Source organism: Erithacus rubecula (genome assembly GCF_903797595.1).
Source record: "Erithacus rubecula genome assembly, chromosome: 2".
NCBI lineage: Eukaryota > Metazoa > Chordata > Aves > Passeriformes > Muscicapidae > Erithacus > Erithacus rubecula.
The window spans coordinates 69,346,634-69,490,812 of record NC_136685.1 but is presented as its reverse complement, the minus strand read 5'-3'; the positions used below and the strand labels follow the sequence as shown (position 1 = coordinate 69,490,812).

At 40.2% G+C, this 144,179-nt stretch overlaps 3 protein-coding genes across 4 annotated transcripts in view; 2 read left to right on the top strand and 1 right to left on the bottom strand.

The window, feature by feature from the left end:
* AGT (angiotensinogen) overlaps nucleotides 1-1,643 on the top strand; it is a 10,525-nt gene extending 8,882 nt beyond the window's left edge. For both annotated transcript variants that reach the window (XM_079333439.1, XM_079333440.1), the window contains exon 5: nucleotides 1-1,643. This exon is cut by the window's left edge and continues 523 nt beyond it. The gene's annotated coding sequence lies outside the window, so the exon portion shown is untranslated.
* Nucleotides 1,644-4,783: 3,140 nt separating this feature from the next.
* Nucleotides 4,784-29,102, bottom strand: COG2 (component of oligomeric golgi complex 2). Its single transcript, XM_079330369.1, has 18 exons — nucleotides 28,984-29,102; nucleotides 28,313-28,474; nucleotides 27,543-27,608; nucleotides 26,559-26,639; nucleotides 25,839-25,942; nucleotides 24,507-24,615; nucleotides 22,671-22,850; nucleotides 21,546-21,670; nucleotides 20,131-20,257; nucleotides 16,340-16,479; nucleotides 14,071-14,132; nucleotides 12,696-12,847; nucleotides 11,302-11,502; nucleotides 10,438-10,510; nucleotides 9,167-9,309; nucleotides 8,509-8,648; nucleotides 6,807-6,987; nucleotides 4,784-5,228 (listed from the first exon to the last, which is right to left on the bottom strand). The coding sequence occupies exons 1-18, from the start codon at nucleotides 29,050-29,052 to the stop codon at nucleotides 5,127-5,129; spliced, it is 2,217 nt and encodes a 738-aa protein (XP_079186495.1). The 5' UTR covers nucleotides 29,053-29,102; the 3' UTR covers nucleotides 4,784-5,126.
* Nucleotides 29,103-74,255: 45,153 nt separating this feature from the next.
* PGBD5 (piggyBac transposable element derived 5) lies at nucleotides 74,256-143,624 on the top strand. Its single transcript, XM_079299328.1, has 7 exons — nucleotides 74,256-77,765; nucleotides 103,085-103,512; nucleotides 111,418-111,552; nucleotides 121,502-121,682; nucleotides 128,308-128,505; nucleotides 134,339-134,444; nucleotides 135,902-143,624. Exons 1-7 carry the CDS (start codon nucleotides 76,832-76,834, stop codon nucleotides 136,095-136,097), a joined length of 2,178 nt encoding a protein of 725 aa, XP_079155454.1. The 5' UTR covers nucleotides 74,256-76,831; the 3' UTR covers nucleotides 136,098-143,624.
* Nucleotides 143,625-144,179: the final 555 nt, after the last annotated feature.

The window sequence follows — 144,179 nt, the reverse complement described above, 5'->3', positions numbered from 1 at the left end:
ACTATATTATTTTTATTTACTATAGAAAAGGACCTCTTCATTCTTTAAAAAGCTTTTTTAATTGTACGGTCAGTTTTGCAAGAGAGACTCCATTTTACATTACAGTGAAAATTTTACAATTATCCACAGAGATTTCTAGCTTCATCAGCAACATTTCCCTTTAAAATGCTGCCAACAGCACAGGCAGGATCTGCTTGTCCCACTGAGAAAAGATTTTTTGCCTTGGAAGCAAAAACATGCTTAGAGGAAGTTTCTTCTTTCTGCAGGCCAGATGGATATGTTCACTTCTTAACAGCTAAAAATAATGTTTGGTAGTATTCATGAACTGTGATGGATAAATTCTCAGAGTCTGACAGAATTATCTCTGATTTTTTTAGGAAAAAAAAAATCCCACAAGGTCTACTATTACAGTAAATTCCATTTCTTGGATTACTTCATAACCTGTGAGGAATTTCTTACAGCCTTATAGAAAAGAAGGACATTACTGGTTAGAGTCCAATTCTGGAAACTTTACCATATCCAAACCATATGTTCTTTTAAAATAGCATTAATGGCAATAATATATAGTAGTATAAAGAATGGATGTGGTGCAGCCACTTGTGAATAAAATTATTACAGCAGTCCAGTCCAATTCTTAACACAGTCATAAAGATTTGAAACATTAAAGTGGAATAACAGATTATTAGATGACTCTTGAATTTGGAAGTGAGGAATTGGGAGACAGACCTTGGTACTGAGGAAAGCCTGGAACAAGGATTTCCACCTCTTATCTCTCAATTTATTGTTAGCACTGATAGCACTTAAGAATAACTGCAAACCTCTTTGGCAGACCATGTGAGATGTATCCTGCAGTGCACAGCAGCTCATTATCATCCACCGTGGCCCAAATGTATGTAATCCAAGTGCACTAATGCCAGCAGCTTGCTGTCAGTGCTGTGGATACATGACACATCCTTGTAGCTTCATGGAAAATGCCATACTGTTATAAATAAAATAACCCTCAGAATACTAGGATACAGCATCCATGTATTTATCCATTTATACTGTATGTACTCCAGATGCTCTAATATCTAAATACTGTACTTGTAATATATACAGAAGTAATTAAGTATGAACATGCAGAGGTAGAAAAATGCAAATAAAATTACTTCCAAGTTTCTTTGCCACAGTTTGGTTGGGTTTTTTTCCATAAGTAAGTTCTGGCTTCTGAAATCTGCTCTGAATCAGATTTATGTTTTTAAGACAGTAAGTTGCATGTTACCAAGCACTACAGCCAATGGTATAGCTCTAAGCATGAAAGAGGCAACTTCATACTAATTTAAATGTTATCCCATTTACTTGTTGAAGTCAGAAGGTAGCATCATTTACAAATAAAATCTCACACCATAAAATGCTCTATTTTTACGAAGAAGGTGGAAAATAACAAGAGGGAGCCCCTGGACACACTGACAGAAAATTCAGGGAAAAATGCCTTTATTCACAGGTGGTTTTAGGGCTGCGTGCAGTGAAACTCCATATCCCTGTTCACTGGTTCCAGGCAGAAAAACAAAACAAACCCATTAAACACACTTTTCAGAAAAGAAATTTTGTGGTGGAGAGCACCTCTCCACTGACATCCTGGTGAAGATAAGGAAGAAGGAAAGAGATTTTTCCAAGATTAGAAAAGCATAGCAAATTTTCTAAAGGTCTGAGAATGGAAGAAGAAAAAGGCACAAAATCCAAACTGCATTACTGTCATGAAGTGCACTACAAAAATTACACATGGAATAGAAGAAGTAGGATTAGTAGCTGAAGACATCTCCATTGGAACACACTTACATGGTAGATCCTCTCCTCACTGATCCAGAGTGTTTGAAAATGCTAAAATTCAGTTTACCAAAGTTAATTCACACCTTTCTTTCAACAGGGGTATCACACAAATTCTTAACTGATGTCTTATTCCACTGAAAGAAAATTCAATCCTATTCAAGTGAACAAAAATAAAAAATGGGGAACTGATAGAGAACCCGTGATAAAGACATTTAAGGCAATCAGGACCATTCAGTAATTTTGATTTGCTATACAATGTTATTTCCTGCCCTGAAATTAAAGTTGGTCTTCAATGGAAAAGAACAGAACTCAGCCTACATCTTCAGAAAGCTGATGCAGACAAGTAGGAAGCATTGCTATTGCAGGAAGATGTGGAAAATCACTTGCAAGAAATCTCTCTGTGGCTTTTTGGCCACACATCCTTTTCTCTTGTTTTGGAGGATATAAGCAAAACTGTTCTATTTTCAATCACTAGTGTGCACAGATCTCAGAATCTGCTACTTTGGTGACAGCTGTTGTAGAAATTTAATTGTATAGAGATGCACACCTGCTGAAATGAGCAGTTGCACAGTGCATTTACAATCCTACAATGTCAGTCTCAGGCTACGACTTACACATCCATTTTATAGTAGAGAAAACACTGCTGAAAACAGCAGTAGCTAGAACTAGGAAGATGTGTCTTCTCCAAACTCTCAAGAAAATTAAGAGATGTGGGGAGACCAAGCTTTCTATGTTCATCTATTAGAAGCCTGGAAAAATATATTATGTACACAAACTTCTTGTTCATAAGCAGTAAGAGTTACATCCACTCAGCAGTGTGTGCCTAAGGCTGAGGATTTCCACATGCCTGGAGACAAACAAATCTGTCATCTGACAAGCAAGTTCCCTTTGCTGTTTATTTTTTAGCAATTTGGATGCTCCCTTGATTGTGTATGTGCCATGAATGGAGAGAAGCTAAGCAAATTAGAAAAGCTAAATTCTGTTCTCCATTACTCAGGATTGAAACCAAGCACCACCATGTAATTTTAAGTAGCAGGACTTTCCTCACTGCCTCCCTTCAAAAAATTTGTATTAGAAAATTTGTAAAGAGCCACCTTTCCTAATTGCTTCAAAAGTACCATGATCACATAGTTGTGCCTTCTCAACTAAACTATGATCAGTTTGCAACAGTGAGGAATGAAAACCCCCAAGCTGTGAAAGGTTTGCTCACTATAGCTTCACTTCACACAACAAGGGCCATGGGCTACAAACCTCGTATCTCTAAGTACTTGGAAAATTTACATAATCTGGGCATTAAACCCCATGCTCTCTAAATACTTTAGGAAGATATAGGTATTTTAAATTAACAGTTGGGAAGTAGAATTCTAATGTTAAATTTTCACAAGGTTAAAAAAAAGGTAAAAAAAATCAGAACAACAAAACACAAACAAAACCAGGGCATTCCCTGACTTTAAAGCCTTAAATTCACCTCCTACTGTGCCCAGACTATGTTGCCTGTCCTTCACATATGAAAGAGAAGCATCAATAGGCAGATCACTATAGGTGCAAGAAAGGTCTTTGTTAATCCTTCTAACATTTTAAACCCTAGTAACACTTTCAAAATTTCTGCTATATAAAGATGCACCTAGCACTGATGTAACTAGGTTTGAAGTTTCAAAAATTCTGCATGTATGCAGGTGAGTTCTAACAGATAGTATAATGCAAATCAGAAATACACCAGGCCTGAATAAATTCTAGCTTAGTGAACTAAGCTTTAATTTGAAGGAAAACAGGTAGTATGAATGTAATAACCTCTAAGTGAGACATTTGTAGTAATTATTTTTAAAATTTAAAGTACTTCATGAGCTTTTGTTACACATCCCTTCATACCAACGTGCTCTGTGAAAAACAAATCAGTTAAATGAAAACATTCAAAAGCCAAGTAAGAGCTAATCTTATCCCATTATGAGAGAGAGCAGGAAAGTGCAGAGCAGTAATGAGAAACAGCAGAATACTGTGTACTGTATACATGAGTACTTTATCCCAGGAGAGCTCGAATAATGTTTGGAAGTTTTTGATACCCTGTAAAGAGTTAAAGCACACAGCTGCCTGTCCCAAACACTGTCAAAGCCAGAGACAGAACTTGCCATAAAAAAGTCACCACAGCAGGAACTCGAGATAAGCTCAAAAGGGAGGAATTTGTGACAGGAAGGTGCTGATTCCAGACCTGTCAGAGGTGAAGATCTAGTTAATGTATCCAGACAAAAATTCTCTGGAAAACTGTGGGAGAGAAAGCAAGTGCTTGTACTCATACCACTGCTCAAAATCACCCTAAGTCATGGGACAGGCAGAGTCTGTGATCACCAGCCTTGATGTGTCCCCAGACTCATTTCTGGGGCCTCCCACCAGAGGACTGTGCACAATCCACAGTGCTAACATCAGACACTGTAGAACTCCCCCCAGGGCATTCCCACCTGAACCTAAACATGTATGAACCCACAAAACTCCTTGTTTTGTGGGATTCCCCCATCCCTGATGGATCAAGACTGTGACCATCACTTTGACCAACAAACATCTAAAATGGCAACAACCAAGTCTTGTTGGTATCTTTCATCTCTACTATGGTACTATGCTGGTATCTTTTCTATCTCAGTAGTATCTTTTATCTCTACTATGTACTCATATACTTTCTTTCTTTTCCCTATATATTCTCCTAAGTGATATCTTTATATTTTCATATTGTTCTATTTCTATAGACAATAACCAAAACAGCTACATACCTTTCTTCCATTGCAACCAAACTGCTCCAAAATAAACCTGATATATATATATATAAATACATATAGATATATATAGATATAGATACATAAACTCTGGTCACTCAGTATCCCTTCACTCTAATCAAGGGTTCTGTTAACAAGAACTTCAGCTACTCTGCCTCTGGAATGTGTTGTAACACAGCCATCAATCAATACATTTGATTCAAATAACATACGGGACATCAAAAGTTAGGAAGACAATTTATTATATATTATTTTTAACACAGAACTTTGTTCTTGTACATTTCAAGTTGTACAACAAAAATAAGAGAGACATTTTCTTCTACTTTTATCCTATAGTAGAAAGTTTAGAACTTTGTTTTCCATATAATGGATAACTGATAAATTCTCAGTCTTTTGGTGATGCAAGTTTATCAAGGCAGAAGATACACTGATTTGCAGCTCGAGACACTTTAGGAAGCACTTCATTGCTATTTATTTGGTAAAATGAAGAGGAGTAAAATTCTCTCTCTCTTTTAAAGACATTGTTTATCTTCAATCACATGCTTTCAAAAATATCTAGGATGGTTCTGTTGTAGCCTGGTCCTTGGCAGTGAGAACCAGCTCTGCAAGGGCTGGAAAGCCTTTTATGCTGCTTGTCTCCAGTCCCATCTTTCGTATCTAAAAAAATATAGAAAACCCATTAATTTTCTTTAAAACATTAAAAACCCGCTAATTATTCTACTTAAAACATTCAGTGAAGTCTATGCTTTGTCCTGCACTGACATGTGGCAAAAAACCATAACTGCATATACTGCAAACTATAAAAAATTTGCATCCAACTTTGCTCAGTGAAGTCTCTCCAGTTACAGAAGTGTCTTGCAGGGAAATATTTCACCATCTTCTAGGCAACTTGTAACTAAAGCCAGCTGGAAGTTTCCCAGTGAAGAAATCAGAAAGAGAAACTTGGCTGTAGTTGGTTGTAATGCATTGATTTAAAGGGATTCTTTTTATTCCAACTCCAAATGAAGTTTCTGGGCAATACTTTAAAGATCAATGTGAATACATCCAAGAAGAGACAACAGCATGAGAGTGAAAGCTTTTCAATAGGCTGCAAGAGCCTATGGTTCTAGCCTTGAACTGCCTGGAAGAGAAAACAACTCTACAATTACAGAGGTTGCTGCAAATAATTTCTTAGCCAGGAAATCTATTGCTCTGACAAAAAGAAAAATATGGCAATGAAAAAACTAAAAGTGCAGTGAAGCAGAAAAATCTGGATCTAACTAAACCATAACAAAGTGATTCTGAAAAGGTGTTTGCTTTTCTTTGTAACAGTCACATGTACCAAAACATCTTCCAAATTATTATGAATAATCTGTCCCAGTTCAGCTTAAATTCACACTGCAGCAATGGAAAAAAAGAACAAAAGCTCAACCCCAGGCAAAAACTGACAAATAATAGTTTTTGTTAGTAAGATTTCCACAGTTCCACCCAGTTGTGATTAATCTCATATCTGAGAAAAGCATCTGCTCACACATGAGCAGACTTAATCTACCTGTTATAATGCACCAACAGCATCTGCTCATAAACAAGGCCAATGACAACTCCTTGGCAACTAACAGTACGGACCCTTAGTTGGAAGTTTGTTTGTATCTAGATAGGATTTTTAAAAATAAAGGAGTAAAAACAGCATGCTTATACAATTCAATGTAGCTACTGCATACATTTCCTGGAATATTTTCTTCTATGTTTTGCTATTTAAAATTTCATATTTGGCACTGAAAAGGACTTACAATTGTGCAGCACAACAAATCAGGCTGACATCCTCACAGCTCTTGGGAACAGACCCTGACCATGCAGAAAGTCAAGGCTGGAAACACCCAACAGAAGGCAAACAAAGGAAGGGCCATAAAGAAGCTTCTATCAGACCTAAGTCAGCTCCCTGCCCTCTCATCTGTAAACACAGTGTTTCTTCCTAATGCTTCCAAGCACTGAACAGTACTTGAATTTTGAGTAGTAAGAAATACAAGCTTTGCATTTGTATAAGAAAGCACAGGAAAGCATGCATTGCTAAAGTGGTATCTATAATCACTAAGGTCTCAAATAGTTTCATCTATACAAATGTAAAAACAAAGCAAAAAACCCAAACCCACACCACCAAAGCTTTCAAGATCACAGTCTGAGTCAAGGTTCCCATTCCTCTTCCATCTCCCTCTGAAATCATTGGTAATAATAAATAACTCATTTCCCATAACTTACTTGTTCTCCAAAATACTCGACGTCTAGGGCCAGCTGCAGTCGGATTTTGTTATCATCACTCATGCCCCCATTAGTACCAACAGGGTTTGAAGCTGCAGTTTTTCTGGCTTGCTTCAACCTTTTTAGACTCTCTTCCATTTTCTTAACAGAACTGAGCACATCAGATACAGTTTCATAGTACCTAAATTAAGGAAGGTTAATGAGAAAGAAAAATTTCCACTTCACAGAAGAGCCTACTTCATACACAGAAATACATCATTGTCCCTGCTGAACTATGCCAGAAGGAATGGCTTCCCTTGCAAAGAAGCTAATTATTAGCATTTTCAATTAATCAGTATTTCCATTATTAGTTCCAGAGGTTAATCAGAAGATTACTATTCAGTCTGGAAGACTCCTCATCACAACATTTTTGACTTGTTCAAGATGTTTGTACTCATAGTGACCAAGGAATGCAACTGCTAAATTTTAAACATCAAAATCAGCCCCTCTTTACAATCAACAGAATATTGAGCAAAACTGCTTTTACAAACAGGATGGGAATAACAGCCTGACAGACAAAAACCCACACAATTTTAGGCGAGTTATAAAAGTGTGTATGAGAGCACACATGTGCACACAAATCTGAAATGCAAAAAATCTAAAACGAAGAAACTGATTTAAACAGGAGTCCCAAAAAGCTGGTAGGGAAAGTCAGAAGAACCTTAACCCTAATTTAGAAATGGTAGAGATAAAATAAAACACCACTGCCCATGGAGTGGGATTCACATTAAAGAAAGCACAGAATCAAACAAAGTATACATATCAACTACTCAACAGAAGTTCAAAAAGTCTTATGGACTGAAATCCCATGCCTAAGTGGGAAGAGCATATCATACAAATTAACAGATGCCCAGGACAGTGAATTAAGAAGAGTAAATTGCCCACATTGCAAAAAGGAAGGGGTATCCTTTGAAATTCTCTGGCAGAACTTCCAAACAAAAGCAAGTACTGCTGTCTCAGATGCTTTAACTGGCAGAAACCACAGAATGCAACATTCCTGCTCAGTAAGAATTTAAAATACAGCAATAAGAATTTAAAATACAGCAGACAATTGGAAAAATAATCCATTAAGGAACCTAATGCATAGGACTACTCATGTCCAAAAGCCCTCAAGATGCTAACTAGGAAACAGAAGATCTGCTAAAGAAAGTATTACTTTATGACTGCCGAATTAAAACTGTGAACAATTAGCTCAGCAGCTTAAAAGGCTCAAAGCTTTTCTTTAAGCCACTAAAAAGTTGGATAATCACTACATACATTAAAAAAAGTCAAAGAACAGTAGAACTCAAGTTCTTGAAAATTCAACCACTGTTCATTGAAAGTAACATGAGGTTAAGGTCTTACGTCAATTCTGAAACAAAATTTAGTTCACTGCTGCATTCCCAGAACTAACCAGTTTTTCAAATGGCCTATTGACCATGTCATGTCTGTTTGCACAGATCTGAGCAGGAACCAGGTCCTTGGTCCTTTGGATTCCATGCCCAGCTTTTCATGTGCTGAATACACAAGAGTAAATCCAAGGAAATATATCCCACCTAAAGAGTGCTGTATTTTGATTTTCTTTATAACTGGTAATTCATAGTATTTTGGTTTTCCTTGTGCCTGTTCAATGGACATTGGAATTTTTAACTAAGGCAAACAATGTTCTGTATGATTCTCTTACTTCTGTGTGCTTTCAGAGAGAGCACCTTCCAACCACTGATGAATCATGGGCTGCTTCAAGGTATCTCTGTAGTCATTCTGCAGTCGGTAGAAGGGCTTAAGAGCACTGTCAACATAAGGTGAAGCTTTAGTTGGCACCTCCTGGTAGATGACAGGGAAACAAACCAGGGAAGAAGGAACCAGTCATTTCCTTATTAAAAGTATCAACACCCAATTCTAGGTGAAAACTGCTAAGCCTGTACCTAAGCAAAGAGATACATAAACCATTCAGGACAAGTCAGTGAAGAGATCACTATACACAGGAGACACCATCACAAAATTATTCAGTAGCATTACACAGTGTGATATAATACAGAAAAGGTTCAAAGTGACCAAAGCTTTCTCAGAGATGCATGTGCCATATTGCATTGCCTACTACCAGGGTATGGTCCTGATAGCTGTTTCTGCTCATGCTGATTCCAGAGAAAGCTGAGCAGACTCAGTGCCCAAAACAGACTATTACACCTTTGTTAAAACACCTACACCTTGTACTATACTTCACTAGGTTCAAGACATTGTCATAGGCTCTGACAAGCAGATATGGACAGGCCTGAAGAACTCAAAAAGTCTCAGCACAGGGTATTCTGAGATTTATTTTTTCATTTGTAAGCAGCACTGACCTTGTTGGTTCTCCTATATAGTCTTGGAACTTCCAGTGCACTTTTCAGGTATGCAAAGGAGGATTCACTGAGATCCTGGATAATCCTGTTATTCAAGGTAGGCACACAGGCTGACAGAGAAGACTTTGAATCTTCCAAGGCTCCTATTAAAGTAAAAATGCTGAAATTTAAACTGAGCTACCCTGCCCAACCACAACACAAATTATATGAATCCCTTCACCCTCCTAATCCCACTCACTATTTGGTGTTAAGTACAGTATGTGATTAGCAAATAAATACACACCATCAATTTATAAAATACTGCCAGTAACACCAACCATTCCTCAGCCAGAAATACAGACAGAGGCAAGGGAAGGCAAGTGGAGTAAAGTAACATTCTTCAGGTTTAAATTTTTTCCAGTATTAGCAATGAATAAAGCCCTTCAAATCAAAAGGCTTCAACTTTCCAAAGAAACTGTGAAATTCTCTCTAAATTCCCTATGGAATGACTGGAATATGTTGAACTCAAAGCTGAATGGCAACAGACCATGTACTGAGCAGGAGATGTGCACAAGCTCCTTCACCTCTAATAGACTTGGACATCTACCAGTAGTTCTGATTTAGATATTTCAGTGGAACTCATGATGCAGAACTTCTGGCTGTGCTTGCAGACAGGGACTAGTTCACTCATGCAGTTACATGCCTAGCTTTAATTACTAAATTAAAATCAAACTCCTTATTTCACATAAAGAATGATCAGATAAAAAAAAACAAAAAAAACAAATAAATGAACTGAAGAGAAACTCAAAAACCAAACCAACCTAAACCAAAAATCCAGAAAAAAAAGGAGGCTAAAATACTGAATTGCTCTGCCCTCTGAAGTTAAGGTATTTAACTACCATACTTTGATAACCCTCTGCCTCACATGACTCATCAGGCCTGAGAAAGAATAGCCATTTTATAAAAACATTTTCGTTTCAACTGGATAATGGAAAGCCTCTCCTTATGTCTTCTTCCCCAATGCTTTCAAAAGTTTAATGATATGAATCTTCTATGATAAAGTCCTAACTTTCTGGAGAAAAATCCTAAAAGCTCTTTAGACTTACTCAATTTTAATCGCTGAATATTTTCCAGATGCAACAATTCTGATCAAGATTGTTTCTATTTAACAATTTAAAACAAGGCAAGTTTCATTAAGTACTTTCATTCTAAATAATGAAAGTGTAAAAGTTGATTTCATTTGTTTGGCAGAGGGAATTTGGGAGAAAGGGGAAGGAGCCTCTCAACTTTACCTGCAATGCAAGACATATTCTTGAAGCCAATCACTTCAAGCTTTGGTTTAATCATGTCTAAGATGTCAGGAATCTGAAAAAAAAAAACCAACCCAAACCCAAGAGAGATATACAGAGATATAAAATGTTATAAATATTTTAATTACTTTTCTTACATCCTCTAAGTTTGAAGTGCATCACAAAGTACCCTCAATTTCTATGGTTTTACTGCATTTCTGTGCAATCAATACTAGAAGTTTACAATATGCACAGGAATTTAGGCTTACTCACTAAATCCTCTACCTCACTATTGTACTCAGAGGAAATAATTCAGAATTAACAAAATCCACCTGCAATTTACAACTTCACAAATTACAGAAAATTCAGCCTTATTGAAAATAAAAACACAGGAATCATCCCTACTGGGAGACAATTAACACCATTTATCTCTCCTCAAGATTTTGGAGTATATCAAGTATAATAATGATGATAAAAACTTTTCCACCCTCCAAGACTAAAACCAGCAAACACTTAAAAGAGAAGGTAACATTAAAGCTGTTGCACCACACTCCAAGCTGCAACAGACACTTTACTTGAAAAGAGGTAAGATTGGCAGTGATACTTCACACTAAAAAATTGTAGAACAATATTATTGTAGGAGTTAAGTCCAGCAGCTACTGTTAAAAAGAATTTAAATACCTGAAGTGGTTTGCTCATAATTTGGCATTCTAAGCACTGAGTGGGCCATGTATTTCATGTATCAGACACCCCAAGTTTTAGCATTTAAGATGAAAACATTGTGGTACATTATTTTAAGCAATTTAATACCCTTACAAGATGCCAAATACCTCCATGAAGATTCTAAGTGAAGTCAAAAGCACAAACCCGATCCTGGAGTTTGTCCAGATCTGCAGCAACATGTATCAGCTGAGTACTAGATATAGAAGACATTGTCAGACTTTCTGGAGAAGATCCATTCCCTTGGTCCTCACTGGGGTTGAGGTTTAAAGAAGATTCCTTTCTACCAACTGGCACAGGTTTTTTGCTTTCCTTTGTATTCTCACTGGAAATGGGCCTTTCAGAAACCTGAAACATCAAATTGAAGTGTAAACCTAGCAGTAGTGAGTTACAGCTGGACAAACTGAAACAGTATATAAAGGATTTGTAAGACTTCAGCACTAGAATGCCACGCTTTCAAATACCATTACTAAATTATGTAAAAAGTAAAATCTAAAAAAATTTGAGTGCACTACAAAGTTGGATGGTTTAGAACAAATCTGTCTAACCAAGGTTAATAGAGGGCAGTCTGGTCCTGCTGTCAAACAACTCCTTTCTCCCACCTCCTCAAGCGCTCTGCTGTCAGGCAAGTGCTTCCTCTGACTACTCTCTTTTAACTCTGGTACTTATCAGTACTTTCCATGAGCTAATTTAGCTGAGAGAACTAAGTCACTGAGTCACAAAAGAAATTATAAATGGAGACCTTACTGCTGTCTTCAACTACCAAAGGGGCATGTACAGAGAAGAAAGAATCAGATCTTACTTTGAGTGACAGAATAATAGGCAATGGATATGTACTGTAGCAGGAGAAATTCTGATCAAATAGGAGGATAAAGCAACCAGTCATTGGACCAATGTTCCCAGGAAAGACTGCAATCACCATCTTTAGATATGCTCAAAATTCAGCTTAAGAGGCTCTGCACAACCTCATCTTAGCTTGCCCTTTTTTTGTGTAGGAATTGGGACCAAATGACTTCCAGAACTCTCTTTAAATCCCAGTGGGAGCAGGCAGTACAAGAGCAAAGCATAGCTGCTCTGCTCAGCTGCAGTGACCATTGATGCTGAGTCAGCTGCCCAGGAAACTTGGGTTTTGCATTCTCAATACTAAACAACTGATCCAAATTATATTACTCCTACTTATTTGGAGGGTTATTTTTCACCTGGCTCTGTTTCACAACTTCATTCATTCTATCAACAATACACAAAGAGAAGAAAATTAAGATTTTGGCTTCTTGTTTCAGTGGCAGAGGCAGCATTAATGAGCATGAAGTACAGCTTTGGCAATCACCAGACAGTAGCACTGCAACAGTACTGATATTTATGACTAATCACGTATTTCGTGTGACACTTTTTATAAGCCAAACCCATGAAACACTTGAAGGTTAAAAACCATTAACTTCACAAAAAATCTCTTAAAGAAGAGGTCACATACTTTGTTTCAGAAAGTCTGTTTTTGATGGATATACCCCATCACCAACCCCTTAAAGCAGGTGCTCCCTCACCTCGCTGATGAACACAGAGTAGCGTGCCAAGATCTGCAGGCTGAGTTTCCACAGGCGGTGCGCTAAAAGCGGCAAAAACATCTGATCTGACCAGCACTTCACAAGACTCGTCCACACCATGTGAGTGGCCAAGAGACAGAACGAGCTCCCACCTAGAAATGGTTAAGGCAACTAAGGTTAAGCTCCTAAGCACACTTAGAAAATGCAGTATCAGTGCCATTGCATTAGCCAAGATTTAAAAAAAGCAAAGTCTTCCTAAAAGATACAATCATATGATAGAGATGTTATCAAGTACTGCCTGAAACAAACTCTTAAAATACTATCTCCTCAATGCTTTAGATTTCAAATTCCACTAAAGTCTTGCTGTAGCTATGCAGGCAAAAGCAATAAATGAGAATTTGCCTCCAATAAAGGCAGAAACAGCTTGGCCAAATAATCCACTTTAGGAAATAACATTTCCAAAATAATTTTGGCAGACTTTTGAAGAAGTTACATTAGATATGCCTGCCAGCCATAACATAATACTCCCTTAGCATTACACTATTGCTCCTCTCCCAGTTATATGAGATATTTGCTATAAATATTTATTTAAAACACTGAACAAATATTCCTATTTAAACAAAATACTTTTAAAGCAGTTTACATAGTAACATTTTAGAGAACACAGTTAGAAACATAAGGAATGTGTCAGCAAGTTCCAGACCTATGCCTTGAAGTGGTAAGATTTATGCATTTTGTCTCCATTAGGATTTTTTTCTCCTAGTTTGCTTCAGAGGGCACGTGTGGAAACACACATACAGACATTTAGGTGGCTCAGAGCTACCTTCTTCCTAAGTATTCACTCTGTTAGCTGAAATTAGTTTTTCTGATTACAATACGCTTCTAATGCATGTTAGAAGCATATTGTAATCACCCTTATTCTTCCTGTACATACCTCCTCATCTCCTCATAAATCAATGTATGTTTTTGGAGCAGACACCAACACTATGAATGACAGCAAGCCTAAATGCTGCCATTTTCACACAGTCATTTTCTCACACTGAGCTACAACAATTAAGAAAAATATGCCCCAATAATACAGCATAGCCTTTTGGTTGTCAAATGCTAACAGCTCCTTCTTGCATTGAGAGGATACTTCCACAAGTATGTTAATGACAGCTGCTAAAGAGGGGGTTTTAAGCAAGCAAAGTGATCACCAAACAGAATTCTCACATTGCCATCTCTATAACAATGATTTATACTGTTTGATCAATAAATCAGGAAGCTCATTTGAACCACAGGATGCAAGCTACTGAATACTCAAGAGACAGAGTGATCACTGCTACTTTTACTACTGATTCCTTTACAATAAATACGTTTCGCAATAAAAGTTTACCTGGTGCTTCCTCTAGTGTATCAGAAAGTGCTTCTTCTAAGGCTCCTGCTATTTCTCTGAATCTGAGAGAAAGAAAAATCTTGAATATCACAATTCAACAATTGCTTAAATTGATATCTAAACATTTTTCAATATTTACTTTAGTATTATTTCAATGTGCTATCAATGGACATACACAGATTTTAAACCTGGGGTTATTTTTGTCCAGTTTAACACCAGCATTCAAACACTTGAAAGACAACCTTTGACATTTTACAGGCACATACAAAGCTTATACTTTGGGATATTATTAAAGTCATAGTTGCAAACATTATCAAAAATGATAGCTCACAGGGTTACAAGCCTCAGCTTTTTGAGGAGGGAAGTTTTTGGTTTTGTTACTGTTTTTAAATGAAAAGCAAACAAATTGACACATACTATTTTAACCTTCAGGTATATCACCTGATACTGGAGCTCCAGCTTTCTACTTGTTTTTTGTTAATGAGCAGTAGCATAAGGTTCGACAAACAATTCTGTACCTAATAAAAAATCAATAGTTCCTCAATGATATCTGTTTTTTAAAAAACACCCTTTCAAAAATACCCCTTTTAAAAAAAATTCATCATTCAAAGCAAAAAAAACCAACCAAACAAACAAACCAAAATGACACCTCCAAAATTTTTTAGGTATAACAGCAAGTTATTAAAACCTCTGATACTTTTCCATACTTGCATCATTTTAAGCTCCCCTGTGGGAAGTTCTGTTGTCACTAGTTTCCTCTTTTTATGCTTTTAGGTGCATCATAGTAACTCTGTTAGTAAGTCTTTCCATCAAACTTACTAATTACAAACCTGCAGGGTTTCCCTTCAAGTCTCTTAGCTACCATTTCCAGATCAGGATAGGGGCCCAACTAGCTTTTCTTGCTCAAACTCCAAATGGACTAAGACGAATATTTAGCAACTTAACATGTTTGTGAAATAGCTTCAAACCTCAGTTCTGCCTATGCACTGCTTCCATCAACAGAGCAGTGTCTTTAAGTCTTAGAGTGAAAGTAACAGACCCTTATCAGTTCACTACACAACTGCTTGAACAGATGTGCAAGCAAAAAACCTAACCAGGATATCAGATGCTGTAACTACTGTTTTACAAAACACTATGAACCACCAAAATACTAAGGCCCAGCTCCCAGTCCCATGCTCCTTACATTAACTCTACAACTCACAAGATTCCTGGACAGAATTTTTCAGCACAAGTATAGATTCATCCTAGATTAAAGAAACTGTACGAACTTGACTATGGTAGTGTTATTGCCAATTACAGAACTGTGCAATAAAATGGGCCACTAAAGTAATTCAGTTAAAAATAAACATCAATTTCTCTTCCCCCTCTTTTGGAAATTCCACTTTTTGTTTGTTTGGTTGGTTTTTTTAAGAGGCTCTCAGAAGTCTTTGGACCAAGAGATATCACACATGGCCCACTTGAATCACAGCAGACTTCATCAATGGTTCCTTGCCTGGAGGGTTGCTCTCCAGCCTTACAATCAGACATGTAGGCTATACTTTCTAAAAATGGTTTTATATTCTGTTTTGTTCATTAAAATTCTAACATTACTAGAATTAAAACAGAGCTTTTTCAGGTCTCTCTGCTCTTTTCTAACTGCAAGGACTGTAAAAGGAAGTATTAGCGATACATCAGGCCTGCTAGTAAAATAACCTGTAAGTTATTACTTAACTCCTCTGGAACAGGGAATAGGAGGACAATATTTAGGAAAGCAATGCTACAAGACCCAGCACTTTAAAGAGTACATCCTGTGAGACAAAAAAGAATGTCAGAAACATGGCTAGATCTGGAAAAGCTGAAAGTTCTTAAGTCCTTTAGTTCTATATGTCTAAGAAAAAAGATTTCTTCCATCACAGTAAGTATTCCTCTGGATTTGCACAAGTAGCATCTTTCAACATATAGCTTCGTTTAGGGAACACTGGAGAAAAAGAATTTGAAACAAAGAACTCAAGACTTATTTAGATCTATTCCTGAAAATCTTACGAGTAACTTATCAAATTTGGTGTAACAACACAGTACATATTGAAGAATAGTTATGTGTTTTATTCCTAAATTGTTGAAAGATATGTAAAACAGTTACTTCTCTTGGTAATTAAATTCTTAGTTTGATTTCCACTATGATTTGATGACAAGTGAGACTTTGAGCAATGAGGTGTGACCTTAAGCCAGATCATCTTGGTATGACTAACGTCTATTTTTGAAAAGAGTGAACAAATAAATGCATGCCAACCTTATTTGAAAATATACAGGCAAGTTCCACTTGTTGTTAAAGCTGTGGTAAGAGGGATGAGCTCTTAAGCGTTTCACGCTGGCCTGGGAGCCACACTGTCGCTCAAATTTCCGTACAAAATCCATACTGGTGGTGTATTTCTGCAGGAAGAGAAGGAGCATCATGATCACACACAGGCTCCCAGCAAACAAGGAAGGCCACCACCCATTCAGCAGAACTCTTGTATCATGCTGCAACTAAGCTTGAGGTTCAGGATGGGCTGACACTGCCCCTCATCACCTATTCATACAAGGCTAAAAGCCTGGACTGCAGTGAAACCAAAACCAAACTAACTCAAAAGTGTTACTCTATTGAAACAAAATCACAGGACACTTCTAAAAAGAATAAAACTGTCCAAGCACACTGATCAAGAGATTAGTGAGTATTTCTGAGCTCAATCACTGGAGTGGTGCTGTTCTAACTCTGTACTAACGGAGTCAGGTACAGCAGATAAAAGTATATAATGAACAGATATAATCAGGAATGAAACTCAGAAGTACACATAGCCAGCCACACACAAGAATGGAAGCACAATACTTTTGTCTGTTACATAGGACCTGTATTATAAGAATTTCTAATATCAAATATATGCAGAAGAACTTCAAACAATTTCAGATAAACTAGCTTCAACCAGTGCATACTTCTAATAAGATTAATAGTATTAAGCTGGTTGCAAGCAAAAAAAAAAATTACATTAATCCTCAAACATACTGTGGATTTGGTCTCAATAGTATGAAAACACTGAAAATAATGAAATAATTAATTAAATCATGCACAAAGCAGAAAGCCAAACACTTGATGAAAACCAGGAGTAAAATAGTACAAAAAATGTTATTTCATAAAATACAGATCTTGTTAACAAAGCACAAAATAATATAAATAAATTTAAAATCAAAACACAATGACATTTAAAATTACTTCTATGGAATAAAAACTAGTTTGTTTTCTGTGCAGATTTCTTCTATTAAAAAGAAAAAAAAGGAAACAGCCATAAAACCTGCATATATTCTCATAAATACGGGTATTGAATTAATGAAATAAGCCTGACAATCTCTCAGTGCTTCTGACTTCACTGCAGGGTTAGGGTTCAACCTACAATCCTGAGCACTGTGGGAGTGACATGATTTTGCCTCTTGTGAAGAAGTAAAACATTACTGGGAGAAGCCCCTGCACTGCTGCTTAGAGGGTCTGCTCTCAAAAACTCTCCTGTGAACAAAGGACATGAACTGCCACGGGGATGCTTTTAAATTGTGTATCTCAGTAAGTTCACAATTTTCTGTTAAAGGTATAACTATGGAATATAATCCTTGTGACACAGCAGTTTTAGTGTCTAGACAGTATTCTGAAAAATGCATACAAAAGCTTTTAAGTAGCTGCTTTTCTCCTAACTTGTGTATTTATAACACAATGGACCCATAAAAGGTATGGGAGTTAGACCCAGACTGAATGACAGATTAGTTCTGTTTAAGACCTCCTTTCCAATATACTAAAACCAGCACTGTAAAAAGGCAAAAAAGCTGTTAATGCTCTCTACCCTAAGTCAAAGACATAAACCAAACACTCTGTAAAGACCCATCACTTTCAAAACAGAAGGTACCTCAAGAGAGATTTATTTCAGTATTGAGAATATTATTTCCAGGAGAAGGAACTAACTGCAAGATTGGGTCCTATTTCATCTTCTAGGACTGGATTGTTGGCAGCACAGTTATTTAAGTAAAGTTTGGAATCAAAATGCAGCCATTTTCAAACAGCTAAACCTCAAATGAATGTTTAGGGATAAAATAAGTGTTCTTTTTAAATAGCCATAAATCTACACATCTAACTCAAATAAGGGCACATAAAACAGTTAAAAAAAACCACCTCATACAAACAAACACTTATTTGATTTTTAAAGGATTTAAAACAAATGTTTCAATCCCTCTCTCTCCTCTACACCTAAACAACCCCTGAACAAATAATACTGCACAGTCAAACTTTTCAGTATTAAACTTATACATAGATACATATGCAAATAAGATAGAGAAAAAGACTCTTCTGCATTTCTATCAATCTAAAAAACGGAGATGAAAGAGTATTGTCTAAAATCTGTTTAATATTACTTGGCTCATCATCAGTGCAAAAACAATTTTAAAGGGTTTTTCCCTCCCTCTTAGTTCAGAACTGTTAGTCTTTGTAATAGGTGTAATGACATTTTTACACTTGGCACTTCAACTTTGTATTGATTTAAAAGTAAAATATTTTAATGATTTTAATGACTCTAAGTCACTTAAGTAGTCAAAAGCAGTCTGGAAAGTACTTTGGACTTACTATGTGATTTACCTGGAAGTCACGGGTGGGTGTTGGGTTTTCATGGGGTAATTTTTTTGGATTGTTGGGTGTTTTTTAAACAAACACAATGCCTTTGCTAGCCAATATCAGTGTAACATAAGACAGGTCTTTTAAGCAAACCCAGATTTTCTGACAACAAAACACACTCCTATACATCATGCAGCACAGTACAGCAAAAGCCCAATAAAGCTCATAATCTGCAGTATGTAGGGCATAAGGTGAAAGCTTGAAGAGTGACTAAAACTTTATGGTAAACTAGGAATTCTCATGAGGGAGGAGGAACACATTATGGTGTCACTTGCATGGCACTGCCACAGCTTTCTTCAACATCCATGTAATATGCTTCTTATTCAGATACAGCACTGCAAACATATTCAGTCATGCCTACCTGCCTTCATTTATTCAATATATCTGTACAACAGAGATCTTAAATTCCAACAAAAAATATCAAAGTGTTTAGTAAAAGCAGTTTTGCAGGAACACATGAAGAATCACATGCCTTATAAACCTCCACTGGCAAATCAGAATGTCCTAAAGTCATCTGTTCTGATATGCAACAATGCCTTCCTTCAGACAATTTATCACTGCCTCCCATCTCTATCTTGAAAATAAAATGCTTCACACCAGTCACAAGTCAAACTGCCAAGGGAAAAAAGTCCAAATTTTTCTGTAATCGTGGTTAAATACGAGCAGATGGGACATAAGGAAAAGCAGAAAGTTCCTATTTGGTACTTGTGACATACTGTAAAGCACTGTCAGAGCCAACCTTCATACCAGACCAAGAAATCTATTTCACCATAGTAAAAGATTATGTTTTAGAGACAGAGCAGCACTACCAATAAAGAAAATACAAGAGTGACAAGTACTTTACATTCCTTATTTAATGTAAGCTTGTGATACCAGAGAAATACTAGCTCTGTTTTCTAAACCTGACGGCACTGCCAAGTATTTTCAGGTTTTAGTTGACTTGTGTTTATAATCACAACATAATCAGCAGTACTGCAATAGAGCAAAAGCTAAAACAAGCAAGTGAAACAAAGAATTTTTTAAATTTTCCCGTTGCAACCCAGGTATTTCATTAATACGACAGCTCCTGCTATACGGAAGTTCTAAACTTGAGTGAACACTGGAATCATCCACTCCCACCTTGAATTACATTGCAATTCTACTCCCAAAATGAACACTAATTCATATGACTAAATGGTGTCCAATAACTTCTGTATGAGATTTCCTAACAAACTTGATGGGAGAATTAATTCCTACGAAAATTGAACCAAGTGGTTTGAGATAACTTCCTCTTCTAAGCCATGCTACAACATGAATTTAGACAAAAGCAGCAGGGGGGAAGAAGTTAGAGAACACGACTCTCTCAATTTTCATGTGTGTCACAGAAATTAGAAATGGAAAAAATGAAAATTAATTACCTCATGAAACACATCTGGGTTTCCAGGGTTAAAAAGTGATGGTAGTTTCTCTTCCAAACCACGCACTATTTCTGGCCACACCGAATTCACTAAGAAATCATATCCAGGAACAATATCTGCTTTTTCACTGAAAAAGTTGCAATTATTCCATGGTTATATTTTATTATCAGGCTTCTATTTGGAGGCAGGAATCAACTAAAAAAACATAGGCACACTGCACTAGATGAAATGCAATGAAATTTTTTTACGTATTTATGTATTTACTCTGATTCACTTAAACTGTTCTTCCTTTGAAGATTCCTTATCTAATTCCACAGTCTCATCAAATCCACGGAGTTTTTTGTAACTCTCAGAGTGTTTTAAAAATGCATCATTATCTATTTTGCTGGAAAATTTGTACATTTCAGCTGAGAAATCCTATTATTGTTGGCATAAGTCAAGTTTCAATAGCTCCAAACTTCCAAGACCTACCAAGCAGGAATAATGTGACTAATGTAAAAAGAAGAAGAACTTTTTCCTAATTGTTCCAAATTGTATTTATACATATTGTGTTTGATCAAAAGATTAAAAGCTACCTTGATTATGAAAACTTAAAAATTGAGAGCAGAAAAGATAAAAGCATTCAATTCCAATTCAGTACACCACATTACAAAGAAGCAGCATTTCATTATTAAGAAGAATGATTAAAACTTGCTGAGGGATTAAAAGAATTTAAATATTAGTAAAACTTAGGAGTCATAAAAAGCTCAGCAATGGATGACTAATTAGAAAATTAATTCTGCAGTCTCCAGGGGCTACATTCATAGTTCTGCTAATTACAGCAGCCTACCATATCAACCATCCTGCAAACAGATGAATAAATGGATACAATCCAGTAGACCTGAATTATTTAAGCTTGAAAACAGGCAATTTAATTGCATAAGGAATTAAGCACTTTTTGAGAAAACAGTGGAAGCACAAATCAATTAAACCTGTAGTTTTGGTATACACAATATATCAGTCAAACCTTAGAGGATCATCCCCACTTTTCTGATGTGCACTAACAACTCAATAACTTCTGAACTTGTATTTTAATAGCATTATTATGCTCTTGGATGAAGTGTACAATCATATTTAATGGGTTCATAAAAACAAGTTATCTGACACATTGTATTATTATGCATAGGATTCACTTCCACTACTGAAATACAGGATTGTCTTTGTTTCCTCTGAAGGTCTGGGCAGCACCAGGAAAGTCTGTTCACTGTTTTGTTTTGAAAAACACACACATGAGATAGAAATCAAACTTGACTATGAATCTTCAGGAAGGGCCAGATAAATCATTAGTGCATGAAAGCTGATAATGTAAAGGATATCAAAGCATACAATACTTGTTGGAACTTCAGTGCAGCTAAGAGAAAGTCCAAGATACTTACCTGGAAATTGCTCCTCCCGTTACTTCCCGCAGGAGACGGCAATGATGAGGAACAAACTCCAACAGCCTATTGTACATAGCCTGGAGTCCATTAGGGTGGGATTGCACATACTGCTCCACCATCACCTGCCAGGAACAGCTCAACGTTAAATGCCAGAAAAGTGAATATGAAATATGCTGTAATGCAAGACTCACAAAATTCTTAATACTATAACCTCAAATACTGGGATAGTCAGTCTATTACTTTTTTAAAACTGTATTTTCCAAGTATAACTTGCCAGCTTGAATTATTACTTCCTTTAAAGCAGTACTCCTAACTGTCAAGACTGGCCTGAAAATGGGAAGGAGCTCCTTTCTCTTAAATGTGAGCCACTGTGTCTGGCTCTCAACCCACAGCCACATCACTGTCACCTTAAGCAGTCTGTCAAATTGAACAGGCAACTGGTAAAAGCTAATCAAACTCACAATAAAGTAAAAACTCCTTCTAAATGTTGAGATGGTTGGTCCAATCCCAAATATAGGCAAGCCAAAGCAAAGAATCTTCTGTGACATTGCTAAGCCTTTAATGCCGCTAGCAAATCAGTTTGTCTGGACAGTACCTCATACTCAGTGAAAAGGGATAATCTCTGCCATAAAGAGAAAGAAGACAGTAGGAAAAGAACAATAGCTTGTTTCTTGGTATTCTTCCACATGTCTGAACACATTTGACTCTTGCTACATAAATAAGTGGAATGGTGCAGAAGTGGTGAAAGAATAGACCCTGAGAAAACTGAGGGGAAAGTAACGTGTCCCACACTGTAGCAGCTGTTACAGCACGTAGGAGACACCCAATAGAAACCTGTCCTAAACAGGAGAGGTTTGGTTTTTGATTTTTCAACCCAAGAAAAAAGGAGGTTAAAAAAAGAATCCCAACTGGATATAACCTGAAATTGGTGACAGGCAGGTAAGAGAATTCCTCCATTCTTTCTTTGTTAAATAGCAACAGCAACCAAAGTGACATTTTGTTGGAGCTCAGTTCTCTTGTTCTCTCTACAAAGATATTTTGAAGCTGCCAACAAAAGCTGGAGATTCACAGGAAAAAGAAACATGTTCGGAAAACAACTGCAATCTTTTTATGTTATCTTACCTCATCTACATAAGGTTTTACAAGCACTTGACCAACTAATGCCTCTGCATCTCGTGTTTTGTCAATTGTTGCATAAGTGCGTAGACAGTGGCGTATTATGTCAACATTTGAAGTTTGAAGGCCTTCCAAGAGCAGCCCTTCCAGAGACTGCTGCAACATGGCTGTTATTCCAGCTATACGCTACAAAGAGAAAGAAAAGCCAAAATCAAAGCCTTGTCATCATTGTTGAAGCAAATTCATCCAGAAGTATCTAACTCGGCTTTCTATCCTCACTCAAAAAGTACAAACGTTTTGATAACTGCCAGTGTTGAACAAACATTAACACAAAATTAATGGGTTGCTGATGCTATGTAAGATAAGATTTATGTATAATAAAACTAAAGGCAATTATTTTCTTCTGTATGTTGTAAGTTATATGGTAATTTACATCAAGTCTGCTCTATCCTGAGGAAACAAGTCAATAATTGTTCCTTGTTCAACTTAACCAGTATGTGACAACACATAAAAGATTTACAATAAGTGACATGGGATAACAATTGTGGCATTTATCCCTCACTGTCAGTGTGTACCCAGCAGTACTTGTCAAATTACCACAAACCAATGACACCAAGTGATACTAGCAAAAACCAAAGCACTTAGATTCCTTCTGGCTTCTGTCAAACAGCTTCTTCTGTATATATATATTCTCCTTTTAGCAAACTATTTTTCCTGATCTCCCATGACTGGATCCAACTCAATGCTACACTACCTGCAGAAATATCCCTGGCCCAGGATGGTCCCTACAACTCTGTATTTTGAAGGAAGTTAAGCAAAACACATTAAGGTAGTCAGAGCTGAACTATGAATATACCCAGACAAATTTCTTCTCTCCCTTTTTACATGCTTTATTGTGTCCATCCATCCTAAAACGATTCACAGAACTTGTACTGAATGTGCAAAGTCAGGAACCAATTGCTGACTAGTCAGGAAAGCTACAATCTGACCAGCCTCAGCAACAACAGGTACAGGACAGAAGTCCTGGCAAACACCACTAAGGAAGCTATGTGACAAATGTTCTCCCACCACATACACTACTCTGCTGCTCATGCTCAGTGCTGCTATTCTCCAAGTTTGATAACTCAGTGGCCAGAGGAGTCTTGTAAACTGTCCATGTAACAACACGATTCCATGGATGTCTGGAGCTGAAACAAGTTTCTACTGCCAACAGGCAGAGGCATAAAGTGAAAAACTGGAACTCTGAACTACCTCACTAGCTTGAAAGCCAAGATTGACATCCTCATGCTAATCAGCATGTTCACAGTTCTCTTTAAGCACAAGTTTTCATTTATTCCCTCTTCCCACGGAATTAATAAAATAAAAAAATCCCACCAAAACATCAATTAATTTTTTAGTGCAGGTAAAACAGTATACTGGGAGATTAGTAATGGCCAGCATAATTTAATGAGATGACAAACCTGAATATATTCAAGCCAGCCACTGTTTAGGCACATTCCAGTTATATTCTGATCTGTACACTAGAGCTAACAAAGCCAACATAATGTCTAGAAGGAGGCCTCAGTATTAGTAAGCAGACAAACTGTAAGAGACATTAGGCTGACAAAAATGTTTGTCGTATTTCCTACTCCTATTCCCAGTAATTCATCCTAAAGAGGTAAGCAACCACGGCATAAATTGTCAGAAAAAGCAATAGTTCTAGTCAACTCATAAAAATGACCTCAGGAAATGCATTTTTCTCCTTAAATTAATTCAATAAAACTGTGTGGAAACAGGCATTTGTCTTCCAGTTATAGTGGTTTTGCTTGACAGTGCAAGCAGTAAGTGTCGTGCAATACTTACTGGTCTCACTTTGTCTAAAAGGGGCATTCCTTTGCTTTGTACTGCATGAAATTGTAGTTGATTAAATTCTGTGGCAATTCTCTCTAAAACTTGTCCAGTTAGAAGTGGACTAGAAGAGAGATGATACAAAATGAGAATACAAAGTTAGATCCTTTCAAACCAACTCACTCTCATATGTAACAGATAGATAGAGCTCTCCCTCAATTTTTTGCAGTTTAAATATTTTAAATTCTGATAGGTACTACTGTAATTATTGTAACCAAGCAATAATGATCTGGAGCACACTACATGATTAGCACTATTTTGCAGCTCTAACATGAAGTGGGTGAAGCAGAAGCTGAGAGGAACATAAGCTCTTGCCTCAGCAGTATGAAGCTTTTTCTAGATGGCAGCTTTATTATCACATGAAAAGTCAGTCTTAAGAGAACTCAGAAACTGCACCAGGTGACCTTCACCAGCCAGATTTGTTTCTTTCTCACTCTGTCACATAGTAAAACTAATGTCAGTTGTCTCTAGAGAAACAGTGCTGCACTTCTCAAGTCCACATAAGCCAAATAATAAGCCAAATTTTCAGTTGTTCAAGTATGATCTTAAATGCAAACTTAATTCAGCAAAGTGCCTCACCTGACTGAAAACCTCTGCTTTTGTCCCTCTAGGTATCAACCCACTTTCTGGTACACCTACCCCCCACTACCATATGATCCAACACACTGAGCTGAAGAGACAGTCTCCCTCTGTGTCTTCCTCCAGCTTAAACTTTACTTGCATCCCAGCCAAGCTTTTAAAGTGCATTAACTGGTACATCAGCTACAAAACTGGCTGAAAGACATCTTGCAATCCTCAGCAAAGGCAGAGGTTTGACTGGAATTTGTCACAAACCTTCCTTCTACTAGGTTTGCCTTGCCTGACTTCAGCTGTTCTTAAAGTAGTGCTTTCACTTACACATAAGCAGGGAAAACAAAAAAACCCCTATTTTGTTTCACTTACAAATGACATTGGAATAAACTGTAGAGAGTATTTCAGACATTACAGGATTAGCAACTTCCAATAAAATAAAGTAAAATAAAATAATTGCACACCAACTTCAAAAAACTTGCTTACTGAAAGCATCACAAGTAATTTGGAACTTTGGAGTCTGAGTTACATGTTCTGTGAATGACTGGCTTGCAGAAGACTAAACCCAAAAAAATACTAAAATTACATTAATTTATTCCATCAGCCTTACATTTCTATAGAGATATCCTACTACTTGTAAATTCACCTTCAACAACACCATGAAATTAAGTTAGTCTCATCAATTACAAACAAAAATGAACATCACAAATTTTTTACCTGTTTTCCTCTAATGAGGACAATTCTTTAGAGCCTTGGGAATGTAGAATCTTCTCAATCTTCTCAACAGACTGAATAACATGAATAAGTCTCAGGACACACATCTGTAATTAAAGAAAGATTTTTTGTGTCTAATCCCAATCCCATGTGACATCACTTAAAGAAAATATTTTAGATGGTGTCTTAGTTCTTTGGGTTTTTTCTAGTTTAAGCTGTATCCCTTTATCTTAACACTTGACTCACGTCTCACCTGAAGTATTGCTCACATAAGGTCCATAAAACACCAGAAATAAAGGTTTGTCACAGATGTAAGACAGCTGTCCTATCCCTGATGTTCTTCAAAGTTAAGCACAAAGACAAATGTCAGTGTGTTTCCTGCTCATAAAAATTAAACAGCTGTACTTCAATTCCATTCATAATAAGTAAGCTTATATGCTACTGCAGCCAGAAACTAGAGCAACTATAACTAAAAAAAAAATCCAACTAAATCAAACATGTGTTTTGGGCAACTACAGTAAAATAAAGATTTATGATCAACTAGACCCTGTAAAATATGAAGTCTGTCAACCAAAACGACAATATATTTTACAAGTACAAAATCCTGCACAGTGCACATCTAGACAGACTGGGACTTTCTAAATTTCATTTTCTCTGGATTAATGGCAAAAGTAAAGTCATCCTAAGGATGATTTTTTAAAGTTAGTAATTTATCTGTTGTACCTTTTTTCTTCTAATATCTTCTTGCTTAGTCATCCGGTCATCTACTGCTTGAATTCCTTCACTGACACATGACTTGAGACTCTGGGAGAGAAAAAGTCAGTATGTAAAGCTTGATTCTCATTTAAGGGTTGAAAAAACCCTAAAAAAAATCTAAACTTAAGACACAGATTAATAAGATTATGGGACTAATAAAAGCTACAGTACATCAAATGAAAAAGCCATAAATAGAACTAAATAACTAATAACTAATATAACTAAATAACTGAAAGTAGAACCTGCTCCTTAGGTATTACCACTGCAAATGTAATTATTTCCACCATAATTGTTCTATTAGTACCTTACAGAGAACAAATGAACGTTGCCTAAAAACAGCCAATCAACCCACTATGTTTTTATGTCTTGCAACTGAAGTTATAATTCAGTTTTAAATACTATTTTTCACGTAATAAGGATTTCTCTAAGATACCCTGTTTTCTGTTAGACATGAAGGGTGTGATATTTTGAAGGCAAATTTATGCAGCAAACATTCCTTTGAAACAAGATGATAAAAAATTGCCCCTTCCTATCAACACCAATTCAGTGTGGAAGAGCCAGAGTAAGATCCACCTTCAAAAGGGTGATGTTTTATGGTTAAACCACACACTGAGCAAAGTAAATCCATAAAGGGACTGTGCTGCATCTGAATCTTCTCCCATCTTTAAGTTACTCAAATATTAAAATAGTTTCAAGATATCTCCAAAGAATTGTCTTGTAAGAGTCTATTCACTTGACAAATTTAAGAAACTTTTTATCTCTTGGTTAAAATGCACTATAGAAAACATACTTTTCCTGCAATACAAGTGCTTGAATACACAATGCCTCTCCTACCAGCAATCTAGAGTCATCAATTTTCAAAGAGAAGTAACTTGAGTAGAAGATGTTCTGTACATCCTGAGAGTGAGATGAAGTTTACCAAGGGGTTGACAATGATTGTTTTGAACATACCATAACTTCTTCCCTTAACTGTCCCAAGGGTACTGAAAGCTGATTGAGGGCCTTGTCCATGCCAACCTAAAGAAATTGCCACAAACACATTTATTACTTTTTTTATAAGATCATATGTGAATTACCAGCAAAGCCTATAATTTTACAGATACTAAAAGGGAACTGAGAAAACATAACTTCCTTTATCATTGCCAGTTTTAAATTCAATGTAAAAACATGTTATCTCAAATATAGGCATAAAGACATGAGACTGCTTTCACATAAAGCCAAAAGAGAAACAAAATTTCCATCTATGGAAATTTTTGCTCTCAGAAGTATGTTTAATCTCAGTCTTTGATTACAATTTTCAGATGTGAAGTTGGGGGCTTTTTAAGATACTTTGACCACACCAAAAGTTTAAAGATTTCTAAAAGAATTTTTTAGAACAGCCTTACTTTTATCATTGCTACTCTATTTTAGAAATTTATTTCCTTTGGTTTTAAAAGCGCTGCCAGTTTGAAACAAAGTTTGCCCTGAGTCTAACTCCCTAAAGAATCAGCTTTTCAAGACAAAATGCATACATCTAAAACATTTACTACAGGCCAACAGCAATTCCGTACAGCAGCTAAGTTCCACAGGAATGGTGTCTCAGTGCAAGGATTAGAGACCTCAGTTTAAGATGTCTTAAATCATAAAATGCCAAAATAAAAGCCATATGTTTTTCATATGAAAAATAAAAATTCCTGAACCGTATTACGCTTGAACTACACAGTACAACCAGTAAAACTTACTAGATTTGTTGAGAGGTTAACAAAATCTGCATAGTCTTTATTGATGAGTTCTACCATAGCAGTTTTAAGGAGTTTGTAATAGAGCTCCAGATCCTCCCTGAGCTCTTCCAACTGCACACGTTTCCTGCAGTCTGACACAAAATGATCAACATCAAAATCCGCCTGAAAGTGAAACAGGAAAGAGAGGAGGATGTAAGCAAACAGTTCACACAAGGAGCATGCCCAAAATAAAGTACTCCATATGCCTGCGAGTTGACCAAACTAATGCTCTAGGGGGCAAAAGGCTTCTTAACGCAGTAGTTAAACTCTCGGGTTTCAGGCTGAAAAGCACAGAGTGTCGAGGGGCTGAATATCTACAGAACAGCTTCCCAAAATATTAAAAGATTTAAAAAAACCAAACAGCCAAGAGTCGAAATTCCGCGCTGAGAAGTGCTGTAAGCTCTCCAAGCAGCGAGGCCTCTGCTCCCGCCAGTCCCGTGCGCGGCCCCAGCTGGGCACGGCCGCCGCCCGGATCCCTGCCGGGGACACCCCCGGCGCTCCCGCAGCCCGGCCGGGGCACGGCCCTGGCGGAGCCGCAAACTCCCGGCCAAGGCTCCGGGCCGCTCTGTCCCGCAGGGACCCTGCCACCCCCATCCTCAGGAGGCCCCTCCGCACCGCTCCAGCCCCCGCACCTTCATGAACTCGTCCTTGTCGAAGCAGAGGTTCTCGGGGCCCCGCGGCAGGTTCATCCTGGCCTCCATGCCGGCGCGCCGCCCGCACCGCCCCTCGGCCAGCGCGGCACCGCCGAGCGCCGCCGCCGCTGCAGCGGCCCCTGCCGGGCTCCGGGCGGCGCTGCGGCGGGGCCGGCGGGCGCGGGCCTTCGGGCCGGCCTGCAACGCTCGGCTCCTTGCAATGCCTGAGCGTCCTTCTAATGTCCTGTCTAAACTTTCCATGGCGCAGATTGAGGCCATTTCCTCTCGTCTCGGAAGAACAGGCCGACCCCCACCTGGGGTGGCAGTCCCTGTCCTGGTCCTGCTGAACACGCTGTTAGTGATACAGGCCAGAATGCCATCGGCCTTCTCGGCCACCTGGGCACACCCTGGCTCGTGTTCTGCTGCTGTCAACTGGCACCACCAGGTCTGCACCACTGGCCCTCTTTCCATTCACCTTCCCCCAGCCTGTAGTACTTAGGGTTGTTGTGGCCAAAGTGTAGGACTCAATACTCACACCCAACTTCCTGTCCTGTATTTACAAAGGGTAAACTCAATCCCCTCATCCACATCATCCAGTAGCACTACCACTGTAACCCCTAAACCACTAAACCATGTCACCCGGAGCCAGATGCCTCTTGATTGCATCACTTCCCTGGGCAACCTATGCCAATGCCTGACCACCCTAGCAGGAGACTTTTTTTCTAATATCTAACCTGAATCTCTCCTGTCTCAGCTTAAGGCCATTTCCCAATGTTGTCTCAGTGCAGGCATAGGAGAAGAGACCAGTCCCACCTCACTACAACATCCTTTCAGGCAGAAAGCAATGAGTTATCACCTCTTCTCTAGACTAAACAAACCCATCTCCTTTAGCCATTCCTCATAAGACATGTTTCTAGATCCTTCACAAGCCTTGCTGCCCTTCTCTGGATGTGCTCCAGCACCTCAATATCCTTGAAGGATTTGGGTTGCAAAGGATAATGTCCTTGGGTGGGTTAAGTTGGAAGAGACCTTAAAGATCATCTAGCTTTATCACTCATGCCATGGGCAGAGACACCTTCCATTAGACCAGGTTGCTCAGAGCCCCATCCAAGACAGCCTTGAACACTTCCAGGGTTGGGACATCCACAGCGTGTCTGGGCAATCTGTCCCAGTGCTTCACCACCCTGGCAGCACAACTTCCTTCCTGGTATCTAATCTAAACCCATGGCTCTCACACCAGAGATGTCAGGGCAGCTGAGCTGTGCTGCTGCTCTGGGTGCCTGGTGCGTGCCCCACAGTGGGCACCAAGCACACCAAACTGACCCAGTCATGGGATGACCCAGCCATCAGGGCCCATGGTACAAGCCATGGAGTCACAGGGCTGATGAGGAGGAAAAGGGCTCCAAGGGATGGAAGCTGAGCAGGCTCACCCAGATCTGGTAGCCCATTGCCATGTCTCCTCAGGTTTTATGTATTACCAGGGGTGGAGGATACCCAACCTCCATAGACAAGAAGTGCCAGGGTCCAACCATTCTTTAAAGCAAAATAAGCTTTTTCTCATGTTTGAATTTATTGTAGTTTGTGCCCACATGATCCTGAGTAACAGGAACTGAGTCAGAGCATAATTTACTTCCCCCATCCTTCTTTTCAGCAGTGTCTCCTCCTAGGCGCTTGTTTCCTTCAAAATCTTTTGTTCAAGGTCGTTGATGCCTTAGCAAAGACAAATTTAGCTCTAGAAAGCCTCCCTGCTGTCACTTACATTTCTGTTTGCGCCTCAGGATGGAAGACAGCAAATGATCTTGTTCCTTGCATAAGCATTTTATGGATTTAATTTTGTCTCAGTGAGCTCAAATGAGGAGCTATCCCAGTGCCTCACTGAAGAGTTGTGAAGGTACATCCTGTACAACTGTTTCTCTGCCAGTTGCTCTGTGGATAATGACAGAGAAGACTCTCCCAAGCCTGATGAACTGGGCTGGAAACCCCCAGACCATTTGGGCAGCCAACATTTTGACAGCACCAACACACACCTCCCCTCCTAAGTCCTTCAGTGCTGCCACAGAGCCTGGCTAGTCTGTAACCAGCAAAGATTTGTGTCAGTGATTGGTAGCTCTGAGTTTCTCAGGACTTCCCTGAGTTACCAGGGGTATGAAGAGTCCAGAGTATGGACAAGTGCTGGCTCCTTGTGTGGCCATTGCCCCCACTTGCTTTCACTATGTCCTTTTGAAAAGCTTTTCAAGACTGACACATTTCAGAGTGTCCAACCCTCTCAGAGATCTCAGAGGTTGGCAGGCATGATTTATAGCTGTCATGTGTTGTCAGCTGCAGAGCAGAAAACAATACACCCACCTCACAAATCTACACTGGCACTTTTTTGCAATAGCTACGACTGTGAGCCTCAGGTTTTTTACATTGTGATATTTAAATGTCTAGATTCTGGTACAGTAAAAAAGCTACATTATTGCTTAGCCATATTTTAATTTAATGAGCTGGATACTTGAAATTGAAATTCTAACCAGCTTTTAATGTTAACTTCTTATCAAGTAGTTACACCTACTTCTTTGTGTTACACCTACTTCAAAGTATACTAACTAGGACAATTCTTTCTCTAAGAAGAATTGCTGTTGCCATTTATGGTTTTGTTTACAAAGCTCTAATGATGAAGTGCTTAAAGGAAATGAAAAGTATGCTCCTAACTTGAACTTGTTTATTGATGAGCTCTTACACTCTTCATATTTATCAATGTGATTGTATATTCAAATATGCAATTTGTGGAACTTAGTATTTTACCAGCACACACTGCAATATAATGCTTCCAGTAAATTCACTCTAAAACCAGAATTAAGGGTTTTAGGTCATTTCCACATGCCCTTTGTCTCTGTACAGTCATTTTCACCTGAGGTAGTGTTGCACAAAATAAAGTTTCTCAAAGACAGAAGAGACAGGCACAGAAGTGAGACAGTTAGCCATTTCAAAGAGTCCTGCATAGCTCCCTATACTTACTTCCATTACTTTTATTTACTTAGTCCATTTGTACTAAAAGCCCCTTTGTCCCTTTCCTTCCCTAATTCTTGTTATTGACATTCCAACACTTCCTGGCTTAGAGTTTTAAATGCTTTTTCCCAACCACAAAGATGTGGTACCTAAGAATTTCTTGAAAACTTTTAATCACCATTTAATCTGCAGTTTTTGAACAACATATCATTAATGGACCCATTAGATGAATGGAGAGCACCTGAAAATCTGTCTCAATATTATTGTTATTATCTGAATAAGGATAATGTAAGTGCCTGAGAATAGATGAGCTTTTAGCTCTTCAGTTGTTGTGTGGGTGCTGAATTTTAAAGACTCCAGGATCCTTTCTTATTCTCAAATAAAGAATATTTCAATGGATGAATAATGATACAACAAATTATGTTTAGGATAATTGTATCATGATTTTACTGAAGGCTGCCTATGACCAATCTACTATCTTGGAAATATCAGTTAAATTGGGAAAGAAAGCAGTTAGTTTTACCTTCCACCATATTCTTGAAAGTTGTCTCTGGTTTTATTATTTTAAAAAGTTGAAGACATCACCTACAACTTATGATAAATGGGAAAAGTGTGACTGTGTATAACATGTAGGGACAGATACACCACAGCTAATATGTGGTACAACACTCCAGGTCCTGAGAAGCTTCAAAAATTTGGATGTTAGGTATTAGGCAAACTGAGGTGCCAGTGTTAATGTATTATTTTAAGCACCTTGCCTTGCTAAGATGACATCTTCATCAATGTATCTTCTGGCCCTCCAGAAAGACTGTGTAAGAAATATTCTGTGTTAGCTACTTTCAGTAAATGGTAAAAAATGAAGAACATCAGTTAATAAATAAAAGTTCATAAGGCAGAAAATTATATTTTCCTAATATTGACATCATACTGAGTGCCTTTGTTTTGTTTTCTTTTGGAAATTGAATTAAATACATGAGAAGTGTAGAAGAGTTTATATACCTGACTCCAGTCCTGAGCACTGAAGTCAGTGAGTGAATATTGCTGATTTCTGTGGTTAACTGTCAACTCCAGAGGTGTTGATAAACCAACTGAGCTGGTAAGAGTCTAGTCATGCTTAATGTCAGTAAGCAGATTAAAAAAGATTTGGTCCTAAATAAACAAGCAAAAGTAGAAGTTTGGCAATTCCTCAGGTGGTGGGTCATGGAAGACAACTACAACATTGCAGTAATGACATTGGTATGTGGATATATCAAAATATGAATTTATATGTATGATATAAATATATAAGTTGACATAAAGAAGAAATTTTTTTAAACAATCATTTGCTGGAGTAACCTTCCCAGGGACATGGAGAAGTGCCCATGTCTGTATCACTGGAGGTTTTCAAGATGCAATTGGACAGGATGCTAAATAATTTCATCTAGGTTCCCTTTCTAATGAAAGGTCAAACCAGATAATCTCTGGAGGTTTTTCCCAAGGTGGGCTATTCTCTGCTTCCATGACATGTACTACAAGATCTGTAGTGAATGCATGTAAAATGTAGATCTGCAGTATCAAAGTATGCCAGCTTAACATCAGTTTTGACCATCTTAAAATGTTTTAGAATTGTTCCCTTGCCCTGATGGGTAAAGTACAGACTGATACTTTACATCAAAGGTATGTTGACTACAGTGCCACGAGAAAGGAGAGAGGTGTGAGGGGAGAGAAGTGAAGGAGGAGGTTTCAGCTCTCTCATGCTTGAGTTGCCACGCCCAGACAAGGCACAGTGTAAAGGAGCTGCTTAATTTAAAACATCCTGTCCCAGGACCCCACATAGCTGGAAAAAAGGCTGTGGTTTTCCACCTTCAGCTCCTCCTGCAATGCTCACAATGACAGCTAGGAAAGCTCTCAAGATGGAACTTCATTATTTTTAGTTAACCTGAAAATTTCTTCTCAGTTGTTGGGTTAGCTGGCTAATTGGAGTTCAGTATTATCCCAGGCATTTACAGAAGTAGCTAGACTGGAGCACAGATAACTACATGTATCTGATTCAGCAGACTATGACCCAAAATTCAAGGATTATCAATTTATTTCCATCAGGAAAGGAAACAAATGGCAGAGTTGTTTATTACTTTGATAATGTGCTTACTACCTGTTTAAGACAGAACATTCAAATATGCTCTTTTTAAGACAAAACATTCAAACAATAGCACAATATGTTGGTTTATAGAGCCAGATCTCCTTTAGTCAGTGCTTTGCCCAAAAATATCTGCTAAACTTTTGATCAAGTTTATATTATTCACAAACAGGGCCATAAAAATCATAGGTCTTGGACACCTCTCTTATGAAGAAAGGCTGAAAGAATTGAGGATTTTCAACTTGAAGAAAAGAAAGGTCTGGGATAGCTTATTTCAGCCTTTTCATAAAGAGGGCTTATAAGAAGGATGGAGAGACTTTTTACCAAAGCCTGTAGTGTCAGCACATGGAGCAACTATTTTAAATGGACAGAAGGTTGATTTAGATTGGATATAAGGAAGAAGGTGTTGAGGTACAGGAATAGGTTGTCCAGATGAGTTGTGGATGCCCCAACCCTGGAACTTTTCAAGATCAGGCTGGGGCTTTGAGCAGTCTGGGCTAGTGAAAGATGTCCTGGCCTATGGTGGGAAGCTAAACTAGATCTTTAAAGGTCCTTTCCAAGCCAAATCATTCTTTCATTCTGTGGTTCTGCAATGCTGTGACTGTCCAGAAGATCTCTACTGTTCTTTTTCTTTCATTCTGTAGTTTCTTCAGCATGTCTCATTCTGCCAGGCACAGCTCTCCCTGGAACACTACCTGGTGATACTCTTGTCTCCATTTGGTTTATATTTCTCAGGATTTTCACGTTTGTTTGTTTCTTTTGCATTGTGATGTGTATCGGTGCTTTGATTGAAGGTGGCATGGTTTATTTCTTCAGGGAGCTGTATGGTTCCTTAGGGGAGCTCTGAGGTTTCCTACAGTTATCACAAAGGAAAGATAACAGTTGTATGTTGCAAGATTTAATCAAATCCACAATGTTTTGTGGAAGAGCTGGGGAACACAATTTTTCACCTTTTTGTTTTTCCTAAGGAGGTCTTTTAGAGAAAGATGGAAATCTATGTGTCCCTTGACAATAGGAATTATGACTTTTTAACATTTTAGCCACTGGATGTCACTAATGATTCAGAGCAACATAGAAATCTGTGCACTTTTTCCAAAGGGTAAAAAATTTATTTAAAGAGCACAAGATTTGGAGGAGAAGCATTTCCATATGAAATAGGAAGAAATTTTATTAGCATGCAGTAAACAGAGATCCAGTTGGGCTTGCCAAGTTTTGTTTAACTTGATGACTTTTAAAGTGGCAAACAGAAACTTTGTCATAAGATTCTGAGGAATAAAGCTGGTAAAGTCTTTTTGCACAGCTCATGAGAGGCGTGAGCTAACCAAGCTGGAAGAGAAAGTCTGCTTGGGAAAATGTAAGCGTGAGTTGTGGTGTATATATCACATGTTGCATGTAATCTTGTGCTTATACATATGGAGCCCACCTAGCAACATCACAGCAGAGGAAATGATGAAAAAGGCTCGGATGTGCCATTATGGTATGAACCAATTAAGAAGAAAAATACACATCTGAGGATTTTAATAAACGTGCTTTAGGATGGCAAAGCATCTTCTGGCCAACATCCCCATAGAAGTGCCACCACTGCTGTGCCTTTTGCACTGCAAGTCTTGAGAATACCAAATGACTTAATGCTGTCACTATTTTTGCATTAAATTAGCAACCCCTACAACACCTGTTACAGATGTGTGTAGGACTTCTAGGCTTCTCTTCAAGAAATCCTAGAGAGGTATTTCTATTTATGCAGAGCACATGCCAGACGCCAGACATACCCCAGCTGCTTCAGACTTGCTGTGAATGTACAGATCAGCTGTGCAGCACTGTGCAAGGGATGCTCTCTGCTGCAATCCAGCAGGGGTTTGGTCAGGTCCACTGGCCCCAGACACATTCCTTTTGACTGGAATGCCACTAATTTCCTGACATACCCGGTAGATCTTCTCAAGCACCACCCGCCATCTGCCAGAGGATGCCTGATCTGTAGGAATTGCAGAAAAAGAACCAGATTCTGCTTTTACATCTAGGGCATAAAATACAGGAAAATAAAGGAAAAGAGGGCATGCTGATTAAAAAAAAAAAATTAATCCATTAGCAAGAATACGGAGAGATTTTACTATAGATTTATGCAACAATACCATAAATATAGGATAACCATTTCAGTCTGGGGAGTGGCCCACACGTTAAGGCAAGTTGCCCTTGTTTATAAACATATAAACATATTTGACCAAATTGTCATTTCAGTCTTCAGGGGTTTTTTGCTATTTCTGTTTTGAATGCTATTATTTTTTGGTTCATCCATTATAATTTCCATTTTAAAGTTTCATCCTGGTTTCTAAGCTGTAGTCATGTGAATGTTTTTGTGCTTATTAAAGCCCAGGCACAACTGAAAGTGATAGTGGCAGTAAATTCAAGGTGACAATTTTACAGTATAGGTTACCAAAATAACTCAGCCTTGAATGAGGCTCAATGTACTAACCACCTTGATACATCTCTTATGACTTCAGATGGATTGTATGAATTGAACAAAAGTTTAGTTTCTTAGTGTGTACAAAAGCACATGCTGTGCCATGAGGCACAATCAGTCCATGGGTGCTGGACATCAGAGAGATATCTGTTCTTTTAAGGGACTGATCATTCACAGACAGCATACCCATACCTCTCTTTCATCAGTGCTAGAGGCCAAGGACAGACACTGCAAGATGTGCTGTCACTTCCTTTGTGGAACTGTATCCTGGTTTAAGGCCTTGGGGAGCTGAAACTTAAAATCTCAGCTCTGACTTTGTTACTTTTTGATCAGAGACAATGTGCTTACTCTTTACTTCTACAGTTTTTGATGTTCATTCCTGCACATTTTTTAAAATTACTCTGCCCTGCTAAAACTTTAAGTGACATTATTTAAAAAAATAATATCCTCAACTAAAAAAAAAAAAAAAAAAAAAGGAAAAAAGTAAAACCCCCCTAAAAATAATAATCCTAAACTTTATTTAAGTTAAGCTTACCCAAAGGCTCAGAAAAGTCATATTTGATTGGAATTAAGTTTGTCTCTTCTTACCAGGATGCTGTCAAGTTGCATCATTTTTTTTCTGAGAAGAATTCTTAATCCTCATGCAGATGGGAAGTAACAATAAACACCATCTGCTGCAAATTAGGTTACTCTCTTAGCAACGAGTGAGATCAGGCTCTGTCTCAGCCTCCCATTTTCTGTACTGAAGTACACACTGGCACTTCAGCCTGTAACAGAGCAAGTGATCAGAAACAGAGTGGAAATAAGAAATGAAAAATCTTTCTTACTCCCCTCCTGGCAAGACACTTCCTGTCCCTGACAACCCCACAGTTTTATTGCTGTATGCTACAGGGGCCAAGATCTGTTCATCACCCCAATCTTCCACTGGCTCCCTGCTTCTCCTGTGGGAGTGGGAGCAGCATCATAAAGTGCTGGCAATCTCTCACGACTGCTAGGTGCTGGGAGCCAGCCCAAGAAGCAAATGGGATCAGCAGGGGAGGGCTGTGTATCAGCTGAGAGCGGATTTGAAGCTGTCTGCTGCTGGCAGAGCTCTCAGGGGAGAGGGCAGTGAGACACTGTGCCTGCCTTGCCCTGGCAGAGCCCGTTTCCCTACTCGGCTGCCCCGTGGGTGCTGTTTGCCTTCTGTCCCCAGCTGCACCCCAGGGCTGCTCTGTGATTACAGCATCTCAACTTGTTAAGGACAGCAGGTGTCGGAGCAGACGCTTCTCATTAACTTGGCATGACATCTCTCACACAAAGCTCTCCTGTACCATGACAAGGTGATTTTGAAAGAGAATGGTCTGGGTTTTTTCCATTATTTTATACTGTGTCTGATGAACTTTCTCTGTTGGTAATGTTCACAGTGTCTTGACCAGGTTCAGGCAGCTGTTAATTCAAATGCTGTGCAGATCACAGATTCATATGCACTCTCAGAAAATAAAAATTCATGGACTTTAGAGCATCTTTCTGATGCAACTATATAAGGAAATGTTATATTTGCCTTCAAATCACCAAAAATACATTTGTAGTTGAAGGATTCAAGTTTGACTCACTACTGGGGAAAGTTCTCTCTGTTCCTTATTCAAATATTTGTGGAAAACCCCACACATCTGGACAGTTTCAAGTACTCATATAAATAATGTTTGTGTCATTCCTTTTTTGTATTTATTGTTTGTCAAATACAATACTTTTTTTGTATTTGTCATGGTTTCCAGTTAATGCACAGGTAGGTGACTATCAGCATGATTAGTCACAGGGAACCAACCTTTTCTAATATGCTCAGAAAATTTTACTAGCTCTGTATTGGATGTGGTAAATTAACACTGGTGGTGCTCCTTAAGTTTTAAGACTCAGCTAAATACTAAAAGCCATACAGAATACTCAATTCTTCTATGATACCTCTCCTGAGCATGTACAGATGTTCTCATCAGCTGGTGCTCCTGAGAAGGGTACAGGTCATGAGCACATGTGCTGGTCCTACAGGACAAGCACTTCAAATCTAATTTGCTGATTCTCTAAGAAAATGTCTCTGTGTTCCAGACACAATAGGCTGAGAAATAATCCCAGCTGCCTAGAAATCATAGACAAATGTGAGAGATCCCTTCATTCTGCCCAAGGAGAATTTTTCAGTGGAAAGAGACCATACCTGAGACAGAAGGTATCCTGAACTACACACAAGGCTGCGAGTCACTCCCTTTGTCTAATACAGATAGAGGAGGGGTAAAAACCCAAACCACAAGACTATGATTTTCAACCCTCATTCTGTCCTTAGGCTAGTTTTGTCAGACTCTCACTTGGGCTACCAAATAATTTACACATGGCTATAAATGATTGGACATGAGCTCATATTTTCTGTTGATTCCACCACTTTCTGCTTGTCCTCTGCCATCTAATCTTAACAAATGGCTCTTGTCAGGACACTTGTGCAGCCAAGTGCCTTTGATAAAAAAATTTTTCCCCTGGCCTCAGCTGCAATACAGAAAGATATTACGGTTGCAGATGAAATTTTCAATCAACTGATTTTATGGAGTTTTTGGTTTAGATAACTTATAACATTTTGAAGGGATTGCATATTTAAAAACCATGCTTGAGGCTTCTTATGAATCAGATCTCTACAAACTGGACCACATTCAGCATCTGAAAAGCAAGGCAGGCACAATCATGAGTCATTTATTAAAAAAGTAGGACATATCTGTGATTTATCAGGGGTGTAATTATATGCACTAGGTTAAGAAAGTTCTTTTTATTAAAAAGAATTTTTGGCATGCACCCTCCCGAGATATAAGCAAAGAAATTAGCTATAGAAATTACCTGATCGGTCATTAAGTGCATCCCTTCACAGCAGGATAATTGCTGTGCAATAAAGAACACAAATCGCACCAATAAACTTAAATTTGTCATGGGGATGACTAAAGGCAAGATATGATTTCTTTATACAGATTAAAAGGACTTGTCTTCATGAAGTGGTCACCATTTGTTATATAAAAAAGAAATCTTTGTGCTGAAAGCAGTTCCCAGCCTGACCCTGTTCTTCAAATGCAAAACATATTATTTCATATTTTCCAATGTCTTTGAGTATACAGTTCCTGTGAGATATGGAAAAGATGTGCAATGGATATTGATTAGAAGGAGGAGTGCTAAATATCTTTTGCTATGAGGAACTCCTACCCCTCCCTTACTGATCAAGGTTACTGACATTGACCACTTTCTGAGAAAATGCATGTGGTCCTATTCTGCAAATCTTTCATGAGGAGCACTGGATATATGTTATATATGGTTATATGGAGTTTTCTGCTGGGGCTTCTCAGATCCACACTAAATGTGAGGATGAAGGGCAGAGTTCTGGGAACAATATTACCTGTGGCTCTTCTCTAAATGACAGAGCCAGCTACCCCTGGGTCACCCCACTATGGGGGAACTGCCAGTGTGAGGGAGGCGTTTATGTCAGCTGCTCTCAGTGCTCCCACTCCTGCTGCTTGCTGGTAACTTTCATTATAAGGCTTACAATGCAGCACTTGCTTCCTTAAGTTCCTCTTTCATTTCTCTTTGTCACAGCCAAATGGCAGAGTGGAAAACAACTGTTTTTCAGCACTTGGATGAATCCTTGGGGCTGTGTACAGGGGATGGGCTACATATATGTGATTGACAGTCACAGAAATTAGGACTGCTCAGACTGAGATCAGAATTTCACACTTCCCCAATCCAGGGAGCAACCCAGAGGTTGGCTGACAGGTGTTTTTGAGAGTGATCTCTGGGTTGCTTTTTTTAAAAGGTTGTGGCATTGAGGAAAGCCCCAGAGCATAGTGAGTGCTATTTTGCATTTAGAATACTTGCATCTCAGGTAAGGAGAGCAAGAGAGCAAAAACAGAGGAAGAAAATGCTGAAGGGGCCAGAATGGTCTGATCTTACTAAATAAATCCATATACAGATGCTGCTAAGATACCCAGAGTGCTGTGTGAAGCATTTGAGGTAATGGAATCACAGGAAATGAACCTGGAAGAGTTACTGAACATCTGGAAAGGCCAAAGAAAGTGGATTTAACTCAAGGGAAAAATAGTTCCTGCTTCAAATATGGAAGGGACTCATGAGGAAAACAGTGAGGCTGTAACACTTTAAGCCATTCTGAAGCTCCCCTCTAAATTGTTGCCTTCAAACTTCTTGGCAGTGCTGAGTCATCTGGTGCTCTGTGCTGACAATTTCCCTCACTGCTCACAGCTTGATTCTGCTCGACCAGGTTCCTCTAGATGTACCTCCATTGCCTGATTGGTTTTGTACACACCTGCAGCCTCATAAGCTGCATTTCACATGGCTGTAGTAAGTGATTCCCAACTGGGTATGTTGTCATCCACAGCAAAGACATTGTTTGATAAAGAGAGAAAGAGCCTGAGAGAATTTTCAAGGTTAAAGTACATTTTGAGCAGATATAAATAGACTAAAGTTATCATCACACCTGCCTCTCTTCTCTAAAGTCCTGCAGATCACAGGCTCTAAGTGTCACACTCAGCAAGGACAGGAGAATACAAGAGAAACAAATGAGTGCTGCAGGCAGTATAAAAAATACAGGGTTTAAATTTATTTCTGACTCACAGACCCTAAACCATGACTATTTTGTGCAAGTTGTGAGTTCAGCTGTGAAAGCACCTTGGGTCACCTTGCTACAAATAAGACTCATTGCTATTTTCTTCCATTGTCTCATAAAGTATGGCAGGTGAAATTTCAGTTCTGCTCTGCTGTTCCAGTTGTCTCACATTCAGCAGCATCCACCTCCCAAAATGTTTTCTATAGTCCCCTCTTTAAATTAAAAATGTTACTAATTCAGGTTTGGGTTTTTTTTTTTTAAGATGACAGCAGTTGCACAGAAAGTCAGGTTGACGGCTCAGCTGGCCCCACATTCTCTCTTTGATGATGTCTAAAAAAATAAGAATATTTATTAAATCCCTGAAATATACTCTACTGAAATCTCTTCTAGAAAATACTCAGACTCAGATGCCTCAAAGCAAATTAGCAGCCTGAGATGTCAAAAAAAATCTCTTCTTATGCCAAAAATTGACTGCAAAATCCTCATTAAGGAAACAAAAGAACAGGACAGGCTTAAAGTTAGATCCAGCCTCAGCCAGATCCAGTGACTGTCTTAGCCTTGTGCTTATAAAGACCCTGCCACATGCCAGACCCTGCATCCTATCAACCCAATCTTCTGCAACAAGTGCTTGGAGGATTTAGCTGAAGATAATTGAAGATCTCTTTCCCTTGGAAGGAAACACAGCTCGATATGCACTGTAGCACAAGTTAGTAGTGATGCTGGAGCAAACAGATGTGCTCTTGTGGGACATGGTGGTTTTGTAGCTCCCAGATCTCTTACGTAGTGTTCCATGCAAACACTGAGCCCATGTTAGGATCAGTACTGCCCTGTGAAAGTTCTGGTGAGGCTTGGGAAGCAAAGTACAATGTGGAGTGATACACTGGATGTGAGTAAAGAAAACATGGGAGAGGTGGAAAGGATGAAAACAGTCCTGGTATGGACTCCTATCATGTGGGTAAAGGTAAATGTGTTTATTTTAGGACAACTTAAAGCTCTGAATCCAAGTTTGGCAGATGGCCCAGTTTCATTTCAGGCTAGTCTTTACAGCACACATTCACTCCTCACCAGAGAAGGAGGAGAATTTTCTTCACTACATCTGAGTTGACAGGGCCAGCTGGAAGCAGATAGTGTGGAAAAGGGAAAGCAGACTTTGAACTGGTCTTCAACCAGCTTGGATGATGGCAATAATGTAATTGTTCCTTCAACTCTGAGGCTTTGCAGAGAGCAGTGTCTCATCAGCATCCCAATTTATCATTGTGACCCTAGGACAGAAATCTGTACTTGCATTGCTTGCACAGACCTCTCAGATTTTTGTTTGACTTGTTTTGTTTTTGTCTTTAAGAGAGGTCACAAACGCTCTAACAGCATTTGCTGTTGATTATCCTCCATCTCATTCAGATTATGGCTTGCAGCTTTTGCTCACTGGGGAAGTTTGCATAATAGTTTCAGTTCACTTGTTAACAGTAATTATTTTTTCCAGTGTCTCTTTTGAAGTAAGCTGAATAGCTTGGCCTCTAAGAGATGTAATTAGTGATTCCTGCAGTTTGCTATGGAATGAGGCAATAGCATCATTAAATTCAAGATAAGTCTTAACTTGATGTTTCAGATGCTCACATAACATGTTATACAACAGGGAAATAAAAGCTCCATGATCCTGCCCTTTAGAACTTTCCCCCAGTTGTTTCCCCCTGCAGCTTCAGCACAGAGGAAACACAGATTTCCCATTGCAGATGAAAGTGCATCAGCTGCTCAGATAGCTCAGCTGGCATGTGGTTGGCTTGGGTGACATGGGATGAGGCAGTGTGGCTCCCCCTCTCCCCCCACCCTTTGGTCCATGCAGCTAGTGGAGTCTGGGTATAATGTGCAACAGCAAAGATGGGTTGTGATCCTTACACAGGAGAAAGCAAATAAATAGTCACAATTTATTTAGATTAATTGGATCTAGAGAAGTCAGGCCATTCATTCAATAGGTTTATAATTTACTGTTCTCTCTCAGCTTGTTTATTGTCTTCTCTGGAAACCCTTTTACTATAACAACAACACTTGAGATTTTTTTAGCATTTACTCTCAGTAGATCTTAAAATTCTTAGTGTTATTTAAACCTCATCTCACTCCTGTAAAGAAATCATGATGCTATTAATAGAAATACCTATTACATACCTCATAGGGAAACCAAAGCACAGAAATTGTAATGTTGCTTGTTTGTGGCTGTGGATGAACTAAATGATAGACTAAAGAACTGACATCTAGTATCATGTAGCTTTACCAACTTCCAACCTCCCCATTTTATTTCATAAAAAAGTAATTCAGTAAAAAAAACAATCACATGGAAAAAATAGGATTTTATTTAGTAATACTCAAATCTACGGTTTAAAACATTATTTACTATTTTAATTTTATTTACACCCTCTCTTTGCAGATGACTAGAGGTGATTTTAAGGTAACAGTTCCTGAAGTTAATGTAAAATTGCCTTTAAAAATCCTAGTTTTGAGACTGTCCTTTCCTCAAAGTTATATGGCAAACCTCTGACATGGCAGTGTTTTACCTGCACACAGAAATCCAAACTGCCATAAAGATTGATAGGACACTGCAACACAGGAGACAGGAGCACATTTTTAACAAATTTCAGTCCTGTCCAGGACTGTTATGCAAAAGTGCATAACACTCACAAGAAGTGGCAACTCCACCAAAACTCATCACTTTTCTCTTCTGTCTCCCCTGACCTGAAAGCTGTCACATAGCAGGATGGGCATCTCCAGTGTTTCTTATCAAATCATCAGTTGTTCAAACCATGCAAAGCCCACAGTCATTCCTTTGTTCCCTCAAGTGGGGGCACACCCACAACGTGCTTCCATTCTACAACCAGAGGGTTTAATAGGACCAATACCCTGTTCCTCTGGTATTCTCAGAAAGCACAGAGAGAGGAGAATAGAAATGCTCTCTTCTTTCCTTATGTAGCCTTTTATCACTAATTTTTGTGTAGTGTCACTCTTGCCTACATGCAGAGAGTGAGATGCACTAATTGTCTCTTCCCATCTTCCCTTTCATGTGTTTTCCAACAGTTTTTTCTTCCTGTTCTCTCCGCTCTTCCATTCCAATTCTTCATTTTAACATTCATAGGAGAATATCCTAGATATCCCAATGGATAGATTTAAAATCCATTTTAACCAAGAGAAATCTCTCCATTTCTGCTGTAGATTGAAATAGCATATCAAGACCTGTCAGCTGGCATATCTGGTGTCTTCTTCCACAGCAAATCACACACTGGAAATTGGTGGCTCTCTCCCATATGCTGATTTTTATCTTTGCAGAGATACAGTTCATTTGTAGGCCTTGTGCATGTTTCCTAATTTCTGACTTAGCCAGAGCTCTTTTAATTTTAACATCCAGACTGTCTAGTAAACATGTCTTATTACAGCAGTACTAGTATTCCCTTGAAAATAATATCCATTTCAATTTTTGCTTTTTTGGACAAGCTGCATCTTGCCTAAAACCTAAAACCCAGAATCAATTTTTTAAAAAGTCCTTTTAACTCAATTGATTTTTCTGTTGTAACTAATGCATGAGGCATTTAGTTCATTATTCTTGCTGTGGCCAATAGACAAGAGGAATTCCTTTAAAGCTTACCAGAGGGATCAAGCCCAACTTCTTAGGATGATTCATGGAGTATGAATGGCTGCACTCAAGTGGCTGATCCTCTGTTTGTCTTCCTCACAACTGTCTGTCCCACTGATGGTTGCACATTCTTGGGATCTGTGATGTTAGAAGGACTGTGTAGTGGATCTCTTTTCAGATTTGTTTTTGCCAAAACAACAAAAAACCAAAAAAACAACAGGTGAAAATCTCTGATTAGGTTGGGTGCAGAGACTGTTCTAGTGACATATGTGAAGAGCAGCTCCACTGACATTCCCAGGAAGATCAGCTACCAATTGATGATAATTAGTTCATTAGAGTCCCCTTTAGTGTCTGACAGCATGTGATTAAGCTGCAGAAGGCACAATGTAGGAGCCAGTCAACAAGCTAGGGGGAAGCCACTCAAGCCACTCTGAAGAAGTCTGCCAACAGCAGAGCATTGGGAGATACCACTGAGGTGCCAACACAAGTCTCAATGACAGGGATTGGACATCCCACCAGATCTCAGAGAATGTGAAAGCTTGATTGGTTTGTTCTCCGCTTCTTCAATCTCTTCTTTCACCACATCCCTCAAAACCACAAACTTTTAGTTGATTCCCCGCATGAAGCAGTTCCATGGAGAGCATTGTTCATCTCTGGATGACAGAGGCCATGGTCTCTCATTCTTTCCTCTCCTTAAACCAAGGTTTAATGACTAGCAGCTCTGAGCAGCACAGCAAGGCACAAATGCAGATAGATGTTCAGGAAGGCAGGGCCCATAAACTGACCCCAGAAGAGCATCACAGACAACATAAGTGTGACTGCCCTGTGGTTTTGGTGGTGGTTTTGGTCTGTGGCTGTTGCAAGCTGTCATAGAGTACAGTAGGAGGAGTACATCACCTGGAACAGGTTTCTGTGTCCTTTATAAGGCCCTCTGTAAAATAACTGGATAGGGAGTTTTTAAAAGAGCAGCTGTGGGGATTATTCATCCATTCATTGCAAAGACAACATTTTCTTACACCTTTATCTTCTGTTGTCCTAGCACAATCTTGTTACTACAAGAAAGCGCCACCCATTACTATTTATTTTTTGCTTTCTTTTGTATTATCAGCTGTGTTGCTGGTGGAAAATCCATGTCTTCTTACCTATTGCATAAATTCTGTGCATTTTCTGTAAGTCCTTAGAAGAGGTATATTTGACAACCAGAATAGAAAATAGTCTAGACTTCATTCTGCTTCACGGAGAGGGGAAGGTATATGACTGTTTGCCTTATAGTTCCTCTGTTTCCTAGGACCTGCAAGGGTAAGGAATCACTTTTGCCTGTTTTTCTGCCTTGAATGGCTGCTCCATACCCAGGACTCAGTAGTGAATGTGTGCAGAGGTTCAGATGACACCAGCAGCTGCCTGGATCAAGCCCACTTGCACAGGCACTTCCACCAGCCATGGTCTGCCCTGTCCCCTCACAAAGCAACCCAGAAAAAGAGCTGAATAAATACCAGAGCCCCTGTTCTTATTGTTGCACTTTCCCACTCTTCTCAAAGGCAGAGGGCACAACCTTCCAAGTCCACACTCACAGAGACTCGAATCCAAGGGGTAGCATGCCAAAATCCAGAGCTGTGGTGTCCCTTTAGGACATGCAGCTGCTGACAGCACCACCTCCACAATTGCTAAATATTGTATTGTATTAGTTATTTTACACTCGCCAAGGGAAATATCTTCTCCATGCCTTGCCTGTTGCAATGACTTTGCAGTTTGTGAGAGGCCTAGGCTTTAATGATTTGAAGGATTTGTTACAGTATACTCACCTCTTTATTTTTAATGAGGTGGCCTAAGAAAGTTCTGGTAGCTGTGTTATAACCATTTTTTCCCCCAGTGTGGCTTAGGCACTATTTTTCCTGTAGTTACCTCTCTTTTATGAGAAGCATAAATCGTCAGTTGTACAGCACAGTACTGGGGATACAACCTTCAAAAATGTGAGAAAGAAGCCAATTACTGTAGAAATTATTTTGGATAGCCAAAGAAAGCTGCCTTCATATGCCAAGCTTAGCTGTCTTGACAAGGCATTAATATTTTGTTGGCAAAGCCCTTCTTTTTTCTTTTAATCTGTATTTTTAATTCAGAGGCTACACTGATTTTGCAGAAAGACTAATAATGAACTAATCCAACCCGTGTAAAATCAGGGCATAAAGTTACACAGAAAAAACAATGAAAAGGAGAAGAAACATGAAAAAGCATATTGTGGCAGGGACTGAGTTCCTATCACAGCCTGTAAGTAAGTCTGCCTGACACTTCCCAGATAAGACTGCTTTCTGTTGACTGTAATTATATAACTCTTTGGCTGTTTAGGATGAAACATGCCTTGCTGGGTGACTGCCACAAATAGATTTTTTTTACCCCCAGCCAGTCAAATACTCAATAACAGAAAAGAAACACCAGGGAAGCTTTCTCTGATGTTCACCATCTGGAACATTAAATTCTAGAATGGCATCTTACAAACCAGGGCCATCCAGAAAATCTTTTTAATGGATTATGATATATGTTGCTACTGACATAAGCAAATAAAAAACCCTGCCTGCTTCTTTAACCTAGGCTGTTCTCTGTCCTTGGAAACCCCAGTTTTATTCAGTGACATATCCATTTTAAGAGCCACTCTTTCTGTGATGGGATGTGACATCTCAGTTTTGCAAACCAGTGCAGTACATCAGATCTATTTTTCTGAAACTGAGGACAGCAAAGGTGACTGCCTTTGCTGGTAATGAAGAGGAGAGATTGACCCTCTGTGTATTTTGATCATTGCAAGAGGCAGCTGCAGTCAATGTTGTGAGCTGCAAATGCAGTGGCAGATCTTTTGGTGAGGAGGCAGACAGTGTTTGCATGTTAACTTCACAAGGTGACTGTTCCTTTGAGTTTTGAGAGCAGTGCTCCAAAAGTGCCTTATGACTCCACCTTGTTAATGGCTTAGACCCCATCTCTCCTGTGTAGAAGGATGAGTTGTATAAAAGTTTTCACTCTCCCCTGAGCTCCTCCATCTTTTTCCTCAGCCCCCAATCCTATTAAGTGTGTGTATGTTCATTGAGGCTCATGCTCATCTTTCAGTTCAGTCATGTCCACTCTTGGCTTGCTGTGAAGGATGGACAGCTCCTGCTTCTGTAAATGCTGCCCACATCCCTTAGCTTCAGCTCCCTCTGCAGAAAGCAAATAACAAAAATGGTTATAATTATAACAACTTCATCAATTTCCAAGCTTCTGGTAGCATTGCTGCCAAAAAAAGTTGTGGCTTCCTATCACTTTGGGTGTATAGAATTGAGCTGGATGTTGTTTTCATAAGAGGGCAGTTGGTGAAATTTCGAGACTGCAGAACTTCAGGGAGATTCTTCATTGTGATTCAGAAGCAAAGGCAAAGATTAACATTTCCATCTGACTTGACATACCCCACCATTCAAAGTCTCATTTCATGAACTTTCAGTGTATCCTTTCAAAACACAGTGTACCAGACAATTTTAGAAAGTAAAGCCAATGCCTTTCCACAGACAGTTCCTCTTGCTGGATTAAAGACATGCATGCCTAATGCTGTGACTAACACTTCCCACCTTATGTCCTGAAATGCAGCATCCTGTTCAGATCATCTTTTGCTTCCTTTTTCTTCTCCATGGAGTTATATAAACAGCTTTTGGCCTGTCTCTTATGGAAGTTTTGGCTCACTGCATTCAGAGCATGCCTGTGGCAACAGCTACAAGTAGCTCAGATTTCCTTCTGTTGCCATCTGCTTTCTACACCTGATACAAAGCCTGGCCTGTTAGCAAAATCATCATCATGTGTGTTCTATTTTTCTTCCACAGGATCTGTTATTCTTCCTCAGAATCCCTGCTCTCGATCACATCCATCAAGGATTTGGGGATGCTGGTAGATGAGAGGCTGGACATGACCCAGCAATGTGTGCTTGCAGGCCAGAAACCAAACATGTCCAGGTCTGCCAGGAAGGGGATTCTGTCCTGGTCAATTTAAATTTGATACAAGGAAAACTTTTTACAATGCAGGTGGTAAAACAGGGAACAGGCTCCCCAGAGAGCTGGTAGATGCCCCATATCTGCAAACACTCAGGGTCACATTGTATGTGGCTCTGAGCAACCACATCTAGTTGAAGATGTTCCTGCTCATTGCAGAGGGGTTGGATGAGATGACCTTTAAAGGTCTCTTCCAACCCAAACTGTTCTATGATTCTATGTGACTTGTTTATTTAATGTCCTTCAGTTTATTTATAGCTCATTTGAAATCATCAGCAGCTCCTCCCTCATGCAGCAGAGGTATTTGACCATGGAAGCTGGTTCACAAAATTGCCCTGGGCAGGATGGCTCACAGAGGTGCTTCTGTTAACTCTGCATCCAAATATCTGGGCAACAGAAGATCTCAACAAGACTCCTCCTTGCCTGGAATTTTTTGGGGGATGGTTCTGTACTAGACAAGCACTTAAAAGTATCGTTGTCTCTTGGAGGCTGCTTTAATTGCATACTGAAAGTACGTGAGCTGGAGACGGTGTTTACTTGTCTCCATTCTCAGCATAAAGATGCTTTTGATCAACAGTTTCTGTATAATCTTTTTACTTTAATTGCAGAAGGGTGCTTGTACTGAGTCAGAATAAAGGCAACTCTAACTCGACATCATGTCTCTGGTACTGTCCAATACCAGCTACTTAGAAAAAGAAATTGAGAATAAAAGGCAATTATTTAACAATCTTTATTCTATTTATTGAAGCCTCAGCGTCAAGAACTGCAGGTATTTGGACTCGGAGTTTTTTTTACCTCCAAGATTTAATTAGATTATGTTAAATATCCCATGGCCAACTTCCACACTAATTAATATATTTAGCAGGGTTTTTTAATATGTTCTTGCTTTTGTCTTCCTAACACCCATGGCAAAAGTTACATGGTTTCACTACCTGCTGTGCAAAAAAATCACTTACATTTTTATAATTTATATCTGCTGCTGGCTATTTTGGTTTGTGCACCTTAATTCTTTCATTATAAGAAGCAGTGAAGATCTGTTGTCCTTTTCCAAACCATTATAATTTCATAAACGTTGATCATGTTTTCCCTCAGTCATGTCTTTTCCAAGTTAAAATACTCTGAGCTATTTCCATGGTTTTGAATGAACTTTCCTTTGTTCACATCTTCTATGGAAAAAAAATATTCTCAGAAAAAGTGTGGGCACACTCTACTAATCCAATTAATGATGGTTTCTATTTGTGATTTCTGTTCTTTTTTCCTCCCAATGTCAGTAGCTAAATTTGAGCTGATTCACTTTTCTGTATACATCGAAGTGTTTTGTCCTGTATGTGATACAATGGTCTTAACCTTATGTTTCACCTGCTGCTATTTTATCTCACAGCTATTCAGCATTGTGAAATCCCTCAGACACTTTTTGCAGTCAGCTTAAGAACCGATTTTACTAAACCATTTTTAATCATCTCAAAGGGTTTTTCACCTACACAAGCACCTTCCTTGCCTGTCTGTAACTGCTTCCCAAGTCTAAGCACATTATCTTTGAGATTCTTAGTGGGAATTTTTCTTCTTTGTGAAAAGTGGCCATTTGCTCATGTCTTCTTTTCCCTATCTTATCAGCAGATTTTAAATGCAAGAATGACTTCTCTTCCATGCCATGATGACTATATTTCTCTAAGAGCTTTCTGTGAGAGCTCACTGAAAACACAAAAAGCAGCAATGTTGCTGCAGCAGCTTCTGAAAACTGGGGATTCAGATTACAGAAGCAAAGCATCTGGGTCAGTTGGAGGGAGATAGAGCTACTGAAGGTCACAACAAAACAGCTACAGAAATACTAAGGAAACATAAAATGAGGTCTGTCTGAGAGAAAATCAGCTGGAGAGGCTAAATGATCAGCCCATATCAGCTCTTGCTCAGAAAGCTAATTCAGATTAAGCCATGCAATGTGGATGTGAAGAATTATATTAAAATCATGTCACAAAGAAGAATTAGATTACTTGAGGGACATGCTGTATGTCTCATTCCTATCTGATTGTCATTTTAAGTCCAGATCAGGGCTATGCTCCTTAAGACTTATTAGCATCTCATGGCCTATCTGAGTACATTATGAACCTCTATTAACAAGCAGTTATTCAAATAGCAGAACTCAGAATTTCCTCTGAGTGACTACTCCATGCCTGGGCCAGTTCTCAAGCCTGCTAGTGCATATGGATGGTATTTTGTCCCATCCTAAATTTCTAATTTCATGCTAGAAACTGTTCCTCTTTGGGTGGCAATTAATTCAGAGGAGGAATAGCACTTGGTTTGGTCCCACAATAAATTTTGAGGAGACAGAGCACGAAACTAATTTTGCTTCAGGCTGTTAGTGATGAAAGGTGCCAGCAGAGAAGCCAAAGACTGACTGGATAGGAGGCAAAACATCAGCAAACCCATCTCCAATGGACTTGCACGAATGACTGAAGACACACTATTTTGTTTGGTGAGATCTTTCACTCAGCCTATTCTATTTTGTCTTTATACCACTGCTCACCTCTGATCCAGCAGACTTATATATTTCATCATTTTGAGAGAGAGGTTGAAAATTTGTTTTAAAAAATATTAGGAGTTACTTCTTCATTCCCCAGCCTTTGCTTTTTGTATGTGCTACATGCCCAATCCATATTTGTAAGAGTCCATGGAGCTTGCTGCCACCAAGTTGTCCTTCTCAGTAATAGAATTGTGGTATTTTATCAAATGTATTTTTATTCTCCAGACTTGCATTTCCAACTGCTCCTTCTTAGTGTTAATACATATTTTTAAAAGGCAAGGAAATAAAAATACTACATGATCTATCTGAAGCAAAGCGATGGCTGACTGGAAACTTGAGTTTATTAAAAAATATACATGTTTTAGACTGAGACAGGGCTCTAACCACATATCAGAAAATTCCTTCTGTATGTGTAACTCTGTGACCGACAGAATTACAGGGAAAAAGAGATTCCATTCCTTTGTAGAGTTTTCTCATGTGTCATCACAGAAATATACCTGGTTCACAGTAGAAGAAATGTTTTTGCTGTGTGAAAAGACAGGGCTTGGTATGACATGTGGCACTACTGTGCTAGTGGAAGCTTTTGTTATGCCCTGCACAGAGCCAAAAACTCTTTCAGTTTGGATGACTTTAGTTAAAATTTCAGATAACAAAGACAGAAAAAAATTCCATGTCAGATAGAGTACAGTGTGGCTGTGTGTCTTCTGCTCATACTGTTGTAAACTCCCAGAGGGTTATTACTTTGAAAAGTTAGACACTAGAAAGGTTAGTTGTATTTCCAATGCAAAACCTTTGTCTTGAACACCTTTGTCCCCTACTTTCCAATTTAGTAAAACCTCCTTGCCACCTTCTCTGCCTTTATCCCAACATATTTGCTGATCAATTTTCATTGGGAATTTGATGACTGGAGTTGAAGATACCCATTCTGTGAATACCTTTTCATTCCCACCCATCATCCATCATTCATTCACAATTTCCAAGAAAATATTTTGTGTTTGGGTGAGTGTGGGAGGGTGTGAATTAGTGGAGAAGGCAGAAGGTGAGAGAGTCAAACTAGCAGAGGAAAAGAGGATGCTTGAAACAGTGACTATTTAAAGGGGGGTAAATAAATGTTGAGTTTAAGTGTTTGAAAAAAGGGGCAGAAAAAAGCAAACAACAACTAAGAGAGAAAAGGGTAAACAGAAAGCCAATGATCAGAGAGAAGAAAAGAATAAAACTGCAGGGGAAAAGTGAAGTGTTGAAAGCCTAGGAGAATGGTATTAAAAACCCTCACTATTTTAATGTGAAAGAATTTTGGTTTTATGACCATGCCTTAGTGAATGAAGATGGCTGGGGTGCCAATTAGTTTCTGAGAGTTTACAACTTGTCCTCATTTTTCACTGCACTTTTCCTCTTATCATAACTGCAGCTTTATTTCAGGAGCACAGCTGTCAGTCTCTTCTCCTGCTGGAGTTCTGGGAGCCATGACCTTCCATGGCACCAGCATCTCACTGGACATGCATGAAAAGCTGCAGGGACCATCCAAGGCAGGACAGGCAGCAGCTGTCTTCAGACAGAGCTTCTGCAGCAGCCACACACGTTCCCCAGAGTAATAACCCAGCTTGTCAGGGTCCAGCTTCACCTCTGCAACTGCTCACACATTCTCAACATGGCATTGTCGCAGTCTGGGGCTTCAGAAAACATTCATTTGTCTCTAGCCCTTTAAAAGGTGGAAATGTACAGTTTTTCAGAGGAGTTGCTTTCTGTAGTATTTTAAAATTGTGGGGAAGGCATCATTTTTCCTTGAAAATTATGGACATTTTAATACTCATTTCAGTTGAACTCCATTTAGACATTTGAGTGCTGTTCCCAGAGACCACTCAGAGAAAGATCTTCCTCAGCCCATAGGATGTTGTGCAACACAACAGAAGCAGCAGTTTTGAAATATTTTTTTGGCATAAGGAATAAAAATAGTATTTCAACCAAGGAAAGCAGAAACCTGAGAAACCTTTCACATTTCTGGCTGAAGAAAGCATAAGAACCCATTTCCAGAGCTCCCTGAAAGAAGTGGTGAGCTTTGCTTTTACTCTGCATGTTCCACTGTGGTGTGTAAGATCACCCTTCAATATGAAAGCAAGGTACCCTATAACTAATTTGTTTAACATCTAAAAGATCCTTAATTCCACATACCCTGTAAAACATCTGCAGTGAAACAACAGCAAAAAAAAAGTGTAATTTATATATAAAAAAAGAGAAAAGTGCAGTTTCTTTATGCATGAGTACTTCAGTAAGAAACTCTCTGGAGAGCAGTTTTTCTAACAAGAAAAGTAATAATAATAATAGTGGCAAAAATGAAGAAATACATTTTGCCTTTGTACAAAGGAAAAATGTATCTAGAAATTTGCTTCCAACAATGATATTCTTCTAGGGACATGCACTTACTGCGTCACATATAAGTATCTAATGAAATCTAGGAAACCATGCTGCATTTTCAGGTATCTGATATTTTTAATAAACTGTGCAAGAATGAAATCCATCTGTCAATAGCATGAAGATCTTTCAGGGTCAGATTTTATTAATGTTTATTCCTGCCAATGATCCCTTAGTCACATGAGGAATCCTAGTTAAATGAACAAAAGAATAATGTGAAACTTCTGCACCTTCATAGATAATTACACATAACTTAGGGAAGAAATCTGAGCAATATTTTCTTTGTTCCCTCTCTTAGTGAGGGTGGTGGCTGTGCAAAATGTTTGTAAGTCACATATACAGATTTGTAAACAGTGCCTGAAATTAAGGTTTTAGAGTCACTTTCTATTTGTTTTGATCCAATTTTGGGATGTGCATGCTAAACATGAATGTTAATTAAGTCCTTGTGTTGACTCCAGCTAGTAACATAGAATGCATTCTGCTTATCAATAATGAAATGCTCTCCCTTGCATTAGTGGGAAATTTCCATGTTGGATCAGATTTGCATGGTATAATCCTGAGTCTACGTTTTTCCTCTGGTTTTGAGCCTCTTAGAGCTCCCTTAATGATTCAAGTGGACAATATATATTTTAGATTTCTTAATTTAATTTTTCTTAACATTATTATTATTATTACTAGATATTCTTCCTTCTTCCCCCACTGACAGAAATATTGAATGTGTCAGGTTTAAGAGAAAATTTCTAAAGTCCATGCTCATAGAATTATTCGCATCTCTCTTCACACTCTCCCCCTTTCTTTTCTCAGATACAGGGAAGGTAAATAATTAATCATGAAGTTCACTGCTAAAAACAACAATAACATCAAAATCCTTTGATTGTTTTTATTGTGCAGTAAATTCTTACATTTTTATGTTATTTTCAGTGCAAGTCATATTCTGTTCAAAACTAGCTGCCAAGTTCTTTCTGGATTGGAACAGTGGGGTGTTACACTGGGGATTTATTTCAATTCTAGAGTTTAGATACCTGCTTTTCCTTCACTGACTTGCCCCTGGCTTTCAGTACTTAGCAGAATCATTGACTTAAGCTAAGACAACCACAAGCATTTGCAAAGCTGCACACCCACACAGCAATTTCTGCCTAGTACACAAATGACAAATGCTCTTTTGCCTGTTTATGCCAATCACCTATATTCTACTCACCAGTTTGAAGGCTATCATCATTTTCCATTTCATCAGGTAACATTAACAGCCTCTCCATTGCTGCAACTCCAATTTAAACATGAATGCTCCCCCATCAGTGCTCAGACTCACACAGAGTGAGCTAGTGCTCAGCTGGAGGTGTGAGTGGGCATACAAGTCCCAAAGATTATTTTTCTGGTAGCAGTTTTCCTCTGTGAGTCAGATTCTACATGGACTGTGAGAACACAGATTGAAAACCCCTCCTCTAACTTGATTCTCTATATTTTCTCTACTTTCCCAGCCCACAGCTGTAGGCAGGCATCATTAGTGTCTACAGAGGAGGTCATGACTCCAAATTATGTGAAATAAAGTAGTTGGGAAGAGCATCTGAAAATCAAGTTACTGTCTCTAAAGAGAGCATTCAAATGTCGTGACATCCACTCATCCGCACCTACAAAGGAACTGCAAATGAATATTAGATATTTATCTTGAAAACTAGGTCAACATTTGCCCCAAATACCAGTTCCTTAACCAAGCTTGCATGCTTTCTTTTGAAACATCCCTGGCAAGCAATAGGAAACGTGATGAAAACAATGATTTTGCTTCTCTTGTGCCTAGTCCATTGCCTATTTTCAAGCCTGGGGACTGTTCACCATCAGAATTTTGTTGCTCAAAGCCATCTTGATTTTGCATTTGCAAAACATTTGCAGATGGAGTGAAGAAGCCTGCTTCCTGCAGTGAACACTCCTCTCTGTGCTCCTTTCTTGTTTTCTTCATGGTGATTTTTCCTTTTTCGGAGCGGATAGACAGCATTTAGCTAAATATTACCATAATGTTTTCTAAAAGCACTTTCCATGATTGAAGAGACCACTGCTGGATTCCTCACAAGCCCGCTTGGTAGCCTTGCAACAAACTAAAAAAAAAAAAAAAAAACAAAAAAAACAAAAAAAAAAAAAAAAACCATAATGAGAGAAATCTGCAAACTGAAATAATTCCCCACATTAATAAATATTTCAAGTCATCCCAGTAATGCTGCAATTTTCTAAGAATACCCAGAACCTTTTCTTAATGACCTCTGCTAATGCCTTTTACTGGCTGGAGTCGTTCCTCTCCGTCGCACTAATGGCAGCATGACAGACAGGCCAGTAATGGCATCCTGGGGGCTGCAGCCACCTCGTTCCCTTTGTGGTGGCCAGGGTGGCTCTCAGCAGAGGATGTCTCTGCCAGGGCCCACAGGACAATAGGGATGGTCCAAAGAAGGGAAAGGTGGGGCAGCCCATCAGCTGCTCTGGGTTATGTGGGGGGCTGAGCACACTGCTCCAGCAGCAGGGAAACAGTGGGTGAGGGCTGTGAGAGCCCTTTTCTCCCCACCTTAGCTGCTGCACTCAGGAATATCACCCAACATTTACAGCTAGCATTTACCTTTGGTATTAACGTTTCTACAGCAACATCTCCTAAGAATACAAGGGACTAGGAGCAGAAGTTAGCTATGTAAGAAGGTAAAAAAAAAATTCCAGATTTTGGTAATCACGACCCAGTCATCATTTTGGTCCCTGTATGTAGACAAATATTCTGAACACTTCTCATGGGATATTTCTCATGCATTTTTTCTTGTATCTGTTGGAAATGTGGGTATGTTCCTGCCCCCATAGAGGCCTCTGAGGGGTGAAACTTGTCACCATCTGAGTGGGGAGGAAAAGACTGCTGCTCTGTTTGGTGCTCTGGGACATTCATGTGAAGCAGATGGCGGGGGAAAGGCTGAGATCTACAACAGCACCCTGAAAATGCTCCTGCCTGTCCCCAGGGCTGGCTGAGAGGGCTCTTACACCGTAGGACCTTACTCTGTCACTGGCACAGAACTCACTGCAGGACCCAGCCTTCTCTGTGCCCCAGGAACACAACTAACTGGTGTCCTTTTGGAAGTGCCTTGCTCAGTTTTCAATAGCAATCTTCTAGGGGAGACTTTGGGACCACCACTGACATGGGGACTGTTTCCTCCCAGAAACACCCAGATATTCCCAAGCCACTGATTCCCCAAGGAAACAGGCTGTGGGTTAGGTTATGCACTGTGTTGCCTGTGCATGGCTGTTAGAGGAAGGGGGTGGTTCTTGGGATCAGTGATTGAGCTGAACCTGAGCACAAAGGGGAACAGCAGAGATCTCTGAATCCCTGTTTGAAGCAAAAATGTCTAAGCTCCCTCTGTGTGCCAGAGACAAACATGACACCATTCCTAACATTTTGCAGCACTATCTCTGTCATGCAGAAAATTATTGACAAACAACTCTGAGTTATGAAATACAAATCCATCTGTTGTGCACCTCACACTGCAATGCCTTTCATCCATTCACAGTATCAGTGTCTTTTCAGACAGATGCCAAATGCTGGTTGCAGTGGTGGGTTTTTTTCACAGGCTTCTGGTGCGAACATCTTTTTTTGGAACCTGAGATGAGAAAACCTAGATCTATAGCTCAGCGTGATCCATTTTCTTACAGTCCTCAAAACAGCTTAGAAGCAAAAAATTTATAAGACCTGGTGAACTGAGTTTGTCCTCCATGTTCTCCTTAAACATGCACATTTAAGGGAGAAGCTGAAGGAGCAAAACAATGAAATAGGACAGGTCCTCTTGACAGACATATCAAATACGCCTGACATCAAACTGAGGTGAAATCAGCTTTGCCTCTGTATTGCATCTTGAAGGGAGAAAGAGATTTCTAGCTTTAAAAGGACTGAAGGACATCTTCTTTGCTTACTCTACACTGAATGACTTGAGCGCTTTAACAAATACAGACAGGACAGTGGCCAGCTAAAACAACTGGTAAGGAGCAATAAAGGTGTGCAATCAGAGGTACAGAGCTCACTCTCCTGGCTAGCATGTGATTCAAAACAAAGGGCCACATCTGCAGATAAAACTAATTCCACTGTAACCCAAGGACAACGTTGGTCTGTTTCCTTACAGGACATGGCCAACTCTCTTTCCCACACATTCTTGTGTAATGAACTGGAGACTGCCACAGACTACAACTCCCATTGCAGCTTTGACTTTACACTTTATAGTATGCCACTTGTGTACCTTTCAAAGAGAGGAACAAAAGCATCAATACAGGCAAAGTTTTGGCTTGTGAGTTTCATATGTTCCACTTTTGGATATATTACCTAGAGAAATAATACCTCTAAAACCTACTGAAGTGCTAAATTAAAGGATTTTTCTTCTTGGTTTTGACTCTTGATATTAATTAATTGTTTTTCTTAAAATACTGCTCTTGATGAAGACTGTATTACCTTGCAACAGCCTTTGCCTGTAGTTTTTATTAAACATTGAACTATAGCAGTCCCTCCACTATAGAATTTCAAATGTTTAATAAATGCACATAAACTAACCTCACCACTCACCTAAGGAACAGGAAAATCATTCTGTGTTTCTGGTTTTACAAACAAGGACAGGATCCTGAATGTGCCAGTCAGCGGAAGGAGCAACTCTGTTTCTGATTCCTGACTGCATCCCCTCCCCCTGGAAGACGGGTTCCTTACTATTTGTCTTCCTGCCTGCTGCTCTGATCCCTGGGACATTTTCATCCACAGAGGGATCACCTTCATGTATAGCATTTCACAGAGCTGAGTGTCTGATCACTTCAAATTTGGATCAGCCTAAAATCAATAAAAAACAGCTTTTTTCAATTGGCATGTATCCACCAAAAACTACTGGCATTTTCTAAAAACTGATCTAATTTGCTTCCAAGTAGAATTAATGCTTTAGCACTTAAGAGAGATATTTGGACTCAACCAGCTATAAAAAGGCAAGTTCTTCTCTGACCACTGCTGAGTAATTAATGCATCTAATTTCTAAATTGATTTCTCTTAAATTACGTACAGTTGAGGAAGTCAGAGAGCAAAAGAAATTCTGTTTGTGTTTAAAATCAAAAAGTCAAATCGGAATGAGACTGAGAAATCAGATTCCAGCACCTCTCCCTCCATCATATCAGTTGATCCAAACTGTGCTTGCTTGAATTAAGTAAGAAAAATAAATTTGTAACATATAATGGAGTTCCTCAGAAAGTTTTTTATCATTAAAAATATATGCATTTAGCTACAGGACTACATGGAAGTAAACTCTTCTAAAATGTTCTCATGTCAAAGGTACTCATTCCTGAAAATTACAAAGTTATTTTGCATCAAAGGATAGTGGTGGATGACACCTGTGGTGCATAATCGTCAACTTTGAATGAAACTTTGGTCAATCAAGATCATTTTCAGCAAGCTGGTTTCTTAAGGAATAATGCTGATTCATTCAAGATGAAACTTTTTGCAAGAAAGGGTCAGTTCTGATGTTTATTTTAACCTTAAAAATTTTCAAGTTGATGAAAAATGTTTCAATGAAAGTGTTTTCCTAATTACAGCACATTTCTATTATGTTTAGAGAATTTCCCCATGTGGAAACACTGGATTATTACTCCATGGTTTGTGTAACATAAGCATGAAAATTGGGCGGAAATGTTTCAAAGGTTTTGAAACAAAAAATTGGCAAAAATGAAATTTCTTTCTTCGATTTCTTTCTTAAAAAGACTGAAGAAGTAAATAAGCAACCTCCAAAGCCCACCAAATCCCAGGATTTCACCATTTGGTCTATAGATGAAATAAGTTATTTTATTTGTTTGTTTTTCTTCCTAAAAAATCTGGGTCAATATCTGCATTTAGCACATAAATTATTTTCAAAACACTGACTAATAGACTAATATTTGTGCTGGTCTTTTTTTTTTTTTTTTTTTTTTTTTTTTTTTCCAGAAGACCCTGATTAAGTTGTGAAAGAAACCGATGTTTTAAAGTTCAGCACCATGAGGAAGTTACAGATGGTGCATCAAGCCCATGAGAGCCTCACTAACAGAAGGGAATGGGCCTGTAGTTATGAAAACACAATAAAGGTCTAAAAATTCCAGTGTGAACTCCATAGGCTGTTCTCAGCCCTGCAGCAAAAATTCGCACCAGGGAAATGTCTGCAGTTGAAAGCCTCAAGCCCAGTCTCAAGTTCTACAATTAAATGTTAACATCTGTGGTTATATTGTATGGTACTTCCAGAAGATCTCTCACTGAATATATATATGATGCATCAACAACATATTATTTTTAATGCTGATCTGCAGCCTCAGCTGGGTAATCAGAGGATCAGTTTGTGTCATTCAACCATCTTCTGGTCCAAGGTAGCATCAGGTCACTTCCACCCCCTCGTCACATTGGCACATTAAATCCCCATGAACTACTTATCATCATTTGCATCTCTCTTCTAGAAACAAAAGGTGGCCTGGGGCATGTTCTTCCATTGTTGTTTCTTGGTTTAGCATCTCTTGTTCCCAAGAATACTGACTTTTAAAATATAGATACATAAATGGCAAGTGTAGATGACAGTGACATATATGTTCCTGCTATGACCTTCATTTCTCTTAGTTTTAAAACTAAATTTAGTCACAACTGAGCAGCTCCACCAGCATTGCAGGGGTAAGAAAGGTATAACCAAGACTGAAAAAATCCTCATTTATAATTGCCCTTCTCACCCTGGCACCTTATGCAGGTATATTTTGGTTTATGTTTGTATTTGTATTCTCAGCATCTTTAACAAACAACATCTGCATGCAAGGGTTTGCATAGTTAGAAACAGCAAGACAGCAAACAGCACAACACCAGACTGTCCCTGCAGGTGAGAAGGACCTGCCTCTTCCCGAAGGACCTTGATCCAGCTGCAGCATCCTGCATTGATCTTTGAGCTGCTGCCTGGGTTTCCATGGGATCAGATAGGATCCTTCCACACTGTCCTTGTGCCAAGGCTTGATTTGGTTTCCTGAGAGCACAGGTATTCCCCACCTCCCTGGGCTGTCCTCAGCCAGATGGATGATCATTGCCTGCACAATGACAAAGCAGTGACAAAATGGCCTCTCAACTCCCTCACTTTCCTTTGGATGATTTGTTACTGTCCTTGTCTGTTTAGCAATGCATTTTACAGTGGCAGCTGATTCTTTCAAGCTTAATAATGCGGCCAAGCTGCTTTCTGACATTATCCCAACATAATCACTATAATTCCTTCAGTTTCCAATATAGGTCAAGTTCTGCCTGATTCAATAAAACACCATTTTTAAGTAAGCATCATTCATCTTAGGCTGCATTAGTCTGTTTCATTTTGGTATTTCGTCTCTATCATTTTTTGTTTGCTCTTTCACATTTTCCTTGCTCTTTAATTATCTAATCACACTATGGATTATTAAAAAGCTGAATCCCTGTTAAATAAGGTGACCATATGCAGAAATTTCTTTGCAGTTTAATTTCCATTCTTTCAGGCTTCAGAATTATTGGAGTTGAGCAAAGAAGTGAGTTCTGATTTTCAATTATAGGCATTGAAAAAAGCAGGAAATAAAAGCACCATTTGTACTCTCATCTGAAATTGAATAGATGTGGAAATAATTTTAAAAATAAATGGACTAACAGAGATGGTGTAGGGGGACAGAGACTGGAAATTTAATATTTTATTCTGTGGCATATGATAACTTTTGGAATGTGGAAAACATCACCAGTGTTGGAGAAGGAAACAGACAACTGTAGATATAAGAGATTGTACTTTATTATCTGAGTATCTGAGCCCAGTCTCCAAAATGACAGACATGCAAGTCAAAGATATTTGCAATCAACACATTCAAAGTGTGTTGATTTTTTTTTGTGACATTTTTGTGACTTTTTTTTGTGACGTTAAGTGGCTTTAGTCTAGAAGGGGCCTCTCAGCCACAGGCAGAGGCTGCTCAGCAGGTGAGGATCCTAAATGCAGACTTAGTCTGGAAGAAGCAGTTTTTCAGAAAGTTTCAGATATTTGCAGAAAGAATGCATGATAAAAATTGGCCTGGTGTTCTGTTATCTTTTGGTGGGGGGTAAAAAGTTACAGAAAGAGGTTGTATTTTGTATATATTAAAAAAAAATTGCTTAAAATAATAAAATCTTAAATTCTGAGTTTAAAATAATTTGTATGTTAAATACTTTTATTCTACTGAAACACTTAATAAAGTCAAAACATAAAATATTCATATATTTAGTACATGTATTGATAAATGTATTATTAACATTTTAATGAGTCAAAATTATGTGAATGAAAACAATGCAACCTAAATTAAATTATCAAAATAAGACAAACCCAAGCTATTTATGCATTTTTCCTATTGAATATGTGAAAAAAAAAAAATTGGCATATTTCTGTGAAATATAGGGAGGGGGGAAAAATCACATTTTTAGGGAAAATGGGTATAGAGAGAGTTTTTCAGTCACGTTTCCAGCAGACATTTTTAAACACCACTCTGCTTACTGTCTGATGACAGCTGAAAGTTTAGCTTGTACTGTACAAACAGACGAATACTGAAAGTAATCACAAGTAATTATAATATATTATTTATTCTTACTTGTATGCCCAGTGTTCTTACAGCTCCATAGACTCAGCAGGAGTGGCCTTCCCAAGAGAGCTGCTGGAAGACTTTGATCTGTGACAAGCTTTCTACTCCTTCCAATAAAATAAATACAGAGCAGAGGTCTACCTCCTTATATTCTGCAGAGAACTGCCAAATAAAATTAATACAACCCTTGTCTGATTTGACATTTTTTGCTGGGTTGGCCTAGAAGAAACTTTTGCCACACTGAAGAGCAGCTCAGGATGATGTGATTTCTTACACTGATTAAGTCTTTGACATGACTTCTTGAGGGATCAAGTCTTTTGAAGATAACAATTTTATGTAAGTGTGCTGTGATTTCCGAGTGTATCCATGTGGAAAAAAAGGCGAGCTCCTCAGTATCAGGGACAGCAATTAGGGTTGTGAGTTCCTGAAACAGCAGCCACTGGCTTTTAGTTGACTTAGAAGAGGACTGAAATCAGAATAAGAGATGAAGTTGCTGTGCAAGAGGTGATTTTAAAAGTAGCCAAGGCATGATTCAAATAACAAGTGAAGTGGAAACACAACTGTCTTAAGGAAAAGAAAGCACTGAACTTTAGTTTTCCCTAGCATTTTATTTTATGCACTCCAATTCATGGAGACCCATGAGACCTCTTAATTTCTTCAGAGTCTCTGCCTGTGCAGGGGAGTTTCTGCAAGCATAACAGCCTCTTGATCTGGACACAGACAAGGTCTGAGCCCAGGCACTGGAGAGATGGAGGCAGACTTTTCCTTTGTTCACTGCCATTTGTAAGAGTGTGCATGTGACTAGTGCTCCAAGTATCAAAAGTTTGTCTACAACACCTGTTAAATATGGAAGCTAGGTGGGTCTCCAGGTCAGACTCATCCAGCACAGGGAAGGAAGCAGAACTACTCAGGTTTGCTGGATGCTTCAGTAGCAAACATCTTTGTGTGCAGGGTGTGGCCTCAGGACTGAGCACACAGCAGCCCAGTCCAGCTGTGCAGCATGGAGCTCTGCTGAGACCCAGGCAGGTGCTGCTGCACCAGGACACACTGGTGCTTCCCAGTGCTCAGGGACAGGATCCACAGAGTTGTCTTTATTGCTCTCACTGCAGAAAACGGGGAGAATTGCCAGCAAGACACAATAAGTTTCACTCTTGTAAGATTTTCTGTCTCTGGTGCCCAGAGGACACCATCAGGGGACTGTGAGGGCCATTCATTATCTCTGTGCAAGACCTTCAGTGAGGTTGTGGCACAAATCATAAGCTCTCCAAACCCCGGGGAAACCTGCTGGAATTCTGCTTTTTTCTGGGAAACAGTGTCATGTTTGCTTTTGTTTGGAAGAAACTGCTGCTTTCTCTGTGACCTGTTTATATAAGAGGACAGAACCAGTTTCCAAAGATGTTATTATTTTCTTCGGTGCTGGCTCTCTACCCCCATTTAAGTCTGCTTTTAATATGCTTTTTAAGTCTGCTAATGAGTACATTTATCACATTTCCTCAATATTCTTTTGTACTTCACTGACTTGACCGTTCTGGAAATTGCCACATTTTGCTAAACAATTATTTTAAGGCAAAGATATCTGGGGGAAAAAAAAAAGACATTTATATCCTTATAACGGTTCCTTTTTCTTCAGGCTTTTAAGATCCATTGTTCTCCTTTGATTGCAAAGTAGCCAAGAATAACTAACTGAAACCAAATCAATTATTTAATTATAGGAAATAAATGAAGAAAAATAAAATTTATAACTAGAGGGAGAAACCTTCTAGCCTTAATCTGACTAGTAGCAGTTTTTACTAAACTAATAAGGCTAAAACAGATGAATTTAGACGTTCTTGGGGAGAACAGGGAAATATAAATACCTCTTTGAATAATGGTCATCTCCTTGTAAATGACAGAAAAGATTAAACTATTTAGATTGCATAAAGCAAATGTGTGCATCATAATCCTGTAAGGGCAAAAAAATTAATAATGTTTGGAGCACATGAATTTTCACTTGAAATATTTCAAGATAGAACTGCTGGAAGCCTCTTAAGGCAACAATGGCTGTAAATTCAAATATTACATGTAAATAATCTTGCAGTCAACAAACACAGGGAAAATTTCAATCAAAGTGATTATTTTCATTTTTTTACAATTTCAAAAACAACAAGGAACTGGGGACTTATCTTCTAGTTTTGCATTTGTAGTTAGGCACTGTGTACTTAATAGAGGCAGCAGTGCAATAATCAGAATGAAACTATTTATCCTACCAGCTGCTGACATTTGCCCCTTGCTTCCCTCATCTTCCTAGGCTGCACCTGGGCCCCCCTGATAAGTGGTCCCTGGTGTAGTGGTGTGCTGAATAGCTACATCATTTCTTCTCTCACCTTTTCACCTCCTCCTCTCTCCACTGAAATTTGCACAATGGTGGCATTTCAATTATTTTCTGTCCTCATCAAGAATTACAACAAATGTTGATATTCCTCATTGATACTGTCTGCTTGATTCAAGTGTGAAAAGAGAAGTTGTATGGCCCACATCTTGGTCATCTCTTACCTCTCACTGCAGCTTGGTTCTCTGTAGCTTCCTCTCATACAGCTGCCTGTTCTTTCTGAAGAAGTGCTGGGGAAGAAAAAGTCCACATTACATATTTCCCAATGACTGGATGCACCCTTGTTCCCATATTTTTGTCTCTGTTTTTGCATGAGATAAAAACATCTCTGTTCTGATGTTCTCTACCTCATTATGTTCTATTCAGCAGCTATTATCCATGAAAGAGAAGCTGATAATTTTTCTGACTAATTCCAGAAAACAGCAGTTCACTATTCAGCATCCATGAACTAGGAAAGCAGAAGGCAAAAAAGAGTAAGAAAGGAGTAGAAAATAGAAGTGTCAATAAGTCTTTGCCAAATTCTGCAATGCACTCACACCTAGAAAATGTATAAATTTATGATTGCCACAGAGAAGATGAATGAGGAGTAATTGTTGACTTTTTTCACAGTACGAGAACTGAGGGACATCAAATGAAATGATCAGGTGGCAGGTTAAAAAAAAGGAAATACTTCACAAGATGTTCTTAAATTGTGGAATTCATTGCCATAGCATGCTGCAAAGGGTGTTGAGAAAGCTTAAAGTATAAGTTTTCTCAAAAATGAATTAGAAAAGTGATTGGAAATAAATCCTACCGGGACCATTAGACAGAAAGGTGTAGATACGTCTGTTTGTGAAAATTCCTAAGCATTATCATCCTTTTTTTTTTTTCCTTCCTTCTTGCTGGGACTCCTTTTCTTTTCCCCTCCTGAAGGCCACCATTCCTACTGTAATCTTCCCATGTCCTTCACCTCTTTTATAGGAATTCCTGGGATTTGACTTGTCCTTGAAAATACATCATGATAAGACTTATACTTTTAGTGTGTATGTCATAACCTGAACTTAAACATGAACTGGTTTTCCAAAGGTTTCATCCTTTCTTAGCATTTGCACCCTGCTGAGAATGCCTCCAGGGATGAAGAAATGTGACTATATCTTCCAGCTTCACAATATCATGTCTACATCTCACAAACTTTCTTGTGGTAGCAGAGATCAATATAGAAACAAAAATAGAAGAAAGAAATAAGAGATGGATGGGTGCACTCTGCATTCAGCATTGATCAAGGCAATGAGTTTTGCCTCTGAGTTAATGCAGAAAAGGTATGATAGTGCTATCTGAAATTCTGACCAGAAGAGCTTTTATGTAAAGGAGGCTCCATGCTTATGCTGTGCTTTGGATGGAAGGTGCAAAAATGTGGGCCAACATCTGTCTGGTGACAGGACATTAGTGTGGCAACTGAGTGTGGCACCTGGCACTCTCTGTCAAGCAGCCTGACACACCCATCACCCAGTGGCAGCACTGATCTCTCAATTGATGTGATGGCTGTACATCCAGCCACTCTGAGTTGGCTGTCACTGCTGGAACTACACAGCCAGCCAGCAGCTGGCCCTCTGTGTATGAAGTGTCTCTCTGAAAGAATGTGGCAGAGCCTTTGTGAAGGAAAAAGGGGCACAGATAAGGCGGATCATGTCAGTATCTCATGGGATCCAGGCTGCAAGGCTGCATTTTTGCTTCTTGCATTTGTGGTTCTTCCCATTCTGAGCACAAGGCAGAGGAGAGCACTGACAAATGGAGGCTCCCCCAACATGCTCAGTGTACATCTTATGGCCAGATAAAGCTAATAGGGCTGAATATGATTGAATACGGTTACTACCCCAGATTATCTGCCCTAACCTATTGGTTGGTCTCAGTACCTGCTCAAACACACATCCTCAAGAACAAGCATTCACTCATCACTCATCATTCATTGATGAGGCAAATTATAAATACATTTATCTGATGAAGAAGTAGGCAGATTTTCCTTAATATACGAGTACATTGGTGCCAGACTCTTTTTGGTGGCACCCTGGTACAGGATGAGGAGCAGTGGCCATAAACTAAAACACAAGAAGTTTCAACTCAACATGAGGAAGTACTTCTGTACATTGGGGGTAGCAGAGCACTGGAACAGCTGCCAGGGAGGACATGCACTCTCCATCTTTGGAGATATTCAAAACCTAACTGGATATGTTCCTGTGTCACCTGCTCGAGGTGACCCTGCCTTGGAAGGGGGGGTTAGGCTGGATGATCTCCAGAGCTCCCTTCCAACCCTAACTGTTCTGTGATATCATGATTTTCCACAATTACAGAAATTCATATATATGCCCTTATTCCTAAAGAAGTGCATATTATATATAGTCAGCTGTTTTGTCAATAGTCTTTACTTATTATTTTCTCTCAGTGGAATCAATGTCTCTTTACCTAAACCACCAGACAAAAGGTGCCCACTACTGAACACTTCTGTTTAAAAAGCTTTGTAAGATAAACCTTGCATAATATATATTTGGAAGTACATTTCCAAGACAGCTAAATGCTCAAGTGCTTCTTTTAGATTTCAGTGTGCTTTTGTGTAGTTCAAGATCAAGGAGATTTATGTGATTTGAGCTTGCTGAACTAGAAGAAAGGGGAGAGTGTTACAGCCAACAGCTGACGATTTGACCTCTGCTCATCTTTGTAGAGTCTCTGCCTGGAAAAAAAGGAGTTGAAATTAAACAAAGATGGTTTAAAAGTATAAATCCAGCTACTTTCATCATACAGTATTTTTGGGGCTATGAAATGATTGAACATTCAAAAATAACCCCAGTAAGTGTCCTTGGAAAATAATTGTATCAAATTATTAATCTACATTAAATAAATTGGTTTGACTTGTACTGCAGCTGCCTGCAGCAAATACCTACTTTACTAAGAAGTTCAAGACTACAGAATAATGTAATTTGCATACCAGTCTTTAAGTACTGGTAAGACTAATTTTCTTTGGGAGAGAGGTATAATGCTCAGTGTGTTCCTGAGGTATCACCTGGTTAGTAGGGGTTGAAGCAGCTGAAGATATCAGGATGCAAATGTGGATGGGAAGTTTTCCTTGAGAAGACAGTTTTCAGACATCTAGTAGAAGCAACTGAGGATGGGAAGAAATTATGAACCAGATTTTGCCTTCTTTCTAGAAAGCTAAGACGTGGGTTACACAGGAACATGGAGCACTGGAAATGACAGGAACAGAGTTACCCAGGGACATTTCTTGGTGTTTCCGTGGCTATTCAGACCATGCCTGTAATTGCAGTACAGCTTGAGAAGAAAGGTTGAGTCAACAGAGCAGCAGGATTTCCTCTCTTTAATGGGTAAGGAATCACAGTCAAAAGAGAATGTTCCCTCTGCAATTGTAGCAATCCACTAATAAGGATGACCAGAGAGGAACTCAAACCTACAAGATATTTTTGTATCATTTAAGTTAGTCAGTTCCTGGTTCCTTATTGCTCCACAAGCACACACCAGGCAATGATATTAATTTGTGATTTTTCCCTATATTTTGAGCATGGCAGGGGGAAGAGGATTTTTAAAACCCCAACAAAACAAAAGAGAAAGACCAAGCACCATGGGAAAAGATTCCTAAAATCAAATATTCCACTAAGGAAATCTTACAAGGAAGAGGAAGCTCATGAGCTTATGATTGGCAGAATCAGTGATGAAAACCCCTCTGGTCTCTCTGATGAGACAGGTGGGCCAAATGGGAGACAAACCAATTCAGGGCTGTGTATAAAGGAAATGGAGCGAGCCAGTGTGTGTCCTCAGCCTACAGTCAGCAAAGGAAGCTGCCATTTATGACAGCAGATTTCCCAGACAATAGTCGTGCAAAATGGAGAAGATGAAGGAAAATGAAGCTGTTGTATAAATCAGGAGAATAACACCATATTTCCTTAGGTTATTTGTGCAATCTCCTCCAGGAACGTATCTTACACATAAAGCACTTTGAAAAGGCAGGTGGCCCAAGTGAGGAAAAGTTAAGCAGACACTGCAGTGCACAAATGAACAGTTTGACAGCAAGCAGCTGCAGTATTTTGTGTAACATCTATCTTGGGCTTCAATAACTCAGCTGGCATTCAGAAGTGTTTCTCTTTCTCTTTTATACAAGACCCCATGTTACAGACTGACTTGGAAAGAGTAATAACTAAGTACCTGACAAATATCAATGTCACTCCAAAATTTAGTAAACCCTTTACCCACTGTGGTTTTACATTTACTTCATGAAATTAAGCAGACTAGGACATGACGTATGAGGCACAGACAGATTTATAACCATAGCTGAATTTCCATGAACATTCTGCTGCTTTCAGCATACAAAGCTTTGCAAAAAAAAAAAAAAAAATCTGAAAACTGTGCTCACCTAGCAGGATATTTTTGCATATATATATTTAAAAGGTCATTAAAAAAGTTGTTTTTTCTTTGTCCCCTTTTGGAGAAGGCAGACAATGGGGAAGGCTGATACCCTGATGTCATAGAAGATGCCTATTCCAACCCAGGCAAATGTGCTCTGCTAGATTTTTGTAGATTCCTGATAACTGGGCAATGCTCTAATGGAAAAACCATGGTAAATCTCCAGACAAACTACAGCCTGAGTGGAGGACCAGTGACAGAATAAACATAAAGAGAGAATTGATCTCTACAAGTAGTCTCTGATGATTTAAGAAGAGCAAGCTAAGCCAACTAGGAGATGTTCCATGGTCTGAGAAATGGACTGCTCTGCCATGAAGCCTCAGTGAGCCGGAAGCACCTCCCCACCATGGGACAATGAGCTGCAATAAACTGAGCTACAACAAGAAAGAGCAGCTTTATAGCTCATAGGTTGGATTTAACCTCTAGGTTGGTACTGTCAGGGAGAAGATAGTGCAGTAGCTGTGGCACTGCTGGCAGCTCTCTGCAGTGGTGATCCATTCAGTGATCCACCATGGAGCAATGGCACAGCAGGCATGGAAGAGCAGCCTTCCACCTTGAGGCTGCTGCATCTGGTCACCAGCACTGCTTTAGTGCCTCTCAGACCACATCATCTCCCCATAATAAAAGGAAAAAAAAAAAAAGATAAAAGGGTTCAGATTAGGATTTCATCACGTAACAATGCTCTCACATTTTGTAAAGTCAGTTGGAACAGGCATTTCAAATAAAATGTTAAGCTTATTTTGAAATGTAATCAACCCAACTCACAACAAGGTTACCAAATGATGAAGACATAAGGGAGTTTGTCAGGGCATGCCCATCTGAATAAAGTAACAGTTATTAACCAAACTATCTAAGCTACACAGAGAACAAAGGGAGAACAAGACAATAAATATAAAATACAATAAATAAGACAATAAATATAAAAGACAATTTATATTATTTTTTGTTTGTTTTTGCAAAATTATTTTCAGTATTACTTAGAGGGAAATTCTGAAAATGCATTTCAATTAATAATTTTCTCCATCTTGCAGTATACCAAAAAAATCTGATTTTTATCTTGACAACACTCTTTGGAAATGTTCCTCTTTTGAATCCTGACTGCACATTTGGAGAAAAACTGGCATGCAAATAAAGCCATTTCTGACAGAAGATCACAAACAATCTTTTTCCAGATGTCTTTTAAATATCCTATTTCTAACAACATTACAAGCTATTTAGAGACCTCAGCTTCTGAAATTGGTAGCTTTGAGTGGTGCATCTCAGAATAGAAATTCTGAGTGTGCTGAGCCAGCAGCCAGTTCCATGCCCTGAAAGGACCACCTGATGGGCCAAATCCTGGGAGCTGGGAAGTGTTTCTACGTTTCATTCATTTCTGCAGATGTTCAATTATCCTCAAGAGCAAAACCCATTTATTTTGTGATGGCTGAACATTCAGCCTTTGCTTGGAAAAATAAATTATTTTCCATGGGAGGGGGAGATGTCAAACATAAGGTATTTTTGAGATTCACAGTTATTTTTGTTAATGAAAATAGTCTGTCACTCTTCTTTCCTGCTCCCTCACACATTTTCACTATTGCCCCCTTTTATGATAAAACTTTGGTTTCTAAAAGACTTCTTCTGCTACAGCTAATTGAGACCTGATCTATTTCATGTTTGCACTGATTGAACAGAGTGGGTAAACTCTCCTAATTTAATGGTGACTAACAGACATCTGCCACAGTCTATGACTAAAATTACTCTATTTTTGTGGGAAGATGTGATTCCATCTCAGATGCTTAAGTGATTCAAACCATCCTATAGAGAAGATATTTTGACTTTTCAGCTTTTTTTTTCCCCTCTGGAAAGAAATTGAATCCCATAAAAAACGTAATGAAGGGGGCTGCTTTTAACCAAAACAGAAATGAATCTATTTGGTGTCTGATAAAATGCAACAGAGCACAAGTCTAAATTCTCTTTGCTAACCTGTACTGCTTTGCAAGGACTATTTATTTCCATAGGATTAAAATTGTCTGACAAGTTACTAGGGGAAAAAAAAAAAAAAGGAAGATACATCTCTTATGGGAAGGTGTAGCATAGGTTATTGATGGTTGGAACCTATTTAGATAATGCTAATCAATGGATCTTAGCAACTGCCAGATGGGGTTCTGTATCTTCCTGGTGGCTTTAAAGGGCATTTTAGAAAAACATGCTAGAAACCAGAATGCATTTCCCCATAGAAATGATGATAAAGATAACTCAAGGAACTAGTTTTGGGCACTATGCCTCATTTACTTACTCACAGGTCATGTTTTCTGTCTCCAAGAAGAGGCCTTCACAATGTTAGTGCATATTTGGGGCCTCTTTTCAATAACAGCATATGCTAATTTTATGATATAATTATTGTGAACATTGATGGCATAATAATAACAACAACAACAATAATATAATTTAATTTAAAATTAATAATCAGTTATTAAATATATATTATACAATATTAACGTTTGCAGTATTTCATTATTTTACCACATTACTTCTGTGCTTGAAAGGTAAATTAACAAGCAGATATACAGAATGAATGAGCAGATTCTGCAGGTGAACAACCCTCCATGTTGAGCTGCAATGGGAAGATAACAGTGTAACCTGTGGAGGAAATAGAATGTGGCTGTACCCATGTATTTAGGCAGGCACCTGACTTGGCAACTGAAGCATCCAGCAAGAATAATCTCAAGAAAGCAAACTTGGTAATCTGCAGACCAGTGGTGATAAAGCAAGGATGACCATGGCAAAGCGAATACTATGCAAGGCAACAAACTAGAAACTAACAACAAACCAGCCTGGCTGGGATCCCATTCTCTAGTCACTTTCTTCATGTGTTTCCACAACACGGCTTTCCCCAAAAATCCTATTATGTGTTTACCGAGCTAATGAACAAATATAGGATCGGATCTGAAATTATAATTTGCAGCAAACACGTTGTAGATGGCAGAAATTCAGGTAGGCTTGTGTGTGTGATTTGCATAAGAAATGTTCTCACACTGGGACTTGTAGGTCACAAGGAGCTAAGTTCTTATCACTAACTTTGGGCATCAAGCCCTGCAAACTTAATAATCCTGTAGTGTGCTTTAATAGAATTAACTAGCTAATCCAAGAGGCCCCAGATGGTTCCACACTAACAGTTCCAGGGACTTTCTAGGTTCAGCTCCCGTGTTGATCAAAAGTTAAACCTGATCTACACTGCAGGGGATGCAGGCTGTCCTAGCTTAAGGACTGCAGCCTTTAACAGTGCTCCCCTGAGGCTCTGCCTTACTGGCTCAGGTCTTTCTGTGAAGTGCATGCGTGGGGTCAGCCCTTCCAAAAGTGCATTTCAAAATTGCACGGTTTTCAATGGAAAAGCAAGTGCAGCCCTACAATACTCTGGTTTTTGAGTGACAGCACCACTCTGCCTCTGGCCTACTGCATTTAACTTCTGCTTCACACCCCCACCAGAGAGGATGGAAGGATTTTTGCAGACCATAGCAGAACACTCTATGGACCCTCTATAAATTATTGATTAAACAGCTGATTTTCTACGCATGCATGAGCAACACACCTTATTTTCCCTTTGGACCTTAGGTGAGTCTTGTTCATAATACAGCTTTTGCTAAAAATATACTGGGCATGCACAAAAATGTGGTTTCCAAAGGCTGCTAATCTAAAAACCAAAATTGTTCATCACTGAAGCACTGAAATTTCTCTCCTAAATTTTAAATTTCAGTGCACTTTTGCTTCAGTATCAGAAGAGTCAAAAATCATCTCTCCCTCTCATACCATAAGAAAAAAAAAATATTTGTTCCATTTTTCTCATGTGAAAACACAAACTTGTTTTTCTCCTTGAGTTTTGGTTCAACATCATACTTGGGAAATGTTTAACATTGAGCAAAGAAATACAGGGTTCAAGCAATACAAAGCAGCTGGAAAACAGAAAGCAAAAAAGAAATGCATAGACAAGCATTTATTGTATTCAACATGCCATGTGCTGTAAAGACCTGATGAATTTAAAAGAAACCCCCCCCCAACTCACATGTATTATCAATGTTAATTTCAGCAGGAGAGTTGCAGAGTGGATGAGAAAGAGCTCCACAACAACCTGCATGAAGCAATGTATCAGGCAGGGCAGGATAGTGGCAAATCAATCTCAGCTGTTTTTCCCTGTGCCATGCAGGAAGACACAGAAGCCTTTGTGGAGGTGTGCAGAGCACTGTAACAGAACTGTCTGTGGTCATAGAGATTTCTCCCCTGCAAAGTAGGGACACTAAATGGTGACATGTTTGAGAACCAGACTTATTCATGATCTCTGCCAGGGAGGGGACAGTCCCTCCCTACCCTCTTCTCAGGGGCTTGGGAGGAAACAGTCCACTGGCTCCAATTCGTTGTTTTCAGTCTTGATTAAGCTTTTCCCACAAGTTTTTCTGTTTCTCTGAAGCTGTGCAATAATGGAAGAGGGAACTGAAGCCTATTGGCCTCACCCTGGATAAGCAACTCGACTCTGACTCTACAGACTCCTTTTAGTGGAGCATTAAAATGGAAGACAGTTCAAAATTCAGATTCCAGGCTGCACTTTCAGAGCAAGGGATTAGAAAAGAATAATTTTGTAATCTGATTAAATATTATTCCATCTCAGTGTATTTGTTCTATGAAAGGACCAGGGCTTGGGTCTACAAACTCTTTGAAATCAACAGGAAGTGAGGAAGCTTAGGTAGGAGACAGAAATTGTGTTGGATCTAGGCTAAGGTTTGACAGTGTAAATATGGTGGAAGATGGCACAAGACCCTTCCTCAAAGAACTAATTATCAAAAATAAATTACTGAGGACTGAGAAGCACAAGATTTCCCACTATTGTAGTCTTAACCATGAAGATTATCAGGGTCAGAAAGAGTATACAGAAGGCATCTTTGCTGTTGCAATAAAACCAGAAAACTTCAAGGAAAAGAGCACCAAACATTTTCTCTGTAGACAAATTAAAAGAGGATCCACAGGTTGCCATGGCTACAAAAGTCCATTTACTCTAGTAGTGTTTTCTAGCAGCTAAACACAAGTTTAAGTGATTAGGGAGAAAAAACAGCTATAAACAGCTATGTTTATAACATTCCATTACATTTATATAATTAGATCTTTCAACTGCAAATCACCCCTGATCATGGTTTTCTTGACTGTTCATAAAAACCCAGTGGACTTATGTAACCATTTTTAGAACCATTCATCACATCTCTGTGACTCTGCAATCATTTGGGTTCAAATGACTTCTAGCATGTCACACATGGCAATTTCCACAATCCAGAATACTCAGTCTGGGTTACAGTAATCCAATCAGCTGCTTCTGTGGATGGTTGTAGGGGTACATAAGAAAAGCTAAGTTTTAGACCATAAGGCAAGTCAAAACCTTAGGCATGCAGCTCTGTGTGGGAGCCTCTGTAGTCCTACCTCAGAAAAGTAATCTTCCCATGCATGCATGAGAGACTAAAACAGTTTCTCTGCTTGTGAGACAAGCAGAAGAAGGACTTGTCCTGAAAGAGGGGAAATTTCCATCAACAAAAACTGCATATGTGTGCATAGCAGCAGGCTCAATCATTAAAACGTCATGTTGGATGGTAGACAAAAGGGTCAGTCCCACCTCTCTCCATCAGTGCAGTGGTCTCCTCCCAGAGCTCTTGTGTCCCTCACTCTTAAAAAAATGAAAACTGAAGTTTTGGCTGTTAGGTGGGAAGGTTTTGGCAGTGTGCATCACCACCTGTTTTTGGTGCAAAGCATGCACGAGTTGGGAGACACTGTCTTTGCTACAACCAGCAGCTAGAGGGGGTTATGTGGGTTTCTTCAGTCTCTGGACTCTTCCCATTAATTCTTTTACTGGGAGCCCATTTTGAAAAACCTTCTCTTTCTGCCCTGGGCTTTGAAGCAGTCCTTCCATAGAAAAGAATGAGCAAATTTGAAGATATTTGAGTGTCCATGGACACTTCCATAGAACCTGGATGCTGAGGTAAATTCTACATCACCTGGATGGACACCTCCACCTTTGTAAAAATCAAAAGTTTGTTTTAATGCCCCTACTACAAAAAGTCCTGCCAACATATTTAAAGTGGCCATTTTTCACTCTTAAAAACCACTGTGTGAGAAGGTCAAAAAAGGCCACCCCTATTTTTTTCTTTTTTTGTTTCATGAGAACAGATATAAAACAGACAATATTTGTGAAGAAGAATCTGTGGCTTTCTATAAGCCAAACCAGCAAAGAGGATTCATGAGGTTCAAGCTGATCACTCATCATTACCAGCAAGAAATGTTCTGCATATTCAATCATGCCTTCCCATCACAGTATTCTGAAGACACAGGGTGGTATAGATCAATGAAAAGGATAGCTTTGCCTACAGAGCAATGACTTCTGGTAACCAGTGAGATGAAATGAAAACAGTGCAATGCTTAGCTCACAGGCTAAGTTGGCTGAACTTGCACTTTAAAAAAAAATTTTTATAAAATCGCAGATTTTTTAATATAATCAGTAAGACAGTTTTGACATTTTTGAAAGTAGAAATGTAACTTAAATCTCAAAATACACTGGGTTTTCCTGTTTACTTGTGGGTGAAGAATACAGATTCTTTTCTCTGGATTTGCCTGTATACATTATAAAGAAATGTAAAGTTTTAATGAAGCCATTGCAATTAAAAAATATCTGAAGAAAACATAAGGTTGGTCTTTTAAATACCTACACAGTCGAGCTTTTATAATTTTCCATGCTGTGCTAGAGTCCTTGAGAATCATCAGAAGGTCATTAATCTTCCTTTATTATGACAGAAACATTCAGTGTTATAAAATTTGTTAAATCTGTAGCACTAACAGATCTTCAGACCAACCTACACAGAAAGTTTGCATCAAAAATTGCAAATAATATGCTGTACCCCTCCCCCCGAATACTATTGCTGTTTGCTTTGAAAGCAGTGCTGTGAAAGGGTAGGCTCGATAGCTGCTATTGCTGTTGACAAGGGAGGGAAGGACTGTCATCCTAATAAATGTTTGTACAGTAACCAGCACAGCGGGATGCCCAATAGCAAATAATAAACCTTGATCAGAGATTTCAAACATTCCTGTAACATCTGAGAGACCATTCTGACTGCTGCACAACCAGGGGCATCAGCTGTTGTATGAAATCCTCAGATGACTCCAGGGGTACTTCTGAATCATGTTTAACTAACCCAGTCAGGGCACGGGTGTTTTCACTTCCCTCGTTTTTCTTGTGCCATGATACTGCTTTTCAATCAGTGGCGATTTTGAAAGAATGGTTACTTCAATTTGTACCCACTTGAGAAATCAAAGCATGCATTGGGGGCGCTGAGCTCCACACCCTGCTGGACAGGCAGGAGCGTGTGTGTGTCCCCCGGGGCCAGATGTCCCACAGCCCTGGCTCCAGCACCTTCCCCACTTTCCTTCCATCGCTGCCCCGGCGCTGGAGCTTTGTGTCCTACTTTGGGGCAGCGACATGAGGGCCCCCAGCGCTCACTGCTCACGCATGAGGAGCTGTGTAGCCCCGGCTCGGACCCAGCGGGTTAACACCTCGGCGCCTTTCTCCTTCACCCTCCGCCGGCCCGGCGGGCGCTCTCAGGGACCCGCAGGCACCAAGGACAGCGCTCCTGCCCCGGTCCTGCCCCGCTTCAGCACCGCGGCGGCGGACAGCTCCGGGCAGGATCGGGAGCCGGGATGGGGCCGGGATGGGGGGCCGGGATGGGGGGCCGGGATGGGGGCCAGGCCCGGGGCCAGGCCGGAGTGCTGGGGCGCTGCTGGGCTCAGAGACCCCTCCCGGCGCCGGGGCGCAGCGCGGCCCCGCGGCAGCCGGCGCTGTGAGTTTAAATGGGCGGAGCGGCGGCGGGCGGCTGGGCGGGCGGTGGGCGGCCCGCGGCGGCCCGCGGCGCCCATATAACCCCACCTCCCGAGCGCGGAGTGCCGCGGCAATTGGCTGGATGTGGTACTTGGAGATGTTGAGCTGGCTCCTTCCCCCCATGTCCCTGCACACACACAGGGGCGGGTGGTGCGGGCGGGAGCGGGAGGCAGGGCTCAGCCCCGGTGGCGGCGGCGGCGGGGCTTCCCCTCCTCGCTGCCTGCCCGCCGCCGTGCCCGAGCCGCTCCTGCTGCTGGGCTGCTGCCTGCGGCCGCAGGACCCGGCCGAGCCGGGCCGAGGGGAGCGCGGGCGGCTGCTGGCGGCGGCCGAAATGATGGCGGAGGGCGGCGGCGGGCCGGCGCGCAGGAAGGCGCTGTCGCTGCTGGAGGCGGCCCGATCCCGCTACGAGAGCCTGCAGATCTCCGACGACGTCTTCGGCGAGTCGGGCCAGGACAGCAGCGGGAACCCCTTCTACAGCACCTCGGCCGATTCGCGCTCCGCCGCCTCTTCCCAGGACGAGGACGACGAGGAGGAAGAGCAGGGGCGGCCGGCGGTGCCGAGCCCGCGGGGCAGGGCGGCCCGGCGCAGGGCTCCCCGGGCGGCGGCCACCCCGGCGGAGCGGCGGCGGCAGCGGCAGGGCTGCGGCGGCAGCGCCGTCCCGGGCGGCCCCGGCCCTATGGAGGAGGAGGAGGAGGAGGAAGCGGAGACGGGGGGCTGGACCCGGTCGCTGCGAGACGTCCCACCCCCTCATTTCAAGGATGGCAGCGGTACGAGGAGAGCGGGCTGCCGGGGGCGGCGGGCCCGGGCGGCCGTGGGGATGCCGGCGGGTCGCGGCGCAGCCACGGGAGGGAGACCCGTACACGGGCCCGGCTGCTGCTTGGTCTGCTGCCCGGAGCCGGGCCTCGCAGCGGGGCACGGCAGGTGCCTCCAGCCCGGCCCCTTCCCGGGAGCCGCCCCGCTGTCCGGTCGCCGGGGCCGGTGCTGGAGAGCCCGGCCGAGGCGGGGAGCGGGGTGCGAGGAGAGGCCGCGTGTGCTTAGTCACAGGCATCCCCTCCCCGGCGGGGCTGTGGCCGTGTCCCGGGTGCCAGGAGCTCAGGGTTCCCCGCGGAATGACAGGCGCTGCCCCGAGCAGGGGGCGTCCAGGCCCCGCCTGGCTCCGCTCCGCTGTGCGCTGGCTCCTCGTCCCCTTCGCAGGTGGGGAAAGCCGCTGATCACCTGCCCTGCGCTGTGCTCTAGGGCTCTGGGGCTGGGGCTGGGATTCCCCCGGCCGCAAGGTTTCCTGAGCAGCCGTCCCTGAACTTAACCCTGCCTGCGTGGCTTTTGGCCAGAGCGAATACCAAGAGAGCGGTGAAATGACACAGCGCGACCTACAGCAGCAGTGCACAGCACGGAGATCTCCGTGGAGTGCCTTGTGTGGCAAGTTACACCGCTGGTTTGCCGAGGGAGCCATTGTAACATACAATAGATCCGCAGACCTCGACAGCCAAGCTGAGTGTGTAGCAGAGCAGCAAGGCATTGCAAAAGCAGGTTAATGGTTATGCAAATCTGGGGTGTGAAATTGAACATGTCTCAGAATACGACAGATGACTGCTGTCAATTGAGTTGACAGTTTGCCTGTCCTAAGGTTGCTTGTCTTTGCTTTTTTTTCGGTGGTGTTTACTTCCTTCATTTTGCTGTTAAAAGTAAATGCCGAAGAGTGCTGCTGCACTCCGTGTAGTGTGCTGAAATTTGTGCAGGCAGGAACCTACATGAGGAAGCAGCTTTGGATGGCTGGGAAGGAAGGTGGAGCTAGCGCTGGAGCCCAGAGAAAGTTCAGTTGTGCTTCTGACAGATGTGCGAATAGGAGCTGTGTTTGCTTCTATAAATAGCTGAACCTTGTAAAATGTTTAAAAATCACTGTTATGTGCCTCTGCAAAGAACTCCTGAGTTCTATTGAAGATTCTTATTCATAAGCATATCTAAGATAACATTCTGGACTATTAGCTTCATGACGTGATGACATTTCTGCATTGATTATCATTTAATTTCTCTTTGACTTACTATAAAGCAATAACATGAAGTAATAACATTTTTTTTTAAACACAGACAGAACTGCTGTGATTAGTGCTTTAATACTGGTTTGGAAAGAAATTGAGTTGATGACCTGTTAATTCAGGAATTCATATTTCCTTTGAAATAAAGGAGTCAGATTTATGGTTGACAGAAGCAATGCATGTGTCTCTTGAGGAAGGTGTGTGGGTATTGCTGTGAATATTTCCTCCCACTAATAGATGCAGAAGAGGTTACTTGTGCCCTTTAGTTCTGTTGATCGTGATAATGATGATAGATGCTGCGTGCTTTTCATGGAATGGTGATTTGATTTGGCAGAAGTTCAGGTAGTGTCATGATATGATCTGTGGGAGACATGTACCGTCCATGATATTTTTATTTTTGACTACTCAAATTCCAAGCTATGGAAACTACTGCATTGTATATAACTGAGCTCTTAAAAATCTAGTTTGTACATTGACTGGCTTTAGGCCTTGCAGATATCATCATCACAGTCCGTGCCAGCACAAGTATGTTTAGCACATTGTTGCTTCTTTGGACACCATTCTGACACAAAAGTTTGTATCTATACCTATTGAGGAAAAGGTTTCCACTGAGTTGCCTTGCAGTGACAGTCTTTCAGCCCCTTATAGAGTACAAGCAAGAAATACAGGGTTAGGTAGAGCACCAAGAAAGGTGTACTCTCAGTTCAAATGTGTTGGATGCAAGATCCTTTTCTTTCTAGGTTCTGACATTAAAAGGAATAGGTTTACAGAGACTGCAATAAAAATTACCTTTGATTAGCACCAAAACTTCAGAGCATGACCTTTTGGTCAGAATCTCAAGTTTTGCTTAGGGGCAAGTACTTGACATCATCTGATGTCAGGAGACAAATGTCTCATGAGACTTCAGACTCATTGATGCTGGAGATAAATTCTTGAATCAGACTAGGGTCAAACCTAGTGTCAAGCTCTTTGGTTTGGGAGACCGCCCCTTCATGAAAGGGAGTGTGTGCAGGAGGAAGAGGTTTGAGTTAGTTATTGAGTGAGCTAAAGCTCCCAAGAGAAAAAATAGAGGCACTTAGAAAGACTTGTGGTCTTTTTAACTACAAGTGGAAAAAAACATCACTTCCTTTTTTTTCTTTTGAATAAATTGCTTACTGCTATCTCTTCAGCTTCACTATTAAACTTACATCTTTAAAAAGCATTGTATCCATCCCTGGAATTGATCTTGAGCACAGACAGGTTAACTGATACTTCATCCCAGAAATACACTCAAGACCCCAGTGTGGGTGTGTTAGGTGATTGAGTATGTCCTCACCCTGCAGTCAGTCACTGCATGGATGTGTGGTGATGCTGCCTTGCTTGTGTGGCAGATTCTGACAAACTGGGAAAGGTCTGGCTTGACTTACGTGTGAGGAGGTAAGTGACTATGCAACACAGTGCTGTTTGTGTCCCAGATTTGTTTTCTGCCTCTTCTTCAGGGATCTCTAGTTTCTGTTGTTCCTGTTCCATTTAATAAAAATAGTAGGTGCTTAGATTCTCTGGGAAAAAAAAAACAAAACCCAACCCAATGTTAATTACTGACTTCCTTTGTTGAAATCTACAATATCTGTTAACTTTAACATAGAGGTTAGAACAGATGGCTTGCTGGCACTTTGTTATTTCCTGTTAGACTATTTTGCAAATCATTCTTTTAGTGGGTGAGAAAATTCCCAACCATATGATTAGATACCCTGATTTTTAAACTGGTAACTTGTAACTGGCACTGGATAGTTCTAATGAAATCAGGTTGAGGAAACAAGTGTCTGTCACAAATATCAAAGCAGTAATAAAAGTTTTGAGGTACTGGCATGTGAGTAATGGATAGGTCTTGGGGCAGTTGCTGAAATGCCTTTCCTTTACAAAGAGCACCTGGCTACAGCAGGTCCATGGGTAGGTCCATGTGTGTATTTAAAACGATGATGTCACCCATGATCAAATGCTAGATCCAAGCTTTTTGACCTAGTTGTAGAGTGCAGAAAGAATAAGAGAACAAATTGCTGCTAGAATAGGGAAAGCATAATTGAAAAGGAGAGAGAGAGAGCAAGCAACATCTATTACAACCCAGTAAGTGCCAGTAACTCAACATATACCCTTCATTTCTGGTTGTTTCTGTCTCAGACTTAATTGGTGTGCTCTTCCTTTCTTTAGGAGTGAGGTGGCTCTGAGTGATGCTTTCCCTTGTTAGCTCAGTAATTTGTCCAGGAACTTTCTGTAATGCATAGAGGCACTATTGCTTCTGCTTTTTGTTCTTTGGGAGGGTTTTTAGAGTAATCCTGGTATTGCTGCAGCTTGATGTTCCTGATTTGTCATTTTCTTCCTAGGATCCAGCGTGTCCTATATCCATGTAGCTCAGCAACCAGGAAATTTGACCTCGAATGTAAGAGCATTTCTTACTGTTAGGGTGCTATGTTATAGTTATGTTTCAGGGTGGCAGCAATAGCAGGGAAATCTAACAAAACTTAATGTTGAAGTCCTCAAAGATACAGGCAATTAGTGCTACTGTTTCCTTTATTTTCTATGCCCTCCAAACCCTGTTCTTAGGCCTGGACCTAAGGACAAAGTTCCTTGCTGAAAGGGCATAGCAGATCCTCTTTGAGTTGCATTTAGACAGTAAAAATAGTTTTTATTAATTTCCAGAGTGTTTCTCTGAAACACTTAATTTGTTTCACACAATTGAAGAACCTGCTGCTGTATAACAGAATGCTCTCAGGAAGAAGCTGCTAAGACCATGTTTAGCAGTCTTGTCACTTTGAAGAAGTTGAAGCAAATATTTAAAGTAGTTTCTAGTGTCTTCTGTTCTCAAGAGCATGGACAGCCTGATGGGAAGGCAGCATTCCAGCATCAAGGAGCCTGGAGAAAGAGCTCTTGGGTCAGGCTGGGCCATAAAAGAGGGCCATATACATGCTACCACCTAACAGAGCTCTTGGTTCAAGTCCTGAATAGAATCTGAAGGCTTTAGTCTTACTAAATGGAAGTCAGTATTTCAAGGTTCTAGAGTAAGAAAAGTGTGAAAGCTACTTAGTCACTTATGTCAGATTCTGCTTCAGAAATATCTGGCCCAAATTCTCTGACTGTAAGTGGATGAAGTCATGCTGATATGATTTGTTGTTATTTGTGTCATCAGAGAACTTAGCTGCTTTTGACTTGTATAACCATGAAAAATATTGGGAAAAATACATGTTTATGTAATCTGTTCTCACATTCTATGTAGAAGCTGCTTATAATGACAGTATCACGACACTTTCAGGAACATATGATAAATACATCCCAAAGATATACATTACTACTTTGCAAAGCCTTTATAGGATGACTTAAAATCTTGAAGTTTTGCAAAATAAGTGAATTGTGCACAGGCTTAATGTCTCATTCATCTTATGAAATCTAGATATGCTTTTCAGGAGGTTTTAATGGCTTTGGAGCACATTTTCCTGCTTTCATCGTCACTGAAGAACAAAGTGCATATGGCAGCCTTATTGATTAAAAAATTTAGTGCAGCTTAGCTATCTGTGTTCCCTTGTCTCTTTTGCCCATACCTCTGCCTTCAACATCCATTTGAGGAATAAGCTGGTATTTAGATAAACTTTACAGAAAAAAGAATAAAAAACAACGCAGTTTTTTCTCTGCTTTTATAAAGAGAATCTGTTTTGGTTAGTACTTGAGACATGAAAGTCTATAAGCACTGCAGATTAAGGTCTTCTCCGCAGACACTTGTCTAGTGTTTTACAGAGAAAAAGTATATTTGCCCCTGATCTGTGACTGCATAAAATGAGTCTTTTCTCCTTGTAGCTATTAATGGGGCCATTTAAAGTAGATCAATTCCTACAGATGTTCATGTCCTTTAGTCAACATCTCAGAAACAGTACAGCAAACAGTTTTCATGTCTGTATACCTTTAAGTCAGCCTAGAGAAGATGAGCCTTTCTGCTCTGTCTAATGAGGATACTAAAGGTGGAGTTGACTCAAAAACTCTTTATTGACTTCTAGGTCACAGGAAGTTGTCCTGGATGCCATAAACTTAGAAGAAACTGGAAATGTCTCTTATATATTCATGTTCATTTAAGAGTTTTGCTTTCCTCCTGTGCTGAAGCCTCAAAAATTTTGGAGTAGATGGATTTAGCTGTTTGGAAATACAAGATATTTCTGAAAAGGAAGGTAATAATGGATAGAGTTACATATCCTGACTAGAGGTCAGTGGAGTATAATCCCTGGAATACCTCATTATTTCTAGTACTGCCAAAAATTTGGCATGGTATTTGAAAACATAACAGATGGACTCAAAAGGAATGCATGGCTAAGACAAATGCATGAGGATATTATCATTTGACATCTCAGTTCCTTGTAGCAATCCTTTTTAGGAGCTTATCCAAGCTCTCCCATCTTATTTTTTAAAGAACAGGATGTTAACCAGTCACTGACTCTGTGTGAAAATGAATGAACTCATACTTGAGTAGGTAATTTAAAAATTAAGCCAGAGTTCCCTGACTGACAGACTGCAGGAAAATAGACTTGGAAAGCTCCACATCTGATTTTGTGTCTGTATAAATTGCTCTTGGACTATGTCCTTATTTTTTGTGAAAAAAACTGGTTTTCATGTAGCATGATAGAAAACATGCTTTTGATTCTGCTTTCTTGGATAATATGAAGGATTCACATGACCTTTATTGACAAACCATACATGGTGTTAAGCAATACTATGCAGCTGCAAACTGGGCCAGTTGAAGTGTAGTCAATAAAGCACACTGTGAGGATATAAAAATCATGTTGGAGAGGGATACACAGGAGACACAGAAGAATACTGTGTATGTGTCTGTATGGATGGGAGCAATTGACTGTGTTGGACAGAAAGATTATTGGACTGATATAAAAGATACCATGAGCCCATCAGTGGGCACATATGAATGTGTTATTTCTAGTGAAGAAAAATCAGAAAAAAACTTAAAGCAGCTGCTGTTATAACTGTGATTCATTTCTGATTACATATGGCAGGGAGGTGGGTGTGTATGAAAGATTAAATTCAAGCAAAAAATGAGAATATCTTTCTTTTTTAAAATTACTTGCAAAATTCACTGTTGTGGAGAGTCTGACTATCCAGTGCATGTAGTCATCTCTGCATTTTTTTGAAAGGTAGGTGTGGTTAACTTCTGAGTAGGGAGCACCTGTAGGTGGGCAGTGCTAGGGGTCACGATGTGGCTCTTCCCATTGATGTCATGGTGCTGTCTGCTGCTGGATGCACCCTATTGACAGAGGGCTTGAGCAATGCTAATCTTGTCAGTTCATGCCCAGGAAAACTACTTGGAAGAGGCTACATGTATTGAAACTTACAGGTTTGCACTTACACATTCAGAATCACAGAATCATTAAGGTTGGAAATTACTTTTAAGATCATCAAGTCCAACTGTCAACCCAGCACAACCACAGTGTTCATGACAACCCCATTCTCAAGTTCCATATTCCCAGGAGTTTTGAATATTTACAGGATGGTAAGTCCATCTGTTCCCTGTGGTCAGCCCACCCCAGAGGGCAGGGTGGTTCACAAACCTTGTGCTGCAGCAGCCAGCTGAAAATGAACCACCTTTGGTTTGGGGCAAGGGTTTCCCAGGATGATCTTGAAAAATGAGAGATGCTCTTACATCTGTCTTGCTGGATATGTTGCATTATGGATATAAGTACTTACATGGATATAAATTCTTATTAGCCTTTCAAAGGACTTCTTGCCTTCTGGACTGTATTTTTGAAAAAGGATCACCAGATGAGAAGACCTCCTTAAACTGAAGACTTCCTCACTTTTTGGCCATTATAGTATTCCTTACTCATAAACTTGTTCTTTTATGTCATTAGTGGATGTTTTGAGATGAAGAAAAATACAGTGTTTGAAGGTTTATGCTTGAAGATCTGCATTAGTTCCCTCTTTTCACTGACTCTGAGATGAAAAGAAATTAAGCTCTAAGATTTGGATTGCATTTGAGCAATCTGTCGCTATTTTCATGGTGCAAATTCCAAGCTATGTCATTGTTGTAAGTAGTTTCAGTTTTTTCTTTTAAGGCTGTGTGTTCAAGTGTATCACAAACCTTCCCTCTTGGGAAAAAAGTGATGAGTTTTAGAGTAGATGACATCTTGGTCTTTCCACTTGATGAGGTTGTAGTTGATGAATAAAGAATGACCTCTCAAAAAAGGCCTTTCTTCCTCTGTTTCTGTACTAAAGGGTAATGACTCACACTTAAACTGACATCAGAGATGGTCTAAGGGATTGTCCAACTCTACAGCAGCTCCCTGCCACTGTGCCCCTGGAGCCAGAGCCAGGGCTGTCCTGCCACCCCAGCCAAGTTGCAGCTGAGGCACTGTGGTGACGGGTGAGGCTGGCTCAGGTGTGGGTGTGTGGGTGGGCCCATGGCAGGGCTGTGCCAAGCTGGAGCCTGGCCCAGCTGGGTGGGGACTGATGGCCCCAGGGAGGGGGCAAGGCCACTCAGGCATGGTGGTGACCCTGGGCTGCTGGCAGCAGCTCCTCAAAACAAATTTCTTGGCAAAAGGCGTGATTTTCTGTAATGGCTCTTCCACACAAAAAGCATTCAGAAGGAATTTGAATCAGTTGAACCATTCTTCCAGCCCACTTCTTGGTGGCTGTGGAGTCTCTGTACCCTAACCCTACAGCTCAAGCTGTGGGTAGCCAGCCTTCCTGTCAGCCGTGGAGAACCTGGCTGCTGCCACAGAGCAGCTGGGCAATAGAGTTGTCTTGAATTACCTTTGTTTTATGGGTGCCCTGCAAGTTCTTCTGGTTCAGATTACCTTCAGTGTTATGTCTTGTGTATGAAACAGCCCTGTGGGGGTTCTGGTGCATGGAGCACTTATGTGAAGTTAGGAGTTAGCTGATCCTTATGGAGGCCCCCCATTGTCACCGAGTTCCATGACACACTTTACTGCCTTGTTTTCTGCAATGAGCTAGAGGCCAATTATTGAGGTGGGAACCATCTCTGCAGTACTGGCTCTGAGTTTTACATTGTGCTTTACATTTGTTGCAACAAATCTTACAGAAATTAAAATATATGGTGGGGTGAAGCAGGCAGATGCAGAAATATCTGATTGGATAAATGCCATCTAATCCCATCAGGTATTCTCATTAAAATTTTTATTACTGAAAATGCCTGTTTGTCTCCATTTGAACTGGATAGGTGTGGTCTAGCATCTCCAAAAATGTGTAGCATAAAATCTATCAAACCTCACATGTTCTGATGTAACATTTTTACTTTTATTTTTATTTAATTTCACTTATTTTTATTTTTTGTTCTTGCTTAATAAGAACCTGAAAGTGCATTCCTGAATGGAGCTGGACTTCTTGAATTTGTTTATTAAACCTATAGAAAACATGAAGTTGAGAGTGATTCTATGTACACTGAAGAGTAAGCTGAGAATTTCCAAATTTTGAAATAGTCTGGTGCAGGAAACACAATGGCATGGTGCAAGAGGGGAATGCTTAGTGTGAAGGCAGCACTGACTAACAGCAGAAGTGGAAAATGGAGGGGAAGAACTGTCTAGGTGGAAAAGGAACTGGTGGTTGAAGCTGAGCACCAGACAAATGTGACTCAGTGTTATGCTGTTGTGGAAACATCCAAATGGAGTGTACAAGACTAGAAATGAGACTGTTTTGCCACTTAAGAGAGAGTCTGGGTTGCCAGCCCAGGTGAGAAGCATGCAGCTGAATATGAAGAGAAAGGACAGAAGCAGAAAATCTACTAACTTGGCTGCCGTTTAGTATTCTGGTTTTAAGCCAAAGAGCCATATGGGTAAGTAAAAGAGCTATTACAGGAAAGGGAATTATCTGCCTTACCTGCTCTGAAAACTTAATATGAGGAATAATGGGTATAAATTGATGGATAATTGAATCAGACATGATAGAAACTCTCATACAGTGCAGTGGTGCAGAAGACAAATGTGTCACTGAAAACCTAAGAACAAGTGTCATTAACCTGTTATATCTGTTGTAACAGACTGTCACCCAGTATGTGTGCTGAATGGGGATAGAGGCCTTGACTGAAGGACTTCCTGAGGTCTCCTCCAACATTCTTTTCCTTTGTTTTACATTTGCTAAGGTAAACTGGCAAGCTGCTTAGTGGCAAGTTAAATATTGGAATGTTTTGCAAAGGACTTGCTACTTCCATTTCTCTGTCAACATTTGGAGTGGGGAGAAAGCTGTGCAGCTTGTGGCAAGGAGCTGTGTGCTTGCAGAAGGCTGCCTGATTTGTTCAGGCAAAATTCCCTCCTTCCCTTTGTCCCAGAGAGTGGCCCAGGCAGACTTGATGGTTACTTAGGGTGTTGTTTCCACACTCACTTCTATGGTAATGAGTTGTGTGTCCATGAATCTTTTATCTCTACTCAAATGACTTAATCTGAGACTCCTTTATGTTCAAAGCACTAATCTGCTTATGTTAGAGACGTCTGATATAGCACTACCCAAAGACTTGTGAGATTAGCAGTGCTACACTCTGGAGGCAGCACATCATCTGATGGTGCCTGGGTTTGTACTTCCCTCTGTTCATTGCACTTCTTGAGGTATAAAGAGCTTCCTTGCAGCTGAATCCCAACACACTCTGTAGACCCTAAGGATGCATACATGGAGAAAGACAAGCACAGGTCTGGAAGAGGCCCAGCTAAGTCATGGTGCAGACACCTGCGACAACTGATGAACATGTAACAGATGTCTTGGCAAGAAAGAACAACAAAATGTCTACTCATGTGTTTTTTCAGTCCATGGATTGGGTATCAGAAAGTTGTCCCTTCTCTTCTTTGTGAGCATTGTAAAATTGTTTCATCTTCAAAGACTAATTTTTGGCACTTATATCCTCCTTTTTTCCTGGTATTTACCTCAAGTATATTTAAAGATATTTTCTGTTTAGCTTTCTTGTGTTTCTTTCTCTAGCTATTTATTTGTTCTCTTTTTTCTTTTTTTTTCTCCCCTTTAGGCTGAAAGTAAGAGAGTATCATATTTCCTCACAATATTCCTTCCAAAAATACACCCTTACTTCTAGTCGTAGTTCTCTGCCTTTTCCAGTGTAGAATCAACTCTTTGTTGACAAATTACACAGATGTCCAAGTAAGGTCTGACAGTTCCTTGTTCAAAGGTACAGATATATCACTATCTCTGTATTGGTTACTGTCACTATATTGGTTATGGTCTATATTGTCACTGTCACTATATTGGTTATGGAGATAACCAATAACTTGCTTTATGCTATCCAAACTGTTCTAGAAGTCAGTTGTGTTTCCCTTTTCTGCAGAATAAGAAATTCAGCAGACAGAGCAAAAACTTTTAATATAGGTTTTTAATATTTATTCTGGTCAATAAATTCAGATACTATCAAAGAGTAACATGATCAGCCCAGTATTTTCTGATGGTGTTTTGAGCATAAAATTGGTTCTAATTCCATGTCCTGGAAATGCCTTTCCCAAAGTCACCTCCCTTCACCCAGACAACTTTTTTCTCAGTCAAGGATCTGGGTAAAGAGGACACACTAATACTCACCTGTGCTGCTGCCAAGTCACAAGTATCTAGCAAAAACCAGAACAGATAAATTCGACTTTCCTGTAAGTAATATCTTAGATGCTTATGCTAAAAATGGTTTTAAGATGACCTCTCTGTGATAAAAATGTCTGCATTTGTCTTGATGTCTTTGGTTGGTCTTTCCTTAAAATCTATTCAGCGTTTAAGGAGCATTGGGATCAGAGCAACAAGTTAAAGTCACCAAGGCTATAGTTTCTTTTAGGTCTTCCCAGCTTAACATGTTACTTTGAACTTGGATTCACTAAAATTCTTCTTATGGGGCTCCAAGTATTTGAGAATTAGGAACAAAAATATATACTAAACTGCACAATTCAAATTTTTTTGTCATTGTAACAGGTATTCAGCTTCTGGTGTCCTGTCCTCAGACTCCTGAAACTTACTCTGTTATGAACCTCATTAAATGCCTTGAGAATGAAGCCAAAATCCTTGCCCTAGCAGATGAAACATGCTTAGGTTATCATGAATATCTGTGTTATGAAAATTGCTCTGACTTTGCTTCCTCCTTCTTCCCCTTCATCCTCCTTCTATTTTATTGAAGAGCACTTTGGATCTTTCTCTACGAAGCATGGCAGTTTCTGGTTAAGAGGGGTGTGAGTTTAGCCAGCAGTACCAAAACCTACAATCCCACTAGACTTGGGTAAATTCAAAATACATTGAACTATGTTGAGTGCAAATCGTAGTGCAGGCACCTAATTGCTTTCTGGGAGAAGATGGTGGGTGTAAAATATTCAGCTATGCATATTTTTGAGTTGGTACTGTCAAAGTAGGTACTGAATATGAAGTGGCTCTAGAAATATGAAATGAACTTGATGCTGTTAATGTGACACTGTTGTTGAGATTATACTAGTTTTTAACTCTCCTTTCCTTTTTTTTTTCTTTTTTATTTTTTTTCTTGGCTGCTGGCTATCTCTCCCTGAATCAATGAAAAGAAACTAAGAAACTAAGTGAGCAGTAGATTTTTTTTTTTTTTTTCTAAAAGCAGCCATTTTTATTGTATGATGAAGCAGAAACATTTGATAGCATTTTATGGACATATATTGCAGGAGAATGAGTGAGATGTTAAAATAGAAACCGTGCCTTTTCTTTAGATCTTTTGCTGAAAGGTTGGCTCAGAAGGGGTCTGAGTACTGACCTGGAGCAGCTTGACATCGAGCAGTGCACTGCCAATTGTTCTAAAGTCAGCTTTCTTCCTAAGATAAAAGGATAATGGGATTCTTTTTTTTTTTTTTTTTTTTTTTTTTTAAGCTGAAATGGGCAGCTAAAGGGAGAATCCTTCAACACAATACTTAATCAGTAGAGGAGCAAGAAATAAGTGTAACAAAAGCTGCTCAAAACCTTACTTTCAAGCTTTCAGTTTCTACTGAATCCTTTTAATCTGTACTATAACCTCTTTCTAACCTGCCCTTCTGTGCTGCAGCATTTAGTTTCTCTAATTGTATTTTGCTTCTTAAAATCTTCACCTGTCATAAAAATGAATGGTTCTCCTATATGTTAAAATAGATTCTACCAGTGCTTCGCATTTTAACATCTTGTTCTTAGTCATTATGAAACTTCTCTTTTTCTTATTCTTGGACCCCATGTCTCCACTGTTCTTGTTAAAACCTCAGGTAGTCGGGACAGGAGTTCATCAAATTTTGCTTCTTAGTAAGCCAGGCTTTGTGCAATTTTGCTCTTCTCCATGTGCTCAAATCCATTCTTGTGGGAGGAGAAGGTAAAGGTCTTCCAGATACTGAGTTCTCACCTAACTTACGGGAAGATAGCAGATGGGATGGTAGCCTTTTGAATTGCCCTTGCTGAAAGATGGCTCATTTGAGTTCAGTCCTTATTAGACAGCACATCTGTGTTGAGAAGAGCCTGTAGGCTCCAACAGCATCCCCAGTGATAAAAAAGCAGGTTGATGTTGAGATGTCAGGTTGTGGGAAACCAGACTCTGCCTGTTCTTGCCTCATAAAGATCATAGCTGGTACTTCTAACATATTCAGGTGCTCCTGACCACATTGCTCATCCAGCCTGCTACAGCTGATGTTCCAGCTCGGCTTTTGTGGGAAATACAACATGTGAACTGTCACACCCATCACAATATCTAATGTAAAAAAAAGAAAAGGCAGTATGCAGCTCAACAAAATCTGAGTTCAGATCTAACAGTAGTGTTTATCGATGAGTTTGGTTATTCTATGACTGTCTTTTTGGATGAAGGTTGCACTTCAGGAGTGTCAACTGCCCCCACATGGAGTTTTGAGTTAGTTTTTTATTGTGTCTGAGTTGTGAATGCATCTGTGCTCCTGCTGCCTAATAGAAGAGACCAGTGCAGTTTTGGAGGCTAATGCACTGAGTAATGGGGCCAATTCTTTATAGCAAGCACTTAAGGAATATTCTCCCTTCTTTATCACCTGTATTGGCAGGAGTGGGGATTGTGTCTCCCATGTTTGGTTCTTCATTCGCTTTAGAAAGTGTACTTTGTAGTCCCTTGTCCACCAGACATTGGTTCTAGAGGCAGGAGGATGTGACCAAAATCAAGTGATAGTTTCTGCAAAGAAAGCAAAGTGTTATGGTTTTCATAAACAGTTTTGGTGTAGCTGTTTTCTTTGCTTCTTTGAGGCTAGCTGAACTCAGTGTTCTACATACTAGTGGATCTTGAATGCTTCCTAAAGAAATGAGACACAAAGATTTCTTTTAAGTTTTGCTTTCTCTGACTACTGCTGTCATTGTTAACTCCCTTGTTTGTAATTTAGAAGAGGGAGGAGAAGGCAAGCAAGTTTTTAAACTCAAGTAAAAAAAGAGCTTTTTCTAAGCAGAGTTTTAAGCACCTCTTTTGCTGTGTCTTCAAGGACTCTATACTATACTTGCCAATATTAATTCTTTTGCAGTTATTTTTCTGTTTTATTATGGACTGCTTCACTTTACATTATAATAATTATACTATTAAATCCTTTGTTTGGAGTAATCCTAGGCTAGAAGAAATATGCTTAATCTGGCTTCAAAACTTGCACTTCAGGGTAGTGTTGCACTGATGCCTAAGAATAATTTGATTGCTGCTTATGGCTAAGTATCTGCCTGAAAGTGTTTCTGTTCAGCTGGAGTGAAAAGACTCTAAAAGAGGTTACTTTTGTCAAACTGTAACCTCAAAAATTTCTTTAAAGACATCCCTTTTGATATTTATTGATAATACAACCTGTTTTCTTCACAACAGCAGAAAGTTTGGTATCAGTTTTGAGTGGTAGGAACTAACATTAAATCCCTTGATCAAAAGGAAAAATCCATGTCTCCTGAAGAACACTAGTTCCAATTTGCTTGCTAAGGTTTGTGAAGAGTGACCAAAATATGTGGTCAGCATAAGACCCAGGAGGGAGGACAAAGAGGCTGCAGAATAGATTACAGATAATTTTTGTAATAAAAAGATATTCTCCTTTTTTCCTGCCATGACATATATTGCAGCCTCAGTCCTGCTTTTAGGATTAATAATTTGCATGGCTGACTGCAAAATGAGTGTCTGCTCTGGAAACCTATTTCTGCTAGAGAAAAACACAAGGCTCTAACACATCCTTTTGATTTGTGAGTGACACAAATTAAAATTCAAAAGGGAGTGTCAAGGGATGTAAATATAGTGCATTATTCTTTGAATCCAGAGATGCATATGCATAGGTAGTGCTATCTTAGTGATATGTGACAAATTACTTGAATAATATGTGCTTCTTTAGTGACATGAAAAGTGTTATACCAATGCATAAGAACCTTTGACTGATACCACCACTCCTGTTCTTACAAGAAGACAGTTTTCTTGGAGGACAAAGGGAAATTACTCCTTTTTATATTGGTGTAAAACCTACAAGTAGATCAGCTGAAGCTTATAGGATTTGAGCACACATTCAGCTCTCTGCTATAAAGAGGGTGAACTGTATCTACTAGGCTGCTTTAATCCTGCATGTAGCTACTGGAGAACTCTAGGGCAGTGTTCCTCAATCATTTTTGATCATTCACCCCATCAGTAGAAATTTTTTCAACAGCTACCCCCAATCTATGTATATCTATTGATTTATTTATAGATTATGTACCTGCACTACTGTACTAATATGCTATGTACATTATACAAAAACAGAATTTAAACCAGAATGAGATAAAGATGAAATTAAGACTATTAATTTTTTAATATTATTACTATTACTATCTAATATTTTCTTCCACCACCCGAATAGATTGTCTTTTGCAGCACTCCATGCTGGAAAGCACTGTGCTAAGGCCTTTTAAAGGACCTTGATAAAAGTTCAAAGACCAAGCAGATGGCACCTAGGTCCTGGCAAGGAGGACTGTGGTCATTTGTGTTCAGCTCTGCCAAGCTGCTTCAGTCCAGGCCCAGAAAGAGAATTTCTGTGAAGTGGTTTGAATCCCCCTGCCAGGGATGCTACCAGACCCAGATGTAGCTGTGGTGAAAAGCTGTATGTTCACCTGCTTTCTCTGTCTTCTCTCTCTTCCCCAAATAAATAATATTCTGGCTTGCCTAGTTGGCTTAGGGTTTTCTCATACAAGGCTGTAAAAACTTCAGGCCCAGTTTTGCTAATAATAATCTGAAGGCTTTTTGTACCCTCCACTAAAACATCAATGGGGGTTATAGAATCTGGACCTTAAGAGGCATGTGATAAATTCTTAATGTGAAGCTACCTATTCAGGGCCATTCACAGTGAGCAGGAAGGAGATATATCAAGAAGCTGATGGAGTTTTGCAGTAGATCTCTTACTTAAATTTATTTTATAAGGCAGTCAACATAAAGAATGAATGGAAAGAAATGTTAAAATGAGAGCTTTGTGAACACAGTGACAAATGGCTGAGGAACTGTAAGGGCCATGTAAAGGGGAAAATCTGTCTATTAGATAAAACTAACTTTAGTAGTTAGGTCCAGAAAGCTTAGGAAGTGGAAGGCTTCCTTTTTATATATATGTGAACACACCATGAAGTTCTTTGAAAATCCCTGCTGTATGAAATTGTTCTTGCTGCTAGGTCCAAGATGAGAAATGCAAGCTACTTTCTCCTTTTATAACCTAAACTATCTTCTTCTAGTGATTAATTCTTATGAGATCTTTCAGCTTTTATTGTTAATGTGTTGGCAGCCCTAAGAAACCTGGACAAGCTGACCTCTGGCTTGTAAATATATTTGTGTCACCCTAAAGTTAACACAGGCAGTACCAGTAATAAATCCCCTCTTTTTCTCGGGTGACTGCCCTTTTTCACTTTGAATAGTTGAAGAAGTGCACTGACTTCTTAAAACTGGAAAGTTGTGGTTTTATAAGAGTTATTAGGAAGCCTAAGCACTTGGAGTGCTGTAGAGTGTGTCGTGTATCCTGCATGTGGCAAGAGGATTGGGGATGTTGATGTACATGGTATGTAGAAGTCGTTTATTGAACTTTCCAACTGCTTGCCTGTTCTGAGTTGAGATGTTCAGACAACCTGCAGCACTGGTCACTTCTTCAGGCAGGCAGAACAGAATGGGAAAAGACAGTCTAACAACAGGGGCAGGAGTAAAAGAGCAAAAAGAAAACAAAAAGCACACAAAGTGATATTGTACATGTATGAAGAGTCCTGACCCCGTCAAGGATTGCAAATACATTGACCTCCACTTTGCATCTTAGGTATCCTGAGAAAATATGAAGACTTTCATCTGCCTCTAAGCCTAATGCATTAGCAGAGAACATGTGGCTTGTCCCAAGATTTTTGAGGGTGTTTGGGAGGAACATGGAGAATATAAAGTGAGGAAATTATAAGTTTAAAAGCAGGTGTGTAAGTGCAGATGCAGTATGGAGGGATGAGAGCTCCTTTGCCTCTTAGTCTGGGGTGATGACAGCAGAGAAGACTTTTCCTACTGTGCAGTTGAAACTCACCTTGAAATGCAAGTGTACGGTTTCCTATGGGGAGCAGTAAAATCCAAGGGAGGCTGATAAAAAGAGGTTTGGAAAAGTCTGGATATTATTCCCATACAGCTCCTGTCACCAGCCTCCTTGGCAGATTCCAGGTTTTGATCTCCTCTAGCAGAGCTGCAGCATCATCCTGCTGATCACCCATTCCCAAGTGGGTGCTGCAGTGGGTGCTCCTATCTGTTAATGAGAAGTAGCATTGAATACTTTGGGGACTATGTGCTTACCCTAACAACTACTCCCTGCCTTCTCCAGGAAGAGCCTGTTGCTGCTGGGAAGCAATTGCAGAGACCAGTACTGTAGCTACCTTAGCTCATGTGGGGTGGATATGAACCATTAGGAGGTTCTGTACTGAAATTAATGTTTGTGTATTATAGGGTTGTCTCCAATGCTTTACTGAACTGTCTGGATTTCTGGTTGCTGTATTCTTTTTTTTTCTTTTCCTTTTTTTCTTAAGTAACTATTTTTTGAATAAAATAGCCATTTCTTTGTGAGGCTTATTCAAAAAGTGGAGGTCCATTTTTCAATGGCATATGTGTGTGTTGTATGTAAAAGGTGGGAGTTGATGTGAAGGTTGCAGCATTTCATTAGTTGGATCATTTATGTTGACTTATTGACTTTTATTTACAAAAGATAAATTAAATATTCTGATGATTTGCTTGGAAAACATATCAGGCTGTTTTCCCTCTTTCAAACACAAAATCCTTACCTTTTCAAGGCAGGGTCCTCACATCAAATATTACTGATGCTTAAGGCGGATTTTTATTTTAAATTTCTGGAAAGGAGCAAGTTGCATAAGGGTAATGATATTTGTGAACAGTGTGCACTAGAGAACACCAGAAGTCTGGGACAGAAACATAGGATTGCACCTGCCAGAGTTGCCAGTGCAGGAGGGAGTCCCCCCATGGAACCATCTCAAAGAAGTCTTCTGGGATTTAGTTATGAAGGTCACCCTGCTGGTAATGGGACTTGTGCTGACATAAAACTATCCATGCTGCTTTGCACAGTTATTTCATAAATGTGCACAGCTGTGCCCACAGACAGATGTGTAGCTGCTACTTGATCTACTAAAAGCTGTATTACAAGTGGTGTATGAAGTCAGCACATTGATGGTCATCTCTAATCTGCTAGATACACCCAGTGTCAGCTGTGCTGCCAGGAGCAATGCAGTAAACTGATAATAGAAAACTACAATGACAAAAGAGCTCAGTGGGCTATTGCCATGGAAAATGCTGCAGCGGGAATTCCCCTGAGAAGGAGCAAAGGCAGTCCCACAGCCAAATAATGTGCAAAGAATTATGTGAACTGACACAATACGATACTACTTCAGCATTGACTCTGCTGCTTTAAAGTCTTTGGCTTTTCGAAATGATTTTAACCCTAAGACTTTGTACCAGCATTGGGAGGTTCTGTAGGATGTTGGGAAAAGGGTGCTTGATATGTTGCAAGATCTCACCACAGAAATTAAGTATATATTTAAAGGTGTAAACATCAGCTGCAGTGGGCTTTTTATTCTTTGTACTAGTCCCAGCTTGAAAGCTTTGTAGTTTTAAAACATGATGGTAAACACAAAGAAACACTCTCTTAATTAAACAGTTTTTTGCCATGGCTTGAATCTAAAACAAGGCAGCTTCCATGGAAGGCTGCCACATGTTCTCATTTTCAGACCAACTCTGTGGTGGTGCAACATACATCTGGTCAAGGTGTAAGACCTGCCTGCTTGGTCTCTTGAAAATGCCCCAAAATTTAGTTGCTCTTCTACAATGTCTTTCACACAAGGTAATCTATTGAGTGACAGCCAAAGTTCTTTACTCTTGGTATCTCAGTCTGGATGCCCCACTGGAATTCTTCACCTTTTGCAGGCTGAACTGCCAGCACCTAGCAATATGGAGAAGGAATGGGGAGGGTGCCTTGGTTATCACCCCAGGCATTGGAAGGTTGGTATTGCATCAAGGGAGGAGACTCTCTTGTGTTCAGTGGAACTGTGCATGACTCATCCCTGACCTATGCCAGGTTGACCTGCTATACTTAATGCTCAAGGATTTTGCTATAATGCTTAAAAAAGCTGAATTACAGTCTGAATCCAGTACACTGCATGGAAAGAAGCTGAATTGCAGGAAGTTCCTCAGTTTGCTAAATACTTCATGAATTTTACTGTTTAATTTAAATTTTACTGTGTTATTTATTAAATAAGTTCTCTATTTAATTTATCACTAGCTCAGTTCTGCATGCTGTGGAGTCCAGAGACTCTTAGGACCAGAGTCAGCACAGAGCAGCTCTGTGCTGGTTTTTTAGTCCACTTTCATTTGTCCTTGGATTGTTTCTAGACACAGCTCTTAATGCTCTCTATGGATAAAAGTCAGACTGCAGTCTGTGGATTGCTTTATTGCTGACGCTGTGAAGAAAACAATCCTTTTTAATGCCGGGGAGGAAGAGAAAGTGGCCTTTCAGAGAAGCTGTTTGGAACAATTTTTTGACTACAGTTATTATGTGCAGACGTGGAGGCATTGTCAAAGGCTTATTTATAAGGTTGGAAGAGTGCAGTCAAATCACACTTTGCTAAGTAGCTTGGAGTATACTTACTGAAACGAAATGTAGAGCGGAATTGCGTCCACTGAGCGCCCACGCAAGGGTGCAAAGTAAGTTTCTGTAAAGGTGACCTTGCTAAAAACTTACCCAGAAGCATGAAATATTGAGAGCAAACCCTAATAGTCTACAAAAAGAACCTTCTTGGAAGGACTGTGTCCAGTTTCTTCTTTCTAAGCCAAGAGTCTCTGCTTGGAAGTTGTTGGCTTTTTTTATTGCCTCCTCCTAAGTTGGCTCTCAACTCCAAGCAATCCTACAGTATGGATCATGTTGTCATCATTCATATTGAATTCTTGTGCAAGACAGTCCCTACAGGAAGCAAAGATTTGTCTACCAAAATACAGATGCAGACATCTACTTTCCCAAAATACCAGTCAGAACTTCTGATATAAATTGGGATGATGCTTTAACTTAGCAAAGTAGGTCTGTCACTGAAGCTTTGGTAGCTTTTTCTAATGAAGATTAACAAAAACATGCAGCATAATATCCTAAAGACCTGGATACTTGCTGCCCAGTTCCTATAGGAGTTCCTACAGGAGGTCTCTGAAATAAACTGAAATAAATCTCAGAAAATAAGTGTTACATGAACTTAAAACAAGCCTGTCAAGACAGTTTGAAGTAAGGCCATCAAACTGGCTATGGTTTGAGGATGGTCTGATGTTCATTTCTAGGCCATTAAGAATAGAGCTGATATGAAAACTGATATGCTGGCAAGCCAGATAAGCTCCAGTGCTTTCAAAGGTTACATGAGGAAACTTAGTGTGAAGAGAAATTCTGAAAAATATTCACTTGGGAAATATTGAAACAGCATGTTCTGTTTTCTTGCCTGTTTTTTTTTTTAGCTCTGTATAATGCTCTCTGCAATTGAAAAAGATGAGAAATTGTTTTAACTGTCTGACATATTTCATAATTGACACCTTCCATAAAGACGTCATGATTTTTTTGATGGATGACTATTTTCTGATGAAAGGCTTCTGTCAGCATTTTTTTATGTTCTCTAAATAACACCCAAAAATCATGTTGTGCACTTTTGCAAAGGGAACTTGTCGGGAATATAAAACAGTCTTTAATTGCTTGGACTTAGGAAAAAGGAATTAATTGGCTTTTTAAACCTTGTTTTTTGAAGACTATACCATATATTGGAGGAGAAAGTACTTCCCAACGGCCAAAAAGAAAAAAGTTTTTAGGTTGATTTTTCTTAGGTTTGTATCTGTGTATAATATACTTAATGAGCTATTCTTGTAGTAGCTATAAATTGTTATATTTTTCCTCAAAGAAGACAATAAAATTACTTCTGAATTCTTGAACTGATACTTCTATCACTCCTGTTCCTGATGCAGGAGTATTGGGGTCTGCCAAGCTGTTAATGAAGTAGCATTAATTTTGAAGTCAGCTGTGATTAGCTCTGCACAAGGTTTGCTTACAAACCATGCAATGTGGGTTGTTACACATAGGGTAACACCTGGCTCTGTCAGCATAGTGGGATATTTTATTGTGGGCCTCAACTGCAGTTTGAATGAGAGCAGAGTCTTTTGCATGGCAGAGCAAAAGAGCTTTCTTTCACTGCGTTTTCTCCTTACATATCTGATTTATCCTGCCCAAAATAATGATGCTTTTGACTTTTTTAAGATTTGTATGCTATGTTGTAAGCACTGATGGATTACAGTACATTTTGAAATTTTCCTCCTTTTGTCCATCTCTTATTCTGAGACTTTGAACTCTGAGTTACTAAATTACAGGTTGGAAATCAGAACAGAAAAAAATGGGAAAGGATATATGAACCTGTTAAAAATGCCCTCAAATTACTTAATTCTGCAAACCAGTTAAGTAAGGAAAAAGAATTTCATTCACTTGGGGTTCTTATTTTTTCCTAATATGTTGCTCAGTGAGGAAGACTAGAAAGAGAATGAAGCAGGGGAAGAATGTGACCAGTGGGGGCCCATCCAAGAGAGAAGACCAGAGATCATAGGACCACATGCAGGGGCTGCCTGAAGTTCCACCTGAACTTTTTGTTTAATCTTTCTGGGTGTTCTGCAGTGGATATATTTGCTGAGAAGCTGAGTGTGCAGCCTGCTCTCTTGCTAGCCATCAGAGGCAGCAAGGCAGCTGCAGTTTGCCCTGGGCTGGGTTGAGCCAAAATGGGCTCTGCAATGCACACACTCCAAGGGCAAAGTGCCAGCTTTTCTTTCACTGTCAGATCCCCAGTATGGACACACAAATGGCTTTGCATGCTTAGTTTTTTCATTTATTTTGAGCCTGTTCTTACAAATTGAGATGTCTCTTTGTGGGAGGCATTCCTTCTGAGGGCAAAAGAGAAAATGGAACCAATGAGTCAAAGTAGCAGTAATGACTTGCAAGCTGGTTGCTGTGAATTGCACAGGCAAGTTTTTGTTGGCAGACAGGGTGAGAAGGAAGAAGAGCTTGTGTATGTAGGCTGTATCATAAAAGAAGTTGTTTATTATTTTCCATATCCTGCAAGGTCACTCAGAGCAAGCCCAAAGTTCTGATGCTGGCATGTGTGCTGCCAATCAGAGGTTATTCAGTAGAGCTTTGTCCCTGTCCTGACTGTGCACAGGATACTGGGTATGGCTGCATGTTCAGACATTCCAAGAGTACTTTTGTACTTTGTCTCTGTAATTTGTATTGGAAACCCTGATTGGCTTCTAAAGAAACTCCATGAAAGTAAATATATTCTCCATGCAAACTCTCTATAGAAGATGAGAGAGAAAAATCTGAATTTTACATATAGACATAGTTGTATAATCTTCTGAGAATGGACAACTAGGCAAAGTCACTCTTTCATTTGACTGAAAAAAACTTTGAAAGGTAAACAGTGCAAGTATGAAACACTGAACTCTTTTCATATCAGTATTTTCTGGGTAAGTGCCATTTAAGTCAATGTAAAAATCCTTTAAAAGTACAAATTAGGTATTTAAGTTCCTTATACAGAAATTTGGCTCTCTCTATGGGTTGTATTTGTGTATTTAGAAAGTCATATTTAAATATTTTAGGCTGGTCATTAACTATGCAAAGCTCAATTAATGTTAAAAATTCAGTTCTTTTCCAACTCAAATTCAATGTTACTCTTGTTATATTGCAGATCAGTAAATTATGAATCAGTTGTGCTCACTTTGCCAGTGAGGTAAAGGCTGTTTTTTAAGACAATGAGATTATACAGGGGTTTCATAATTTTATTTAATCAAAAATTATGTTGATGTTTGAGTCAGAAAGTGATTCAGTTTGCTCTTTTAGAGCTGTGTGGGTTCTGCATGACCAATCAGATACCAGGCTTGGATATTTATTTCAGGAAGGAGAGGAGGTAGCAGGTTCTCTATGGCTGGAGCAGGAGTGCTGGGTAAAAAAGGATTATCATATCCCATATACCTGTCAGTATTCCATAATCAACTTATCAAGGTAATCTAGTGCAGCTGCTGAAAATTTAATTACACCAAAATTGCATTTTTTTGTGCTTCTGACTGCTCTTTCCTCCCTATAGATGGAATCCAGCATGTACCTGTTGTCTATATCCACAAGTTTCAAGATGAACGTATTTTACTTTGTAAGACTTAATGTTTCATGAATTCTTGTTTGGTGTAGACAAGATTTAAAACATTACCCCTACTCCCAGCTTCTGCTTCTGCTTCTGAAGTATTTAAATTCCGAAGTATTTCAAAACCATCTCTGTATGCTACCTGAAAGATTTCCTGAACACTGGAGTTGAGTTCTATAGTTACTCAAGAGTTCATATATAACTAGGAATACTCTCTGTTCCATGTGTTGTTATCAGAAAGCCATACCTACTGTAGAATATAAAACTTGATTAAGTTATGGGGAAGAATGAAGATACAGAATCATGTGCAGAGCATCTTTTGTGAGCTATAACAGTCAAGCCAGTGCTAGCAGAACATTAACCTGATCAAAAGAAGAAAACATTTGTTAAGCAACTTTAGTATTGCACTAGCAGTTAGGGTGAAATAAATATATCTATTTATAAATATGTATTTATACATATATATATATTTATATATATATATATATATATATATAGTTTTCACTTGATAATGAAAACCTTTTATCATTTAAACTGGCATTTTCTCCTCTGTCCTTACCAAAGCATGGTTTGTGCGGGGCTCTTTCTTTGGTCTTACAACAGAGGAATGTCCTTTCAACTGAAAGTTTCTCAATCTCACAAATTAAAATTGGAAAGTAATCTTTAAATAGATGTTTTTTCTCTGCTGCACTTACAAAAAAAAAACAAGACAATTTTGTTTGTTTTTTGGCATTCTTTGCAATCTGAAGTTTTATTGTTTCAAAGTCTTGATGCTATTTTTGCTGCCCTTCTAGTAGCTTGAGTTCACCAGAGTGCACCCAAATATTAAGGCTTAAGAGCAAGTCCAACCACAATATTTGTGTAATTCCTTGTAGTTCTGTTTCATGGAAAAGTTTTGCAAGCTGTAGTCACTGTTGTAACTAGGAATGTGAGTAGAGATACAGGGATACTGGAGGATGCAACCTGACCAAGGTGCTAGTGGATCTTTACAGAGCCAGATTGTGGAATAGTCCATGTCATGCTCTGGGAGAGAGGATGCTGAGATCCAAACAGCCCTATAGTGCAAGAAAGACCTGCCCTTGTTGGGCAGAACTCCAAATGAGAAGCTGTATGCCTTCTCCTTTTGGTTAGGAAGTGTTTCAGACAGTCCCAGTGCTGAAGGCTGCAAACCTAAGGTGCAGTATTTCTTGGCTCACATTCTTGGTTTGGGATTATACCCATGGCACTCTTTTTCACAGGGGTTGAGGGCTGCTTTTGAGTGTTCCCGTTTGCTGGATTTGAAGAGGCTGCTTCTCTCAGGGTATTGGTTTTCACTGCTTCTGTAGAATAGAGAATGTTTCCTTGCCTTACCTGGTAACTAAAACAGTACCATGAGGTGCAAGCATGAAAAGTACTACTATTTGAATGGAGCTTAGTTAGTTTGTGGGAGGAATTAGAGGAGAGTGGGCTGTAAATGCTGGTGTCTGCATCCCGAGTATTGTGGGTTTGATGTTCCTAATTCAGCTTAGTGTAATCTGGTGTTTGACTAGCTGACCTTGTAACACTGATATAGTGCTGCCAGGCCTTAAAACCTCCTTTTTGCTTTTTTTTTTGCCATCCTCTTATGGAGTAGTTGAAACTGGCAGAGAAGGTGTGAGATCAGTGAAATGCTAGAGTAATGTCAGCATGGGACTGCAAGGCTTATTACATTATGGGAGGAAGAGGAGCACTGCATGCATTATAGTGCTAAAAATATTCCCTGTGACGTGGGATAGTGACACTAGCCACATGGTAGCTGTGACTTGTTCTGGTAATGTGCTTTCTTGGGGATATCAGAGTGCAGGATAAAAACCCAATGTGGTGGCAGAGACACAAAGCTCAAAAACATAAATATGACCTGTATGTGACTCTGTGTGGAGCAGGGGCAGATGTGAAAGTCATACAACTATGACTAGAACTAGGAAGGAATTAAAGGTACAGGAGAAAAGGTGGGATCAGGTTCTAGAGCCTGGGAAACATATCATCTGGGATGAGGGCAGTGCTGTCTCTGGAGGACTCACACTGTCCTTCTGGACTGTTTGAAGAAAGGCACTGCTTTGCCATGCAAAAATATTACTATCCAGAAAAGGTCTAAAGCAACTGCTGGGCATAAAAGTTGCAGATAATGCCTAAGTAGAGAAATAAAATGCCTGCTTGTCTCACAGGACTGCATGCCACAAAGTAATGAGTGTGCAGAGCAGGGGGAGAAAGCTTTCAGAGTATATAGTACCATACAGGAAAAAGAATATGGGAGGGAGGAGGTGTTTCCTGATGAAGTCTGTCAGACAGTCGGTGTACACCATCTTTTGCATTAGTAAAATTAATCCTGCTTTTAATTTCCGGTGTTGGACGTGCCTTGTGGTGATCAGGAGTGTGCCTATCTTTTCTTCTTGCTTTTATCCTAGGTCCAACACGAAAAATGCCCCTGACTGCCAGTGCCATGGACTTTTTTCAGCTCTTTGTCCCTGACAATGTACTGAAGAATATGGTGGTCCAAACCAACATGTATGCCAAGAAATACCAGGAGAGGTTTGGTAGTGACGATGCCTGGATTGACGTCACCTTGACAGAAATGAAGGCCTTCTTAGGCTACATGATATCAACCAGCATCCACCACTGTGAGTCTGTTCTCAGCATCTGGAGCAGCGGCTTCTACAGCAACAAGAGCATTGCACTTATCATGACACAATCAAGGTTTGAGAAGATTCTGAAGTACTTCCACATTGTGGCCTTCCGCTCCAGCCAGACAACGCATAGCCTCTACAAAATCCAGCCTTTTCTGGACTCTCTGCAGAATGGCTTTGACTCTGCTTTCAGACCTTCACAAGCCCAGGTAAGAGTTAAGCTGTTGGCAGGGGACATCTGACCTGTGCACTCTGGTTGTCTCACTGCGACAGAAAGTGCCCAGCACAGCTGCCTGGGGAAAGAGCTGGGGCTTCCCAGTGTGAAGCTGTGCTGAAGTGCCTCCATGAAACAGGAGAGAAAGCATCACTGTCCTGTGCTCATCGGTGCCTGTCAGTGCAGGCACCAAGTAGATTTCAGTGGGCTTGATGCTCTCTGAGCTGGAGCTGTTTGCCTTAGTGTCCTAAACAAGCCTGGATACTTGTCAGTGAGGCTGACACCAGCAGGTTTTGCTAAACTGAGGATGGGAAGGCTGCAGGTTGTGCAAGGGTAGAAAGGACAGAGTTGATGCAGCTGGGCTGGAGGGAAGCTGCTCCTGCTGCAGGCTGAGTTGGATGGAGGAGCCGAGTTTGCTAGAGTGACTGTCTCTGACCTTAGCAGTAGGTGCTTGCTGTATAGTCCAGTAACACAGCTGCTTCCTTATGACTGGAAAGGGGGACAGATGACATTTTTTTAATATTCATCATACTCTATTTAAACTTTGTCAATACAAATGATCTGCTTTTGAAGCTGTTGCTACTGGTCGTGTTCAGAAATCTGAAAAGAAAAAGGAATAAGCATGAAATATGTTACTGCTTGATATAACTTTTCAATCAATTCTCTATTTCCAGAATATAAATATTTCATTTAGGCATTTGGGAAGGATGTTGTGTCCATAGTCCTCTTTTTATTCCTGTTTCCCTTGTGAAGAATCCCATTTTTGCCCATTGCACAAAATTAATGAAGGCATAGACGCATCACATCTATTGAAGTGCGCCTAAAATAAATGGCAAGTGATTACAGTTTTTTCTATTTTATAGACAATAAAAATCATATCTGTATAACTCATGAGAACATAGCTGCCTGAAAAACTGTTAAGGTAGAGAATGGAGGAAGGAGGAGTGTGCTCACTAAGCTATACAAGGTATGTTTCCATTAAGACAAAGCAGGCAGTGAGAAACATGGAATTGTTGGGACTGAGCTCCCATAAAGATACGAAATTGAATTCTTATGGCTGCTGAATTCAATGAGCAGAAGATAAAGGCTTCAGAAACGTGATCACTCTGTCTAATGCAAATGCTTATAATGGTGTGCTGTGGCACACACTGTGAGTGCAAATCCATTAAAAGGGTTTGGTTTGCATGTATATCCCTTCTCCCATTCCCCATCCTGAGGAAGGCTTGAGAACTGAATTGATAAAATCACAGTGCCCTGTTTGCAGTGGCAAAACATCTAAATCTTCACAAGTGAAATGTATTTTTATCCTGAGCTTGGCAAGGTACTTAAAGAAAATAAGGGGGAAGAAGTAGAGATAGCCCAATTTTCTTCCTTCCCCCTCCACTTCTCTGCTCCTTTGTCAGTGTTTACGTCAGTGATTTCTACACAGCATGTTTCAGTATTATTGAGTGGAACAAAAAGCACTAAAATACAGTTTCAAAAATAACCTTGTGAGAAAGAATAAGGTTTTGAATTTGTTGTTAAAAATACCCTAGTGTACCTCCAGTAGCCTACTGGGGGATGTTCCAGGCCTCCTCCTGAAAGAAGCCTTGTGTGTGATATCCTCTTGGGTGCCATCAGTCAGGGCTGCACACTACCTGTCTCAAGAGATGAGGACCCCATCTGCTCAAAACAGCAGGAAAGAATCTCTCTCTGCAAATTGTCTTGAGTGCAGACTGCAGTAAACATCAAACCCAGAATGCCCAGTGAGAAATACCAAAAATAATTAAAAATAATAAGCCAGTTGCACAGAAACTAATGGAAAGGTGTAGGGAAAGAACCACTTAAAGGGCTTTTGGAAGTTCTGCCTCTGAAAGCCAGTTGGAAAGGGGGGGGCAGGTTTCTGTGATCAGCAATACCTGAAATCTCAAGTTCAGAATGGATTTTTTTGCTTAAGGTACATCTGTATCTTAAACAGGAGACTTGTGGTACCTGGGTGGCTTGTTGCTGACCCATGGCTTTATGCTACATTCTTGTAAGTGGCATCAAACAGCTAAATCACAGCTCCTGTTGAATGCAGGAAGGCTGCTTAGGCTTATGTGTAGGCTTGTTACTGATTCTCTTCTTCTGGCAGTTTGGACTAACAGAACAAAGATAAGAATAATGTCCTGTTTAACTCACTCCTATGCACAGAGCAGGGACAATCTGCATCCAGCAGGCAGTACAACATCTGCCTTCAAAACTATTTCTTCTATTGATTTGATCTTTTATTTTTAGAGAGCTAGAAAAGATTCTTCAAGAACTTCTGTCAGAAATTACTGTGACCCCTCCCCCTAACCAAATGTGCCTGTAAAAATAACACCACAGTTGCTATGAAAGGAAACAGGGAAAAAGAGCTATGCCAGTATACCAAAGCAAAGAAAACCATCTAGTGAATTATAATTATTTTGCTAAATATACTAAGCAAACAATAGGAAATAATTACTCTCCAGCTTATGACAGAATTAAAGTCCAGAACATTTTAATTGTGTATCAGCAGTGCTAGCTGTAGTTTCTGAAGTTTAAAAAATGGTGTTTTGACCCAGTTTAGTGGAACACAAAATGACAGGAATATTCTCTGCATCCTATCCCTCCTCAGCATCATCTGTATAAATAAACATTGCCTCTACCTGAGCAACAAGAGGTGGAAATTTGGGTCTGTTTTTGTAAGCAGTGTTGTTTCTTTGCTACTTAGCTTTGTAGCTGTGCTACTGTCTGCAAGCCTGAAGGCAGGGAGGATGCCCTGCCTGTGCTTGGGAGGCATGGAGCTACAAATTCAAGGGTACTCACCTGCCAAAGATATACACTGAATTCCAGAAACCAGAGGAGTTCAGGGGAAATAACATCACTGCTCAAATATCCTTCTGTGCCTGCTGAGTATTTATGTGCTCGTCAGCAGGATGTGGCTAGACAGGATTGCTGTCTCTGGCTGCCCCTGGCTGCTGTGGGAAAGGTCAGGAGCATAACTCCAGGCACTGTCTGCTTCCCTCTCCCTCTGAAGTACCTTCTCTTTGGTGTTGGAACCAGTTTTACATCTGCCCAGTGAAATACCAGCTGGAAACCGTGGCCTTCTTTTCTCCAGCAGGAGTGAACCCTCTGGCAAGAAGAGAGATGTGGGTCCAGCCTCTTGCTCCAAGGGCACGGTGCTGAACTTTGGCCAACTACTGGTCAGCTTCTTTGTGTTTCAGTCTTGGTGGTATCATAGGGTTCAGCTAAGCAGTTTCAACATAGCTCTTCCAGAACAGCTCACAGCTTTAGATGACAGCCTCTTTGAAAACACAGAGGGACAAAAACAGGCTGGTCAACTTGCTTTTGTGCCCTCGTGATTAAATGTTCATTTGATATTGGATATTTCCAAATTATGAGACCTTACTTGTGATGTACCTCTGGATTGCAGATTTCCCTCTTCTCAAAATGATTCTTCAGGAGTTAAGGATGCTGGTCCCAAATGAGAATCATTCTGTCTTAGGGCTTCTGTGAGTGTGACACAAATACATAAATATTCAGAGAACACTGGCCAAGTATGAGACATTGAGCAAGAGACAGACAGGTAAAGAAGCAATAAGAATATTGAATAGCAAGGTAAATTTCTGATGTCCTGTAGCTCTTGGCCAGTCAATCCTTTAATGAAGCCAGATTTTAGGGAAAGTTTGGCAACAGAAAGTGATGAAACTTCATTGCTATTTTTAAATTACCTAATGGTAATGGAGTGCTGTAAGAACTGACTTTTTTTTTTTTTTTTTGAGAGAGGATTGATTGAAGACTGAACAAATGGGCAGAGAAGAGGAGAATCATGGCTCCATTGGAGGTCAAAATCAATCTTTGAATGATGGCACACAAGTTCTATGGCAAAATGTGCATAGGCCAAGCAAGACTTTGAAAATGAGAAGAGTCTGTCTCATATACTGGAGAAAAGCTATGAGAGAGAAATGAAGTGATGTGGTCACTGTGATGGACTAGGAAAATGGCTTTCCAAAAGCAGTCTATAGGGGAAGATTGCCTTATGTTGAGTAAATGTAAAACTGTTGCAGGATGGTTATGGGTTTTGGATGTAAACTTGTCTGGGTGGGTGGGTTGTTACTCTAAAATGAGTGCCATTTTAGAGCTCTTACTCAGAAGGCATGGAAAATGCAGGCATTGCCTGGCTGAGGAGATTTTGCAAGTAGGAGGTAAAGACTGACATTCAGATTCACTAGCCAGTGATATCTGCAGCAGTAGGAGAGGGAAGTCTGCAATGACCAAAAAAGGAGATACTGAGGGGTTCTTAAGGGAAGGGAGATGCTCTCAAATGTAGCATAATGAAATCAGAACTGGCAGCTAGATATGCAAGCAGAGATGTCAGACAGCAGCAAGAGAATTTAGATTAGACAGGAGGAGCTTTGGAGCAAAGAGGCAGAAGCATGAGCTACTCTTGCACGAGGAATGACTGACTGTGCATCCAGGTGCAGTTACCCAGGTGCCTCTACAACTGGATGGTACTCACCAAAAGCTAGAGACAAGGCAAGTGGGGCAGCTTCTCCAGGAGACAGGCTGAAGAGACAGCCTGTGTTGTGCATGGCCATGGAGCGCAAGGGGAGATGTTTCCCAGAAATGTTGGTTCACTATCTAATATATGGAGTCCAGGAGTTCCAAGTACAAAAGACTTAGCAATTTGGGGCTTTGTCTACAAGCCTGTTTGGGCTCTGGTGAGAGAGGCTGGATGGAATTTTGGTGTGGAAAGAGCATTGAAGATGATCTAAAATTGATAAGAAAGGCAGGCACTCCTGACAGTGGCTGTTTTGTTCTGTTTGTGAAAGATACTGTGAGATAGAGCAATTGATGGAGTCACATCTTGGATCTTGCCTTTGCAGCACTTCAGGTGCAATTACATATTGAGGAGAAAACAAAGAGTGCAAGTTTGGCAGGTAGGATAGGGAAGGGAAGGGAAAGGGAAAGGGAGGAGAGGAGAGGGGAGGAGAGGAGAAAAGTAGAAAAACAGAAAGCAGTGTGGTGGTAGTGGGGGAGAAAAGCAACTAGATGAGGAGCTTCTAAGATCTGAATAGAACTGGAATTTGAGAGAAGAAAATAGGGATGATTTCTATGAAGAAATCCCCAAGCTGTCTTGCATCATAGGAAGTCAGGATAGGAAGAGGGGAGCACTTGAGGAGTGAGAAAAAGATGGTGAAGAGGCGACCAGGAATATGTGTAGGAGTCAATTAAGCCTGAAAGTAGATTTTTATCAAGGAAGATGAGAAGCAGGAAAGAATATGCCCTGGGGGCAGTAAGCTCACTCCTGTAAAAGTGTGTATTGCATCAACAGCAAGAATGGGGAATAGAGAGGGAGCAAATATAACTTTGCATGGGTAAATAGATGGATTTGAGATTACAGGGAAAGCAAGGAGACTGAGAATACAGGAGGATGAACAAACTAATAGGATAGGCCAGTAGCAACAGGGTTGACTTTTGTCCTAAACACCATGTCAGTGCCAGGGGGAGGCACAGCCCATACAGTGCTTTGCTTGCTTGCAAAGCTCTTTACAGCTCTTGAAGCAGTGGTTGCATGTGGAAGGGTGACACTTGTCCCCCACTCTCCAAAGGAAGAGCAAGCTCCAGGGTTTTCAGGTAATTTTCCTTGCCTGTCCACATTTTGTCTTTGCAGCAAAAGCAGATCTAGTCTGTTCACATTTTTATTCCCTCTTCACAGAAGTTGAGTGGGAACTTACAGAGAAATTGCTTAAATTCAGTATAGGGAAACAAAGGAAGGAAGGCAGGGCTGAGCATGGATGGGCAGGAAGAAAAGGAAGATGGAGAGAGGTTTTAAATATTCAGATTTGCTTTCTAGATGTAAGGCTGACAGGCCTTACTGTGTCATAGAAGGCAGAAAGGGTATGAAGGGTAAACAGGATACAGTAGAGCTGCTGCAAGGAGAGTTAATGCTGTGGTGCAGAGGGAAAGAAGCTAATGACAGAGGATAGAAGATGTCCTAAGGTGAACCTTATACAGCCTTTTCTTTCTGCTGCTCTCCATCTGACAGCAGGGGAGGTTATAACACTGGAACCACACCACTCAATGGAATTTGGCAGGTAAGAGAGCCTTTCTAGGAGCTGAGAAATTCTTAACCATGTATCCAACTCTACCCCAAAGGATATGATCCTTCCCTCTGCATATGAGACGCAGGAAGGCAAAAGCAAATGAGGATAAGCTTAATATTTGCAAAATACTGTTCAGAATCCTCTGAGGCAGAAGTGGGGAATGCCCCAGGTGGCCTTTAGATAGGAAGGGTTGTGTTCTGTGTGGACCTTGAGAGAGGAAGATTTGGCTTCAGTGGGGAAACAGGGCAGCTGCAGTTGGAAGAACAAACAGCTTTGTATGAAGCTCTCCTTGCTCACATCTGCATTTTGGTGTATAATTTGAACATTTCACAAGAGTGCTTTCAGATGGTCCTGTGAATGTTTCATGAGTCGTTAAGAAGTGGAGTGTGTATAAATGACAGTGTGCAGCCATCACTGCGTGGGGAGGGCACAGTTGCCTATTTTGGGCTGACAGAGTGATGTTCAGCAAACATCTTGTATTCAGGAGGCCCAGCGGCTGCTCATCTCTGGTGCTTAACTGCTCACCCACCACATCTCTCCTACAAGCATCATTCCTGGGTTTAGCACAGCTTTGTTCTCATTTCTGCCACTGACTGCACAGATGTGCACAAAAGTAGCACACATGCAGGAGTGGAAAGGCTTTGTCTGAGAGTGGGAGCCTCTGCATACCTATATCTGAGCTTGTCTCTTGGAGGGATGGTCTCTGGAAAAGAACAGAGTCCATTAAATTATAACCCATCTGACTATTTTGCACATCTTCACAAGGGTATGAATTATGGCCTGCTGGGACTGCCTGCCCCTCACGTACAGGAGGGGAGCCTGCAGTGACTTGTTCTGATTTAGCTGTACGTGTCTGAATTTGGTCATCATTCATCAGCTGAGACCTTTCCACAGTTTGCAAGTCTTTGTACTTCACAAGTGGTTTGCTAGACACCTTGCACATGGTGCAGTCAGGTATGTGTATGTTGTGCACATCTGCCTGTGAGCTGTGGGGAGCTACTAGTACTTTTCTATAGGTGAGTTGCACAGTGTGATACCTTGCAGCATCACACTTCAGTTTTGCTGCTAAATTAATGGGGAGAACTGTAACAAAACAGTTATATTAAACAGGGAGCCACTTACATCATCTGGATGCAGAATGCTGCTTCACTTTCACAGGTCTTCATTACTTTCTCCAGTCTGCCCTATCTTTTTCTATTCCTGCCTCTGATGGTTTATCCTTGTCTGCTTTTGTCAATTTTTTCAGCTCCTGAGGCAAGAGAGACTTCCCTAAAGCTGCTGCTGCCAGGAAAAACATTTTCTGTCTCTTCACCACCTCCTTAAGTGGCAGCAGAAAGCATCTTTTTCTCCCTTAACTTCTCTCTCTCTTTGTTATATATTTTTCTTTGCTATAACCAAGGAATGTACTTTACAACAAATTGTAGGGGGTGTTTGGATGGAAGACATTCTGACAAACAATATGAAACTTATAAAGAAGCATGGAGAAGGGTGCTGGCAACAATCCACTCTCCCTGCCCCATCCCCTGCATAATTTTGGAGGGATGTTGAACTGTAGCAGATAGTAAGAAGTGAGAACTGTGCCTTGCAATGTTTGCAAATTATGTGTAGAGCAGCTATCCCTACTGGGGTGTGCTTGGCCAGACTTTGGTTTTTGTTGGATGATAGCATCAAACAAAAGTGGGTTTTCTTCTTTGTTTGGGGTGATGCACACAACCACAATGCAAGGACTGTATTTCTTTGAAAGCAGCTACAGCACCTTTTTTTAGCAATCATGCATTTCTTTCCCCTGCCTCTTTTCTTGTCACTTGCAGGTACTACATGAGCCCCTGATAGATGAGGATCCTGTTTTCATTGCTACCTGTACAGAGAGGGAGCTGCGCAAGAGGAAAAAGAGGAAATTCAGTCTTTGGGTTCGGCAGTGCTCATCTACTGGTTTCATCTGCCAGGTGGGTTTTACCTCTTCAAATGTCTTCATTCAGCTCCAGCAGGCCCTTAAATGTATGGCAAGAGCAAAGGTAACAGCCATTTCTCTTGGTTACATGGCCAGGGGCTACAGTCTGAATGCAGGAGAGCTCTGACTCCTGCAAATACGAGACACGATGGACAATGATGACAAGTTCCTGATGCTTTGTTTGCTCTATGATTTAGCTGAGAGTTTCTGTCTCTAATACTGTTCATCTGGCTGCCAGCCCTCAGCTAATTGCATTGAAATGCAGTTAAAAGTCTGTCTGTTTGTATATCCTAAGTTTATCTAAATGTCATGATACTGTGATTTATGTCATTTTTAATGAGTCAGATTTTCTCTTTATGACTATAACACTGCACCTGTGATAGCCAGTGGTGTCCAATAGACTAAATCAATATGGTACCAAGATGTCCATTTTTCTGTGAGAAACATATTAGTGGGGGTTCCTATTACATATCTTTTCACACATCTACCTCTCTATCAGAGAAATAAAATCTGATATGACTTCAAGGTGAGATGTCAGCTGGAGTGAGAGACATGTTAAAGGATTTGTTTTTATTGTTGTAAGGTGTTGGGAACATCTTCTCAAATTCTCAGATTCCTCAATTGCTGATGTATTTTGAGAGTCCTTGAAAAATCTGGCCATTTATTTTGATACTTAGAGGTGAGGGGCAGATGTCTTTTGATATTTTTTTCCCAAGAGCTCCTGTGAAAGCATTGTGTCCCACATGTTTTGGAGTAGTGGTTCAGAGGTAGGATGTGCACACTCCTTACTAAGGCTGAATACATGTCAGAACAGGGCCTATGGATTTGCTGCAGCTGAACATTCATTCAGACAGTTTGGCTGGTGAATCATTATGACTGTTTGAGTAGCTGGGCAGGAAAAGAGACTCACAAGGAACTGAGGTTTGTGTTTTCAGCAGTGCTGTTCACTCTGAGAAGAAATTTAGGATCCTGTTTCTTCAATCTAGATTTTAAAGCAGCTGTTTTGTCTGATACAAAATAGACTCACCTTGTGAAGCATCCTTGGAAGTTCCTGCTCTCAAAGTTCTTGGAAAGTCATTTGCTATATAGAGGCAGTGTCTTTGATCTCCAAGAAGAACTCCACCAGTCCTACATGCAGTTTATTACTGCAGTGTATTGGGTACAGCGAGCACAAAGTCTGCTCATCTCTCTTGCCACGCTCCCCCCAGCCAACTGCCACAAAACTAATAAGTCTTCAGACATGCCAGGGGTTTCAGATTCTGAGCTATAATTATGTTGCATCTCCCATCCTGTCCACTGAGAGACTAAATTAATGGAATGTCAAATGAAACAGAATAGATGCTCAGCACCACCCTAATCCTCCCACTCCCTTAATGAATTAGATGCTCATGCTTCACTTGCATCCGGATGACGTCCAGGATTATCTTACCAGCTGCCTTCTGTTTTCGTTCCTAGATTTGGCTGTTGTTATCAACATGCTGAAATGATGGGGTGAAAGGGGCCTTAGGCAACAGTGAAAAACAATGTACTTTCATGCTAAAATGGAAAATCCTGATCTGGGGAGGATGGGCAGCTTCAATTATGATATGATTGAAATGCTATGTTCATTGATGCGTCACACAAGTGGTCTTGCAAAATCCAAAGCACGATTTAGGTGGTTATTTGGTGTATTTACAGTATTAAAACAGAGGTTTTGATTTTTTTCCTGTGTTTGACAAATGGAGGGAATTGATCTAAACCAGAAATAAATCCAGTGTTTTCCCCTTCATGTACACATCTTCCCTTCCATCTCTTGTGAAGATGCCATCATGAAGAAAGGGCTTGTCTGATAGTTAAGGACTGACCTGCCAACTTCTGGAAAAACCTTGCAGAACCTACTTCTAAATGCGCATATTCTGTAGTACTGTCTAGGTGAACTCCCTCACAGCTTCCACATGATGATATCAAGGTCCTTTTATTCAAGATAAAATAGGACTATCAACACTCCTTAAATCAGGATAATTCAGTTTCAAAAATCTGAATAATATGTTTGTGTAAAACGGTAGGCTCTGACAGAAGGGAGAGAGACCTATGTATGACTGGTTTTCAGGAATGAAAGGAGCCTCAAGAGGTTGCTGTGCTCCTGGCTAAAACTGATGTCCTCCACTCCTGAATTATAAACCCTGTCTTAAAAAAAAAAAAAAAAGAATTAAAAAAAAAAAAAATTCAACTTAGTTTTTCCAGTCTTCTGCTTTTCCTAGAAGGAAAATGATTGGCTGGTTTTTCCTAATAAAAAATGGATATGCCACATGATGAGTTACTCCGTGAACTCTGGTTGGCAGCTCACAGGTCAGTTGATAATGTTAGGAGTTTCAGCTGTTTGTCTCCTCAAATTCCTTTTCCTGCTTGTTCTTGTGAACAAAACTTTAAATCACATTTCTGAGTATGAGTAAACACTTCTTCTTGAAGGCCCATAGTTTATTTTTAAGAAAATGGTGTTTGACTAAAAATCTAGCCCAATAAGCCATTCATGGAACAGAAGTGGCATAAAGGCCATGTGCTGCTTGTGCACGTAAGAAGGTGCATAGGCTTATATATTCATAATATAAATAATGTATGAATATTAGACTATATTCTCTCTTCTGTACTCCAGATAACTTGACTGCACCCTGACAGTTAATTGTTTGAAGATGGATGCACAATTTCAGATTCTATCTCTGCTTCAGAAAATCTCAAGCAGATCATCTTGTTGCAGTGAATAGCTTTGCTGCTGAGCATCTCTTCACGGTCAGCTGGCCAAGTGGGAACATGCAGGAAGGACACATCATTCAAACAATGTAAATATGTGTCTGCTGCAGTTGGGAACACGAACAAAACCTCTCAGAGGGTTCAGAAGGGCTCCAGGAGAGCTGACTTGGACAAAGTAGATGACAATAAAAATAAGCTGCCCTTATATTGTTGCCTTTTCATCTGCCCTTGACACCGGACATTGAGATGGCAGCAGCTGCTGTGAGAGAGGGCTTGGCCCTTCTCATTTATTTCTCTTTAATTGAGGAGGAACAAGAAACACAGCTTGCAGGACTTCAGGTGTCCCTCTCCATCTTCTCTTTGCTTTTCTTGTTTTTTTCCCCAATCTATTTCTCTACATACTGCTTAGCACTTCTATTTCCCTACTTACCACTGAGACACTTTTAAAACCAATATTTTAATGTCTTGATTGCAGTTTAAATTATTGAAGTACCTTAGAAGTCTTTCATACAGTATTTGCTTAGAATATATTTAAATAGTAAGTCATAATATTGAAATCAAAACTCCAACTGTGTCATTTGTTTTGGTGAGATCTTATTTCTTTCTTTTCCTCTGAAAATCTGGAACACTTGATTAAAAAATTGTTCATAAATATAATTGGTAGGACTATTTCTCATTGTAGATATAGAAATATCACTCATCAAAAGATGGTGAAGAGAATTCCCAAATACCTTGTCAGGGCTAGTTATTTTGTCCTGGTGTGACATACCATGAGTTCTTTCCACTTCTTGTGTGGCTTGAAAGGAGTGAGCATAGTTATGAGTAACTGGTACTAAGTAATGCCTAGTCCTTGCATAGCTCCTCCTGCACAAGAAAGTTTTCTGATCATTTTGCAGGAGAAGGAAGCACAGGATGCTGGTAAACCCCAGCACATGGAGAGCTGGCAGAACAAGGTATTCCCATGGTGTGTCATCATGAAGCACAGACACATAGCCCAGATGTAACCCTCAGACAGTCCCTGACCCAAAGAGCCATCAATTAACAAGATGAAAGACAGTGTGGAGATGGTAGAGAGCACTACAAAGGGACAGTCAGGCAATATTAATCACTCTGATAGGCAGTAATGGAATTAGCTCATCAGCGTAATTATTTACTTTTAAAAAATGGTATAACGGTGAGTAAAAGATTATTTTATGGATGTGTTTATCCTTTCTTATTCATTGAGATGAATTTTATTTTCTGAGGCTATACTGGACACTTTTCCCTTCCCACACTTTCTCTCTGCCCCTGAATATATGGACTCTTCATTTGCTTCTATTCCCTGGCAGAAAATTCTTGCAACAATGCATTTCATTTTCACTAATATCCCTGTGAAATATGTTGCTCAGATTTATGAAGTCCTTTAGGTCCTTGTGCTGGGACTGACTTTGAGTTTCCACCCTCCACAGCTTCCCATGAAGTGATGAGTCAGAACAGAGTAAGGAAAAGTACTGTGACTCTGTGTCTGCAGTCTTTCCGTGGTCCTGAACAAACAGTGATTTGCACGACAGCCGTGATTAAAGAGTGAAACCTGGATCAGGGTGGTCCCTTCCTGAGAGGGTGAAAAAGGGCTCTCTGCCCAAAGAGCAGCAGTCAGTGAAGGGAGGTGGCTGAGGTGGCTCAGTGGCAGATCTCTCAGTGGCAGCAAAAAAACCCCAAACAATGTAAACACCATGCTTCTGTAGTATTTGCTGTAGTTCATTACAGACAGGGTAGCTACAGCCAGCTTGAATATTTCAAAATACTATTGATTTTACAGAGTAAAACTTCCAGAATTTAGAGAAACTGAGATTGTGCCCCAAAGAATTTATAATTTTACAACATACCATGTGAGTGCATTCAGTCAATGGGAAAGGAAGGGTAAATAAACCTGGAATCAGTTTTTTTTTAAGGCCAGAGTTGCAGGAGAGTTAGCCATCTGTGCATTGTTTAATAAGCTGCTCAGAAATGTTGGTGTTTCAGCCTATTTAAGTTCTGTTTGGAGATTAGTCTGAGCCTTTGCATTCCTTTAAACAATGTCCTGATAATTCCTCTACTGTTGGAACAGTTGCATCTGGAACACACAGATGTGGCACCTGCTTTGAGGAGGTTCTCAAGGTCAGGCTTTGTCTGTGAGGGGATCCCAGGAAATCTGATCACCTTCATTTGCCAGTCACTGGTGACTGGAAAATCCTATCTATTTTCTTCCTCTGGCTCCCACCTGGCTCTGGCTTTTTAATCTATGTGGTTCTGTAATGTCAGCATCTGAGAATCCCAGATCTCAGCTGAAAGTCAATTATCCTCTTACTCACCAGTGTTAACTGGAAAGATATTTTTGCAGACGTGGGATTGTCCTATTCATTTTTATGGACTTTACAATCTTACCATGTTTCTAAATGGAATAGGAAACCAAACCTAAATGTGATCTAATGCATGGAATAGGAAACCAAACCTAAATGTGATCTAATGCAAAGATCTCTCACAGTTTACATACAGTCTTAGTGTCTATTTTCAGGTGTAAATGAAGGTTATTTTTCAGTTGCCATCTGACCTGCCTGGAGTTTATGACAGTAAAACTACTCATGTAGTTGTGTCCCTTCTGCAGCTGTTCTTACTCAGTGCAACTCTGTCTGGGGAAGGAGACTAAGAGCACCAGAGCCTCTTGCTTTGTGCACTTAATAGGTTTGCCATAGGAATGCCCCTCATGGATCCCATCCCTTTGTGCTGGGTGCAGTAAGCATAACAAAAAATAAATCCCTGCTCTAAAAAGTTTAGGATCTAAGTGCAAGAAGGGGAGTTAAGCTTCCTACAGCAAATCTCTTTAGTTCAGACACATTTTGGCAGCCCAGAGATCTCTGGAAGCAGGCTGAGTGCAGCAGTGTTTCTTGGCCAATGCACATGGCAGAGATCTGGGACTAATACACTGCTAGGCACCAGTATACACCCTACTCCTGGTGAGCTTGCATGGGCTCAGTCATCAGCCTGGTGGCTCCTCTTTGAAATTACCTGGGTCCTGCATGTCACTGATTTGTCATCACTTGGTTTTGTCTTAAGATTTTATGCCCTTTTCATGTAAGTATTTTCTTCCTTCAGCTGCTATGGGTTTTCCTTTCAACAGTTGCAGAATTTCTGATAGTTTATGCTGCTCTTGCCTTGCACCACTTACATACCTTCCCACTTGCACCACCTTACTTACATACCTTCTCACAGCTCAACAGTAATTTTCATGGAAAAACTGAGCCAATGTTGTGCAATTGTGTGGCACTGAAGTGAAATCTCAGTCATGGACCTGAGCTGGACTGCCAGTTACACAGAGGGAGCTTGGTCTCAATAAGAGCACTACCACTGGTGCCAGTGTCTGCTAGACAAGAGCTGTCTGAGAGGAGATCATTAAAGGAGAGAGTATGAAGTGCAGCAGGTTTAGGATGAAACTGGAGAGGAGAATCTCCCAGCAAGGTTGGTAATGGCAGCAGTTAAAGGTGAGGTTCAGGATGAGAGGGAAAGACTGACTGAGGTGGGATCTAGAAAGTAATGCTAGGAATGTGCAGTTGTGGGTTGGATGTGAAGCCTATAGAAAAAAATAGTTATTTTCTCAGTAGCTATTGAGGATCAAAAAATCATGATTACTTTACTTTGCTATCTTGCTTTTATAACTGTGTCATCTAAAAACATGGCTTCTGTTTTGTGGTTGTTTAATATCTGCCCTTTGTGAAATATTTTTGCACAGTATCTTCCAAAATCTTCCTTCTGTTTATTACTACCTCTGCCCTTTTTTTGCTTCCAAATGTCATCTATTTCATTTGAGAATTGTACCCTGGGGTGCTTCAATTATGTATGAAGGCGGAGTATTTGGGATGTGCTATTCACAAGTGCTTTCAATATGCAATCTGAGCTTTAAATAAAAGCAGAATCACCAATATTTCAGTTTCTAGGGTATATTCTCTTAAATATGCAGTCAAGATATAGCTTTGTTCCTAAGTGTTAAATTTTTTACTTAGCTTCTCACTCAGTGACACCTTATGAACTTTCCAGAAGAAGGTAATGAAAACATACTGGAAAAGTATCTGGTGCAGTAGGGCGACCACAGATAGAGAGAAGGCACAATTGAGTGTGTTGCTGTTCTGATAAACAAGAAATATTTGACAAATATTCAACAAATAATTGAGGAATGAATAGAAAAAGCACTGCATGTTAAATATCTTCAGCCCATAATCATTTGCTAAGACAGATGATGTCACATCTTATACAGATTATCCCAATTGGTCCTGTAAATCAAATGTATCAGTAGCCATTAGAAAAGACAGACAGTAAAAGAGATCTCTGCACATATTCAAGAAGCACTGCTTGGGCTATCCTGCACAGAACCAAGGATGTTTGCTGCCAGCTCCCACCTGTTATCCAGCAGCAGTTGTTGAGCCTGTACTTCTGATGATGTTTTGCTGTTGGTGCACATGGAAACAACACAAAATTCTAATGTCCCAGGACAAACTAGAAGATCTAGTGAATAGTTTAAAAAACATTTTGGGGAAGCAGTTTCTGACCATGCCTATGAAGGTCTAACAGCCGAATTCTGGCAATTGGTGCTTTTTCTGCAGATTCCTGACTCTTAAATAGCACTTCTAAAATGCATTACAGAAGGGCAAGGAATGCTGTGGGCTTCAGTTGGTATGATCTTAATGGGTTGAGGTAGAATGAAATAAGCTAGATGAGGGAAAATAAAGGCCATATGGGATCCTAGACATTTACAAAGATATTTGAAGCTGTGTCTTTGCCAGTTGTCTGTATACAGACACTGTTTCACAGCAGCCTTTATGCCTTCCAACACTGTGCTGCTGTCACCCATCATCCCAATAAAGCTGGGCATGATAAAGCTTTGAGTGATGCTTCTCCAAAACAAGAAATACTGTGCCAAGAAAAAAGGCTACTGTTGGATAGGTAAGGAAATGCTCAAGGAGAAAAATTATTTAACATTGGAGGAGGAGGTGGAAAGGTTCAGCAGTGGGTATGGACATTTGAGTAAAGGGCACTGAGGGGTGAACAGAGCTAGAGGTTTGGAATTCACAGCCAGATGTGCAGGGAATTGTGCTAACAAAACCTGTGAAAGGTGTAGCAGCATATTTCATATGAAAATAGTGGTACCTCAGTGGCCAGCTGCATGGTGGGCATGCTCTGCAAAGGATCTGCTTGCAGACACAAACCAGCCCAGTAAGGGACCAGCTGAGGACTGTTCCTTGGAGAGGCAGCACTCCACGAGGAACACAGAGCAAGCATGGAGCAGGACAGACTCTAAGATTTACTGGATATGGGGAGGCAGGGTGTAAGACACTTTTACAGACTTAGAGAGATTCCTCCTTTGTTTTCAGCTTATCTGCTAACCAAAGATCCAAACTAATCTGTCTGCATCTTTTGTCTCCACATCCCTGTCTGTAGATTTTGAGGGTTTGATGTGTGGTCTCTGTGCTGACATGCTAGTAAAGTAATCTTAATTTTGTTGCCAATAATCTTGAAATACCTTTGCTGTAAATTTGGAACAATCTGTTCTTTGAATGCATTCCACTGGCTCTCTGGGGCCCTGATTAATAACCTGAATGACTTATCACAATTAGCTAGTCCTCAGTCTTAGAACTGGAGAAAGCACACATTTGACAGCTATCAAAAATGAGTGGAACAGAATCAGAGAGTCTGCAAACATTGCTGTTCTTGTCCTCAGCTGGGAGATGTTTCTATCAATAAAAGGAGTTTTAACTTTTTTTTTTTTTTTTTTTTTTTTTTTTTTTTTTTTTTTAAGACAAATGGTGTTTTTAAGACTTCCTTTCAATATACACTCTACTTTTTGAAATTTGTGTGCATTTATCCTTGCACCAACTTTGTTTGCAGCATGTCAGTTCCTTCAAAATACAAATTATATCTAATTTCCCAGAAATTTCATATGTAACACATCCTGTTGAGGTCTGTTCCATGATGCATGAATTACCAGGGAGTATTACACAGAATATGAGTGCTGGTAGATGCACCATCTAAAATATGGAGAGGCTGTTTAATTTAATTTTGTTCTTCTTTAAGATCATTGAGTTACAAATTACTGGGAGCACTAGTGCAAACATGAGCATTTTTGTTCTCTGAGGATTGCTATGAATTTTCATTTGTAACAGTGTCTGTTGGTAAGAGAAATAAGCTATACAGAAAAGTAATGCTGCATGTTTTGCATGGTTGAATTCTCAAACAAATTTAACAAAGTTGTGGATGTATCACTCCAAAAACCAAGGCAAAATTACATTTCCTTGCCCCTGAATACTGAACAAGTTTCAGTTTTTTCTTTGACAGGTAAAATTTTCTGTAATTCATAAAAGATTTGAGTATTTCAGAACCAAAGTCACGTGCACAGGCCTGGGCAAATTTTTCTAAAAATTTACATTTGTTTATGTATTTAAATCTTTGCAAGTTCCATGGTATTATAGTAGTGTTTGAGTAACAGTGTACAGTGTTTTCTTCTTCATAGTTCTCCTTCCAGCAGGTTATTTCTGCTAGCTCTTAGAACAAGATGAAGGTTGGCTTTATTAAGTGTTGAACTGGGGTGAAAGTTGTGCTTCTAAAATACTGTCAGTGAAATAAAATAGAAGTCTTGCATAGAAACAAAGGGTTACACATTTTCTCCCTCTGAAAGTTAGCACTGTGCCTGAAGAGTTTGATGAGGGTGTTCTGGCTGGTTGGGTGTGCATTTTGCTCATTTATGGAGGTGTATACACACTTGTGTCACAGCCTGATGGTTGCTGCAAGCAGGAAATAAATCTGAATATTAATGCAATGAAGGTAATGGGCCATTTCCTTCTGGTCATCTTACACTGGCTTTTCTTGAAACTAAAGTTCCCATGCTTTCCTTCTGCTGGCAGCAATGAAGTATAACATGTAATCCCAGTTATGACTGGAGTCTTTTCCTGCCAAGCAAAAAATCTTCAAACTGCACAATAGTGACAGGAGCCTCAGAAGTGAGGTGAAGGATGCTGTATTTATCAGTAGCTGTGCCAGCTAACCTGAATTGGTTTAAAAGCAACAGGCCCTTGAGAGGGACTTTAATTAGCCTCTATAACAGTGTCTGCTGCCTTTTCAGTTTGTCTCAAGTTGAGCTGTGTTGGGAATTGCATCTGCTCCCTCTTGATTCCTTATAACCTTCTGACTTTTCTTACCATTTCTCATTTAAGATTTATGTCCATCTCAAAGAAGGGAGTGGTGCTGATGGGTTGGATGCTTTGAAGAACAAACCACAGCTTCACAGTATGGTGGCCAAAAGCCTTTGTCAAAATGCCTCTGGGAAGAACTACATCATCTTCACAGGCCCAAGCATTACCAGCCTGAACCTCTTTGAAGAATTTGAGAAGCAAGGTGTGTATTGAATGACTCATTGAGTTTTAATGGTGACAGACCTAGGGGCTTTGTGCCACTGAATTTAAAAAATTCCAAAAGTCTTCACTGATATTTCAATTCCTTGTATAGATAAGTTGCTCATCTCTAAGAAACCTTGTCATTTATGAGAAGGAACAATTTAGAAGACTTTCTAAATTGCTCTTTAAATCTTCCTTTTTAAATCTTCAAAATGAAGATGTAAAAACAATTTTAATAAGGTTATTTAAAGTGCTTGCTTTTGTTCTTTGGCTCAGAAATGTGAGGTCAAATCTCCTGTGTGGCCTGGGACACTTTTCAAGGATTTTCCGATGTGCCCTTGATTTTTCTGTTTCTGTTGTGAAAGATAAAGAATGGGATGAATCCTTAGAGATGTGTCTTAGAATTCTTTTTTGGTGTAATATCTGTTAAAGATATGTTTTCTCTAGAGGACATTTTATGCCTTTGGAAAAGCTCTAGAAAAGTATGCTTTTTTGTGTTTTGGGGGATTTTTGCTAGTATCAACACACCTTGATAGATTTCAGTTTTGAAAGTGTAGTAAAACTCTCCATTAGCAAAACACACTTATCAGTGGAATGTCCATTAATACAGCTCTCCCAAGAAACTGCAAAGAGCAATCCCAGGTCATCCTTTCTGTCAATTGCCCCTTCACTTTGAGCATGGAAAAAGCCACGTGCTGCTTTGCTTTCAGCAATGCTGAGGACTTGGGACTCCCCTGCAATTACACTCTTGCCAGTCAGTTATAAGTCATTTAATGTCACTCTGGAGTCGTTCTTTAGTCAGCACAGCCTTTCAGAGTGGTGTGGTGCATAGAAGAGATGGTGAGCCAAATGGGTGCCTCCCTCTCAGCAGTGAGGCTGGAGGCTGCCATGGTGCCTCACAGCTACGAGGCTGTTTGCTGACACACCACTGCTGTCCAAGTCATTGCAGAAAATTAAACCCATGAAAACCATTAGAGTAATGAAACAGGCCCAAAGCAGGGGGAAAATCTGGGAATTGAGACAATATGTTAATTCTTATTTAAAATGAGAGCATCAGTGAGCTGCACCAGTGCTGTTGTTTAGCACTACAGACTGTGCTGGCACTGAGGGATGCTTCTGTTGAGCTCCATGCAGGACTTTGTTCCTACATTAATTTAGGCAAGCTAGAAGCTCACTGGCTACAGTGGAATATCTGCATACCTCATAAAAGAGCCATGGTTTCCCAAATGCTGCTAACAGCCAAATGGGAAAGGAATAGAGCATATTTATAGTGCACTGGAGTTTTTCCTCTGAGCAGAGACCTGTCTTAGTTAGAAGGCTTTTCTCAGCTGATTATGAGCATTACGTTTTTAAGACAACCAAACCAATGATGCAAAATGTGAGTTTAAAAAAATGTAGCAGATAACACACATACTCTTTGTACCTGAGATGAAATGTTAAGGTTAAATGTAAAGACTGACAGCTTGACTGAGTTCATCCTTTATGCTCAGCTAGAGAAGGATAAAGATGATCTGGCATGATCCATTTTAACCAGTAACCCTGGTGAAAAAGATACATGGCTACTAAACCAGCCGGGTGTTTATTATTTGCAGATAATTCAAATTGTTCACAGAGTTGAATTATTCATAGGCTTTTCCCTGTGCAGATAATTCAAATTAATGGTTCCTATCAGGTAACAAATTCAGTAATGTCTTTTTAAAACATGTAATTTTGACTTACTATCTGATCAAATATGCTAATGCAATACAGAGATTTCATTTTGGTTCATGATTTGTTATATAGCTTCATGAGACTATAATCTCTGACAGCTGCCTCCAGAATTAAATTTCAGATCTGGTACACACTATCACCTTCCTAGGGGTGAAGCTAGGAGGTGGGTGGGGGGTGGACACTAAGAGAGCGAGTTTATTGACTTTGCAATATAACATGGCACTCCTACATAAAGATGATCATGGGGAGAAAAGTGTTTCTGTTTAATAAGGCAATGGGATTGTCTGCATTTGCCATGATCTCCTGGAGGCTAGCTCAGAGGTTTTGCAATGGAATGTTGAGCTGGAAGGAGTGTGAGACACTGGGAAAGGTGAGATGCTTGAGATGTCAAGCTGTGGTGAAGTCAGTAAGAGCCTTGGAGGAGATGGTGTTTATTGACTCTGCTGCAGAGCAGGTTGTGTACTGCCAGCACCTGCTGGGATCCTGCTGCATTAGCAGTACATTTGGGGAGGGGCAAGCAAAGAAGCTGGGCTGGACAGAGAGATCTCTCCTGATCTACCACAGAGTCTCCTTCAGCAATGAAGTCAATGTTGGGGTTTTTTGGTATATGACACTTTTTTGGTGAGTGACTTCAGCTAAACCTGAGCAGTGACACCATGACCAGAAAGTGCCATGAGAGCCTGTTGAAAAAGCATTTATGCTGAAGTGCTCAGGACAGTTCAAGACCCATTCTTAAACTAATAAATTTACTTTTTTTTTGTTCAAGAAGATTCAGTTTCTGGGCTAGAGTAGGACCACTGGTAGAAAGATCCCACTGAGAGCCAAAACCAAAAAGAAATTGGCATTGATCTTAGCTGCTTTATTTTGTTTGGGGGTTTCATGACTATTAACAGAGAAATAGGGAAATATTTAAATAAGTTAATGCTTGGAAGCCATGAAATTTCTGAAATTTCAAAACATGAAAGTTTTAAGGCAACTAAAGGTAATTCTGGAAAATCTGGGATGTCACTCATTAAACTCTATTAGTTCCTTTCAAAATTCTTGATGGAAAGGACTTGGGGTGTTTGTAAACCAGCATGCTGAACCCAAGTCAGCAACGTGCCCTGGCACCAAGCTGGTCAGCATTGTCCCAATCTGTGTTAACAGGAGTGTATAGCCTGTAGATCAAGGGAGGTGATTATTGCCTCCTGCAGTTTTAGGCAACATGCCCACACACAAGAATACTCTGTATACAGATATACTCTGCTATGGGGAGGGAACTGTCCTTGCTCAGGTTGAGAAGAGGCTTTGTGGGTATGCAACAGCAGCCTTATGCTACCCCATAATGAGAATGGAGCTGGCTCTTTACAGTGGTGCATTGTGAAAGGACAAAAACCAACAGATTTAGGCTGAAACAAAAGATGTTCAGACTACATGCAGGATTTTTCCTGAGGGCAGTGAAGCAGGATGCCCAGACAGGTTGTGCAGTCTCTGTCCTTGGAAGTTCACAAGCCCAAACAAGATAAAGCCCTGAATGGCACTGTCTGACCTCAGACCTCACCCATCTCTCTCAGGGGGTGGAACCAGAGACCTCCTGAGTTGTTTTTCAGCCTGAACTATTCTTTAATTCTTAAGATTATGTGATCCTATAAAAAAAATTATCAAATCTTAACCATTAGTCACTATTCCTCACCCTAGCCCACACATGCACTATTGTTAAAGACAGTAAAGCTTTCTATTGAGAGCCTGTGGTGTAGCACCTTCACTGTACCACACAAGACAGTTTTGTGCCTTGTAATATAAAGGGATGTCAGTGAACATAATTCTAAGACCTATGTAAAGGTACCAAGAACTGAGAAAACTTCAGAAAATAAGATAGAACACTTTGATCTTTTTCAAAATCAAAACTCTGAATAGACCTCTTTTATTTTTCTGGGGACATACAAAGAATTTCTTTCACTGGCCTCTGAATAGAACTGGAAACCTGCACTGAAATGTCCCAGATTCTCTGTTCTGTGAGCAGACAACTGTCACTGCTATTTTCTGTGACATTTATTCATAGTCACATCCCTTTTTCCCTCTCTAAGCATTAGTATTGTCCTGTATAGAGGACAAAACCTCCTAAAGCCCTGTGTTCCATGCTTCCCTTAAACATTGATCCCTGAAAGTCCCTTCTACATGTTCTGGAGCAGCTGGCTCTGTTTTTCAGAGGGCTGGTGTTGGCAAAGCTGCAAGAGCTGCCAGCTTGGTTGACTATGGCATTCCCACAAGGATTCTGCAACTCCAGCACATGGACTAAAGCAAGCTCACTTCTGCTCCCTACAGAAACCCCACCCTGGTTTCCTAGCTCTGACTTACCCAGTGCTGCATGTAGAATAAATGATTGCAGAATGTGTATTTTTGCCTCAATTAGCTTGAGCCTGATGGCTTTTGTGAACTGTACTAGTGAAGATGTGGTGAAACAAGCTTCAGCACAAGCTCTCTGGAGGCTGGAGACTCTGGGAATGAGTTTTGGGTGACTACACCACATTTCTTCTTTGCTAAACTATCTTAGGTGTATTCATTTATATTGCACCTACAGTTTAAGAAGACCAGAGAACAACCTGTTTCCAGTGACTCCTGTGTGTGCAGCAAACACCTGTTGTGATTCTGATTTAATTACACACAAAAACTTCCTTGAGCCAGATGGGTGTAATTTTTATTGCTTCTATTGCTATAGTAACTGAGTGGTTTTAAAAACCTCTACAGTAGATTAAGGGTTTTATCCATGATGAGAGATTCTAGTAAATCTGGAGAAGTGATGCACTTTTCTAGGCTGTACAGCAGGAAAGCTACAGGATGTGTTCCTTAGAGAGAAAATGGTTCCCATTATTCTGCATGAGGAGTGGAACATCTGCTGGAAGTTTTCTGCAGGCTTATTGCTACAATAAAAGGAAAGGCTACAACTAATTAGTATGGGATCTCAGAGATGGCTGTTGCTGTTTTGAAGCTCTAGCACAACAATGTAGTTATTAGCTTGGTTTTATTCCATTGTAGCCTCCTGGAAAAAGTATTACATTTCAATGAATAATAAACTCTGGGCAGCTAAGGAAATTCTTCTCAGGTTTGCTTGTTATCAAAGCAGGAAGATCTTAATATTGGCCAGAAGAAAGCTTTATAAATGTTTGCAATGTTAATGGCTGCAGGTAAATTACCTACACTGTTTGGGTATCTCTTAGCAACAGAAGAAATTCTTAAAAAGAAAAATGAAAAATCAGCTTTCCACTGGAGGTGCAGTTCGCTCTATAATGATTGTAAGCCTGTTGTCATCAGGCTTTTCTCATTTTCTTGTGTGGAAGGAACTTATGGAATTCCAGAGACTGATTCATTCATTAGAAATGACATGTGGAGTGCAGGTTTCTCCCTTGAGAATGAAGTTTTACTATTGCTGTGTTGGTTGACCTTCTTCTCTCATCAGTGGCTTAAATTTCTGATGGAGAAGCCGTAGCTCCTTGTAGATCTGCCCACAGCAACTGGACCAATGTATGAGCATGAGCAGTTAATTTATTAGTATTCCTGTGGTGTCTGTGAGCTGTTGAGTGGGGGCTCAGCATGCCAATCACTATATGAACCAAGAACAAAGGCAGCACCTGCACTCAAGAGCTTAGGTGCTTCCAGAAAGACAGAGGCAAGAAGAGTCGCATAAATGGAAATCCAGGAACAGAGGCAACATGTTTAGGTGAAGCCAGACACTGCATTCTGACTTTTGCATTTTCTCTGTAAGGATATCATGCAGAATTCAGCATGATGAAAAATTTGATCAAGCAGACTTAGCTGACAGATGAGCTTTAAACCACCATGAGATGTGCACAGATGTCACCTGCTTCCATGCCCACTGGTTTTTTCCACTCAAATGGGTTAACACAAAACTGAGGGAGAACATGGAAATTTCCATCCAAGATTTCTTTAAGTCGGGAAAAAATTGATCGAGAAGATCTGCTTCTCTTGTACTAACAGAAACAGGCTGTTAGTATTTCAGACCCTAATGAAAAATTCAAGCATTGTTAGTGATGCTGTTTTCAAACCTTGTTTGTGCCCACCTGGCTGTATTGAGATGCATTTTAAGGTGTTAGATTTTATTCACTGCCTCTTTCCCATATGAAAAGGCCAAGAAGCTGGGAGCAACAGGCTGTGTCTCCTGCAAGAGCCTCTGGTGTCTGTGCAGGACAGATCAGTGCTTGCTTTAGTGCCCTAAAATCAGAATTTGTTTTCATTGAACTTGTACTTCCATCTTCTCCATCCTTCTGGCATTTTCATTTTTTAAACTCAAACAGCGGTTTCAGTGTTTTTTAGCTATTTAAGCAGCATTTCCTTAGCAAAGCAGATGATGCAGGTGCAAGGAGTATTGAGCTAAAAATCAAGAATGTGGCAGCACATTGAAGCAGTAGATTAACCTATTGTGACTAAAAGCATCATAGGAGTCATATAGGAGAATTTATTTTTTAACATCTGAGGTGCTATAACTTTCCCCACCTTCCTGACCCATCCAAAATTTATTTTTTTAGTTAAACACCCAAGATTCTCTTGGATCCTAAATTCTGATTTGTCCCATAATGCATATGAGGGTTTTTGAGACCAATTTTAAACATGTTGTAATGTTAAACACAGATTGTAGGTGCTACCATGTAGGAAAATACAATGAATTGTTTTTTCTGTTGTTTCACTGGGACAATACAGAAGGCATCACTATATTTCAACAAGAGATCAGGCCTTCTGCACTTGTATGTAGGACACAAATATTTGGTATTACAGAAGAAAAACTATTGGCTGACATGGCTGTTGGACTAGAAAGTTGTAGGGCAGGTTCTTTCACAGGTCCTTCAGGCTTGCTGTGCTGGTTTTGCTCTCTGGGCCCATGCAATGGCTTGCTGATAGGAAATGTGTTTGTTCACACGCAGAGATTTACTGCTGTGGGTTGCTGAGCACCAGGAAGAGTGACTGCACAGGCCTACCTCCATCCATGCTGAACAATTCTGCAACTCCACAGTCCAGAGGACAGTACAGAATAAGAATGAAGGGAAACATGTCATTGATTTGCTGGTACAATAAAGGGCACTTTCGTTTTCTGACCAACGCCTATTCTCCAGTTCAACAAGGTAAGCAATATTCCTGCTTCTCATCTCAAAAGTGCACATGCTTTATGTCACAAGCCAGAGTGAGTCACTGAGATTGATAATAAGCCTGAACAAAGAGCTTGATTGTAACTGATCATACATCCTAGATAAGCAGTTGCTGTGATGATTACTTCCCTTTTTGTCTTCATACAGCTATTCTTTCTTTCCCATACAAAGGTTAAAAAGCCTATTGCTAATTCAGCCTCCTTTTCTGAGCTGGTGGAGGCACTATCCTTTTAGGTATAAAGGTTATATCTTTGCTGGTGGTCAGAGAAAGGAGGATAATTACTGCATAAGACGATATTAGCCCCATTTTGCAAAGCATCTTGTAGGATTACTGCTACAGAAAAATTAATAAACATCGTGATGTACTTTGAACTCCAAGCAGATCCTACAATTAATTTTTCTTATCTAGTAAAAACTTAGTCACAAACAAGTATCCTTTTTGCCAGAAGTAGATATGATTAAGATTTCCTGCTGTATGTTAAACTGATTTTGGCTGTTGATGAAAAGAAACCAAAATAGATAATTTTGATAGTTCAAATAATTACAGAGAGCTTCTTGCTACTGAAATATTTTCCTTTCTGAAAGAATAAGACAGTTTTAAGAACATTTGGAAACTTCTGTAAAATGTAATGACTAACTAACTTCTTGGACTTAGTTTTTCAGTGAGAATGTTCAGTTTCTTACAATTTTCTGATCCATATTTATGTATAATTGCCAGAGACACATGAGTATAACATAAACATTTAAATATAAAGCCACCAATTCAGAGGCATCTTCTATACTCATTTTCTGAATCCCAAGCAACTCATGTGTGTGTACAGATTACAGGCCTAGAATTACTGTATGGTAATATGAGAAAACAGACTTAGTGTGCTGTTCAGTGCCTTGCCAGAAGGCTCATTGCTTAACAAAGTGTGGCTGATCCTGAGGAATTGTGCTGGGTATCCCAGCAGAGTGAAGACTTGGTGATTCAAATGGACTGATGTCTGAGCACAAGTGCTGAAAATATGTGTGGGAAGGACGTGTGAGAGTTGCAGACCCTGCTGAAGCCAGTCTGGATCAATGTAGCTCCTCATGAGTGGCTTTCACCATTAGGATTTGTGCTGCTTCCCTCGTGTTTTTTGCTGGATTTAGATTATTCAGCAGCACCAACTGGACAGGAGTCATCACTACAAACTACTACTTGTTTTTTGTAGACTTGTATAGAGCATTTGGTTATTATAATCCACAAATATTAGGAATATACTGTTTGCAAGCATCAGTGTTAACTGCCCTGTTAAAAAGAGGAGCAAAAGCAGATTGTGCTGGCAGCATCCTTTAAAAGCAGCACGTGGAGGTGTGAGCTGGTGTGCTTGTGATTGACCTTGGGTCTTTTTGGCCCAATAGACGGGATTGTAGGTAGTGTGTGTGAGGTATTTATGATTACAACCTTTGTGTGTGATGGACGAGGCTTCCCCAACTCATTGCTCACCAAATGCTGGCTGGGACAGTTGACATAGTTCACTGTGAATCAGAGCAGAAAACAGAGATTGGCTTTTTGAAGAGTGATGCTGGGCAAAGAGTCTCTAGCAGGGACATGGGAACAGATGGAAGCTCGGTGGGAAGGCAGGAGGCCAGATTGCTTGTCTCTGATTTGGCATCACTAAAGTCAGTGCAGCAAAGACAGTTTAAACCAACTCGAGAGAAGCTGGACCACCAGTCTCCTCTAAGGCATGTATATGTATGTATATATAGGAGGAAGAGGAGAAATCTGTGCTGCTTGAGACAGGCTTGTAGCACAGACGTGCTCAGCACATGTTACAGGGGAGAGGAGGTAGTTAAACAGGGCTAAAACCTACACAGGGTAGTTGAACAGAGAGTGGTGCCAGTGGGATTGTCTGGTGATGCACAGTGCGTGTTTGCACTTGGCTGCGTGTAAATGCGCGTGGGCTGGAGGAGGCCATGAAGAGAAAACCTTAAAAACAGAAGGCAAGAGATGGTCAACAGAACACTTAGGATAAGAAAAGAGGTGGAAATAGCTAATAACTACTATTTATTGCAATTTTTTTAAAAAGTCCAGAAGGTAAATCTTGCCTGTACGTGGAGTGCAAATCCCATCCAATCCCAAGGCACCAGGAGGGCAGTACACTTGTCAGAGCAGATCTATGAATACTATTCTTAGATGCAGCAGGTTATTTATTATGAATGTTTTAAACCAGCATGTCATAGTACATCATCTCAGATACTCAAGGATGAATCTAATTCCCTTGGTCTTGCAAACATAACCTGCTTACTCTGCTATCAAGTATGTAGTTTCTGCCTAGAACAAAATCCTGCCAGATTTTTAACTGTTCTTAAGCTTTCATTTTTCCTTGTGCTTGCATTACAGAATAAGTGAGAGTCAAAAAAGATTGGGATCCCCAGAGACTAAAAAGTTACTTTATTCTAAAGCAGGTCATCAGTTTGCTGGCCCAAATCTCCCCATCTGGGACAAGGCTGCATTTTGGCTTTTCACTCTAGATCTGCTACCTGATTCCCCAGCATCTCCATTATTGTGTTCTAAAAATAGGTGCAATCTTTTCTCCCTTTCATATGCAGCAGGATGGGGCAGGCAGCAACCTTACTTGCTGCACAGTAGGATGACCAGAATAACATCTTCAGCAAAAAACTGTTGAATCCAAGATCTTTTTAAGCAGCTTCTTTGGGAGAACTTCCACAGGTGTTCTTCACCAACTAGTTCTACTTAAAAACCAGTCAATAACTAAGTGTAGAAAACAAAGCTTGGGCCACATTTGCAAGCAATAAAGAGCTTCAGGTGGCATGTTAGCATCCTATAAGTGACTTGTGAGAAGATGGGTGATATAGAGCCATCCCAATTGTATGAAGCAGTTGTATGAATCTCTGTGTGGGTCTTACTCCAGGAGAAGCTGGAGTGACAGGTGACTGGTGGCAGTCCAGTTTCCTGAAAAAATCAGCTTGGGAGAATTGGAAAATCTGGGAATAAGTATAATATTAAAAAGTATGTCTCAGAATGGATAAGCTCAGGCTTTCAACTTACCATGTGTCCTTTGTGAGACTACAGTCAGGAGGTTGTATCCAAGTACGGTGAGATTTGGGATGGGAAGACCTCGATCATTAGACTTCATCAATGCTGAATGTCAGCAATTCCTATAAAGAACTGTAAGAAATCAAAGTCCTGATAAAAAAGCCAGATAGTGCTTGGATCATGCAATGCCCCTTCTTTTATATTGTTATGAAATCTCAGGGTTTGACAAGATGTATGCAAGTGCTGGTATTAGTGGGACTCTAATTTTTAAAAAGGCATAATTCTGGACAGGCTTAGGATAGGTGTTTTGAGGAAACATATGTAAACCTTTGGCTTTTGCCTTGTTTCATTTGAGGTGGTATTTCCCAAGTTTTGCTTTGCAATCATACAGTTGAAAAATCTAGACCAAAAAACAAAAAAGGGTAGAAAGAACCCCAAACCCAGAAGCTGATGCCTCTCTGGTGACAGGATGGAGGCTGGCAGTCAGCACCCTTTCCAGCATGGAAGCACAGGCAGGCTGAGGCTGCAGTGCAGGCGGTGTGTTCCCTGGAGTGCTGCCAGGGATGGGAACAGGCAGTGCTGGGGGAGGACCAGGAGGGGAAATGTCTCATCGGATGTGCTGATGAGTCAGCTGGCTCGGGACCGTGTGCCACAGAGACCTGCAGCTAGGATTGACCCAACTCTGGCACTTGTCTTGCCTGGGAAGGTGGGCTATGGCTATGAAACAAGCCCAGGAAAGGCTAAAAATAGTATGCCTATAAAGCTATTTATATTCTCAAAACAGGGAAATGTTATGGGGAATGTAATAGAAAGGGATAGGGAGTATCACTTCTGCCACTCCAATGCATTCTTTTAAAGATTAGGAATACTTATGAAGGAAATTGCAAAGGAAATACAAACCCTCCAAAGAGAAGGGAAAGAAAGAAAAGAGAGCAAGAGGAGAAAGAAGGTGATTTTTTTATTTTATTTTTTTTTTGTATAACACTTGTACCAGGAACATACTTATCCTTCCCTGACCTACCCTGATGAGATGGCAAGTGATTTTGCAGCACTAATGCAGCAGGCTGGTGGTGTACCAGTTCTTTTTACCTCATGCTGGCAAGGTGTGTGTAGGACTCATTCAAAGAATCAAAATCACACTACAATAATTACATGAAAATAACTAAGAATTTTTCTGTTTGATTGGTTTTCCCCCCTGCTCCTTGGGCTACATTTACAGCCAGCTTGAGGAGGCAGAGGTGAACGGAGAGTGTATTGAACAATTCAGAGGTAATATAATTTTGGACTCTTGAAAAATCAGACTTTAAACACCCCAAATAAATTTCTGCATGGCTCAGCTGTAACACAACATTTAGTATGTGTTGCAATGCTAGCTTCAAAATAGAGCCTGCCAGCCAGGACAGCACAGGGGGCCTGACAGAGATAATGGATGGAATGAGACTTCCAGCTGGAGGAATGAAATGGTGAAGTCTGTAATCAGAACGTGAGTAGCATTTAAGGACTGATTGTAAAAAAGCTGGCAGAAGGAAGGCCAAGAAAGTTTTCTTGAAAGCTTGAAAAACAAGAAAGCCAAGGATTGTATGTGTACTGAAACAATGCTGAGAAAGGATCCAACCAAGCCTGTGGTGCTCTAGACCTGGAGAAAAGAGTGTTGTACCTGAGACATGGGAGCTTCACAAGGCAGTGTGCCATAGCCATGGAGTAAGTGCTGCTCTATAACCTGTGCAGGCATAAGGTCAAAAATTAGGAAACAGACTCCTATGCTCTAAGTTTATTTTACCTACCCTTCCTTCCTACAGGGAGCTTTCCCCAGGAAGGGGGAAGGAGGATAGGAGCAATAAATTCAGAAAAGAGCCAATGGAGTTTTTTAGAAGGGCATTGGATTTACAAACACTGCTGTGGTGTTGGATAAGGCCAGGTCAAAGATAGACCACATGAGAGAACAGGGCACATTTCTGGAGTAACCTGCTCTAGCTCCTGTCTGTGCAAAGAGTGATTGGTAGAAGGCTGCAGGGTGATGCCTATTGCTTTTCCATAGATTTCTACAGTAGTCAGGGTGGTCATCTTCCATGATGAGTTGAGTTACCAAGCCAGCTGACCAGGCAGGACAGGAAGCAGCATTTGCAGGCAGAGAAATGTGTGCTCCCAGTGAGCAACCTATGGGTACTTCTGAGTTCTGGCTCCCCACAGCAGGAACCAGGCTGCTTTTCATTTCAAAGAGACTGCAGTCACCCACCAGTTTCACTTCTGTCTTCACTGAGTTCAGCCAGTTGGCTCCTTCTTACTGCATTTTCTTCTCTGCATCATTTGGCACCCAGTGAAGATTATGTTCTCTTGCCCCCATGGCTGGAGATAAGCAAAGGATTTAATTTCAAGGGACTAATTTGGGACCTCCCAAATTCAAAGCATGTAAGAGCAAGTCATTGCTCTAAAGCTGATCACGATTTCTTGTGGTCTAAAAAAGGAGAGACTAATACTGTCTTTAGGGGGCTACTGTGGGACTACAGGAATGTGTGGATTCTTTTGAATATATGGCAAAGATGTTTGTGTCTAACATCTTTTCATTTCCAACTGAAAAATGATTCCTCTTCTTCCCCTTCCACTTGTTCAATGTACTACCTGTGGGAAAAGAAATCAAATTAGCATCTATTACAGATAATTTTCCAGCTTTAGGGGGAAAACTGTCAATAATGCTTATTTTATAAGCCATATATAGAAAACATATTTTTCAATTGCTAGAATTACCATGTCAATTTAAAACTGTTATGTTTCTAATTGATGCAGGAGTTATAATTAAGAGAAAAAGCGGAGAAATTCCATGCCCACTGGCAGTTGAAGCCTTTGCTGCTCACCTTAGCTACATCTGCAAATATGATGATAAATACAGCAAGTAAGTAAGAAGATATGCATGTATGTATGTACTTCTTTCACACTTTCTCTGTTGCTGCAAGGTTTGAGTTGTTCATGTTGAGCTGCATCTGAGGGCCCAATGCTGCTTTCACTGAGTCTGATAGAAATTCTGTTTAAATCAAAGATCAGATGCTGGCTCTGCACAAAGCAAGAACTGCATTGCTGGTATTGGTTTGGCTCTATCTACCCATCCATCAGTCAAAAAAAGAAATGTTGAGAAACAGGTCCTTTGCATCTTATGACTTTTAAGAGTGATGGGAGAATGAGCCAGAAGACAGAAAATTCAACAGGGGTCTACCAGCCCCACAAGTCTCTCAGGCTAGCTCAGCTCTCCACCTCTGCAGTAGATGGTGTTTAGTTGATAATCTGTCCTGGTGATATTTGCATCACCTGGAGCCAGAATATAAAAGACATTCAGATATGCATGTAAAGCTGATCTACATGATGAGAGAGCAGAATGTAGAACCTTTGGCTCCTGAACTCCAGTTGGTGTCCTCAGTGTTAGCTCTTAATGCAGCAGGAAGGAACAGAAATAAGAATAGCAGTAGTGAAGCTTGGCTGTGGGAATAGCAATGAGGTACAGAAGATTTCAGGAACTAGAAACTGAGAAGAGAGAAAAAGCAGCACAGATTTTTCAAGCCAGTTCTGGGCAAGGCAGCAAGAATTCAGTAGAATACATGAAAGAGGAGGAGGTGGTTGCTGGAGAATGTTGGGATCTGATCTGAAGAAATCAATGTGGAAAAGAGCAGGGGTACTAGATTTAAATGGTTACTAAAAAAATAAAAGTAGGAAAACGGAAGAATGGGAAATCTTATGACTGAAGAGAGAATATTCTGGCAATCCTAGAATTAGTCAGAACCTAAATATAAAGATGTCAGTCCTTTCTAGTTCTGCCTTGTGGTCCACCTACCAGCAGTGTACGCTCTCGCTCTACCCCCACATCCTCCCACCTACTGTTGACAGCAGCAGCAGCAATCATTCTTCACTCACAATAAACCCAAGGAGAAGCATTAGCAAGCTTCCCAGAACTGTAATGTAATGTGACTGAGGCGCTTTTTTAGTTACAAATTGAAGGGATTCAGACCTACATCTCCCATCACAAGGATATTTGTCATGGGTGAGCTCAAGGAATGTTTATCAGTACTCTTATTTACATGGAGTGATACAGAGGTGAGAGTGCTGCTGAAGTTTGCTTCTGAGAGCAAAGAGGTCTGCTCTTTTACACACTACCCCAAATCTCAAAAACTGTGCAAATTTGCTGTTAATGTCTGTTAAACACATAGTACAAAATTTCTTTAAATATTACTTGAACCAGGCATTACATCCCATGTCTGTTTCTCCTTTAGGACCGCAGGATCTTTGTGTGGGGTGATTTCTCGCATCTCAGCTGCAATTGCTTTGCTGAACAGTGTTTTCCCCTCCTTTCTTGACTTTTAGGTATTTCATTTCTCACAAACCAAACAAGACCTGGCAACAAGTGTTCTGGTTTGCCATCAGCATCGCTATAAATAATGCCTACATCCTCTACAAAATGTCAGAGGCCTACCATGTGACAAGGTACAGCCGTGCACAGTTCGGTGAGAGACTTGTAAAGGAGCTTCTGGGCTTGGAGGACACCTCACCCACCCATTGATGCTTTGCTCTTGGTGGCACAGGAAGGGGCTGGAGGGAAAGCAGAAGATACCACACCTGGAGCGGCAAAGCAAGGAACTTGTGACACCAGTGCTGTCATCCAAAAACACCAAGTGACGCCACTAGAGAGGTGCAAACCTTGTTCCTAATATCAGCTGGATGTAAACATGTTGTGCAGAAGGTGCCACTGGAAAAGCTGACACAAAATTGCATATATGAATGCCCTGTGGGAATCTGTACACCCAAACCAGACTTAAATTAGCCATCATCTCAATGCTATTTGTTGAACGGGGTCATCTTGCAAAAGTTCCTCTTGGGCCAAGAGCTTGTCAGAAGCTGGCACAGCTCAGCAGTCCTAGATGGGTATTACAGGAAACTCTGCAGCTTCCTTGGAGTTATTAAATTCCGGGACAAGCCCCGTGGGCTGTGGCTGAGCGCAGCTGCCACCCTGCACGGTGTCACTGCTGTCCTGCACAGGAGCACTGCAGCAGGCAGCCTGACAAACACCACCTTCACAGGCAGGCAGCCAGGAACTGAGGACCAGTCATCATTTTTTCTTTGTGTGGTTTTTTGGTTTTCCCCTTTGTTTTTATTAATGTAATGTAAGACAATTTGATCCCAGTTAGAACATAGGAAAATTAGGAGGAGCCAAGTACATTAGTGAATTTAAAATGGCAAATACATTACACTGATTTTCTTTTGTAACCAAGATGAAACATTTTATACACATGAGTAATACTGTAAGTATTAACAGTGAGTAAAACAGTAAATAATACTGCCTCACATCTTAACTGCCACGGTTAGTGTACAGGTGAGAAATCAAAATATATCAACTATATTTTTCTTGATTTCAACTGTATCTTAAATGTTGCTTAAAAAGCTAATGTAAAGGACTGTTAAAGTTTTAAGAATGATAATTTCTTGCTTTTCCTTTGGTAAATGTCAAATCCTTTTTGGTCCACTTTAGAATTTTGTTTGGCACACAGTTGGCAGAAAAAAACCAGTCACTTATAGCCAAGTGTTTTCCATTATCACTGTGGGGTGTTCTGTAGGAATTCTTTTTGGTAGAGTTCAGGGCTTGTCACAGTAGTTGTAATTAAGCAGATTACATGTTTAGCAAAATGACGTAGCATTGTGTCTTAGAAAAGGAAAGAAGTCAAGTTGCAGCCAATCTTAAACCTTGCTAAAACAGAGCAAGCCCAAAGAGTTCTTCTGTTCTGAGTGACACTATAGAGGACAAGCATCACCATGAGCTGGTGGCCAAGGCCAAGTTTTGGTGCTTGTGGAATCTGAAAACCACTGGAGTTTCAGAAAACAATGCCAAGATAGAGAGGTATGATTGAAATGAGGGAATCAATACTGAGGGGAAATACTACCCTGCCCTCTACACTTTATTGATTTCAATCCACAACTCAATCACCAAAAAACTTTGTATTCTGAAGGTTAGCAGTGATGGGCACAAACAGAATTGCTTTAACTTACAGAGCAGAAAACCATGTTGATTAGAGAACCCCAAACCTGAAAAGTTTAACTCCCAAATAATGACTTGAGTTGATTCAAGAGGAATGGAGTGAATGATTGATTTATCAGTGTAAATCTTACCAGGTTGTATGTATCTATCTGACAAGAAGTAATAGAGGGTAACCAGCATAAATTTGGAAAGTCAGATTTCATCATTCTGTGACGTGCAAAGGCATAGCATGTAAATAATAACAGAAGAAGAATCCAGCAGTAGCTAGGAAATGAATGACTAGCCCATGGAGTATCCTTGCACTGACACCTTTCTGTTTCCACCAAAGTCTTGCTGTTTGGCATAGACCTAGAGGCAAATCTCACCTGGTTGCAAGGAGAGAAGGGGATGGCCAGGTCCATGGTGGCTCTGCTTGTGCTACAGCCTGGAGCCTGTCCCACACACCCTGCTCTGCCTGCCAGCTGCACAGTGAACAGCAGCAGGATTCCTAAGCATCCTTTGCACTTCTTAGTCCACAAGGTCTCCACCCAGTAAACATGGGAGAAAGGACAAAGCCTTGTACACTGAGGCCTCCTAACCACAAAATAAGGGAATGGGTTTGTACCACTGCAGCCCTTGACAATGCACAGGAACCCAAGGATGAGTTCAAAGTTTCTTGGCTCTGCAGAAAACTGAGACCACTCCTCTTCAGACTGTGTTTGATAGCTGGTTCTTGTCAGTTTGTAAGTCTTTAAAGGGAGACAGCAGCTAGCCTGAAGCATGAAAAATATGTTCAGCAATATAAACCTACAGTTTTCTTTATTTCAGGAAATTTCACAGACTGTTCTTATTGCTCCCTGCTTCAGACAATGCCAGCCTATATTGGATCAGGAAGGGTAGCTACTGCTCATGATATCCCATACATTTATATGGTGGTTAAAACTGGGGCAGTAAGGAAAAGTTTGGCTGGAACTTTGCTGATGGGATGGCTTCAATGAACAGTAGCTGCTTCCTTACACTGCCATGCCATGCTGGGGTATGTGCAGGATACCCATGCCCCAGCAGACATGGGATGGTTTCCAAGAACACCTTGGAGCCACCTGACATTTCTGAAGAGTAGGCAGACCACTCTCCAGCTCTGTTGTAGGCCCCTGGGATGAATCTGGAGCCTCTGGCCAATTGTTACATAGCTATATATGCTTAAAGGCCTGGATCTAGGCCATCCCATACAGAAAATGCCTTTTCTTTTTTAGGTGACACTAGGCCTGAGGCCTTGGAATATTTAATTTTTCAGCAATGCATGCATTTAATTATGTGGATTACTTGAGCTCAGATTATGAGGTCCTAGCTTTTTGCCTCAGGGACTGGGTCCTGAGTAGTTTTCCCTAGAATTGGTGTTGATGGGGGATTACACAGTGGCTGACTATTACAGGGAAGATGCTTTAGTCTCCTTTGTAAAGGAGCAAAATGAAGACAAAATCATAGCTTTGCAATGAATTTCATTTTCTTAGCCTTAACCATCCCTCATTGTTTGGAACTGCTGTTCTTATCATGCACAAACATTCCATAAGTAAGCAAAAATATTTATATATATATTTGTATGTACAAAATGCCTGAATTTTGGCTCTCAAAGCCAACAAGCAAAAGCCACCAAAGTGTAGTCTGTATCTACAGATAACTCTTCCCCCTTATCTTTTCCTTTTATTGACTGGAAGTGGATAGGATTGGGGAAAGTTAAGATTTCTCCTTGTTGAAAAAGCATCTTGCACTTTTTCTGTTACTACAACCAAGGCAAAGTAATTAAGGAAGATAGGATAATTTTTAAAAGGCTAAAGTTTGTCATCTGCAGCTCAGCCTGTGTAGGATTACTTCCTTTACTGCAAACTGGCTCACTCAGATTTGGTTCCCGACCTCCTTGTAACATTAAAGCTTCTGCCTAATTAAAGAGGGGAAAAAAAGTCTCAAAGTAGTGCAAGGATGCTTGTTGTAGTGTGTGTGTGTCTAATTGTGAATAGCTTGTGAAATTATAGTTTGGGTTGTTTGTAGCCTTATGACAATCTGGGTAAGAGATCTGAGAACTCAGCAGTAGGTGAAATGCTGATCAGGTCACAGAGGAATGTCTCAGTTTTTTCAGGAAAAAAAAAAGTTTGACACTGAAGTAGTGAAGGGAGCACAGCACAGCTCCTTTCTCTCCTGCTGATTTGAATTTTCACTGACATGTACTTCTAAAAACTGATAATTACTTGTTCATGGCATGCAAACTTTGTTTCAAAGAACTGAGACCATCGGTAAAACATACCAACCACCTTCTATGCACACTACTTTCAGGAAATGTCTGTCATGCCATGATCCAGTCTTGGAAAACATTTCTTCTCCCAGTGTGTAATACCACACTTGCCAGAGCTTAGAAGCCACTGGGAAGTGGTTTCCACTCTTGTCTTAGTTGAAAATGTTTCAAGGGCTTGCAGGAATTCTGCCACTTTTTACTTCAGCCCAACTTGTGCAATAAAGCACAACTTAAAGAAATCTCATCTTCATTTTTTGTTTTTTTTCTCTTTTCCCAACCCCTCTATGTACAAGTAGTTTAGGAATCCTAATTTAGAGAAGTACAACTTTATTTTCTTCAGGTAATTCCTAGAGAAAATTGAATTTTGCAACTCAAAAACAGCATTTGTGTTCTTTACCTCCAGCTGTATTTCTGTGGCCTTTTTTCTCCAAAGATGTTGCTTTCTTTCTAACAGTTGTTTAGAAGTCTGTCTTGAGCTGGTGAGTAGTGAAAGAAGCCTCCAGTATCTCATTCTTCCACACCTTAGTCCCCTTGTGCTGGAGCTGATTCCACTGATGAGGGGGGGATTATGCTGCTCTGATAATTCTGTGCATCTCTGGTACTTTCCAAGGATTGCAAAGTTCTATAGCAACCTCAGCACTCATGAGACATCATTAGTTTTCCAAAGCTCCTCCTTTCCCACCAGGCACAGCACAGACAAGGGGGATCATGAAGATGTAAAGTGGAGTTTGAACTCCTGATGATTTAGGCCATGTTCTGTGTTTTCAGTGACTTGGTCCTTGTTCAAAAGCACTTTTCCCAACTAAAAATGGAAATATGTCAAATATCATTTTCCCCTAAGTAAGGGCTGTGGGGCTTAGCACAGGTTCCTTCATACAAGCTGGCATGAGTCAAAACCAAATTGCTCTAAAGGTAAGAGAAAATTTGATAAAATGTAGGAGCCCAACAAACCTAGAGGAACTTAGAAGAGATAAATGGGAAATCTGAAGTTCTGCAATAGTCCAGTAAACAGTGTGAAATACAGAAAAAAAATTACTGAGTTGAGAAAAGCCACTGAGGCTTAGATGAAATATGAAGTCTTCCACCCTACTCTGTTATGGAATTTGCCATGGCACTTTCTTCATGCTTGGACTGATGTAAGATTGTTAACCGAGCTCTTCTCAGTCTGGCTGAGAAAAACATCGAAGAGTGGAAGGCCTGATCACAGTTTCACAAGGACAAGGAACTCTAAGCTCAAAGCAGGTATATATTTGGCCTGCTGTTAACTAGGATACTTGCACCAACACATCACATCATCTACTCAAAAGTAAGCCTGTCATCAGTGCTACTTGATATATCCTCATTCTTGTTGCAATTCTTCCTAAACTTACCTTTGTTTCCAGAAGCATCATGAGCTGGAAGCACTTCTGTATCATCACCTCACTGCTGGGAAACAGCTGAGAATAGCTGTGCTTTGTAAAAAGGATCTCTTCCTCTTCTCTTGAGTGACAGCTTTGTGTCTCTGGAAATCTAGCCCTGGAGAAGCTTCCTGCCCCACATTCCTTTGCTTCCCTCATTCCTCACATTTAGAACACATCCAAAGCATCCTGCAGGTTCTTGGTCAGTCTGGAAGAGTTGTCAGCATAGAGTTGGCCCTCCAGCCTACTTTTGTAGCTTTGCTTTTCTGGTCCTTTCTGCTACTCTGCAGATCTCAGATGAAACAGGGTATTGTTTCAGCAGGCTGTTCTGATTGCAATCACTGTGAAGGTGTTGTCTGCTTTGCTCCATTAGTGCTGCCCCAGCAGGTTTGAATGGACCCAGAGGTTTCAGCAGCACCAACCCACTGCTCCAACTGGAATGGCTGGAATATTCCTCAGCTCTGCATTGCTCGTAGAGAGAGACCTTTGACAGGGTCTTTGTGTTTTGCTTTGTTTTTTGAAGCCCTTTCAATCTGATGGGTTTGGTGAACAGCTGTTAAGTATCACAAAAAGGCCTTAAGTGGTAAATCCTTTTTGTATCACTCTCCTGAAGTAATAATTGCTTGTATTGGATGTCAGGGTGGTCCATATGGTGTGTAGTACAAAAACCTTACCCACAAAAGCATCATTAGCTGTACCTGAGCAACCTTTGTTGCCTGGGGCCCTGGGTGAGGATCCCAGGGAGAGAGGACTGCCTTGCTGTGCTGTAGCACCTTAATGTGCAGGACTTGACTGGGGAAAAAAACTGGGGAGACACAAGACCACACTTTGCAATCCCAGCTCCTTGGACAAGCAGACTTCATAGTCCGGCTGGTCTCAGAAGTTTTTCTAGGAAAGGAAAAATTTCAGTTTTCTCCCAGCCCTGGCAACTCTGTTTCTAAAATAAACACACTGGCAAATGCTTTCACACCTCAAATATTTACAGTGTGCTCTGGCCTTCAGAGCATTTTGACTTATTTCCACTAGTTCCCCTAAAAAACCCTAGAAATTGAAAAGCAAAACAGTGCACTATGTTCAGCTGTCCAGGACCCCAATCCACTTGTGTCAAAATAACTCTGTGGTCTTGTTCTCAAATAATCCGTGTCAAGGCATTTGCAAAATGTGACTGATGAACAATTTGCATGTCTCTATGAAACATAGTTGCTCATTTGATGAAAAACAGTTTGCAGGTCTCTCAGACTTATTTTGCAGCCTGGAGTTTTCTTCTAGCTATAAACCAAATCTTTGCCTGGAATTTCAGTACTGAAATAAAAGAATAGCTTGATCGCATGGTCTGGGGGTAATATCAGAGATAACAAAACTCAGGTTTATGCCAGCAATTAATCTGATCCTGTAAAGGTGAGGCTGATCAGCATGGTCTGACACAAGGAGGAGTTCAAGGGCAACAGTGGGTTTGAGAAGGCAGAGGAAAGTTGAGAGGATGGGCACAAGGAGAGAGAAGCACCAGGTGATCCCTTCTTACTCTCATCATTCCAGCATGTATAACCCCCTCTCCTGCTGCCTTTCAATTAAAAGGCTGATGTTTAATATAACCAGTCTGCACAGCTGATTTAGTAACACAAACCCTGCTTTGGCTACCTACATCCCTGCCTCACCCCATGCCTTTCCTTAGACTGTACATGTTCAGTAGTCATCAGCCTTGGAGTCACAGCACTGCTGCATGTCAGCACAGCATGGAAGCTACAGACTGTGGAAGCACCACAGGAGAAACTGGAACAATGGGGATTCTGGAGAAGGAGTCTCCCCCTCGACATCTTGTTTTCATTTATTTTTCAATGTGAGCAACTTACATTCCATCAAACGCAGTGACAGTTCCAAATGCCAAGATGGGCCTTAGCTGGCTGAGTGCTTTCAAGACCACTGGGCTGTGCTCACACCATCAGCAACTGCAGTTCTGTTGCAAAGCTCCATATTCTTTATAATTCTAAAGATTTCTGTTGAAAGCATAAATTTACAGAGGTAAAGTATACACTGCAAATTTTTTTTTTCTTTCATTTTCTTTTTAAAAATCTCAGAGCAATTTTATAACAGCCAAGTCTTTCAGGAAATGCAGGTGTGTGACCTCTTCACAGTAAGAGACACACAACTGTATTTCTGCATGGGACAGGGAACTACTTTTGTGACACCAGTTTTGTTCTACACAAAGGCACGCTTGCAATAAATTTTTACAAGTTTTGTACACCATAAGCTGAATTCCGAGTTCCAAAAATGTGAAGTGTGGCAACAATAACAAAATGGATTTATAGTATCACTCTGATATCTTGTCATGTGATTTTATTTCTTCAACAAAGTTTGTTTACAATCAACAACTTTGAAATACAGTCAGATATATTACCCGTTGCTTTTCCTGTCTTGTTCTTTTTTTGAAATGGGTGGGGGAGATGGTTGGTCATGGTCTGGGTGAGTAAGAGAAAGGATGCAGATAATACTGCAAGAGAAGTTACAGGTTCACACTCTGAGGCAATTAGAATCATAAATCTACCATCTTTTTCCAGCCTTAGGGACAAAAGACTTGAAAAAACCTTTCAGTGTAGTCTGCACACAGGCGTAGGGAAGGGGACCACTGTCCCCCCCATGCCATCCTGACTCGCCTTCCCAGCCACCCTGGAACGGCAGAGCAGGGTGCACACAAGGACAGGGAGAGCTGTCCCAGCCCTCAAATGTCTCTGCTGAACAGAACCAGCCCTTTGTCCTCACTGCTCCTGGAGAGCCACTGTCTGCACCAAATCCATGGCCTGCGTGCCAAAGGAGTGACATCTGCAGGCAAAACCAGACGTGTGACCTGCAGGCTGCTGCTGTTTCACAGCTCCAAGTCAGCAAGCTGCTTGGGCCTGGTTTGAACCTTATTCCACCAAGGCAGCAGAAGCCTTGCAGGAGAACACATGATGG

Coding starts and splice junctions, on each gene's coding strand:
- COG2 (XM_079330369.1), bottom strand. CDS start 29,052: ATGGAGGCCAGGATGAACCTGCCGCGGGGCCCCGAGAACCTCTGCTTC. Junction 21,671..22,670: donor TAAAACCTTATGTAGATGAG/GTAAGATAACAT, acceptor TGTTCCTGGCAG/GTGATGGTGGAGCAGTATGT. Junction 12,848..14,070: donor TACACTAGAGGAAGCACCAG/GTAAACTTTTAT, acceptor AACCATTTCTAG/GTGGGAGCTCGTTCTGTCTC.
- PGBD5 (XM_079299328.1), top strand. CDS start 76,832: ATGGGGGGCCGGGATGGGGGGCCGGGATGGGGGCCAGGCCCGGGGCCA. Junction 77,766..103,084: donor TCATTTCAAGGATGGCAGCG/GTACGAGGAGAG, acceptor CTTTTATCCTAG/GTCCAACACGAAAAATGCCC. Junction 111,553..121,501: donor CTACTGGTTTCATCTGCCAG/GTGGGTTTTACC, acceptor TTCTCATTTAAG/ATTTATGTCCATCTCAAAGA.